This window comes from Canis lupus, chromosome 16 (assembly GCF_048164855.1).
Source record: "Canis lupus baileyi chromosome 16, mCanLup2.hap1, whole genome shotgun sequence".
NCBI classification, from domain to species: Eukaryota; Metazoa; Chordata; class Mammalia; order Carnivora; family Canidae; genus Canis; species Canis lupus.
In genome coordinates, this window is record NC_132853.1 from 20,448,411 (window position 1) to 20,584,429 (window position 136,019).

The following is a 136,019-nucleotide window of genomic DNA, read 5'->3' on the forward strand; positions in this document are numbered from 1 at the left end:
AGATTTCTTGGGAATTCTGACCTCTGGGATGCCTTCCTTTGGCCTGGAGAAGTTAAATAGGACAGGTCTATTCATTGAGCAAATATGTTTTGAGGGCTTTCTATGTGCCCCAAATTGTTCTAGGGAGTCATGGACACTGCCATAAGTATATAAAACCAAATCCTTGCCCTCATGGAGCGCACACTCAGTGGAAAGGCTTACCCTGGGCCTCGTGGCTGCACAGCTGGTTGAACACCCTCATCTGAGCCTGGCACTGTGCAGTGGTGAATGAAAGCAAACCGTCCCCCTCCTTCTGGGAGGATATTGCACAGGTAGCTGAAGAGAAACAAAGCAGAGAAACAGACCAGTGGCTTTTTCCCTAAAGCCAAAGACATCCCCTGACGCACACCAGCCTGCACCTTGACAAGCCGCACTTGGACACCCGGATTTAACCCCGTCTGGTCGCCCTGGGAGAAGATTGGTAGTTGGGGCCAAGGACACTCATCAGGTTTTTCTCCCCCCATTCACTCTTAAAATAAGAAATTTGGTGAGAGGAATGGAGACTCATACCTCCTCTGGGCCCAAGTGTCCCTATTTGTAAAATGGAGGTAATTGTACCTATTCTGCTTACCTCAAGAAGGCCAGCTTTTGGGGGATGAAATGGAATGACAAACGTAGAAGTGCTTTGACATAAAGGCAGCAGGCATACAATGGTATTTTTATTATGCAGAAGAATCTTTCCTCCATAACATAAAACTCATTCCTCATTGGGGGCTGAGAATAATAACTATGTAATTAGACTTCATGTCATATCAACAGACAAGCTCTGTTTCTCATTAAACAGACATTTGTTTGACTCCTATGGTGTGCACTGTCGCATATTGTGATGGATGCAAAATTGAACAGGCCATAACCTCTCTTTTAAGGAACTTACATTCTTGGATAAAGAAGATAAAACTTAGAGGGAGGCGTGGTCCTTTTGGGCTGGAGGGTTAAGGAAAGGCTTTAGGAAGGAGGGGCATGCAACAGAGAGGTGCACTTGATTGAACAGGCTGCTTCTCAAGGAGACTCGACCTACCTCTCCCATAACCAAAGGTCCCACATTGTGTCAGAGGCCCAACCACAGTCCAGAAGTGGCCCCCTGGGGAGCCAAGCTCTGAGGAGATGCCAGAGAAGGACACCGAGAGCCAGCAAAGCAGCTGATCCTCTCCCTGAACATGTGGTTGGCTACATTTTGGAACTGGGAGAGTTTCCTCTGTGCCTTTCTGAGCTTCGCTTTCGGGAGCCCACGCCTCTCTTTGAAAGGGTTTGGTGTCTGTGAACCTAGACATCTTTCCGTAATGATTTAAGTGACTCGGCAACAAGGGGGCCCTGGCGGGAGTGAGAAAGGAAGAGACGAAAGGAAGGCAGCGTTGTGCTGTTTGATCTCCAAGACAGCGGGCAATAAGAGAAGAATTTAGGATCCGGGATGGAGGGTGGTTGGATTCCAAGCCCTCCCTGAGCAGCGTCCGCTGTTTGGACTTGCAGGCTTCAAACAAGACTGGGGGATTCCTGGAAGACAAAAGAATTCAGGGCTGGGGCTTGGATCTCAGTCAAAAATAACTTATGTCTTCATCTCAGGCAAGCAAACTGGCGGCAGCTCAGGGCTGTTTGCAGGTTTCTCAGAAGATCACAACTCCATGTGGTGAGAGGGGACTATAAGGGTCAATTTGGGTTTGCTTTGGGGAGAGAAAGGGCCTTGTGTGGTTCATGCCTGACTGAGGGAGACCTAAGAATGGGAGACTGTGTTGGAGAAGAGGCCTAAGCCAGAGAAGTTCTGGAGAAAATCACCCCCACCCACCCCTCCACCCACCCCGCCACCCCCTCCACGCCCCACTGCCTGTTCACCCCCTCCTCTGTGCTGCCATTTGCTTTGGGGGTAATTACAGCCCTCACTGTTCCTTCCCTGGCTTCTCATTAGCTCATGTGGTCCACAAACTCCTTGGCTCCCCTTACCCGGCTTCCCTCTCCCAGTTGTTCCCCCTGCCTTTCCGAGGTCGCCACCGGCAACCCATTGTCCTAGCCCCCAGGTTCAGAGCATCCCATCCTTAAAAACTACTCCTCCCTCTCTTGGTGGGTGTACATTAGAGACTCAGCCCCCAAATAGCTCTTCCTCTTCCCTCCTTCCTTTTCTCACTGAGCTGTAATCAGAGGATTATCTGATTTTCTCCTGGGAGGCCAAGGCCTGGGTCTTACTCCCTTTGTATTCTCAGCACCTCGGCCAGGGTCTGGCAAATAAGGGACACTTGCAATGTGTTAGTTGAATTGCGCTCTTGAGCTGCTGCCAACTTTATCTAAAATGCTGTTCCAGTTAGAAGCTATCACTGCCTCCCCATTGCCCCCTGGGCGAGGGCCCCTCCCTCAGCTTGGCACTCAAGGACCTCTGTGACCTGGATCTCAGCACCTGGCTGTGTGGTTGTTCCCAACACAGTCAGTGGCTTTCCTCACCTCTGCACCTTTGCTGTGGTGATTCCTTCCATCCAGAAACCCTTCTACACTGTCTACCCTAAAGCTGCTCCATCTTTCAAGGTTCATCTCTTAACTGAGCTCAAACTACTCTCCCTCAGGCTCCTCTCCTGTCCCGCAACACTCCTAAGAGTGTCTTGTTAGGAACTGTAAGGGAGGTCCTGGGTGTAGAGCACTAACAAAATGAAGAGCAGGGTACCAATCAGTGCCAATTGGTCCTTGTTTGCTGGCACCTCCCACCAGACCTAGGGTTCTCTGAGGGCAGGGCCCCCGTACAGTCATCTACAGGTGCCTGGCACATGACAGCCATTCATCGAAAGTGAGCAGGCACCAATGCCCATTCCCTCCTCTGTCTGCAGAGTGGCCCTGAATGTGCTGGTCCTCAGGCTGTCCTAGGCTGGAGTGGCCCAGAAGCTATCAGATAGCCTGGCCACTCCCATCCCTCAGAGGGAGTCCCACTGCCCCCTGGGCAGCGAGGTGTACCTAGCTGCAGATTCCCAGGGGCCGAGGGGTGAAACAGGCTGGCTGATGAGGCTGAGGCTACCATGAAGTCTAAAGGGGAGAGTAGATTGTTACAGCCCACCTCTGAAGCCAGAGGGCCACTCTCCTTCCAGTGGGGGCCAGGGAAAGGGAAGCAGTGTCCTGACTGGAGGTTTCTGGTTAGCAGTTGGGAATTCTTTTCTAGGATACTTTTGGTGCATGCATGTGGGTGCAATGTTCCTGGGGCAGACAGAGAAACAAGACGCCCTACCCTAATTGCTGCTGTGCTCATGACCCCTTCCCTGGATGGCATCTCCCATCTTCCTATGCTCAGGCCAGTCTCCTCCTATCTTCCATGTTACAGCCGAAGGAAGTCTCTTTTTTTTTTTTTTTTTAAAGATTTATTTATTTATTTGAGAAAGAGAGAAAGCAAGAGTGAGCACACAGTGGGGAGGGACAGAGGCAAAGGAAGAGAAGGATTTAAGCAGACTTTGTGCTGAGTGTGGAGCCTGACGTGGAGCTCAATCCCAAAACCCTGAGATCAGGTCATGATCTGAAATGAAGAGTCTGATACTCAACTGATTGTGCCATCCAGGCACCCCTGGAAGGGTATTTATTTATTTATTTATTTGAGAGAAAAAGAGAGCATATATGCATGTGTGTGAACAGGAGAGGGGCAGAGGGAGGCGCAGAGAGAGAGAGAGAATCTTAAGCAGATACCATGCCCACCATGGAGCCCAACGTGGGGCTGGATCTCACCCGCCTGAAATCATGACCTGAGCCAAAAATCAAGTCAGATGCCTAATTGACTGAGCCATCCAAGAACCCCCAGAAAGATCTTCTAAATTATTACTCTGCTGATCACAGTCCTTCTGTGCCTCCCCATAGACCTTAGGTAAAGTCAAAGCTCCTTTCTCAGGAAATCCACAGCCCTTTGCACTGTCCCTTCCAGGCTGGGCTCCTCACAGGAAGCACCCTGCCCTCATGGCCAGCCATGCCAGGTTCCTTATAGTTCCCGTGCCATACTACATTGCTTCACAGGCCCAGCCTGTGCCTGGGCTGTTCCCTCTGCCTAGAATGCCTTCTCTTCAGGTATCTCATTTTGCTTTGTTCTGGGGACATTTCCTTTAGCAAGTCTTCTTAGACCCTCAAGAAACCTGTCCTTTGGGTTTCTATACTCCTTTGGCCTTCCCTGGCTGTCACCTCCAGATAAACACTTTCTGGAGGGCAGGGTCCAGACCCTATTTATTTCTATATTCCTGAAGCTCTGCCACTGGCACTCAGTAGGAACTCAGTAAAAGTTTAGAGTACCAGGGCACCTGGGTGGCTCAGTGGTTGAGTGTCTGCCTTTGGCTCAGGGTGTGATCCTGGGGTCCTAGGATGGAGTCCTGCATTGGGCTCCCTGCAGGGAGCCCACTTCTCTCTCTGCCTATGTCTCTGCCTCTCTCTGTGTGTCTCTCATGAATAAATAATAATCTTAAAAATAAATAAAAATAAAAAATAAATGTTCAGAGGATGGAGCCTGCTGAGGTCCCTTCTACCTGAGGGTAGTATAGAGTTGGCGCTGCTGATAAGAGGTGCCCCTGGGCTGAAGAAACTGAAGGGGACCTGGGGTCAGAACACTGCCCAGGGCTGCTGGGCATCTCGGCAGAGTGGCTAATGCCTCTCTAAGCCCTTCTTCCCCTCACCTCACCCCAGGCTTCCTGGATGACTTGTCCAGTCCCAGAGATCTGAGTCTAACACAGGCAGCCCCCAGACAGGTCATGTAAATGATATCCAGAGGGTGGGGAGGAGGCAGTGATATTGACCTCAGAGCCCCATGCTTCCTTTTGTCCTTCTGGGCTTCTTTCCCCAAAGAAGTAGGCCTCTCTTCTGTCCCCCTGAAGGCTGTTTTCAAAATCACACCCTAGGCAGACAGTTTTATTTACAAGGAAATCTTGGCAGGATCTTGACTTGTTAGTAGAGTAGGGATGGGGGAGGGTGGTGAGAAACAAAAATAGTTGAAATGATCACACTTTCTGAAACCGAGATGAAAATTGGTGTCTGTAGCAAACTCACCTAATTAGAACGGAGTTAATTTCCTCCTCTGTGTTTAAGGGGAATAGTCATTATCGGGTGAGATGGTCACAGGTTGGATTCTGGGGTTGGGGTTGTGTGTCTGCTTTATGATGATGTGAGCATTAAATGCAACTTTCACCGATGGAAGAGTGTCCCTTTCTGACAGGAGGGTGGGGGGAGCAAAGACCAGTGAATAGGTGGGTGTTGGGTGATGGGAAGAGGACTGGAAGGGGACTGAGTGACCAGGAGTGAGTCCCTGGGCCTCTTGGGAGAGAGAGATGGCATCTGTCCCCGTGGACCACTGGACCAGTTTGCAGGCAGAGCCTCTGCTTCTGGGAGGCAGTCTCCTGGGAGCACTTTCCTGCGGGGAAACAACACCCCTTTTTAAAAAGATCCCCTGTTCCTCTGATCTGACTTCATTACTACTTGCTTTAGTTTCTTTACCTCCCCTCTCCCCGTTGGGCAGTTTTCTGGGCTTGCCTCTGTCAACCAGGTCAAATGCAGCCAGGGCACTGTCACAGGGCTCTCTTGCAGGGAGGACAAGATTGAAGATTTGGGGTCCCCGCCGGCCATCTCTGACTTCTCCCATCCCCGAATTACTGGGCGTCTCTGGACCTCCCAGAATCTGAGACCAAAGGGAGGGGAAGCGAGATTGAAGGGTGTTCGGGATCCAGTCCTCCCAGCATCCCGCCCCCAATTCACTCCCAGTTAACCCCGACGTCGCCAACTTACTGAAAGCCTCGCCCCTGCCTCCTTCACGCCTCCGCAGTCTCCAAGTGGTCGTTAACCCGGTGGGTCTTGGGGAGTGGGCACGGCCCCATCCAGGCCCCGAGACCGTCCCGGCCCGGGGTGGAGGCCGGCGGGAGCGCCGCACTCCCCCGCCCCCCACCCCCGGGCTGCGCGGCCACTCGCCCGCCGGCCCCGCCGCAGCCCGGCCCCCGCCCCTCCCGACCGGTTTGGCTCGGGCCGTGGCGCCCGGGGGCTGGGGACGGGGGTCCCCGGGAGCAGCCCCGCCCCGCCCCGCCCCGCCCCGGAGGAGTCCGCGGGGAGGAGGAGACTCGCGCGCAGAGCGGGGGCCGCGGGGAGCGGGAAGGGAGCGCGGGGAGCGCGGGGAGCGCGCGGGGAGCGCGGGGCCGGGGCCAGCCCAAGGGCGCCCTCGGCCCGGAGCCTGCGCGGGGGCCGGGGCGGAGGCGGGGGCCGGCGGGCCGCGGCGCGGAGAAGTTTGGCGGCGGGAGGCTGGGCGTCCCGCGGCGGCGAGGCTGCGAGGCGGCGAGGCGGCGGCGCGGGGGCCGGGGCCATGGGGGCGGGCGCGGGCGCGGGCGCGGGCGGCTGGGCTGGCGCGGAGGCGGAGGCGGAGGCGGAGGCGGAGGCGGCGCGGCGCGCTCAGAGCCCCCGGAGCGGCGCGGCCGGCGCGGCGCGAAGTTAGCCCGGCGCCCGGGACGAGCCCCGCAGCCGCCCGCCCGCCCGCCCCGAGCTCGCGCCGGCATGGGCGAGCACCCCAGCCCGGGCCCCGCGGTGGCCGCCTGCGCCGAGGCGGAGCGCATCGAGGAGCTGGAGCCCGAGGCCGAGGAGCGGCCGCCCGCGGCGCCGGAGGACGTGAGTGCCCCTTCCCCGGCCCGGGCAAACTTTCTGGGGGCCCGGAGGGGGAGCTGCCCCCGTCTCGCCCCCGCGGGGCCACTTGGAGGTTTCAAGGTGACGCGGGAGCGCCCCGGATTGGCCGGGTCTCCGCGGGCGGGAGGGGGCGGAGGGACCGGTGTCCCCAGACGCGCGCCACCCCCGCTCGGGCTCGGGCTCGGGCTCGGGCTCGGGCTCCGGCTCCGGCTCCGGCTCGGGCTCCGGCTCCGGCTCGGGCGCGGGCTCGGCGGCTTCCCCGCGGGACGCAGCCGGCCGCTGCGCAGGGGACCGGTCGGCCGCGGAGCCCTCTCCCCGCGGCTGGTGCAGTGCCCGGGACACGGCGTTTTCCCGCAGAGGCGGCCGCGTCGCAGCAGGGACTCCGCTCCCCTCCCCTCCCCTCCCCTCCCACTCGCGACCTGCGGGCCCCCGGGGCCCGGGGAAGCAGCGAGCGCCGCAGAGTCCGCGGACCTGGCCGCGCCGGCCGGTCTGGCCACCGCCTTGCTCCCCTCCGAATTAGCAACCTCCCGGCACCTGCCCCGGCGCGACACGGATTGAAATGCCCGCCGGCCCCAGTCCCCGGACCCGGCCGGAGGACGGAGCGTGCCGGGAGCGGTGTTGCTTCCAGAAAAGAGCCCGGGAGTCCCAGACCGGGTCTAGCGCCAGCGACGGTCCGCGGGGCGAGGATGGGGAGGGGCTGCCCCAGAGGGCTTCCCTGCCATCTGCCGCGGGAGTCTCCTTCCCTCTGGCCGGGGGAGCCCTGGGAGCTGCAATTGCTTCAGCTACTCGCTCCTGAGGTTAACCTGCAAACAGAGGTGACAGACTGGAGACTCTCTGCCCTGCCGTAGCCCTCCCTCTGCCAGGGTAGGGAAATGGAGTGAAGCCAGGACCCTAAGCCACAGCGAATGAGCCTCAGGGGAGCTTCACCTCTTCCCTCCCCTTGGGCTGCCTGGGTTAAACCCCTCACCTGCTTCTGGCCCCAAGCCCCAGTACCCCCCCTCTCATACATTGGGCACTTAGACCCAGCCTTGGAAGAGGCCGGTTAGATTTCGGGGCATTCCGGAGACCCCTCCTCCCAAACTGCAGGCAAAGGTTAGTGTTTATTCAGGGCTGAGTTGTCCAGAGTAGGGGTCTCTGGCCCCCCGCGAGCTGAGGCTACTGCAGCAGGGGGTGCGCTCCCCGGTGTGGGAGTAGACATGGACACAAGCTTTAGACAGAACTTATTAGAGGCCCTTGGACAGAGTGGGACGCCTTTATTTAGTAATTGTTGAGAATCCCCCTCCTTCAGCTTATTCCTCCTCCCGCCTGTCTCCAAGAGAGGGACAACCTCCCCCCCCCCACCTCAGTTCCCTCTCTTTGCTTAGTGCAGCCTCATTTGGGGAGCTCTTCCCAGGTTTCCCCTGGTGTCTTGAGGGTTCCTGAGTCTGGGGAGCAGATGGGAGGCTATGCCAGAAATATCAGGGGGCTAGAGAGACCTTGGTGATAAGTGTGTGTTTCTCTCTCCCTCTGTCTCTCTCTCTCTCTCTCTCTCTCTCTCTCTCCTCTTCCTTTTCTTCTGCATGGCCTCCCTCTCTACCAGCACTGGAAAGTCCTGTTTGATCAGGTACGTGAGCAGTTAAATCCCCCCACTTCCTTCCAGCCCTCCCCACAATCAGTCTCCCTGCCTGCGTGGGCTTCCCTAGCTCCGCACTCCTGAGACGGTGACGTTGGGGGGAGGCGTGGCTTAGTGCATCTGTGAAACTGATCGACAGGGCTCTCCACGGCTCTCCAGGTTCCAGGAGTAGGCGGTGGGCTCCCCTGAGAGATCCTTCCCTGCCTCCTCCTCCCAACTCGGCCTCACCAGAGCTGGGTTTATACCACGTAGAAATTGCACAATAGGTATTGGAAGCCTGGGACATTCCCCGTATGCCTGGGGAGACCGCAGCCCGGACTGGGGAGGTGGGGGAAGGGCTTAGGTTAACATCCCGTCTCCTTCTTTACCTCCACCTTCAAAGATCCCTGGCCACCACTGAAGTCAAACCTCTGCTGTCCTTGGAGGGTGACTCACAGTTTGAGCTCTTTTGAAAGCTGACTCTAACTTTGCGGCAGGGGTGAGAGAGTTCTGTGAAATAGTGTGTGATTGTTTGCAACGCCTGGAGTCTAGATGTGCGGAATGGTGTTGGGAATGCCAACTTTGGAATCTGTTGCTGGACATTCGACCTTCAGCAAGGAAACGGTTTCTTTGTTGCTGAGTACCGGTGCTAAGCGCTTATGTACATTCCCCTCTCCATTCCATCACATGCAGAGGAGAGGAGGCCAGGGATGTCCCAGCACAGGGGAAGTGGCGAGTGCTGTGGTCCTGCAGTGATGTAAGCATGATTGTGCCATGAAGTATGTGCAACTTTAAGAGCCCTGCTGGGTTGGAGGAGAAGAAGCTGAGGAAGTAGCTTGGACCAGACCTTATCCTATTGTAGGCAGTGGGGTGCTGGCAAAAAAAAACAAAAAACAAAAAAAACCTGACAGCTTGGGCTTCAGACAAATTTAGTGTGAGGAACCTACCAAAGGCTGGTGCCCAGGTGGTCCTGAAAGCTGAGAAGTCATGGCAGGCCAGAGGCGGGGCTTGGGGGGTGTCATCCACCTTAGCGGGAGTTTTGGCTGTGGTTTGGGGAACATCCACCGGCTCCTGTCCCAGTGGGGTGGCGCATCCCTCCCTCTGCTCCCACGGGACACCCACTCTCCCTCCAGTTCCTAAGAGCACAGCAGCTGCTGGCCTGCTGCCCTGAGGCAGGAGGGGCCGTCTGCTGCCACCGTACCGCGACCAGCAGGCTGCCAGCCCTTCACACCTCCTGCCAGATTTAGAATCAGAACCTAGAACAAAGTGTATCGCTTCTTTTCCCTCTGTGTCTTTCTCATTTGATTAATTTTCTGTGTGTGTTTACATTTGAAAAGGAACTATTTGGGTGAATGGAGGAAAACTTTTAGTATGAAGAATTTGGAGCAGAGAGGGGAGAGAACATGTAGCAACTAATATTCTCTGGTGGTCTGGGAAATCCATTTTCTGTGTTCCCCACATCCCACAGGGAGGTCCCTAGTGTCACAGAGAGCATCTCCCTGCTTCTAGAAGGGCCCACCCAGAAACCACGCCAGACAGACAAAATAAATTCTAGGAAAGAAACTACCAAAGTACTCCAGGCAAACCATTTTTTCTCACAGTGAGTTCAGCCTTATGTCTATTCCCCATCTGTCATGTGACATTAGAAGCCCATTTGTGGGGGCGCATGGGTGGCCCAGTTGGTTAAGTGTCTGACTCTTGGTTTTGGTTCAGGTCATGATCTTGAGGTCATGGGATCCAGCCCCACATCAGGCTCCATGCTCAGTGAGGAGTCTGCTTGTCCCTCTCCCTCTGTTCCTCCACCTACTTGCATGCACTCTCTCTAAAATAATAAATAAATAAATATTATTTTATTTTTTAAATTTTAAAAAATATTATTTATTTATTTATTCATGAGAGACATAGAAAGAGAGAGAGAGAGAGAGAAAGAGAGAGAGGCAGAGACACAGGCAAAGGGAGAAGCAGGTTCCACGCAGGGAGCCTGATGTGGGACTCGATCCCGGGTCTCCAGGATCAGGCCCTGGGCTGAAGGTGGTACTAAACTGCTGAGCCACCTGGGTTGCCATATATGTGTGTGTGTGTGTATATATATATATATATATATATATATATATATATATATATACTTTTTTTTTTTTTTTTAAGGAAGAAGCAGCCCATTTTTGTCACCTTCCTTTCTATGGGTGATTTGTGTTTAAGGAGAGCTGAGCTGCTCCTGAGCGGGGCTTGAGCTCTGGCAGAGATCCAGTGCCTCTGTGTTCCTTGCCCCTACTTCGTGAAGCTGCCCCTGGACCATTCCCCAGTATGCCAACTGGAGAGTAGGTATGAAGCTTCACCAAGGAGCGTGCAACTTCAGGATCCAAGGTTATTCAGAACTTGGAAGGGTTTTCCCCTTGCCTCTTCCTGTGGGCCTGCTTAAAGATAGGACTTGGGGATTGGGGAACTTGGTGCATTTAGGACTGAATATTTGACTGGGGGTTGAAGTAGCCCCCAACCACCTCATACAGAAATAGACAGCCCTGACCAAACTGTTGTCAGTGGGGTAGGGTTCATGACACCTGTCCGTCCCTGCAAGGTGAGGTGTTCCTCTTTCAGAGGTTGATGGAATGAGAAGCTGGCTCCAGTAGGTCCTCCTTTCTTTCCTTGGTCAAGGGAACAGCAGTGATCACCCAGTTTCAAACTGGAACCTGTTGGAACTTCCCCCCAGGCTTTAGGAATGGCATTGTACCCATTGTTCCCTCTGCTGTCTGGTTCTTTTTTTTTTTTTTTTTTTTTTTTTTTGCTGTCTGGTTCTTCAGCACATAGACTAGCTTTCACCCAGCCCGAAGTTAATTAAACCCCAAGAACTAGGGATGCCTGGATGGCTCAGGGGTTGAGCATCTGCCTTTGGCTCAGGATGTGATCCTGGGATCCAGGATCTAGTCCTACACTGGGCTCCCCTCCAGGACCCTGCTTCTCCCTCTGCCTATGTCTCTGCCTCTCTCTGTGTGTCTCTCATGAATAAATAAATAAAATCGTAAAAAAGACAAAAACCCAAGAACTAGAAGTCATGACCTTAGCCTGTTGGTCTGATGTGGTCACCCCTCAACTAAATAGTCAGGATGCCTTTTGTGGGAGTTGGAAGTGGAGAAAACGGGTGACCCCAGTCCTGTGGAGGTTTACCTCCCTCCCCCTTCCCTCTTGTGGGAATTTGTCTGTCCTGCTCAAGCAGGAGAGTAGCATGCCATCCATCCTCACCCCACCCTGGACTTCTTCCCCATGGATCTCAGAAGTTGTAGCAGGCAGGAAACCTGCACGTCATCACTTCAACCCCCAGACATTCCATATGCTTTGTTTCCTATTTCCACTTCTGCTTGAGGGAATTATCTTTTCATATGCTTGGGATCTTAATGGTTTTCCTAAGTATTAGATTTTAAAGTTACCTAAATATGAGTCTGTTGTCATAGTGTACTATCATGGTACAAAATGTCTTACTTTTCGACAGTGAATCTGCTGAGCTTTTCCTTCATGATTCCTTCTTTTGCTTTGGACTCAAGACAGGCTTCAACCCTCTTTATTTTAAAAAAATTTTTTAAATGTTATTTACTTATTTATTTACTTAAACAATTTCTACTCCCCACGTTGGGCTCAAACTCACGACCCTTAGACCAAGAGTCTCACACTCTTCCGACTGAGCCAGCCAGGTGCCCCAGTCTTCATCCCTTTTTAGATCTTACAAATAATGCACTTCTATTTCCTACCAGTTTTTCTGTGATTGAAGAAGTCATCTGGCCCTTTACTCCATCCAGACATTTTTCCTATCCAGTTATGCCAACACTTATTAAGAAACACTTACTTTAATGTGTTTGGAAAGTTTTATCACTTGGTAAATTTTTATACGTGGTTCTGTTTATTTCTCATCTATTGCCCTGATATTTGTAATTTTGCACAAGTAATGTGCCCTTTGGTCCTGGCTTTATGCTGTTCCACAGGCTCTTCTTTTTCAGGTTATGCTTTGATAGTCTCACTCTTTGTCCCTTCCTGACCCCAGGGAGGTGCCCTCAGGGATCAATTCTAAATGTGCTACAACCAGCACACAGAGCAACTTAGCCTGCTGGGTACAGGACCCTGGATTTGGAGTCAGAGAGACCTGGCTTCGAACCTTGCTGACTTTGTGACTGAGGCCAAGTACATTAGCTCTCAGCCTCAGTTTCCTCATTTGTAAAACAAGGATGGTAATCTTGAACTCCAGGGTCAACTGTGGGAATGAAACTGAAGTGGAGACTCTTTACAATGTCTGATACCGAGTGGACATTTGACAGCTGTCTCTTAACTGGCAATCAGAATTTGCTGGAAGAAGCATAGGGCTGCTTCTGAGATCCAGACCCCCACAGGGAAGGCAGTGGCCTCTCTAAACTGGCTCCTTCCCAATCCAGGCTCCTGGAAAGACAGCCACTTCTGAGCCCAGAGGATTTTCCTGTTTGCTTTCCCCAAGTGTCTCCCCTGATGGTCCCCTTCTCTCGAGCCTGGGGTCTTCCCTGAAGCCCCCTGAAGAAGCCAGCTTGATAGGGTTGACCCTGAAGCCCAGTTCATTTGCAGTTCTCCTGCAAGCTGGCTTAAGTTGCAGGAGCTGAAAAAAAAAAAGGTTCAGATGGGGCCACTGAATGGATTAGCGAGAGGTCACAGAGGAAATAACTGTCACAGAGACAGGGCATTGATGGCAGCCCCCCCCCCCCCCCCCCCCCCCCCGCAACACATGATTAGCCAGCAGAAAGAGGTTCCCAGAGAAGGACAAAGCCATGGGTTTGACTGGAGCTCTTGCTTAGGCTCTGTACCTCCAACCCCTTATCAGGTGGCCTCCAGGGCCCTTGAGGCCATGGATGTCCCTTTACCACAAAGCCAGCTTTCTTATTCTGATCCTGCCCCAGTGACCCTGGCAGTCATGCTGAATGAACCCTTTTATCCCTGACCACTCCCAGAAATACATTTGATGGCAGTTGAGCAATGAGGTCAAGGGATCTGAGATTGTATGTTGGTTGCCACACGACAGGCACACATGTGTTCAAGCAGATGACGCGTCAGACTGGCCCCGCCTGTGTTATTTTGGGTTCAAATGTCTTCCCCACAAGCAGGCCCTGACTGTGGGGCTGCCTTGCTCATGCTGGCCACTCTGGGGCTGCTACCACCTCGAAGACCTAATAGGTTAGTAGAAGGTTGGTGGAAGCATCGTACCCAATCTGCTCATTTTGCAAACTCAGAAACAGAGGTGAGTGGCCTTCTGAGATCACTTGGTGCAGTCGTATCAGAGCTGGGACTAGAGCCCGGTTCTGTTCCCCTCTGACCTGTGTTCCCGCCACCAGGCCTTGCAGACTTCCATTTGCTTACTTAGTGCCCTGAGTGACTAGGGCAGCGGAGAGTTCACACATCTGGCTCCAGTCCCAGTTCTACTCTCAGCTGTGTGGCAACAGGCAAGCCTGGTGACCTCTCAAGCTTCTGTTGTCCCATCTGTACGCTGCCTAGAATACCACCCTTCCCTCAGGGTTGGGTGAAGCCCAGGAGCTAGCATGTATGTGCACTTGGCACAGTACATAGTGAGCCTTGGCAGTCGTGTCATGTTACTGGAATTTAAGAGAATTGATGCTGTTTTCAAAAGAACCTCTGATATGTAATAGCTATAAGTGGCCAATCAAAGTGTCCAGGTCCCCAGGCTAGGGTTCCTTCTACCCTATTGAGCTGGCTTCTTCAGGACAGGAGCTGGAAATCCACATTCCTTCTGAACTTTCCATAGGGAAAGAAGAGAAGCTTTGGGACAAAGGCTGCCTGGGATGGGGGTGACGCTCAAGTGTCCCCTCTGCTCACAGGCTGGATGCTTGCATGGCTGAGGGTGAAGGGCCTGGCCATCAGTGACTAGAGCCCAGAGCCAGCTTCCTCTGCCTGGTGGTCCATTTGGCAGTTCCTAGTGGTCTTCTGTGTTACGGAAATGGGCCCATGTGTATCTTGAGTTGTGAACAGCCAGGGGTAGCCACCATCTCTGTCTCAGCAGCTTTTCTGAAGCAAGTTACAGGTTTGAGTCAGTAAATATTTCTTTGAGAGAGCAAATATTGAGTGCCTACTGCATGTACATATGTCCTCATCTCCTTTTGATCTTTCAGAAGCTCTGTGAAGTGAGAAGTACTATCCCCTCTTTACAGAGGAGGAAGCTGAGGCCCAAGAGGGTGGGGCTCGCCCAGAGACACAAAGCAAATGAGGGTCCTCTGCAGAAGGGGTTATCTGTAGTTTGTCCACAAGGCTTCGGGTGGCTTCTGAAACAGGGTGGAGGGCCCCAGGAGGTGAAAGTGTTTGGTGACCCGTTTATGCTACCTGCCTGGCTCCCACTCCCCTGCCTCTTGGATCTCTCAGCCCTCTCTTTTCTGAGGAATGAGGGACCCTTCTGTGGCTTCCAAGAGAAGCAGTAGGAGGAAATGGGTTTAGGCTGAAGGGAGGGATGGGGCAGATGTAAAGCCCCTGACCCTTGCTCCGACCCAACCCCACCCCTCCCTGCCTGTGGCTTCCTCTCTGGGCTGGGATGCCTGCCTTTGTGGCCATGACTCAGCTTTAGTCCTTAGGCCGCTGGGATGGCTCTGCCTGGATGAGTCAGCGCAGGCAGGGCAGTACGTCCGCTTCTGGGGACCCAAGGGACCTGCCTCTGAGTCCCAGCTCCCAGCTGCCCTCTCAGAGTCTCTAAGGCCTTCCTTGGGGGGCTCTGAAAGAGGGCATGCAGGGGCTTCCAAGAGGCTCTCAGGGTGGAAAGAGACAAAGCCTGGAGGAAAGAGCCAGCGCCCACCCCTCATTGCCCTCCTAACCCCAGTTTCCTGCATGGGAGTTGGGGGGAGCTTGAGCGCTCTTCCCCTCCAGCCCAGGTGTTGAGAGAGTTGGGTGGTTTTGGAAACATGCCCATTATCCAGCAACTCAGCCTGGATTCATTCAGGCCAGGATACCTGCTTCTCTGCTAAGGGAAAGGTGTTTTAGCTCCCCAACCAGCCTGCCAACCTCAGAGCCAGATTCAGCTGTTTGACTTATGGGGAGGAGGGATGCTCAGGAGCCCATATGGGGCTTCTGGGAGAAACCTCTTGAGAGGGATGAGCTGCCTCCCCCCTAGACCCCTTCCCTGGCAGCTGAAAGAACAGAAATAATACAGCTGGGAATCCTAGAATCACAGAAGCTTCTCTAGCTGTCAGAGGCCTGGCTTGCCCAAATCCCAGGGGAGCACAAGGGTCCCTTGTGCATCCATGTGGGGTGACCCAAGAACAGGAGGGTCAGAACTCGGGCTTCAGGAACTGGTCTCTCTTCTTCCCAGGGAGGCTTGATGTCTGAAAATCCACTCCAGCCCCAGCCTGAGCAAGCCAGATGGTGCCCCGCTCCACTCACTGGGAGGGCCTCTGGACTAGCTGTTTATCTCTGTGTACCTCAGTTTCCAAATCTGTTAAATGGGATTAATCACACTCACTCTAGATTTGGTGTGAGAATAAAAGAATAAAAAAAGAAAAGGAACATAAGAATAAATATCTTATTAAGATATCTGTGAAAAATCTGTATTTCAGAGTCAGGGGGAGAAGTCAGGGACTGATGTGAGGGGATTTTCTTTATGGGGAGAATTAGCATCCTCATTTGCAAGGAAGGAGAACCAGAGGAGAAAGCTGCTACTCCCATAACCTCACCTCCTGACCTCAGCAGCTGCACGCCTGGACCAAATTTATGGGGCAGTCAATATCCATAATGGGCCAGAGTCCCCTGGTGGGCTCTGCCTGTTGGGTGGGGACAGCTCTGCTGAGGCATAAGCCCCTGAGTAGCCTCGTTAATTCATCTCTGCTCAGAAGCCGGGTAATGATGCAAGGAAAAGCAGATGAGGCTTGGTAACAGTTCCCAAAGTGGGAGGGGCAGCTCCCTGTACTTTCCCCTGCCCCTCGCATGCATGCCATGTGGTCACTTCCCAGGGCTCATTCTGTCTTGGAGGGCAGTGAGAAGACACTGGGGCCAGTGTTCCCTAGATCCAGGTCCCAACCTTCCAGAGTGGAGGGGTCTCCTGGTCTCTACCAGGATGGCATTCCAGGTGCTGCCTTCGGAGTCCTTGCAGGTACCCACACCCTTCACTGACCTCCTGGGCCTCTCTACATCAGGGAGAGGGAGTGGGTTGTCGTGGGAGCAGGAAGGGAATTCGAGTGCTGGGAATAGGGGCCAGACGTGTAATTGTCCTGGAAATGCAGTTTGTCCAATTCACACATACATAATAGATATAAAATAAGTACGTTCCTTTCTTTCCCTTACGCTTCACTGCTGCTGGGTAAACTCTGAAGCCTTGGCCCGGCTCCCTGGCTGGCGGCAGGAGGTGGGGATGGGAACGTGGCGCCGCTGTCCTGGGTGCTGACCAGGCGGATCCTGGCTCCCGCAGGGCTGTTCCCAGAGAGCTCAGCCCAGCCTTCCCTTAGGCCAATCCCTGATTCTTAGGCCTCTCCCTCCCAGGCAGGGCAGCGTCCCGTCCCCCTCAGCCCTTGGGTTGCGGCCTGGGGCCTGCAGACTTCTAACTGCTGGAGGCCTCCAGACACAGCCAGCGGCAGACTTGAGGGCCTTTGCTGCCCAGGAAATGGAGATGAAAGGGTGATTTGGAACCATGAACAGAGGGGCTGGGTGCCACAAATGGAAGAAATGACTCCATGGACTCATGCATTTTTCCCTAAAAGTGTTCTATGGCATGCTGCTGTGGAAAATATGATGCTCAAAGGTCAAATAAGTTTGGGAAATGCCAGGCTGAGCAAAACCAGACGGGTCTCTTTGCTGTGAGAATCTCAGTATGATTTGATGCATCAGGACCTTCCAAAAGAGCTTCCCAAACTTGTGAGACCTTGGAACCCTTATTTTAGACACCATCTTGGGCCTGGTGTCCCACAAAACACACATGGGGAAACTCTGAGCCAGGGGCTATATTTCATATGCAAGACAGAACAAATACAAGGAAGGGCAAGACTAGGGCAGGTTCCCACGGAGGAACCCAGGACTGTTCCCATCTTGACCACTAACTCATGCTGTAACCTCGAGCTAGTTTTTTTGCTCTCTATACCTGTTTCCCTGTCCAGAAAATGAGGTGTGACGCCTCCAGGCACATGGTTGATCCTTGGTAAATATTTGTTAAATGAACAAAGGTAGGATTGGACTGGAGTCTCTCAAACCATTTTTAGCCATTTTGCCCCAATGATAGGAGAGTGCAGGCCCTGGGCCCCTCACCTGGATTTGAATTTGTCTGCACCAACTACTGGCTGTTCAGACGTGATCAACTCAACTCTCCATGCTTCATTTTCCCTTCCTGTCAAATGGAGCTTGTAATAGTGTCGACCTCAAAATTTTGTTGTGAGAGGTAAATGGGGGACCACCTAATTTATCATCCAGATCAGGACCATTTTGAGGGTGAAAGGGGTGCTGGCAATAATCATGCTCAGGCAGGAGATCTCAGGCAAACCAGGACCTGGGGTGAGCTGAGGTTTCAGTGACGGCCTGATACTTAGCAGCCATTCTACGTATTTGTAGCTTCTAACATGTTCAATCGAGTGCTATGCAGAAGGCCAGTCAAACAGCTCCAGGGTGGGGTCTGCTCAGTAACTCCCTCCCATCCTCTCAAGGGCCTCAGAGCCCCTAAAATTCTGCAGAGCGATTTGAGAACCGTAGAGATTCCTTTCAGCTCTCCTGGACCATAAATTCGGATTCTCCAGCCTGCTGTTCCTCTCCCCACTGTCGCTAGGTCCCTCCGACAGCACAGATCTCACCCTCAGAGTGAGTTGCTTCATCCTGATCCCAAATCTCCCATCAGTCCTTTGACCAAGGAGAGAAGGTTGGTTGCCCCCAGGGGCTGTATGGGTTGTAGATTTCTCTCCCCAGCCCCCATTTACATATGGTGTGCTTATATGTACAGGGATGGGGATGGACCCCCTTATGTCACCCTAAGAAGGGAGAGTTCCTACCATGTGATTGAAGAGAAACTGAGGCAGCATGGTTAATGATCTGCCCAAGATGGCACAGCAGCTGGGAGAGCAGGGTACCTGTGGAAACTCTCCCCTCACTCCTTGCCCCAGAGAGGGGAAGAAGGAGCCCTAAGTGTCCACAGTCCAGAATGTGGTGGGTTCTTTTCCCAGGCTGGGTCATGAGGGCATCAGGAAGGGGTCCAGGTCAGGAGATGGGGTATGTGACCGGGTGTGTGTGTAGGGGGGGGCAGGCTGGGGAAAACTGGCTACCTGGAGGATTAAGGGGCCAGAGGGCTGGGTGGTGGTGGGATTAAACGTCCCTGAAGAGCCTCTGGCAGCTCTTTTCATGGCGGTGGCAGGTGGGCGGAGCCGAGGGAGGGTCAGTGCTCCCTCGGGGCCTTTCTCTCCCCCTACCCCCAGCAACCTCCTCTCTAGGCTGAATGTGGCCTTGGCCTGCCCCTGCCTTCCACAGTGCTGGGCCCTATTCAGGAGGCAGCTGCAGGATGCTCCTGACTCCTGGCTCCCTGCTGGGCCCCTGCCTGTGGCCCTTTCACAGCCCGCTGCCCCAACCCCCTACACACACACACACACACACACACACACACACACACCAGCCCTAGTCCCTGCTGCCTCGAACCCATCCAGCCCAGGCCTCACCCTGAGAGCGACCCACTGCTAAAAGTGGATGAATCCAGGGTGTGGGGCGCATGGCATGTGGGGAGCTTTGGGGCCTTCCGCACATTATTAACAAGGAAAATTGCATTTGTAGAGTTGTTTTTCCCCAAGGCTCCAAACCACGGACCCTAGCCCTCATACATGGCCTTTGAAGGAGCCCCAAAGGCAGGAAGTGTGCCCAGGAGGGCCAGCCAGGCCCCCATGATAGGAGTGCTTCCTGCTTCACTTTGAATGAGGTAGGAAGAGTTGGACACTGCGTCCCTGCCGCCCTCGGCCCTGGGGAGCCACTGCCCTGTGTCTGCTCTAACCCGCCACAATCTGAGGGGACGCTGGGCATGCTTGATAGATGAGGCAATTATGCCTTGAGAGGTTTACTCTAAATTATACAAACTAGTTAGTGGCTGGAATGGGATTTTGCCTTGCTCCCTGCAGCCCCCTTTAGAAACCCTCAGTCCTCTTCTGGGGTGAGAGGACCTACCGCTGTCCGCCTTCTGCTTGCTCTCCCTGATTCTTTCTCCCTTTTTTTTTTTTTTTTAAGATTTTATTCATTTATTCATAGAGACACACACAGAGAGAGAGAGAGGCAGAGACACAGGCAGAGGGAGAAGCAGGCTCCATGCAGGAAGCCCGACGCGGGACTCGATCCCGGGTCTCCAGGACCACGCCCTGGACCAAAGGTGGCGCTAAACCGCTGAGCCACCCGGGCTGCCCTCTTTCTCCCTTTGTCTCCCTGTCTCTGCCTCCTGCCTGCCCCTGTGCCCCATGCTCACTGTCTGCCTCTGCTCTTGCCCTCATCTTCCCTGGTGGTGGGGGCAGAAGGTGTCCTCTGTGCAGCCAGCCCTTCCCTGCCTCTCCCTCCCTGCTAGGCACCCTCCTTCATCCCTGAGGCCTCATTATTAGGGTAGTGATGACCCCCATTGTCTGGCTTGTCTGGCCCTGGCATGAAAGGTAGAGTTTTGGCAGAGAAGGGAGACTCGGCCTGTTTCCAGCTCATTCTCTGTAGTCTGGAGCCTGTAATGTGCTTGGGGCAGGACTGGAGGGGGGTGGGGGCTCCTGGAGCCACAGGGCAGCCCCTGTCACTAGGACAACAGCAGGGAGCCCTGGAGGGGGAGGGAGACCCGGGGAGCAGGTGGTTCTTTGTCTGGAGCTGGAACAAGGGAGAGGGGCCCTAGCCTGATCCCAGTCCTCCACCCCGCTGCCCTCCCAAGCCTCTGAGGCAGCCCCTGGGAGGGGATTGGTGTTCTTGCTCTTGAATGAGAGGCCACTGAGCTTTCTCCCTCAGACCATGTCAGGAGAGACTCCATGCTGTGGGCATATCTCTTCCCCCACTGCAGTGCTCATGGGGGGTGGTCATGGGGGAGAGTGGATTTTCCCCAGATTCAGGGTTGCTTCTCCACCTCTACCCCTCACCCCCGTCATAGCCCACCTAGCACAAGGGGCCACGTGAGGCCATGCCAGTGAGTCAGTGGTCTGTGTCAGTCTGCGGGAATACAAGGGGTCCCAAGCACCCAAGGGAGACCTTCGCTGGCTATCATTTCCCTTTCCTGATTCAGCTCTCACGTTTTTTTTAGATTTTATTTATTCATGAGAGAGAGAGAGAGAGGCAGAGACACAGGCAGAGGGAGAAGCAGGCTCCCTGTGGTGAGCCCAATGCAGGACTCCATCCCAGGACCTCGGGATCACGCCCTGAGCCAAAGGCTCAACAGCTGAGCCACCCAGGCGTCCCAAGCTCTCACTTTCCTATCTGAATGATGGGGGGGCGGGGGGGATCAGAACCGCTGCCAAGTGTGCCACTCTTTCCTGCTTTCAAAATCTGTTTAGGGTGGGCCTGTTAGAGCCGTGGAGCTCCCTCCTCTCCCTCCTCTCACTTCTTTGATCCTTGACTTTGGCTCTGGAGCAGCAGAGCAGGCCCCTGGAGGCTGAAGGTCATGAGCTACCAGTGCTAAGCCACCTGGGTGCAGAATGCTTCTTGGCAGGCATGTCACCTAATCTCTCAGCACTCGTTTCCCTGTGCCTCTATTTCCTTATCTGTAATATGGGGATAGTAATAGGACTTGTTTCACGGAGTTGTCGGGGAGTCAAAGAAATTATACACATCAAGTGTTTAGAGAGGCGTTTGGCTCCATGAAAACAGCAAATATTAGATGTTTTTATTTTTTTTAAGATTTTATTTATTTAATCATGAGAGACGCACAGAGAGAGGCAGAGACATAGGCAGAGGGAGAAGTAGGCTCCCTGTGGGGAACCTGATGCGGGACTCGAATCCCAGGACCTGAGCCAAAGGCAGACGCTCAACCACTGAGCCACCCAGGTGCCCAGGTGTTTTTATTCTTAAAGATCTTTGTGGGGCAGGGAGTCTCGGAGTTTCCTGAAATACTCAGTGGTGTAACGTGCTTGACACAAATAGGTGTCATTCTTGGAACCTGGTATTTGGAATTGAGGGTGGGGACACATGCAAATTTTTAAATAGGCCTCTTTAGGAATGTCATCTCCTTCCCTGAGTTCTGGGAAGAATTGAAATAGCCCAAGACTTGTGACTCTTGGCTATTTCTCTTGGGTTGTCTTAGAGGTACTGCACACTGAATCAGCCTTCCTAAAATAGTCTCCATTGACCTTATCTAGGAAAGGGGGAGACATGGATTTGGTCATCTGGGCTCCCCTGTGATGCACACAAGGACATCCACAACGTCTGTTTGCCTTTAAAATCTAAGCCGCCCACTGCAGCGTCTGTAGGCACAGCAACTTTATGTGGGGAAGCAGTTGGTGAACAAGCAGAGCTGTCCACATTAGCGATAGACAGTTCTCATCATGCTGTAGCAGGGTGTGTGCTGGGGGGGGGGGACCCTGGATGGGGCTCGGTGAGGAAGGAGGGGCTGTGGAAGAGGCATTGAAAGGCTGGGGGCTTCTCTGGGAGAGATGGATGAGCTCCTTTCCTACCTGATTCGATGATACTTTCCCTGGAAGATGAGTACCCTTCTGTTCATCCCCACACCCACTATTTATCTGCCCAAGAAATGCTTACTGAGCGCCAGTTATACCAGGCTCCTGCTAAACCCTGAGGTATGCAGTGCCACCAGCGCCTAAGATCCAGCAGCCCAGTGAGGAGGCACAGGTAGGACATTAGAGGGCTGGGCAGGCTGGCAGCCAGAGGTCTGTCCGGTGTGCAGGGAGCAGCCAGAGCAGCCTGTGTCCTGGGGAGTCCTGATACTGCACAGAGTGGCTGGACAGGGTGAGTCAGAGTCTCCCCGGCAGGCAAGGGTGGCAAGGATGGGGGAACAGGCTGCAAAGCTGTACAGTGTCTCTGGGGACCCCCATCCAGGCCTATGTGCGTGGCTGTGAGTGTACGTGAGTGTGGTTGAGAGCCATGCCAGCAGCCAGGTACAGCAGGATTTACAAGGCTGGGCCTCTGCTCCCCGAGGCCCCAGCATCCCCCACCAGAGTCCCTCTGGCCCATGCCCTGGAATTTCTTCATCTTCCCTGCCCTCGGTGCCTTTTCCTTCCTGCTTTCCTTTTGTCCAGGGTCAGGATTAGGGGTGGACAGGAGGGAGCTTAACTTCTCTGAGCCTCAGTGATCCTGTCCACACACAAGATAGTTGGATTGGGTGATCTGAAAGGGTTCCAGGGCCTTCTAAGACTTTAAGTGGTTGTCCATGCCCTATCTGGATATTTCCCATGGGGGCCTTAGAAACATCCCAGACTCAGCCTGGGCCTCTGTTGGCAGAGGGTGGGGGACAGGAGTTGGTGAGTGGTGATGGAGACAAGGCACCTGTGGGACCCCACTGACCCCACTGCCGTCTGTGCTTCTCCCTCAGTATGACCCTGGAAACACAGGCTACATCAGCACAGGCAAGTTCCGCAGCCTCCTGGAGAGTCACAGCTCCAAGCTGGACCCGCACAAAAGGGAGGTGCTCCTGGCTCTCGCCGACAGCCATGCAGATGGGCAGATCTGCTACCAGGATTTTGTCAACCTGGTGAGCACTCTGGGGACTGTACTGCTGGGAGGAGGGCCTGTTTGGGGATTATGGCTTAGAAGACTTTTTTATGCAATTAAAGGGGTCTGTTGGCTTGCAGAATTGGAAAAGTCCGGACTTCAGAAGGGGAAAGGAAATCACTGAGGACCTGGTTTCTCTTTGTGTCTCCGTTCTGCCTTCTGCAGTGTCAGCCCTTACCCCTGGCAGTTCCAGACTCTCCCATGTGGCAGCAAAGTGGCTGCGGCTGTTCCAGCCCTTCCACCATGCTGAGGGAGAGAGGGACTCCTGTGGTAGTTCCCACACAAGGCTTGGGATTTTCTCTGTCCCATTGGCCTAGATTGGGTAGGTGGGATGTGTTGATTGAATCAAGCCCATTGGTGCCCACCCATGGGCTGGGGGTGGGGTCAATTGCACTGAGAGGGAGGGCTGAGTAGGAGACGGGAGGCAATCGATGAAAGGACAGGAGCTGGGGAGGGGATATTGGGAGCAAAGGGCTTGGGATGGGGGTCAGAGTTCCTCAGACCTGCTGGAGGATGCCCTGGGTTGTTGGAGGGGCTGAAAACAGGAGACCTGTGAGCCCTGACCAGGGGTCCAGTGTCTTGGAGTAGGGACTTCCTCCTCACTGGGGGTTACTGCTGTGCTATTATGGGAGCCACTGTGGCAAGGTTGGAGTGGGGTTCAGTGGGGTCCAATAGGAAGCCTCCCACCATGGATGAATGGGACGTGAGTAAAAGCTGGATGAACCAGCAGGATGAATAAAAGGCCAGAAGTTTGTTCTCAGCTTCCCTGTTAGTGAAATGGAGAAGCCACCCCTTTGCTTGTCACCCAGGGAGGGGCAAGAATGAAATGACTTGTGAGAGGTTCCCCAGGCTCCTAGAATTCAAAAGCACTGGTGATGGGGGTGACCAATACCATGGTACCTGCGGTTGTGCTAGGTGAGCTCTCTGATTGGGTATCCAGGCTTTGGAGTTGTGTTACTTGCTTCTTGACGAAAGCCTGCCTTTGCCCAGAGGTTAGCATGATTGGAAGGAACAGCTGTAGGGAGGGTGAAGAAATCTACTGCTGTTCAGGGTAGATCTCGAGAGTAGGCCTTCTAGAGGGTGGGAGACAGAGCTGAGCTAAATGAGAGGGTGGGGACAGTCAAGATTCATTTGATGAGCAGTGGTGGTGAGCCCTGTGACTTTGAGCCCAGCAGTGCCACCAAACCAGGCCATGGGTTTGAGCCTGCATAGGCTCATCCACAGCCCAGTGTGTTTGCTACATGCCCTGTTCAGTCTCAGGGCGGAGCAAAGGCTTCGATGGGCCAGTGAGATGCTTCTATTCAACTGCAGATTTGTGTGAACTCCAGCAGGAGATTACTTGTTACTGTTGGGATTTCTATGTTCACTTCCTAAGCTGGAGTAGCCAGCCAGAGCCTGGATTCATGTGAGCAGGGCTGCCCTGGGGATGTGGAGGCCTAAGAAGGGCTCTCTCCCCGAGGGAAGGTCTCGGTAAAGCAGAGTGCTCAGGGGCTGGAGTCAGGCAGACCTGGGTCCTGCTTCTGCCCCTGCCTTTGCCTTTCACTGAGAAAGATCTCCTGGGCCTAGGTTTTCTAATTTGTAAATTGAAGCCAAAGGCTGCCCTCTTAGGTGTTGTCATAAGGATTAAATAAGATGGAGTATTTGTTTTTTTTTGGTTTATTTTTGTTTTTTAAACATTTTATTTATTTATTCATGAGAGACACACACAGAGAGAGGCAAGACACAGGCAGAGGGAGAAGCAGGTTCCACGCAGGGAGCCCAATGTGGGACTCGATCCCAGGACACTGGGATCATGGCCTGAGCCAAAGGCAGATGCTCAACCACTGAACCTGGTGTCCCTAAGGTGGAGTATTTGAAAGATTTCGTTATGTCTAAGGTTCTTCCCCCAGGGAAACTCCCTTTGCATCCTTTGGGAGCCCTTCCCCAACCCAACCCAACCCAGGACCAGGCAGAATGAACCGACCTTACCCAGAGACCCCCACGGTGCTTTGCCCAGGCCTCTCTTGAGTACAGACCGTACTGCATTCCAGCTGGGTGGCCAGGGTTGTAATGTATGGGCGTGCAGCTTGCATCCTATACAAGGATGCCTGCCAGTAAGATAAATGGGGACAGAAATCTGGCCTGGGCTCTGTTCACTAAGGCCTAGAATGGGTGCATCCACTTGGAAGAAAAGGCTCCCTTATCTAACGGACAGAAGAGCACCCTACAGGCTGGCATGGACTCTGGAGTCAGATGTATCTGGATTTGAATCCTGATCTTTGGGTCCTTGAGAAAATTGCTCACTTTCTTCAAGCTTTAGTCCCCATCTTGATTTTTTATTTATTTATTTTTAAAAGTTTATTTATTTAGTTAAGTAATTTCTACATCCAGTGTGGGGCTTGAACTCCTGACCCCAAGATAGAGAGTCGCATGCTCTTACAACTGAGCCGACCAGGTGCCCCAGTCCCCATCTTTATAATGTGAGGATAGTGCTCTGCACCAATTAACTAGCATTCACCTCTCCTTGTGAGCCCTATGAGGCCTGAGACCCAGCCCAGTTCTGGGCACATTAGGGTGCAGGTGAATGGTGAGTGTGTGCACATTGCTTTCCCTGTCCTCCTGTCAAGCCCACTCCCTCCATGTGGGTCTTCAGGGTGTGGCCATGGGTGTGTTGTGAGTAGGTATGCTGTGCACACCCAGGGATTGGGAGAAAGGATGGAAAGAGTGGCTACAAAACAGTTTGACAGGGATGCCTGGGTGGCTCAGTCAGTTAAGCATCTGATTCATGATTTAGGCTCAGGTCATGATCTCAGGGTCATGGGATTGAGCCCCATGTCAGGCTCTGCACTGAGCCTAAAGCCTACTTTGGATTCTCTCTCCCTCTCCTCCCCCTTTGTCCCTCCTCCCTGTGCACTCTCTTTCTCTAAAAATTAAAAAAAAAAAAAAAGTTTGTAAAAAAAAAATAACAGTTTAATAATGTGATCCTGTCTTGGGTTTGCAGTGAGTGAACACAGAGCCCCAAGCTCTGCCCACATTTATAGGACTCCTCCTGTGCCACCAAGAACCAGATCCAAGCTTTGTGGGCATGGGGAGGATGAGAATAGGGATTGATGGAAGGGGCTCATCTGGAAAGGCCGACTGGAGGGAGCAAGCCTTAAGCCAGACTTTGAAGGTGAAAGATCACAGAACCCGGGAATGGAGAAGGGTACTGCAGACAGAGGCTCATTCCACCTGGCCTGCTCTGAACACAGATCCTTTCCACTTATTCCCTCATGACACAGCTTCAGACCCCTGTGTCTTGGTCTGGACTGGCTCACCTGGCCAGCCCTCTCTGGACTTCTGCCATCAGGTTTAGCTAACTGTCCATTGCTAAGACTACAGTCTCAGGAATATGTTGATAGTCCCTACCTCAGTTACCTGGGCAGCCCTATGGCTCTAGGGTTGGAAGAGTTGTATCTCCCTGTAAGGAGGGTCTAGAGTGTGGTCACGGAGGGCAGATGGGAGGCAACAGAGGCCCCAGGAGGCTGGAAGTCAGCAGGATCAGCCAGCTGGTTTCTGGGAGTCAAACTGACCATAGAGGGAGACAGCCAGGACTCCAGGGAGGCTGCATCACGGCAGCATTATGCTGCCATGGTATGACCAGTCTGCAGACAAGGCTCTAGGACCAGTTCCTTGGCTTGCCAGGCATTACAGGCTCCTTGAAAGCACTCAGGGGTGATGGCCTCCCACAAGCACAGTTTTGGGTTCTAGTCTTAGAGACCTCTCTGCAAACTTGCCCATCTAATCAAGATCTGCCCACCTCTTCCCAAGCTAGGATGTCTGAGGACATGAACTCCTCATCACCCTTCAGTTCTGAGTTACCACCTCCCAGGAGGCCCTCCCTGCCCCCACTGTGGGACTGGCTCAGGCTCCTGCTTGCTCCTCAGCAGCCTTCACTCTGAACCATGCATAGTTGCTGGTTACTTATTTGTCTTGAGCAGCATTGTATGCCTTGTATCTGGCAATGCACTGACCTTTAGTAATTGCCCAGTAAATTGTGATGGATGGCTGGTGGATAGGGGGATGGAAAGAAGGTATGGTGAACATGAGTACAGATTCCAGAGCCTTCCTGGGTTTGAACTCAGTGGGTCCCTAAAACTCTGTGTGATTGAGTAGAATGGGCATTTTCATAATCCTTCTCTAACAGGCAGACCAGTTAAGAGTACCAAATGAGCCCAACACATGGCAAATGCTGAGAACAACAGCTGCCAGATAAGAGCTCAGTGAATATTGCTTCTTGTTAACAATTACAGAGGAAAGAGGAAGGTAGAATCAGGCCCGATTGGTCCAAGGAGTGTACTGGCTGGGAAATGGGTCAGGGCTCCCCCCGAGACCCCAGTTCTGACCCTTTCTTTGCCCCATCCTGTGTCCTGTGCAGATGAGCAACAAGCGATCTAACAGCTTCCGCCAGGCCATCCTGCAGGGGAACCGCAGGCTCTGCAGCAAAGCCCTGCTGGAGGAGAAAGGTCTGAACCTGTCCCAGCGTCTGATCCGCCACGTGGCCTATGAGACCCTGCCCCGGGAGATTGACCGGAAGTGGTACTACGACAGTTACACCTGCTGCCCCCCACCCTGGTTCATGATCACAGTCACAGTGCTGGAGGCAAGGACAAGTGGGGGGGGAGGGGGTTGGGAGAGAGGCAGCGGGAGGCTCTCTGAGATCAAGAGGGGAAGGGCAGCATCTTTTCCACCAAAAGATTGAGGTGGTTGAGGACCAGTTGTCATTCACCAGTCAGACCTGTGTTCCAGAGCCTGCAAGTGTTGTTTTAACCCCTGGACCCCAAAGATATCCCAAAGATGATCAAGCCATATTGACCACAGCAAACTTCCCACATTCCCATCCCTACCAAAACAGCAGTAGCAAAAGCAATGTAATAAGTTTGTTGATTTGGGGTAGTTAGCCAGGCTAACTCCTTAAAACAAGCTATTTTAGTTCCTCCCTCGGTGAGTAATGTGGACAAGTTGTTTGCTCCCCTGGGGCCCCTTCTCCCACCTGTAAAGTAAGGATAACCAGACCCACCCTCCTCCCATAGGACTCCTCTAGAGCAAGAGTGGCTGGTGGTGCTTTCTGAATGCAAAAGCATTACAAATACATATGGGAAGGGGTGTTTATGAACAGGTAAATGTGGGCTTAACATATTTTGAAAGAACATTCTCCCCTTGGGAATCATCCATACCTGTTATTCTAAACATCTTCTGCTGATGCAACAGCATCCAGAGGTACCACTTTCTCAATCAGTGCCCATGTGTGAGAAACTCTCAGTTCTTTTGGCTGTTCAGCCTAGAATCTGTGAGCCCCCGACCCCAGCTCCTGAACGGCGTTCTATAATCTGCAGTATTTCTCTTCCTAGCCATGGGCCTAATTACCACCTGGGCATATGTTCTTGTAAAGTTGATGCCGAATCAAATAACAGGATCATTAAGCTCCATGGCATCCTCCTTTTTTCCTAAATCAGAATAGCTGATCTGTAAGCCAGTGCTCCTCCGTTTGTTGTTATGGCTTCATCCGAGTACATGTTGAAGATGTGATTTTTCTGAGATATTCTTGGAATCGTCCTCCAAATGCTTTCTGTGTTGGTCTATTTATTAAATTCTATTTGAGGACCAATAATAATGAGCTGCCTTGGGAGCTGTATTTGCTGCCAGGCCACCCGCATTGTGTGAGATGGACAGAGCGTTTCCCAAGGGAGTCCTGCTGGGGGGCCTGAGCCATTCTCAGGCTCAGCCCAGGAGGCCTTAACCCCACACTAATTATAGCTTCATTTGCTGAGTGTATAACAGGCACCCAGCTGGCTCTTCCTGCACTTCACCCCTTTCAAACCTCATGATCACCTTGGTATCCCTATTTCCAGGTAAGGAAACCAAGGACCAGAGAATTCAAATAATGTGTCCAAGGTCATCCAGAAAGGCCAGATTGAGTGTCCAGATTGGTTTCAAATTTCCAGAAACCTCAACTTATAAACTCAAACCACGAATCTAGAAGAAAATACTGAAATAATTTTTTAAGGATTATCTTTTCTTTTTTTTTTTAAGATTTTATTTGTTTATCTATTTGAGAGAGACAGAGAGGGAGAGTGTGAGCAGAGAGAGGGAGAAGCAGACTCCCTGCTAAGTAGGGAGCCTGATGTAGGGCTTGATCCCTGAACCCTGGGATCATGACCCAAGCCGAAGGCAGATGCTTAACCGACTGAGCCACCCAGGCACCCCTGAAATAATTATTTCAAACTATTTGTACGAAAGCTCAAAGCTTTTGTTTTTGGTTTTCTGGTTCTGTAACAGATAATGGAAGGGGCATGGTAGGAAGCTACCAGCCCAGATCAGTACCTGAGATAGCTTTAAAAGAGTATGCATACACCCTGAGGAGGAACACAGGGACATGAATGATGTATTTTATTTTATTTTATTTTATTTTTTATTTTTTAAAGATTTTATTTATTTATCCATGACAGATAGATAGATAGATAGATAGATAGATAGATAGATAGAGGCAGAGACACAGGCAGAGGGAGAAGCAGGCTCCATGCAGGAAGCCCGACATAGGACTCGATCCCGGGTCTCCAGGATCACACCCCGGGCCAAAGGCAGCGCTAAACCACCAAGCCACCAGGGCTGCCCTGCATTTTATTTTATGTTTTTTAAAGTTTATATAAGTAATCTCTTCACCCAACGTGGGGCTCGAACTTACAACCCCAACATCAAGAGTCATGTCCTCTTCCAACTGAGCTGGCCAGGTGCCCCTAAATGATACATTTTATCTTTTTAAGATTTTATTTATTTATTTGTTTGAGAGAGAGAGAATGAGGGGAGGGGCAAAAGGAGAGGGAGAGAAAGAACCCCAGGCAGTCTCCATGCTGAGCACGAAGCCCAGTGCAGGGCTTGATCTCATGACCCCAAGACTATGATGGGAGCCGAAATCAAGAGTTGGATGCTTAACTGACTGAGCCACCCAGGCGCCCACTGAATGATGCATTTTAGAAAGAGTTCTATTTAAAAAGTACCCTTTTAGGGTATAAACAAATATGCTTCAGTCACGGGCGAAAGCAGCTCATGTGGAGTATTGGTGAGGAGGTAGAGGTATTGGAACCCTGGTGCACTGTGGATGGGAATGCAAAATGAAGCCATTACTGGAAACTGTGGAGGTTCTTCAGAAAATTAAACATAGAGCAGCACCTGGGTGGCATAGTCAATTAAGCATCCAACTCTTGGTTTTGGCTCAGGTCATGATCTCATGGTTGTAAGATCGAGCACAGTCTGCTTGGGATTCCCTCTCCATCTCTCTCTCTCTGTGTCTCCTGCTCCTTTTTTCTCTCTCTCTCTCTCTCTTATGCATGTGCACTCTCACTCTCTCGCTCTCTCAAATAAATAAATTTTTTTTTAAATTAAACATAGAACTACTATGTGATCCAGCAACCCCATTTCTGGGTAAATACCCAAAAGAATCAAAAGCGGGGACTCAAAGAGATTTATTAGTATATCGTCTCTATAGGAGCATTATTCACAATAGCTAAAATATGGAAGCAACCGAAGTGTTGGATAAATGGATAACAAAATGTGGTCTATATATTCAGTGGAATTTTTTTTAATTCAGTGGAATATTATTCAGTCTTTAAAAAGAAGGAAATTTGGACACATGCTGTAACATGAGTGCACCTTGAGGAATGATACTATGTAGAATAAGCCAGCCACAAAAAGACAAACACCATATGAGTCCTCTTAGATGAGGTGCCCAGGGAATCAAGTTCATAGAGAAAGGAAATAGAATGGCAGTTGCCAGGGCTGGGGGAAAGGGGAGGGCGGAGTTGGTGTTTAATGGAGTCAGAGTTTCAGTTTTACAAGATGAGAAGACTTCTGTGGATGGTGCCAGTGATGATCGCACAACATCCTAAGTAAACTGAATGCCACTGAGCTGTACACTTAACACTGATTGAAACGGGAAATTTTATGTTATGTGTATTTTGTCACAATTTTAAAAAACTACTTATGTGGAATTGCCTCTTCCCCCAAATGGTATGTAAATTATTACTGTGATTAGGTTATTTTTTTAAGATTTTATTTATTTATTTGAGAGCAAGGGAGGGAGAGAGCACACGCATGAGTGCATGAGGGAGAAGGAGAGAGAATCTGAGGCAGACTCCCTGCAGAGCACAGGGCCTGATGTGGGGCTTGATCCCAGGACCGTGAGACCATGACCTGAGCCGAAACCAAGGTTCAACCGACTGAGCCACCTAGGCAACCCACTGCAATTAGTTTAAAACCTTGGAACCCTTCCTGCCTAGCCCCGAGGAGGTGTGGGCAGGGCCCATCTGAACATGTTGTGACCACTTAACACAAAATAGTCAGACAGAAGTGGGGTGAGGTGATTGAAAGCTAGGCTGCACACTGACCATCGGGTGCCCCTCGTTCTCTAAGGAGGAAAGGTGACAATTTTCAGTAGAGATTCTGAACATTAGCGCCAGAGGGGCTCGTGGGCAGTCTTGTGTCTAGTAATAGGCCCTCATCATTCTGTGTTTTCATCCAGGTTGCCTTTTTCCTCTACAATGGAGTGTCGCTGGATCAATTTGTGCTACAGGTAACCCATCCGCGATACCTGAAGAACTCACTGGTTTATCATCCACAGCTCCGCGCACAGGCGTGGCGCTACCTGACGTACATCTTCATGCATGCTGGGTGAGTACCTGCCTTCATTTGCTCCACCCAGAGTCCTTGTGGGAAAATAGATCCAGAGAGCCTAGATTGAAATATATGTTTTAGATTATTTTTTATCTTTCTGGACACAGCATTTGAGGTGGCTCCTTGAAATTTACCTAATAGCAAAATATATGAGTTAATTATTGTCAGCGTATGGGAAAGGGGAAATGGATGGAGGAAAATGCTAAATTTAAGCCCATAGTGAGAGCAGTATAAATGTAGGTTATAAGCTTGCTCTGAGGTTCCTAGTGGCCAAAGCAAAAAGGGAAGTGTGGTTAGCAACCAAATTCATTGTCCATAAACTCTGTGTGTGTGCAAGTGGCTCCATAAGTGAAATAAAGAATAGATTTCTTGAAAGTGCCTTTTTCTCAAGGTGGTCTCCATAGGTGGTGAGAGTCTTTGAGGAATTTTGGCAATACTGGTAGTTTCTGTTTGTAGATATGTGGCTTCTTTTGGGGCTGGAATATAGTCGGTTCTCACTGGTGCCTCCTACCCCACGATAAGGACCTGCTGGCTGGCCAGGTGACCACCCAGGTCCCAGTCCCCTGAAGAGCATGATTTTGGCTAGAGACCTTTTTTTACATAGTAAAAGCACTCAGTTGGGAAAGTAGAGTCCGTAGACACTAGCCTCTGTGGTGTCTTCTGCAGTGTCTCCAGAGAGAAGCAAAAGGGTTCACTGTTAGCCTGGGAAAAGCTCTGGGAGTGCCTGTCCCTGGGTTTGGAAGTGGGAAGAGGGTCACTCTGGTTCCCATTCCTTAGCAGAAAGACCCACAATGGCCGAGAGGGAGCCACACTGTGAGTCTCCCCTCCTGCTGAGCCTCCAAAGCAGCACAAGTGCCAAACCCTAATTGGCTGCACTTACAGGAGAGGGGTTTTGGGGTGAGGAGACATGTCAGTGGTTTCTAAGGGATGTCTCCACTCTGAGCCAGAGGAGATGGTTAGTGCAGGCTGATACTTTGTCTGCTACGTCCCATGCTTTGACCTCACAGGACAGCACCATTTGTCTGAGTTACATCGCAGGTGCCCTCCTGGGTAGGCACGTACCCACGTGACCTGAGTGGCACAGCAGTTTGCTTCCAAGCCTGGCCCTCCAGACCAGGATGGGGCTGTGACCCAGGCCAGGGTCCAGACCTCTCATGACGTACCCTGTTACCCTATAACTTAAACATCCCCAGGAAGCTAAGCAGGTGCTCTAGGATCAATTTAAATGAGGTAATGGATGCTAGAGTGTTTTATAAACTTGAAAGCACACATTGATGCAGTAATAGTAAAGTTACAATTTTTTCTAGTAATAGGCTCACCCAGTTAGATACCATTTAGCAACAAGATCTGGTCACAGATATATGATAGTATAAAAAGGAAAGTATTCACAGAGTAAGAAAACCCAACCCCAGGGGGTTGGGAGTAGAGTGGGTCCCTTCTCACCAGGAAGAAGCCTCCCCTATGAGATTTTAAGGGAGAACTTTGAATTATTAAATTCTAAGAGATATATGCTTGTGTTTCTTTTGAAAATGTCTTTCTCTTTTAAATATCTATAGCTCTTACAAGTACAGTAGGGAGCCAGAGCTACCTTGTCTCCTGGTGGATGGAGCAGATTTTGTACATCAGGAACCTGGGCTCTGTGACTTAAAGCCAGGCAGTGCCCCTCTCTGAGCCTTGGCTTCCTGTGTGTCAACCGATGCATTTTCTGGATCTTGACTATGGTTAGCCCCCCATTACTAAGGCAGGTACAGACACTACCAGTCACTGTCCAGGCCCTGCACTGTTCCTGTCCCAGGTGGCAGGCAGGGCAGGGTGCACTCTTTCCAAGATGGTTGTGATTCCTGTCCTCAACCCAGACCAGGAGCTCCTCCAGGGCAGGTTGGCAGGTATAATTCGCTAATGGATCCCCAGCATCTTGGCATGCAGTATTTGTTGAATGAATGAATGAATGAATGAATGAATGAATGAATGATGGAATGTGGTCTTTCTGTACAGGATAGAACACTTGGGACTCAATGTGGTGCTGCAGCTCCTCGTGGGGGTACCTTTGGAGATGGTGCACGGAGCAACCCGTATTGGGCTTGTCTACGTGGCTGGCGTTGTGGCAGGTAGGCAAGTGATCCTTGAATCCACAGGGGTCAACCTCCCTGGGGCGGCTAGGAGATCCCATGGGAGTCGGCAAGTCCCAGGCCTCCAGGGACTCCGGACTCCATACCTAGGCTCCTAACTATTAGGGTTGCTCTCCAGGCCAATCTCCCCACCTTCCCAGGGAGGCAGGAAAGGGGACTGCCATCTGAAAAGAGAGGCAGAGGATGGCCAGGGGAGCAACATTTCAGTCTTTCCACTGCCATGTTGTACCTGTGCGAGCTTAGGGAAATTCCTTAACCTCTCTTGGCTCCGTGAGGTTTTAGGAAGGAACTTATAAGATCTGCCTGTAGGGTGTTAGGAGGGTAGAGTGAGGTGACGAATAAAATAAGAGTGCCATGTAAACTGTGCTGGGCACAGTGAGATTCCCTTGGGGACATCCAATGTGTGGAGCCAGGTGCCTCCGCAGCCAGGCCAGCGCCTGTCCTCTTGACTGACCCCCTGCTGACAGGAACCAGTCTGGCCTAAGAGATAGTGAGCACCTGTGCCAGCTGAAGGAGACTGGGGCCCCGCTAACCCCGCTCACTTGGCCAAGACCATGACCTTGAGGATAGCAGGGTCCCTAGAGCCAGCAAGACTCCCCCTCTTCCTCCCCAATGGGGGTGAGGTAGGCTGGGGTGAGCTGGGGAGCACAGGCTGCATTTCTGCAGGAAAAGTCTGCGCCAACTGGGTTTCTGAACAGAGGGATCTCCCTCGTGATGTTTCCAACTTTATAGCTGGCTTTTTTTTTTCTTTAACAAGGTTTGCTGCCTCAGCTCTTCACCTTGACATCTGTGCCCAAGGGAGCTTTGTGTGTATGTTTAAGTAAGATCTTAATCCTTCCTGAGTGGCATTAAAGTTGTCATCAGGAGAGCAGGGCACCGTTGACCTTGTAAACAACAGGCAGTCTGGGACCCTGGGAGCCACTGAAGTGACTTCAAGAACCCCAGAGAGAAGGGTCCCACCCGACTGCCCACTCTTGGCAAGGCCGGTCTGCTAGTTCATGAGCCCTCAGCATGGCAGATTAGCCCCACACCTTCATTTCTCTGTGTGCTGAGAGTTGAAAACTTGGCCCCTTTGGACAGCACCCCTCTCCCCCGAGCTTCTCCCAGCATTTAGTGCCTTCCGCATCCTTGAACCAAGGTCTGATGAGGATCTCTGTGTGCCAGATGTACTCAGCCACCCACGCACCCCACCCCCAAGTCTTGACATCTGGAGATTTGTAGTCCCATTTTCTATACCTAGATACTCAGAGACCCAGATGGTTAATGGCAAGGAACAGGAAAGACACTCATAACGCTTGCAGTTAGTAGTCATTTAGATGGGAGTGCCAATAACCCAGAGGACAGAAATGAGATTCAAGATGACTCAGGGCTCACCCAAACCAGATGACACCCCATGGGGAAGCTGTGCCAGTGTCACTTCCCAGTGACACCAGTGCAGAGGGGGATGGTGCATCAACAGAAGTATGCCTTGCCAACTAATGGGGAGGGACTGTGTATCATAAAGCAAATAACCTGTGCTCTTATATCTGAGGCAGGGACTCAGAGAGGACACTCTGGTCACCATGTATCATATCACTAATCTCTAGGATCAAGTTGATCGATCTGCCTGCACCATTCCTCCCTCTCAACTCTGTGTGCATCCCAAGTCCAGAGGGGGGCCCATTCACAGAGAGCCAGATCCTGACTGGATACCCAGTGGTCAGGAAGGGCCTGCCTTCCTAAGGCAGGTACCAGCACGCTCCACTTGTCACAGGTACAGAACCCGAGTGGTAGAGTGCCTCAGGAGACTTGCCCAAGGAGACTCAGTTGTATGTGGTGGAGCTGGCGTCAAACCCAGGCCGCCTGACTCCAAAGGCTGTGCTTCAGCCTACTGCCACGTGCAGTGAGAACCCAAAGGCAGGCCTTTTCCTTTGTGCAGATAATTTATGGTCAGAAACCAACTGAGGTCTTAACAAACATCAGGCTCCACTCTTTAGGTCCCACCCAGTGAAAATATTCCAAAGGCGAGGCTGTCAGATTTTGTAGCACAGTTTGCACAGCTAACCTCTGCGCAGGTGCATCTGGTACTTTGGGCCTGCAATAGGGGATTCTCATACGTTACCTCCTATACTCACCCCAAGTCTTATGACATGGGTCCTGTCATCTCCATTTCAGAGGCAGTTCAGAGAGCTGAAATGACTTGTTGGTTTTCTCAGAAGGATCAAGAAGTACTAGAAGTGAGTGGAAACCCTTCCTCTGCCCCATGCTTCTAACCAATGCTTGAGGCCAGTGTGTGAAAACCAGCATTTTAAATGCTCCAGCAAGCTTTTCTTACAGATTATATAGATTATCAACCATGTGTGCCTCCCCAGAGCCTAACACAGGGATTGGCATATGTTAAGCAACAAATATTTGTAGAACAAATGGAAGAATACATGCATAAATAAAGTTATATTGCTTAAAGGTAGATATTCCACTGATTTTTATTAGGATTTTTTTTTAATGGCTAAGGGAGACATTGGAAAACACCTGCTTTAAATATTTCAGCCTAAAATTTTTGCAGCTGTGTGTTATGATAAAGTCACCAATTTATCTGCGTGCTGGTTGACCCAGAATTTTTTTGAGAAAGTTCATAGCCCCCACTAGAACTAGTCTTGGCCTACTGCTGTGCAGAGGTGTGTGTGTCCCTCCAGCTTGCCATTCTGTCCCCATCTTCTGCCCCCGGGACCTCTGGGAAATTTGTACTGGCCTTATGGAACTGTCGTCCATAAGGTTAGGTTAGGTTCCAAACAGCTTGTCAGGAATCCTATTTGGCCCAGGCCTCCTGCCCTAGAATGGCCATTATTGCTATACTGATATGCACACAGGCCCAGGCTTATATTTGATGTCTCCCACCTCCTTTAGTCCTGGGCTAATCTGCACCCATTTGGGGAAAATCTCTTTGCCACACATGGAGGGCCAGATGGTTACATTCAGGATTCTAGAACCGGGATCCAAACCTCAGATCCTGGATCTCAGGCCAAGGCTCAGGTTGTTGAATCTCTGATCTGAAAGGAACTCTTGAGGTGCCCCCAGTGGGAGGCATATTTGACTCCCCAGACCCCACCCCCATTCAGCCATAGGCTCTCTGTGTTCTGCTCCATAGGGTAGGGGTGTGGGTAAAGTTTCCTTTGAAAAGAGGGTTTCACTGCTCAGCTGCTCAGAAGTTGGAAAGCCTTAGACCTCTTTATTTGACAGATGTGAAAGCTGAAGCCCAAACAATTCAGGGGCTTTGCCCAAGGTCACACGATTAGCCAGTCCCACCCCCCATTCCAGACTCTTGCCTCAATCCCAAACTGACCCCTGATCCTGGGGTCAGGACTCTTATTCATGGGTAGGGTGAGAGAAAGGTCAGTGTGGGGCAGCTGGACTGCACAGGCTTCCCTGCTGTCTCTCTGCCACTGGTGGATGTCACCGCACTGGGGAGGCCGAGGGAGCAGAAGCTGGGCCGGTGTGTAGGGACCTGTGAGAGGAAGGAGGCCAGTCCAGGGAGGCTGGGGCTTCCTCTGTCCATGCGGTAATTAATGAGCCATTTGGGCGGCCAGCCCTGCAATGCAGCCTTCCTCGCTGGCTGCCAGGAGAGCGTGGGAATCCTTTGTCATGCAGATCCCACTGCCTGCCGGTTTGCCACCCTGGGATTTTTTTTTTTCTGTTATATACAGCTGACCCCTTGGCTAGGCAGTAAAAAAAGAAAGTTATCTGACAATAGATCAATACCTAATTAAAGCCAGAGGGAAGGCATGAAAGGAGAGAAGAAAGATTTATAGTTACCCTGGGAGGGGAGAAGGATGTGGGAGTTCTCAGTTCCCAACAGTGCCTTTTCCTGGGAGATCACATCCCCCTGAGACCCAGAATTTGCTGTTGGGATCTCTTACTTGAAGGATCTCAGTGAGCCAAGGAGCCTTGAGAGAAGTCTGAGGGCGCAGGTAGGGGAGAGAAGGGGGATGCCGTTATGGGGGTTCCCCAGGCTCAGGGGTGTCAGGTGCTCTGGCTCTTGGGCTGGGCCCTGCCTCCCCTTATGTAGCAGACCCTCCACCTCCATAGAACCTGCAGAGTTTGGCCATCTGCCGGACCCTCCTTCTCCACCCAGGCAGCAGCTAATTGGCTCCTGAGCCTGCAGGCATTTTCCAGTGGTGGTTTCTGCACACTCACCCGGGCTAGCCACCTCTCAGCCTCTGGGCCCTAGGCTCTACCTCCCAGTTATTTTTAGTCTCCCATGTCCTTCCGTGGAAGCGAAAGCATTGATCATACTTAAATGAGACCAGAACAATACATTTCCCTCCTCTCTGCTCAGCCTCCCTCGCAGCACAAAAGTTTGTCATCCCCCAGACCAAGAGTCTACACCCTTCCTTTCCCCCAGAGGATATGACATCATCTCTCTCCCTCTCTTCCCTGGGACTTTTCAAGGACATTTTTCTTCCAGAGAAACCCCCACTCTGGAGATCCTTTTGGCCTGTTGTGATTTCATTTGGCTGAAGGGAGGTTGGAGGTGGTGCCATGCAGGTTTCTAGATGCCGCAGTTGAGTAGCAAGAGTGATGATGGAGGATGGAGGTTGACCTCTGTACCCATTTGGGGGAGTGGCTGCTGTTGAGGCCAAAAGCACAGGCCTCGTGTCCACAAAGCTGGATTTACATCCTGGTTCCTGCTCTTCCTACTGAGTGACTCTGGGCTCAGTCTCCTCACCTCTGCAGCGTGGCCACTGTTGTCTTCCTCAAAGAGCTAAATGGGACAGAGTACGTAAAGCACGTGGCCGGTGTCTGATGCACGGTACCTATGCATCACAGCTGCTCTGATAGTATTGCGTATTGCCCAGAACCCTGAGGTGGCACCATGTTATCCCTCCCCTCCACTGAGTCTCCTATAAAAGGAGAAGTTTCAATCAATGGCTCTTCCAGCCATCAGTTAAGGCCTCTAGGGGGCTCCAGGACGACATGGGATGCAGGGAAGAGGACATGGAGGCTAGGTTCAAGGGCCTGGGGCAGGGGCAGGGAGGAAGCTCCAGCATCCTTGAATTCCGCATATCTCTCTGTACCAGGGTCCCTGGCGGTGTCTGTGGCTGACATGACTGCACCGGTCGTGGGCTCCTCTGGAGGGGTGTATGCGCTTGTCTCTGCCCATCTGGCCAACATCGTGATGGTGAGCACCTCCTGTCCCAGCATGCCTATCTTGGCGTCCCCCCTGCGCATCAGTCATCTACTCCCCAGCTCAGGCACATAAATGCCAGGCAGACCTGGCTAATATTAGAGTTTGCAGATGCTCTCTGCTTTCTGCAGGCTTATTTCAGATGGGGCCCTTCCATATACAATTTATGTTTTTTTTTTCTTCTTGACTATGAAATTACCCATTTCCCTAATTCTACCCCTTTCCCACTAGACTTTAAAAAATGTTACAATAGAGGCTCTTGGCTGGCTCATTCAGCAGAGTATGCAACACTTGATCTTGGTGACATGAGTTCAAGCCCCACTTTGGGCCTAGAGCTTACTTAAAAAAAAAAAAAAGGAGACAGGGATACCTGGGTGGCTTAGTTGGTTAAGCATCCAACTCTCTCTTTTTTTTTTTTTTGTAAAGATTTTATTTATTAATTTGAGCGAGAGAGCACAAGTGGGGGCAAGGGGCAGAAGGAGAAGGGGAGAGAGAAGCAGACTCCCACTGAGTAGGGAGCTCGACGATGTGGGGCTCAATCCCGGGGCTGAATCCCAGGACCCTGAGATCATGACCTGAGCTGAAGGCAGATGCTTAACCAACTGAGCCACCCTGACGCCCCTAAACATCCAACACTTGATTTCAGCTCAAGTCTTGATCTTGAGGTCATGAATTCAAGTTCCACATTGGATTCCATGCTGGGCATGGAGCCTGCTTAAAAAAACCTTTAAAAAAATTTACAATCCTTGATCACCAGTGGCAAAATTGGAACTTGAACCCATAGCTCCTGACAATGATTCAAGTGTCATTCCCTTACACCAACCTCTCATAGTGGCAAGACACTGCTGTTCCTTTCCTGTGCTCTTTGCCTTTTCATGAAAGGCATTCTAGGGTAATGGTTAAGAGCATAGGCTTTGGAGCTCGTCAGCCGAGATCTGAGTCCTAGCTACGTACTTCCTAAAGGAGGATCTTGGGCAAGTTACTTAACTATGCTGTGCCTCAGTTTCTTTTTTTTTTTTTTTTTTGTGCCTCAGTTTCTACATCTGTGAAACAGGATGATATGTGATAAATGAGATAAAGTGAAGATAACCATTCAACATAAATGTTAACTCCCTACTCCTCCCAGAAGAGGCCAGGGTGGACTCAGAATGGAGACAGAGTCTCCAAGGCAAGAAATTGTCATTAGTTTGATAGTCTCAGAAGAGGCCAAAGTCCTTGTTTTAGAGGCAGTTAGAAGGAGGGGCCCTCTAGGCAGGGTCCAGGTCTGACTCATCCCCAGTACCCGGCAGAGGACTGGACAAATGGTAGGTGGTGCCGACTACATTTTTTTATTTTAAGGAATCTTTACACCCAACCTGAGGCTCGAACTCCCAACCTCGAGATCAAGTCACAGCTCTGCTGACTGAGCCAGCCCGGTGCCCCCCCCCCACCACCTGCCGACTAAATTTTGAATGAAGGAAGGAGGGAATGAATGAAGTGTGTCTTTCTAGAAAAGGCGTAGCTCCCCACCCGGTCCTCCTGTTCTCACCTTCCTCCTCCCTCACTGTCTTCACCCACGTGGCAGATGTGTGAATGCTCTGTTACAACAGTCTGGAGTTCCTAAATTCTCCCATTTCTTCTTTATTATTGCCACCGTCACCTGCCTGCTCAACGCACCATCGTTTTCCTTTTCACCGAAGTCCCCTTTGTGCATTGAGAGAGAGAGAGAGAGAGAGAGAGAAAAGAGAGTATAAGTGAGCGTACAGGAGAGGGACAGAGGGAAAGAAAGGAAGGTGGGTGCGGGGTAGGGAGACGGGAGAGGGGGATGGACAGACAGACACTATCAACACTTGCTACTTGTCTGAATTTTGGCAATTTCACATGAGCACTTGGAGAGACCCAGCAGGTGTGGAAAGGCTTTGTGTGGATGTGCGAGTGTGTGAGCACATGTGCTTACACACGTGCGTACACACACACACACACACACACAGCCTGTCTGCAGCGCAGTGCTGCCTCATGTAGCCCTTTTAAATGGGTCATTCTGTATCAGTGCCACAGCTTTCCCCAGACACAGCTTTTTCTCTGAATTCCACCTCCGCTGCTCCCCCTCCCCCTGCCCCAGTTCCTTTCTGTAGGGGACTGGGAAATGCTAACAAACCCTCCTTCCCCCTCAAGATGTGTATGTGTGTGAGGGGATGAGGGGAGAACAGGGTAAGAAGAAACAAACTGGAGTTCATAGAGATGCCCTGTTCCCACCCCCTTCCCCACAGCATGGGCAATGGCCCCGAGGCCCCAGAAGTTCCCATGGTGAGGACAGAGCACCCCCAGAATGACAGGGTGGGACATGGCAGTTGAGGAGGGAGGTATGAAAGCAGTCTTGTTCCAGTTCGCACTTCTTTCTGGCAAGTAGCCCATGACCTGTGGTGGTGGAGATGAGCAGTCCTGTCCAAGAGCCCATTGTCCTTCTAGAAGAACACAGCTTTCCCTGGCCAACTGGGAACTTTATAGTCTCCAGAGCATGACATAGGGTTGCCTTTCCCTAGAAGTTGTGTGGTGCTTATTTGATGGTGGAAAAAAACAAAACAAAACAAAACAAAACATCTCATTTTCTTATCAGAAAAGTTGATTTCCTTTCAACAAGAGGCCACCTTTACCCAAATTAGCTTAGTGCCCAGCACTTCAGAGTCGAGTTAGGACCAATGCTATAAGATGGCCATTTCTATGGGCCAGAAGCACTCAATTGGCAGTGTCATGTGGTTCCATCTAATAGATATGCTAGTATTTTATTTTTTAAAAATTTTTATTTATTCATTTGAGACAGAGAGAAAGATAGCATGAGCAGAGGGAGAAGCAGACTCCCCGCTGAGCAGAGAGCTGGATGTGGGGTTTGATCCCAGGACCCTGGGATCTTGACCTGAGCCGAAGGCAGATGCTTAGCTGACTGAGCCACCCAGGTGCCCCAGATATACTAGTATTTTTTTTTATATATATACTAGTATTTTAAATCCCCAAATGAAGATTTGGTCTATGTGTGTATATGTGTGTGCATGTGTGCACACATGCGCACAATAAAGCGCCTTGTCAGAACAGACAGAAGAAAGAACCATAACAGTCAGAAAATGTGGATTTGAGTCCTGGTGTCACCATCTTAAGAGCCATGAGCTCCTTTACTTCTCACTTCTCTGCTCCCTCATCTGTAACCCGTTCTTCACAAGGTACTTGTGAGAAAGACATGAAAAGGATGGATGGAGGGACTCCTGGGTGGCTCAGCGGTTGAGCATCTGCCTTTGGCCCAGGGCTTGATCCTGGAGTCCCAGGATGGAGTCCTGCATAGGTTCCCTGCGAGGGGCCTGCTTCTCCCTCTGCCTGTGTCTCAGCCTCTCTCTCTCTCTGTCCCTCATGAATAAATAAATAAAATATTAAAAAAAGGATGGATGGGAAAATGCTTTCCATGTGGCAAATCACCACACAGCTGTGAAATTCCATGTGTGTATGTGTGTTTATGTGTATGCACATGAGTGTGCGTGTGTATGTGTGTGTGTTTGTATCCTTGAATACATGTAATTTTTTTTTTATTTATACCCATTTTTGTCTGTTATCTACAGAGAACAATTAGGAAATATGTTCTTTTTACTTTGGATACAAAATAGAAAAGTGTTGAACACTTCTGTTTTCAGGTTGTCTGTTTAAGTGAAAGATTCTGCCTGAAATGAAAACATGTCTTATTTTTCACAAAAACACTCAGTTCCATGGGTGCCTGGCTGGCTGGCTTGGTTGGTGGAACATGCCACCCCTGATCTCTGGTTTGTGAGTTCAAGGCCCACGTTGTGTAGAGATTACTTAAAACTAAAATCTTAAGGAAAAAAGGCAAAAATAAAAAATCAAACTGAGTTCCAAAAAACTTGCAGTTTTCATCAAGGGATTAAATTCAGAAAATATTGCAACAGGGATGCCTGAGTGGCTCAGTGGTTGAGCATCTGCTTTCGACTCGGCGTGATCCCGCAGTCCCGGGATCGAGACCCACGTCGGGCTCCCTGCATGGAACCTGCTTCTCCCTCTGCGTGTGTCTCTGCCTCTCTGTGTCTCTCATGAATAAATAAATAAAATCTTTTAAAAAAATTTGCAACAAAAAAACTGATGGCATAGAAGACCTGCAATCAAGACTTGTTAGTTTAAATGGCAGAAGTATGGGGATCCCTGGGTGGCTCAGCAGGTTTAGCACCTGCCTTCGGCTCAGGGTGTGATCCTGGAGTTCCGGGATCGAGTCCCACATCGGGCTCCCTGTGTGGAACCTGCCTCTCCCTCTGCCTCTCTCTCTCTCTGCCTCTCATGAATGAATAAATAAAATCTTTAAAAAAAAATGCCAGAAGTATTAAGATATACATAATTGAATAATTTATTAATTGCTTTTTGCTGGGGCCCACAGGCCAGAGTTCCATTATTAAATATACAAAATATTTACTTACACTTTGCTCCATACAATAGATATTTCCCTAAAGTGTTTGAGATCTCAGTTTTTGCAACAGGACCATATTGTCAAAGCACAAAGAAAGATTGTTATCTAGAAGACACCAGAGGTCTCTTTGTTGTAAGGCTCATTTTATTAATAAAAGTCCTTTCGTAGGACAAATAATGGCTCCCTAATTTATCTGTGTCATGCTTTTCCTTCCCTTGTGCTGGGTTTTCTTGAAGTCGTTTTGACCAGGATACATAAAGCCATCGAGATCCAGCCTGGATTTCAGCTTTGAGCTCTTAAATGGTTGGGTGAACAAGCTGCCAAACTGCTGAGGAGACCGGTCACTGCCTTGTTTGCTGAGGGTGGGTTCTTTCTCACCCCTCGGAGATGCTGCAAAAGATGTGTGTTCCCTGGGGCCACAGGCGCTTCCACATTTATAGCAGCAGTGCTAGCTGTGGGGAGATTCTTTTTTCATTTCTCCTGTTGTTTCACTGCGGTTCATTTTATTGGAGGGAATAATGGGTCGGGGAAAATGAAGCAGCTGGTGTGGGATGGGGTGACTGTAGTTTAACCCTTCAGCTACTGGGAGGCATTGACCACGTTCACTTAGCTTTGGGGGCACTTGGAGCCGCCAGCAGGAAGAGACAGACCCCTAGACCTGAGGGCCCTATTGCTCTCAACGTTAATTTACTATGACCTTGAGCCAGCCCCCCTTGTGGACTCTCAGTTTCTTCTTCCCTAAAGTTTAGGGTGGAGATGTGACTGGATCTACCTGGCCAACTCCAGTGCCTTCAGGGGCCAGGCAGCGATTATTAAGGGAGCTGGCCTGGAGAGACTGCCCGGCTAGTAGTTCAAGGTCATTCAGGAGTTTTAAAGATGCTGTGCAGGCCAAACCCACTGCCTTTGTCTCAGGCCTGACTGATAATATCAAACATTTCCTAGATGCTTACCACATGCCAGGCAATGTTCTTAGCGCTTTACGCATTTGAATTCATTTTCCCTTCACAATCCAGCGAGGTAGGTAATTGAGATAGGCACTCTTGTTACCCCAGATTTACAAATGAAGACACTAGCCAGAAAGGAGTTCTCAGCCACCTCACCAGTGGCCTTGCCAGACCAAAACTATGGATGGTGCTTTTGAAGACAGGCCCCAGATAGGGCCTAAAGGGAACATGGAGCTCAGCTGAAGGACAGCGCGGCCAATATATTCTAGACTGACTTGGCCTGATAGTATCACTCAGAACACAGTGAAAGAGATGCTGTCTTTTTAAGTAAGCTACTCATTCAGAGGGTTTTTTTGAGGAAAGGGAATATTGGAAGTGTTCTGTATCACTTTTTTGGGGGGAGTGAAATATACATAGCATAAAATTTACCATTTTTATTATGCAGTTTAGTGTCAAGTATTCTCTCTCTCTCTCTCTCTCTCTCTTTTTTAAAGATTTTATTTGTTATTCATGAGAGACACACAGAGAGAGGCACAGACGCAGGCGGAGGGAGAAGCAGGCTCCATGCAGGGAGCTGGATGTGGGACTCAATCCCAGGACCCCAGGATCATGCCCTGAGCTGAAGGCAGACTCCCAACCGCTGAGCCACCCAGGCGTCCCTTGTCAAGTATATTCTCAATGTTGGGCAATCATCACTACCATCTATATCTAGAACTCCTCATCCTGCAGAAGTGAAACTATTTATCTATTAAACAACTGCCTCTCCTAGCCTCTGGCAAGCACCATTGTATTTGCTGTCTCTATGGGTTCCACCACTCTAGGTGGCTCATAGAAGTGGACTCATACAGACAATATTTGTCCTTTAGAGACTGGCTTATTTCACTTAGCATAATGTCTTCACGGTTCATTCATTATGTCAGAATTTCCTTCCTTTTAACATTCCCTTGTATCTCCATTCATCCATCTATGGACACTGGTTTGCTTCTATTTTTTTTGGTGGTTGTGAATAATGCTGCTATGGACATGGGTGTCACTCCCCTAATAGGGGAGAAATAGGATCCATGCGTGGACATCGCAAGGAGACAAAGCCTGGCTGGACAAGAGCAGGAAGAATTTTTTAGTGGTTAGAGCCCCTTCCCAGGGCTGCTCCAGGAGTGTCACAAAGGTGGGAGGGCCATTTTGTCAGCCGCTTGGTAGTGGGTGTCTCCCTTTGAGAGGAGATGGTCTGTCAGGTGCCTCCCAAGTACCTGCCCATCCTAGGGTTTCATTCCAGAGGAGCAGGGGGGCTGCCCACCATCAGTTGGCCAAGCTGGGTTAGACTGGGTTACCAGGTCCAGTGGAAAGCACCAATTCCTGTTTTGTTCCCTGTCTTCCAGCGGGCCTTCGCTGTGGACAGCCACCAGCAGGTGACAAACATTGCCTGTCATCTGCTTCTTAGCAGAGAACACATCAGCAAGCAAAGCTGAGACTTCCCCACCTGCAGAGGGGCTGTGTGTTGCTCACCTCACCTTTGATGAAGAGGGCTTGCCGGTCAGTGACGAGTAAGGGGGGAATAGGAGGCGACGGGCAGGATGCTGAATGTCTTCTGCAAGATTTCACCAACTTTTTGGCAGTTGCCCTGTGTCTTCTCTTGCTTGCTCCACTGAAGCTTCCATAAATGTTACTGTATGTGCCAGGGCTCAGGGCCCCGGTAACATTTAACACATGTGTTCTCTCAACATCAAAGAAGTACGAGATGTGCCGCCCTCAGCTGGGCCTGGGCCAGGCAGCAAAGACCGAGTGGGTTGGGTGGGAGGGGACAGGAGCCCCTGGCTGTACGCAGTGGCCTCCTTCCCTAGGGCTGATGTGTTCCAGGCAGATTCCAGACTCGTTTCTGTGCATGCGTGTATCTGGATAAATGGAATGGTGCTTTGAATGTGCTGCAGGAGAGCCCCTCAAAGGAACCCTGTGGCGAAGTCTTTTGTAAAGTGAAAAATCCTTTTGTAAGGTGAATAATTATACTCTGTTTATCTGCTGTGGAGGTTCAGAGTGTTCTGAGATTCTCAGGGGAAAAAGGGATTTGTTTGAAGGCCATCTGGCTCCCCCCTCTTTTCCAACGCCTGATTCTGTAGAGCATCCCCTCCAAGTGATGTCAAGCCCCTGTTTGAACCTCTCAGTGATGGGAGACTCGCGATCCCCCATGATGGCACATTTCATGTTTGGACAGCTCTACTTATTAGAAATAGAAAGGTCCGGAGCTTTAAAAAAAATCCCTGAAGTTTTCATCCATTGAGTCTTCCGCTTACAGGTTATACTGAATATGCCTGTCCTTACAGTGACTCATTTGATACTTGACAACAGTGAACTTGACCCCGGGCTCTTCTCTCCATCCATTTCTCATATGTGGGATTTTGGTTTCTTTTATCATCCTGACCATTCTGCTTTGACTTTGCTTGGCTTGCTGTCCTGCATCCCTTCTGCAACCGTGGGACCCCAGCAGTTGATACAGCTCTTGGGTGTTATCTGCCCATGTAGAGAGGACAGGGACCTCATCTCCCTAGATCTGTATTCTTTTTCTCCTATAGTACAGCTCAAGTGCTTTCATGACAGTAATAAATTTACCATTGCCTGAAATCTCATGCTGGTGTGATCTACAACCAAACCACAGCTGCCTCATTCAAGACTTAATGGAGATGATTATTTTTTAAAAGATTTATTTATTTATTTAATTTGAGAGCACAAGAGAAAGAGCACAAGTGCAAGTTGGAGAGGGGCCAAGGGAGAGAATCTTTAAGTAGACCCCCTCTGAGCCCTGAGCCTGGACTAGCGCCTTGAACTCAAGACCGTTGAGATTATGAATATGAACTGAGCTCTAAAGCCAAGAGTCAGATGCCTTAACTAAGTGAGCCACCAGGCACCCCTGAGATAACTTTTTTTAATGTTAGATTTTCTTAAGTGAGGTACATCTGTAGAGGAGTGGTCAGATCTGGAACTAATGAAACTTTCTCCTTTTTCCCTAGAACTGGTCAGGCATGAAGTGTCAATTCAAGCTGCTGCGAATGGCTGTGGCCTTGATCTGTAGTAAGTACTGACAGGGCAAACTGGGTGGAATAGAGCCTTGCTTGCATCAGGCCTGGAGGGTAGAAAGATGGCAAATCCCTGCCCTTGAGGCATTTGTGGTCAAAATAAAAAGGGAAACATGTCAATAGTGTGTGACAAAGTAGGGGTGTTATGAGAGGCTCATTCTGAGGCGGAAAGAGGTAAGAATCTGAACGGAAGTGATGGAGGCAGAGAGAAGAGGGGACACATGGTCTCTCATTCAGCCCTCAGAACATGGCTGTGAAGAGGCTATTTTTTTTTTAAGGATTTTATTTATTTACTCATGAGAGGTACAGAGAGAGAGAGGCAGAGACACAGGCAGGGGGAGAAGCCGGTTCCCTGCAGGGAGCCTGATGAGGGATTCGATCCCAGGACCCAGGCCTGGATCACGACCTGAGCTGAATGCAGCCAATCACTGAGCCACCCAGGTGACCCGAAGAGTCTATTTTTTCTAAGGCTTTATTTACAGGTAGCCACTGGAGCTCATGGCCCCTGCCCACAGCCATCCAGCCATCCCCAGAGGTGATGGGGGCAGAATTGAGAGCCGGCCTCTGTTGTTTCTAATGCCCACACTGTAGGCAGCCTGGGGCAGGAGCACCCTGGGCTGTCTGCCTGGAACTGCCTGCTACGTGGGGAAGAAGAGTCAGAATAGACATGGGCCTACCTATGTGGACTGCACTTCTGTCCACTTCCACATTCCTTGCCCTAAGGCCCACAGACTCTTTGAATCAGGGCAGTGGGGGACAGTGGGGCACCGTGGAGTGGGGGTGGGGTGAGCATAGCTTCCCTGTCTGCTCAGACTGAGTCTGTTTGTGTGCAAGGAAGGGAGGAGAAGGCTGAGTCCTGATGTTTCAAAAAACCCAACTCAAAACATCATAAAACTTAAAAATGCTGTTTTGGAGCAGGAGACCAAAGTCTTTCAGACCTCCTTTAAGGTACCCAGGGCTTGTTAAGCAAAGGCAGGAAGACGCCCCTGGGGCTCAGGGAGGGCTCAAGGAAGGATTCAGTGTTGGTCCCCGGCTGCTCCTCTTCCGCCATCTATCGGTCATTCTTAGACTTGCAGGGCCTGGGCCAGACGACCTGACAATCCCCAGGGGAATGGAGGTGCGGGCATCTCTGGGTGGTGAAGGTGGCGAGAGGCATGCTGGATAATTAAGTGGTAACTGAACAAGTACAAAAGTCCCTGCGCAGGACTTTCTATCCATCGTCAAATGTGCCTTGGATTCCTCATCTGAAAAATGGGAATAACGATGACTGTCAGTATTCTTTGGTGGTAGGCAGTGAAATGGCTGTTGCTCAGCACCTGTCCTTTTGAGAGAGTACATCCCAGTGGATTGGCCAACCCAGCAAATTCATGCAAGAAAAATGAACTGGAGAATGGGATGAGGCGGTGGGGGGACACCTGGGTGGCTCAGTGGTTGAGTGTCTGCCTTCGGCTCAGGACATGATTCCAGGTTCCTAGAATCATGTCCCACGTTGGGCTCCCTACAGGGAGCCTGCTTCTCCCTCTGCCTGTGTTTCTTCTTCTCTCTGTGTGTCTCTCATGAATAAATAAATACATTCTTAAAAAAAAAGAATGGTATGGGGGCATTTTAGCATCTGTTAGGAGAGAATGCCAGTGCTTTGTTGGGGCTGGGTATTCCCATTCTTTCTTTGCCCATTTCTTCCCCCATCCCTTCTTTCCAAACGCAAAAGCACTGGTTCTGAGGGTTTCCTAAGGGTTTCGAAATAAGACATGAAAACACTTTTAGAAACTGTAAAGTGCTAGCAGCTATTGAAGTTATTAACGTTCCAGCAGTGCAGCCTGGTACTCTACAGATGGGGAAACGAAGTCTCCTGGACTCATGAACGCAGGGCCGCGAGGGTCTTTGGGTTTGTGCACAAGTTATCCACTCTGCCTGGAATGCTCTTCTCAGGGCCTTCTCTTGACAGTCACATCTCTGCTCAAATTTTGCATCTCTAAGGAGATCTTGCCTGATTCCCCAAACTAAAGAATCCCCTTCCTTATACCCAGTATTGATTTAGAATTACCTGTTTTTTACTCCCCATAGAATTTTTTCTTTTTACTGGAATTCTCTCATTAGAGGGAATGTGTAATCAATGCTGGCCGATTGCCAGATCCGTAAGCCCTGGGGGAACAGGGTTTGTCTGTCCCTCACTCCTGTATCTCCAGTGCAGAGAACAAACGTGCTCGACCTAATGGGTAGTGAACGAATTCACGGACGGATGTGTAAGTAGATGGCCGGGTGGATGGCTGGAGTGCAAGGCCTCCCCCCAGCCCCTGCCTAGTGGTCCTCCTGTGACTTCTCTTTGCCTCCTCCTCTTGCAGTGAGCATGGAGTTTGGGCGGGCCGTGTGGCTCCGCTTCCACCCATCCGCCTACCCCCCGTGCCCTCACCCGAGCTTCGTGGCGCACCTGGGCGGTGTGGCTGTGGGCATCACCCTGGGCGTGGTAGTTTTGAGGAACTACGAGCAGAGGCTGCAGGACCAGTCGCTGTGGTGGATTTTTGTGGCCATGTACACAGTGTTTGTGCTGTTCGCTGTCTTCTGGAACATCTTCGCCTACACCCTGCTGGACTTAAAGCTGCCACCACCTCCTTAAGGCACCAGGGGACCGAGGTCAGGGAGCGGAGGGACAAGCAGCAGGAGAAAGAAGCGTGGACGTTCTCAGCACCAGCTCCATGAGGCAGGGAGGACAGCACGCGATGCTGGGCCCCTGTGATATGTGCATTCAGGTTTGGACAATGGAGCTTCTTTTCTGAAAGGCACCTGCTGGATGAGTTGGATGTGGTTACCATTGTTTTTCTAGACTGTTCTGAGCACATCCGGCCAGGGCAAAGGCCTGGGGGGCGGTGAAAGCAGCGCTCCCCTTGGGCTGGGCTCATTCCGTGTGTTCAGGTGATGCCTCCTTTGTTACGGATTGAGCAATGGCCTCTTCCCTCACCCTCACCCTGAGATGGCAAGCAGGCCCTTGTCCAGCCCAGCAGTACAGTTACAGGCCAGGAAATGTTTGCTCTACAGCTGTTGGGTTTGGAGATCTGGAGTAGAAGAGAGCGTGGCAGAGGACATGGTGTAGGGGAGCCCAGGGTGCCCTCCTGGTGGTGGGCACTGGGGCATGGCCTCTAGTGCCTAGGCGGGAAGAGGAGGGAGATGCTATAACTCCAGGCCTCCCTCTTGCCCTGGGGGTATCCAGCGAGAGAAACCCCAGCAGGAGGGAATACACTTCATCCTAAGCTCAGCCTAGGGAATGCCCAGTACCAACTTTGGACTTCTCCTTTCCTGTCCCCCAGAATCTCACATTGGTGCCCAGCATCCCGTGCCCTGCCTTGTTCTCAGAGCCTTTCCTTTCCTTCTCTTCCGTTGCCCTCCCCTACAGTGTCCTGCTCTGCCTTTCCTTTGGTCATGGGGATATGTGTGTGTGTGTGTGTGTGTGTGTGTGTGTGTGTGTGTGTGTGTCTATGTGGTGGGTGAGGACGCCGTGTGATGGTAGGAGATGGTGTGGAAAGAATGTGAGGTGAGGGAATGTGAGGGAAGGAAAAACACTGTGCGTGCAGTCAGAGGCTGCGGAGGAAGCCTGTGGGGGGCGTGGGAATGTATGCAGGGGTCTGCATGAGAGGGGCAAAGGCACCGAGAGGTGGGAGGGCATGACTCCTGAGGATCTTGCTTTCAGCAAACCCAGCCCCTTCTTTCCTCTTCCTCATCCTTTCCAGGTATCTCTCTGAGAGCCACTGACCAGTGCAGGGTGGGGGGGTTGGGGTGGAGAGACACCTTGGGCCCTCCCAGGGACCACCAGGATGCTGCAATTGGCTTTTGCCAAGTTCTGTTCTTGTTTCCCTCTGGAATGACCTTCACACTCGAGGAGCTTCTGTTCAGTTATCCATAGAAGGGAAAGGCTTTAGGGGGTGTAAGAGAGGCTAGGGCAGGAATATGGAAGCTGTGTGTCCATTGAGTAGGGGGGGAACAGGAGGCTGCAGTAAAAGAAATTCTAGCTTAGAGGAAAGCTGCTTCTGGAGGATTGTTGGGTATTTGGGTGAGGGTCAGAAGTGAGGGCAGCCCATAGACTCAGGTGCTCAGAGCGTGGAGGCAACTTGGCTATTGTCAAGCTCATCCCCACCCCCGTTGTACTAGTGGGACAACCAAGCTCAAGGAATGACTCCCGAGCAGGGCCTGATGAGGCCTTGAAGAGAAAGTGGGGGTAGGATGGCCTTTGACAAACTATGTGATTCCCTTTATACTGCTCTTGGAATTCCCAACCCCTGACCACCCAGAAAGATGAAGAACTCCAGCCTGGGAGGCAGAGGGACTGGATCTGCAGGGGCGAGGGCAGGGGCTTCATCTGAAGTCAACTGGGCCAGGCAGTGAGGGGTCTTGGCACTGTGGCTTCCTGTCCTTGGTGATCACAGGTAAATGGGCAGTTCTCCATTCAGCCCCAAACTACGCTGAGCCTTTCCCTGTCTTTGCCCAAAGCTAAATAGATTGTCCTGGTCCCCACATTTCCTGAGGTCATGCTGGACTCATGCCAGCACAGTACTAAGGACTGCCAGGCCGAGTTGGCTCAGGCCCAGGTCGGTGGCTGAGTGGTGTCACCCTGAGGCATTTTGTCTGTGTCCTACCAGCCCGTCTCTGCCTTACTGAGAGGAGGGTGTAGCTGGAAGGGTCAGCTTCCTCAGAGAGGAGACCAAGTTGGACTTGGGGGCTGAGAGGACTTGGGTAAGCATGGCGAGGAGGGCCTTGGCCATGGGCTGCAACCCCCTAAACCCAAGTGGTGCTGTCTCTCCCTGGAGGAGCAGAGGCAGCTGGTGCCTTACTGGGAGGCAGGTCTGCCCTGCTGGAGTGGAAGGTCACCCCTGCCTTCATCCAGTGTGGCCTGAAGAGGAGTCTCCCTCTCGCAGGGGTGAGAAGACGGTGAGCTAGAAGACTCTAGAAAGCCCTCAGAGAAGCACCCAGGGCTGCAGATGGGAGCTTGCTACCAAGAAGGACTGCCTGGGGCGAAAATCTCATTTGCCCTCTTGTCTGAGCTGCAGCAAGGGAGCCTCCTCTAACCTCAGGTCACCAGCCCCAGCTATTCCCTGTCAGCAGTGTCCAAAAGTAACCCAAAAGTTCTTTGGTCTGCTTAACACGCACCTCCCCACCCTCGCCCAGCTGTCAGCTCCAGGCAGGGCCACCAGTGGGGTCCACAGTCATCCTACATAACCCAGGTCTCCAAAACCAGACCCAGAGATTGTCTGATAAGAAAGTTTTCTTTTTTGGCGTCTGGCTTTCTCTTTGGCCAGTCCGTGTGCCCTCACCCCCAGTACCCTGCCAGCAGCATGCCCCCATCATCCCTCCTTCCTGGTCTGGTACAGCCACTGGTCCGGTGTGCCTCTTGGAGCTGTGGAGGGTGGCTGGCCTTGCATCTGTAGGATGCAGAAATTGAAAACTAGGGATTCCCCCAACAGCAGCCATAGATTTGCACACTCATTAAATGGAAGAGGAATCACAGAAACTAGGGAAGGGAAAACAAATCTTCAAAGGAGAAATTTGGCTTTAATGATACCATTAATCATTCATTTTTTTAATTAGGAAAAGCTCCCTAATGAGGCGTTTTTGCCAGCTAATAGGATTCTCAATTTCTACGAGGACCATTCTTGCCCAGAGGATTAGGGGAGTCATTGCTCACCAAACCCAGATCTTCCCCTTCCCGCCCAGGGTCCAGTTTCATTTGCAAATAATGCAGATTCCTGGGTGCAGGGGTAGCCCTTTCCTGGCATCCTTCATGTTGCTCCCAGCGCCGGCTGGAAAGCACCAATACTCCTCTGCCTTAAAAAACAGTGCCCAAGGCTGAATTCCCCCTCCCTCCAAGGACTTGAGTAAGTGGGAAACAAAAGGAAACACAAGCTGCAATGTTTGTTTCTAAATATTTTTGTATTGTGTACATTCTGTATATTTTTGTTGTAACATATTATTTGAACACAGATTCCATTAAAGTTTTTTTTAAGCCATCCGTTATTCAGGAAGTGACCTGAAGGGCTATTGGAGCCTGTTTTATCTCTGTCTGGATTGGGGAGGTGGGAGGCGGTGGACCACAGTGGTGCTGATGTGTGTACAGCACAGCTCCGGGACCTGGTACTTGGTCCTGGTGCTGGTAGCTCGGTGGTTCTTAATCCTTCTAGAATCACTGAACTCTTTTGAATGGTTGATGAAAGCTATGTTCTTCTCTTGCTTTAAAAATGCACAGACAATTCTGTGTACAATGTCTAGGGGAAGGTGATCTGTAAATAAGAAAACTCATCTGTGGATTCAGGTCAAGAATTTTTGTGCCAGCTGTCCTGGTGGATGCCCTGTCTTCCCCTTCTACTCTCACACTATACTCTGACGAGAGATTAATAGCTTGACTACTATTATTGGAATGCTCTTCTTTGAAACATCTAGGAACTTCCTTCTTTACCCCAGTAGCCTACCCTTTATGCCTTTTTAGGGGCAGTCAACACCCGGATCTTGAGGAAGTGATAGGAATGTTCTCAGGGTAAAAGAAGGGGAAAACAAGAGGGGCGTACATGGTAAAGTGTAGTGTTAGGAAGCTTCACAATCGAATGGGCTTTGAATAGATGAAGTCTGAGAAAGTGAATTGTTTTCTCCAGCTTCTCTAAACATTTCTAAACCATTGGCAGCATATGTGGTTTTGCCATTGATAAACCATTCAGTTTCATCCAGGGATTAAACCACGTTGTTAAATTCAGCCTGGGAGCTGTTTCCCATAGTGTTATATCTCATCAGATTCCTGTAGGCCATGTAAAAACATTTTTAAAAGCTGCAGAAGTTATCCCAGAACAAACTTGAGAGTACAGCTCAGTCTAAAGGCCCAAAGAACTCACTTCTCTTTCACATGTGGATACTAACTTCCCTGGGGGACACATCAGGACCCTGTCTGAGCCCCAGTGCGCATCCCCCCTCACTCCCCCTCCTGCCATCAGTTTCAGGCTCTACTAGAGCTTACAGGCAAGCTCTCTGGACAGCCAAAAGCTGTTCAGCTAGCTTTGCCTTTGGCCTCCTATCACTTCCCCCTTCATTTTTCTGGTTTTCCCACTTACTAGATTCTCATTCTTCTGATAACTTCATGAGATGTTTATGGGTGATAAGGTAACTGTGAAGACCATTTATTACTTAGTATGTGCTGGGCACAGGATGAGGCATTTTCAACAGATTATCCTCACTTAATGCACATCTACTTGGTATGAAATGGTATAATATGCCCATATTTACACAAGGGGAAAGCTTAGAGAAGTCTAGGGACTTGTGGGTACCTTATGGCATAGATGGATTCACATTATGGTTCCCAAGTTCATGCTCTCAATCCTCAGCTGTTCATATAGGACTTTAAGGACACTAAACATGTAGAAGTGTTGGTGTTAAAGATCCAGTCTCACTGCAGTAGTAAAGTAATGAACTTTGGGACATTCTTTCAGTGCTCACTTAACAGGATCTCTGCTTTCTCAGACCTCCTAGACTTAGGACTTTTGCAATAAAGTCCATAGCTATGAATTCATTACTACTCCCCTTCACCCCCAAATCAGAATCTAGCATTTATGCAAACTCGGAAATATTTGAAGTCTGTGACACATTTAGGAAGTTTAACAGTTGTAGAACTGGAGCTGCCCTCTTGGACGTCCAAGTAGAAAGACTTCATCGACGCCCAGGGGGATCTCCATTACTAAATATTTTTGTATAGGACTCCATTACCCAGAGGTCCTCCTGTGGTCCTCCTCTTATTTCCCAAATGCCTGCAGGCTTTCCTAGTATCTAGTATTATAAGTGCACCTCTGGTAAAGGACAGGCATTGTGTCATCGTTAATAATGAATGAGAGTAAAGGGAAGTGACTTGGATCATTGAGTTCAACAGGTGTAACTTCCCTGGACAATGAATAAAACGTTGTGAGGGAAATTGCCCTCACACCCTGACTGATGCCTCCAGCAAGGTGTAGAAAGTTGTATTCCAGCAGGTGATGTGATTCAACAAATTCCTTAGCATAACAAGTATAATTTCCCCATAAGCTTGTTGTGCCTTAATAAAAATGTCAGATTTGAGAATGGAGCTAGTTAAATAAAAATGACTCTACTGATGAGAAGCTAAGTTGATTTATTATTATTATTACAAATATAATTACAATTAAGCCGAGGCCATTTTTGGTACATGACAAACATATTTCCTCCGTGTGTAGAGCATACAAGTAATACATAAATGTATTCCACACTGAACAAATCCTTTTTAAAACTTTAAAAGTTAATACATTAGCTTATTAAAATTTGAATACAGTACATATTTCTGGTCATGAGTTCTTTGGGTTTCTTCTCATGGCCAACAAGGTACTTGATTCCATGTCACCATTTTCCTTGCCTACAGTAGTGATGGTTTGACACAGACTTGTAAAATAAGACTGTATGCTACACAACTGTATAATGTAGTGAGCCTGCATCACAAAATATAAAAGTACACGTAAGGAATATATAACTATATCTTGACTATATCCATAAATGGCTTGAAGCAGGTATTACATTTACTTTTAAATGCCATTTATATCATGGACTGTTGAATGCTATGTGAATTTAAAAAAGGAAAAATACATTTTTTAAGACTCTAAATGTTGATGTCCTAATGTTGTCTATTAAAAAAAATTGATTTCTAAATGAGCAACCAAGTACATTAGAAAAAGAGTCAAGAGTAGTGCCATAGAATTGCTTATTTCCTATAGTCATTCTGAATTTAATGCTATTAAAAAATGCTATTTGGATTTTGTTTTCTGCACTGCCTACAATCCAAGTTATTAAAATTTAAAACCATATGAGAGCCTTTATGAAGATCCTGAATTGTATTTCTCATTAGAGGAAAAGAAATGGCTTGGTGAGTCATGTCCCCAGACTTCTATAGAAGAGAAAGCAGAAGACCGTTGTCAGTCATTTTAAAAGTTAAAACTCAGCACTTACGTGAATTTAGATGAGCTTAGGAGAGGATTTTTACGGGCTTGTGTTCCTCTGAGCATCCTGAGGGCAGTGAGAAGACTTCTGATCTTCTAAACAAAAATCACTATCAAATGGATTTATTAAAGAGCTATGCAGAACAAACTGCCATCATACGTGTGCAGCTACAATTGGCTTCCATGGGAATTATAAATGGCTCTAGCTGAGGGCACATTCAATTGATTTGGAATAAAACAATATAAGGCTTGTAACAAATATACAAAAAACTAAAATCAATGAGTAACTCCAATATGCAGAATCAGTTTATATTCTTTATGTTACAGTTTGCTTGTAGAATTTGTGTATTTTCTTTTTTAACACTCTGAAAATTCCAGCATTTTCAGAGAAAATAAAATACAGGCTCTTGGCAAATACCTGTGAACAAATGAATGAAGAAAGGGGATGGAGGCCACTTCTGCAGTAGCCTTCCATCAAAGATGATGTTTTGTCTTGAAGCTAGTGCATCTATTTTTAAAGCTCATTTAATTTCTCACACACTCGTGATTTGTGTATTGACTTAAAAGCTGGCTTTATCATCCATGTCATTACCAATCAGACAAAAAAAAAAATCTATCCAAGCACCCACAGGATGCACAGATCTGTCTCTGAAACGGTATCACAGCACTAATTTGTGAGACTAGGACATTTTTTATAAGAAGCTATAGTACATTGAGAAAGGAGTATTGCAATTTTTCTGGAAGGAAAAATTGCTAAATCCTGCAGCCAACTCCTCAAAGAAGCCACAAAATTACCTTTCAAGATTTTTGAGCATCAAACCCTTAAAGTCTAGAATTTATGGGGCCAGCGGTATACTAAAATTACACAACTCTAACACATATCTAGGACTCAGTGAAGATGGTCTTCAGATTTTTATGTTCTAAGTAAGTTATTTAAAAGTAAAAAATGAAAAAATTTAGAATGTATTTGAAATAGTCTTAAGTAGCAATCCTATGACAATTACAACAACTGCAGTTTCAAACACCAAGGCTTGAATGTACAACTTCACAATATGATGATCTCAAAACATGTGATCAAAAACTTTGGGCAAGAACTTCTTTCATAAATTCTTCTAGGACAGCCACCACGTTTTTGGCTTCAGGCATTTCTTCATGTTCCACTTTAACAATCTTCAAAAGGATATCTCCACTACCACAGTTCTTTAGAAACATGTAACATTTAAACAGAGCATAATGATTCATTTCTGCCTGTCGGATAAATCTCTTCAAATTATTCGTGTCTTGTATGGCCTAGAAAAAGATTACCCAGTTAAATATATGTTTATATACTTGAGAAAATAATGAAGCCTGAAAAATATCTCCTATTCAGCTGAGAGCCTGACATATGTTGCTGAGATGTTTCCTTTTTTTTTTTTTTTTTTTGAATATTTGCATCATTCTTATTACTAATATGCTTTGCCCTTGGGAGAACACAATTTCTTTTTTTTATTAATATTTTTATTTATTTATTCATCAGAGACACAGAGAGGGAGGCAGAGACATAGGCAAAGGGAGAAGCAGGCTCCATGCAGGGAGCCCGACGTGGAACTTGATCCCGGGACTCCAGGATCACGACCTGAGCCAAAGGCAGGAGCTCAACTGCTGAGCCACCCAGGCTTCCCCACAGTTTCTTATACAAAGTAAAAATACTTTTAAAATCTCCTAAATAAAGTAATAACACTCCTCTCCATCAGAATTTTGAACCCTTAGGCACTGAGCCATTTTTTCGGTGCTTTCCAACTAAGATACGTCACAAATTAGAAGACTGATGTCCCTGAGATACAGGCAAGCATTCAAACAAATTAATTGGAAATGCAATGATATATATATGCAGAAGCTCCTGAAAAATATAAAGTAAATGCCTTCTGGGAATTCTAGTTTTGAGAACGTCGTATTTAATAGACATCACAGCTGTAAAGCAGATTTGTTACTCTGTCACTGGTACTAATTAAAATTCAGACAAAAATATGTGTGGCATTTGGCACATAGCCAATTAATTACCTTTAGCTTAAAGTTCTCCAGTACTTGTCGAAAAAGAAAAGGGTTACCTCCTTCAGTGCCATTCAAAAAAGCCTGCATCCAGTCCTCACAAAACCGGTTGCTTCCTATGAAATATTTTAGAAAAATTAAATAAATAAAACTGAAATCCTACAAAGTATAAAACATTTATTCTTTCTTTTTGTTATTTATGTATTTTTAACTGAGGTGTAATTGACATATATTAGTTTCAGGTGTACACCAGATATATCCATTGTGATTTTCTTTCTTTCTTGGTAAAAACATTTACAGTGAATTAGTTAATTTTTTAAAAGACTTATTTATTTATTTGAGGGAGAGACAGAGAGAGAGCAAGCACATTCAAGCGGGGGGAGGGGCGGGGGAGAGAGAATCTCAAGCAGACTCTCTGCTGAGCGAGGAGCCAGATGTAGGGCTTGATCTCATGACCCTAAAATCATGAGCCCAAATCAAGACTGAACCACCTAGTCACCCCACTTACAGTGAATTATTTAAGACTTCTATAATAGTCTAAAAAAATAGTCTATTCACCACCTGGCTAAGAAATGACCAATGGTTGAAGCCCTGAGTGTGTCTTCCCGATCATATCCCCTCTCCTTTCCCATCAGAAAAGATTTTCATTCCCATGTATTTCTTTCAACTTCTATTACATACTTTTTTTTTTTTAATCTCTAAGGCCTATATAGTATTACATTTGTTAAAACTTTGTGTTTTTAATGGCTGTTTCAAAATAGTACGTTTTTGGTCTATACTGAGGCATGTAGCTCTAGTTCGTGCATTTTCGCTGCTATATAGGAGGGACTCTATTGTATGAATATAGTAGTTTTTCAGTTTTCTTGTTGATAGACATTTGCTTCCATTCTTTGCTATTTCAAACAATGGCTTTATGAATATTTCTGAACTTATCTCCTTACATACACATGTAAGAGTTTCTCTATATACACAGGAGTGGAATTGCTAGGCATGATGGGATATCTGTGGTTCTAGAATTAATACTGTTTTTGGTGAGTCTGAGATAAATATGTACCAGTAAAAGGCAGGAGAGATAAGTTTGCATCATGTGTTCTCAGTGCAAAAACAGACTCACAACAGTGCCAGGGAGGCTGCCTCAGGGGTTATGGCTCACCTGCATTGTAGAACTGAGGCTGGGAGCCACTGCAATCGATGACCACAGATTTATGTGGCTCCTCCGTCATGGCCATGCACAAAGACGTCATGGTGCCTTCATGAATAAGGCCTTGAAGACTGGCCACACTCAGGAACCTACCAAACACACAAGTTATTTTTCACAAACAGTATTGCAGGATAGGAGGAAGAAAGCAAATTCATTCTGCACTGGGTGATGGCTTTAAAAATGTAGTATCAGACTTGCTATGGAAAAGGTTCCCTCCTTGCAAAACTCTTCTTTACCTGTTAATGTCTCTCTTTGTTTTTTCATCTGATTCTTTAACTTCAACAGGAGTATAACTTAGAGCCTATGAGAGAAAAATAAAGCCTAATTGATACATGTATTCTAGTTTTCCTTACTGAGCAGCTACTAGATGCTAAACATCAATAACTTCCCCAATAACCACCACACTGGACGATTCTTGATGGGCACCACCCAGAAGCTCTACAGAGCCTTGTTCAGCAGCTGTCCACTGACAATCTAAAACCTGGCATTACCACCCTGGTCTCATGGGACTGTCCAGTTGCAGGTGAATTTACCTACCACATATATAAATAAAAGCCTGGCCATATACTCTAGAATTATCTGGAATTCTTCATTTTTTATCTGGACATTTTTAAAAAAGTAATCTCCCCTACAATGTGGGGCTTGAACTTTTGATCACAAGATCAAGAGATGCATGCTTTACCGATTAAGCCAGCTAGGCACCCCTATTTGGACATTTTTATATAGTTAAAAATCACTTTGGATTTTTGTTTTCCTTCTCAAATTGTTTTAGAAGTTATGCCTCTCCCAGATCACTTCAAAATTATTATTTTTAAATGTTTTATCCTAGGGGGTGTCTGGCTGGCTCACTTGATTTCAGCTCAGGTCTTGATCTGTCAGGGTTGGGAGTTCAAGCTCCACTCAAGCTGGGCATGGAGCCTACTCAAAAAAAAATAATAATAATAATGTTTTATCCTATTAGGAATATTTAGTATTTGCAATTCTACCTCAGTAATGGAACTTTCTAGGTCTCAGAAAACAGAATTTGGTCTGTCCTGATTGCAAGCATAGTTTGAATGAATATCGGGCAGGGGTGTGGGGAGTAATATTCAGAGAAAGTGAATAAGTCTTTAAATAATCCAAACTCTGCCAAAGTGACTCTCAATTAAAGAAATGCTTTTGTTTGGGCAATACTTACGGCATGTAGCAGAAAGGTAAGCTTCTCCTGGAAGAGAAGAACCACCCTTTGGATTGGGCATACAACATCCTCAAACCAGCTGCTCAGGTAGGATTTTATGTGATTCTCCAAGCCCCTTTCCTAGATCAAGAAAGAATGTCATCTGCTTTAATATAAGCCTTCACTTAGTGTACTTAAATTGGACAGTGAAAAGAACTGAGGATAGATACCTCCATTTTTTAAGCTACCACCAGCAACTCAAAAAAGGAATTGTAATATAACTTCCCTGAGCAGAGTGGGGATTAATCCTGTACTGAATTTAAAAAACACACTTAGAAATGTAATACATAAAATAAAGAGACCAAATAAATAGGGTTGCATGCTATTTTTTTTGCTGGGAGAAGTTGGGCATTTACATGTCCATCTCTCCCTACCACACTGTATACTTTGTGTACTTACTAGAGATTTTTTTAAAGATTTTATTTATTTATTCATAAGAGAGAGAGAGAGAGAGGCAGAGATATAGACAGGGAGAAGCAGGCTCTCAGCAAGGAACCCAGTGTGGGACTCGATCTGGATGCCAGGATCATGCCCGGAGCCAAAGGCAGATGCTCAACCACTGAGCCACCCAGAGACGTCCTGGGGAGATTTTTTTTAAAAAAGATTTTCTTTTTAAGTGGTCTCTACACTCAAAGTGGAGATCAAACTCATAACCCCGAGATCAAGAGTTGCATGCTCTACCAACTGAGCCAGCCAGGCACCCCAGAAGATATTCTTTTAATAATCCTTATCCCTCAGCACTTGGCTGTGCCTGAAACATCATGTGTGAACTTATAAAGCACCTCCTTTATAAGGAGGCTGAAGGAGTGAGACAGCTTATTCAGATTCAAATGGGATCAGAGAAGGACACATATTAACTCATCAAAGTACTCTAGCCCGCTCCAGCTGTCAGACATGCTGCCAGGAGGACATCTAAGCTTTCCAGGCTGTGGTGCTCACTGGGGACTAGTGGAAGAGCTCCACTCTGGGAGAGTAGCTCCCCTTAGACCCATTTCTCTGGCTTATTCTACTCCTATGCTATCCTTTCCTCTCCTGCAGGATCTTGTAAGCACATGACAAGTAAAAGGAATTGTTACCAAATAAATGGGTAGTAAAGTTAGAAGAGTTATGACTTTAACAATTACTACATGCTGGATGTGTGTTTTTTTTAAAGGTAAGGATAACTTAATCAATATGGATGTATTTAATTCACCAAAGATCGACTAATAAAAAATGGAATTTTTCCCCAAATCTTTGATGTTGAGTTCAAGGACAGTCATACCATTGTAGAGCATGTCTTTGGTACCAGAGGCTGCATAAGCATTAGTTCTGTCCAAACTATAAGTCTTATGTGCCTAGAAATCAGGAAAAGAGCATCCTCTTCCTCACTTGCAATGTTACCATATACCCTGAATTTAATGGATTCAATTTTTCATGGATACAAAACATAAGAAACAGTCTTGTGAAATTTACAACAGTTACAGGACTATGTTCTCTACTTCCCTTAACCAGCACCTTCCTATTAGCCCACAAAGCTATACGTTTTTAGAATTTGGGTGTCTTTGTGTCCATCTATGATTTAATAAGTATAACGTATTTATCATCTCAGTCTTATCAACTAAAGTGATCATCTTACCTCATGGCTCATATTATTTTTTAGCCCTTGAATGTACTTGTCCAATTCAAGCCTGAAAGTATGTTCTTAAGGAAGCAATAAAGGATGAATCAAGACAGCGTTTGATTTCTCAATAGGAAACATAAAATCTCTCAAATAATGCAAACTGTAAATTAAAACATGCCAAGACAAACTGGTTGTATGAAAGTATGAAATGAAGTAAATACGTAAGGGGTAGAAAAGCTCTTTCTAGGTTGGTAGTAATACTCCTCCATTCGGCTTCCCATGTTTTCCTTCCTGATATCCTCAAAGATCAAAGAAAGGATATAGCTCAAGTCCTTTTTCAGATCCTCCTAAAAAACAGACCACGTACTCTGAAGCATTATGTTCAGAGTCCACTGTTGCTGCTTCAGGAAGCACTTTTTCTTGTTGGAAAAGACAGTAATAACAACCGACTCGGTAATCTGGAATCCTAGAAAAGACAAGACAATAAAATGTACACTTTTGCTAACTCACACATCTAGTTTTATGGACTGTCCAAACTCTGGTCATCTTGATCTGGCAATACTGTTAGGTTGCAAACTAGGTCAGAATGTCCTAGACTTCTTGGTTTACTTGAAACAGCAGAGGAAAACTATCAGGTACCATTATAGGCTTTAATGAGAGTAGCGCCTGGAATTTCAAACATGGAATTTCTTTGAGTCCTCTCTTATATGAAAAACTTATGCAAATTTTATTCTCATTCATAGTACATCCACATTTACATAAATATAAACATGTTCTCTTTTTCCCCCAAAACTTCACGAATCACTGAAGCTTCAGGCAGATGTGCCATGTTAATCCTGGGGCTTTATCTTTGGTTTGTGGCTTCATATTCCTGAGGGGGCTTGATGCCAAAATCATAATCTAAAGTAAACTATAATCAAGGGGTGTAATGGAAAGATGGCTGGAATTCAACAGAGGATACCTATGTTTTAGCCTGAATGTCATCAATATGACCAGCTTTGTGACCTTACTGTCACAAACATTTCAGTTTATTTGCTCATCTGAAAATGGAAGTAAGAGAACCTGCTCTACTGCCCCGTTATAGAAGAGAATGGCATCAAAGTTTGTGAAAGCGCTTTACAATTGTATACTAGTGTATACAATTTTAGTTTGGGTAATTAATTCTTATTTTCCAAATACAAGACTAAATAAGTATACTTAGGTGGCAGAGTCTGCCATTCAATTAATTCAATTAATTCCATTCCACAAATGTGTGTGTGTGTGTAAGACCCAGTGCAAAGAACAAAGATGAACTTTGCAAGTCTAGTGAGAGCTGATCTTTTGCAATTTCTCATCTTCTCATATTTAGCTCAGAAATAAAAAATTCAGAACACAGCACATTTTACACTTACCTCAGCTCCACAGATGCAACATTACCCAGCCCTTCAAATACTGCTCCCTTAGAAAGACGCTTAGCAATGAAACTGCGCAGCTCTGGCTCCACTTCAGATGGCAGATTAGTATCCACCAAGGAGAGGCTTGACAAATGAAAGACACATTCCTTACCAGTGGACTACTGCATTTGTACCCCATAAGTCAGAATATTACCAAAAGCCAGAATCTCTTTAAGGATTTGAAAAAGCTTTTTATGACTCCTGTTGGTGAGGCTTCTAGGTGTGTATGTCACCAAGTATGATCTATTTCATCAAACAGTTTAAAATAGTCCTATCTTTCCAGCTCATTCTCTCTAGTATTATGACTCCTCTGGGACCCCTAATCCACTGACCTTAACTTCCTTATTGCAATACCATAATGCTATTAAAACATTCCTTATATCATCCATCATCCAGTCAGTGAACATACTGTCGTATTTTACCCTACTCTGCATCCAGTGTTAAAGTTCATTCATTCATTTACTAAATTTGTATTACATGTCTACCCTAGTACCAAGGGTGCCAGGTCAGGAGACATCAATGAACCAAAGAGACAACAATCTGCTGTCCTAGAGTTTACATTCTAGTGTGTAGCAGAGGAGCTCTGAAAGGGCATTGAGGCGGGGGAAAAGGAGGATTTTAGATTTCTTTATACCCATAAGACATTTAATATTTAATACAGTTCCCAATCAAGGAACTAAGATTAATTGCCTCTGGCTAATCACCAGGGGCACTACCAGTATTTGGATCTGCCCAGCCTTGAATGACCGAACTAGTGAGGAAAGCCAGATGAGGTTCCCAGGGGATAGGTGGGCTTGATGGTTTGCCTTGGGAAAGCTGAATGGAAATAGGGTAACCACTGATATCTACAGGACAGATGAGTGCAGAGAAGATAAAAGCACATGGGTGGGGGCTATGGTCAAGCTGTTTTTACCTGAAATCATCACCAGAGGGAGTTTCTGCATTTGTGCCAACTGGGCTTCCATCATCACTGTCCCCTCGCTGCTGTGCCAATCTGCACATCACAAAAGCAATATAACTGTCAGTCATGGGCTCTAAGTGCAGCGGAGTCCATCCCCTTCCCCGCCGGCAAGCACGGGGTGGGGGGTAGGGGGTGGGGGGGTGAAAGTCAACTGGAAATGCTGCAAGGTAGAAGTGCATGGATCCTCCATTCCTACCTTCACAATAGGGAAAACCCATGAAACGGTGCTGAAAGAGCCCCTTCGCTCTCCGGGCCCTCTAAAAGGTGGAGGAAAGGCTAAATTAAATACCAACAAGAGTCAAGGAAATTTCCGCTAAAAACCAAACTTTCCAGGGCCAAAAGAGCCCCAGAAATGTCTGCCCCGACCAAGGAAAAGGAGGCAGCGAGAACGGAGGATAATCAGAGGGTGGGGTGGAGGTGTGGATGCTTGGGGCCAAGAGGAGAAAGTGGGGCGATAATGACAGGAAAGGACGGGGGTGGAAAGTGACATTAATGAGTGCGCGAGGCGCTGTGCCAAACAAGGGCATGGGGCGACCGGTAGGGGTTGAGAGGACGCGGGGGACAGCTGGAGGGCAGGGGCGTGGGAGTGCCGAGGAATCCAGGGCGCTGGCCCGGGAGAAGGGCTTGAGGCCAGAGACCAGGTAGCTGGGAGGGGGAAAAGAAGGCCCTGGCGAGCGCCGAGGGTGGGATGCGGGGCCGGGATGCGGGGCCGGGATGCGGGGCGGGGCGGGGCTACAGGGACGGCCCGGCGCTGCACCTGCTTCCGCGGTAGTTGTAGAGACAATAGTGGCTGCTGGGCGGCGGCTCGAGCCTTCGCTCCTCGGCGGAGCCTCCCTCCTCGCTGCTCTCTAGCTCCTTTTCATCCCCGTCGAGAGATTCCTGCAAGGAGGGGAGCATCGCGGCGGCGGCCTCCGAGCGGCCCTGTGCTCCCGCCAAATCGCTCCCCCGCTGCCGTACAGTCCTCCGAGGCCGGGCTCGTGCGGCTCCCAGCGCTCGCGCACCTGCGTTCCGCCGGCCTCCCGGAGTAGCAGGCCAGGAAGCTGGCGGGCTGGCCTGGGAGGTGGGGAGGTGGGGGGGTGAGGGGTGTCTCCCCGCACGGGCTCGTGGCCGCGCCCAATTACCTCCCGCAGGATCTTCTACCATTTCTCTTTTGACTCCCTTTGCTCTTCTGGCTATTGTCTAAGACGTCTAGGAGACGTAATAAACATGGTGCCATTAGCCAGCCGCATGGAAAAGGATGAATCTGCCCTCCTACCATCCACTCACGTGCACCAGTTTGATAAAAGATCCAAGAATTTATTTTTAAAGATTTATTTATTTGAGAAAGAGGGAGCGCGCCCACACACAAACGGGGAGGGACAGAGGAGGAGACAAGCAGACTCCCCGCCAAGCGTGACCCCAGGACTCCATTTCCTGACTTGAGCCAAAAATCAAGAGTCAGAGGCCCAAATGACTGAGCCACCCAGGCACTCCAAAAGATGTAAGAATTTAAAATGCCCCATCCCAGGTTTTTGAAGATTCTTGAAGAAGGCCTTTCTAAATATTTAAAATACTTAGAAGCTACACGAGAGGGCCACCTGGGTGGCTCTGGTTGAGGGTCTGCCTTTGGCTCAGCTCATGATCCCGGGGTACTGGGATCGAATTCCGATAGGGCTCCCCACAGGCAGCCTACTTCTCTCTCTGCCTCTTATGAATAAATAAAATCTTAAAAGCCACATGGGGAAAGATTAATAAATCTAAGTAAAAACTAAGCACTTCTTTTTTAAAAAAAAATATTTTATAGTATATCCCATGGGGAGCCCTATGTGGGACTCAATCCTAGCTTTGGGGATCAAGCTCTGAGCCAAGGGCAGACACCCAACCGCTGACCCACCCAGGCATCCCAAAACTAAACACTTCTGTGTAGCCTAAAGTCAAAACACAAATGACCAACTAGGAAAAATATTTGCCACATATATTTTTTTAAAGATTTGGGGCTCAATCCCAGGACCCTAAGATCATGACCTGAGCCGAAGGCAGACGCTCAACGGACTGAGACACCCAGGCTCCCCTAGATTTCATTTTTAAAAATAATCTCTACATTCAACATGGGGATTGAACTCATAACCCCAAGATCAAGGGTTGCATGTTCTACCAACTAAGCCAGCCAGGTGCCCCAATGTACACGGTTTAGAAAAAAATTTGAAAATGTCTATCAGTATTTTAAATTCACATACCCTTTGTCTATCAGTGCAACACCAGGACATCATTAAATGGATACATTCATGTAAGTGTGAAAATAGGAGCCCAAAAATATTCCTTGCAGCACGGTTTTTTTTTTTTTAATATATAAAAAGGGTTGGTTTATTGTAGTTCAAATACATAAACTGAACATTCAAACATGGCACGGTTTATGATGAAAAACTAGATCCAATCTGAATGCTGGTCAATAGAGGACTGATTCCATAAGTTTTTTTTTTTTAATTTTTATTTATTTATGATAGTCACAGAGAGAGGCAGAGCATAGGCAGAGGGAGAAGCAGGCTCCATGCACCGGGAGCCCGACGTGGGATTCAATCCTGGGTCTCCAGGATCACGCCCTGGGCCAAAGGCAGGCGCCAAACCGCTGCGCCACCCAGGGATCCCTGATTCCATAAGTTTTAGTAGACATGCAGTGATAGAATAATGACACTCCCCCCACCCTGCCAAGATGGCCACATCCTAATCTCCGGAACCTGAAAATACGTTACCTCGCATACAAAAGAGACTCTTCAGGTGTGATTATAGTAAGGAACTTAAAATGGGATAATTAGGGACTCCTGGGTGGCTTAGTGGTTGTGCATCTGCCTTCCGCTCAGGTTGTGATCCCAGGGTCCTGGGATTGAGTCCTGCATCAGGCTCCCCATAGGGAGCCTGCTTCTCTTTCTGCCTAAGTCTCTGCTTCTTTTTCTGTATCTCTCATGAGTAAATAAAATCTTAAAAAAAGAAAAGGGAGACATATCTTGGATTATCCAAGTAGGCCCAATGTAACCATAAAAATCTCTCTAAAAAGGCAGGAAATCAGAGGAGAAGACAATTGTGATATATAGAGACTGAAGTGATTTGGGATCACAAGCCAAGGAATTTAGGCAACCTCTAGAAGCTAGAAAGGCAATAGATGATTCTCCCCAAGAGCCTGCTGAAGGAATACAGGCCTGCCAACACATTCCAGACTTCTGGTCTCCAGGATTGTTATATAATAAATTTGTGGTTAATTTTGTTACCACAGCAATAAGAAATTAACACACCTGTATACCAGAGGACTTTACAGCTATTAAAAGAATGAATTGGAATATATGCACATATAGGAAGACAATCCAGTATTCAAGTTTTTTCCTGGCAACACAATTGAAAGAGCCAAAGCATGCACACAGGGAAAGGCAAAATGTAATCACTGCCAAGAAAGTAATGGAGAGTTAGGGTGATCTTACACAATCTCATTACTGGCTTCTTGACCATCTGTGAACATAAACCGAGGACATTAGTCTTTGCAAATTAGTCTATCAACTGCCAACAGCAATAGTATCAGTATAGCATTTATATTTTATTTTATTTATCTTTTAAAAGATTTTATTTATTCATGAGAGACAGAGAGAGGAAGAGACACAGGCAGAGGGAGAAGCAGGCTCCATGCAGGGAGCCTGATGTGAGACTCGATCCCAGGTCTCCAGGATCATGCCCTGGGCTGAAGGCGGTGCTAAATCGCTGAGCCACCCAGGGTGCCCTAACATTTATATTTTAATAGTTATCATTTATTTAGCAGTAACCATGGGCCAGGAGATTTGTGTATTTTATATCATTTATCCTTGGACCAACTCTGTAAGACGGGTTTATCTTCATTTTATAGATGAGAAGAAAATGGAGGCTCAGTCAATATGTGATCAATCTATAATCTTTTTTAAAGATTTATTTGAGAGAGAAAGAGCAAGTGCACAAATGTGGGGTGGAGCTGGGGGCGGAGGGAGCGGGGAGGGGAGAAGCAGACTCCTCACCGAGCAGGGAGCACCATGTAGGACTGGATCCCAGGACTCTTGAGATCATGACCTGAGCTGAAGGCAGATACTTAACCTACTGAGCCACCCGGGCGCCTTGATCAACCTATAACTTTTACTGCTGTCTTATTTTTTAAAGATTGTATTTATTTATTCATGAGAAACAGAGAGAGAGGCAGAGACACAGGCAGAGGGAGAAGCAGACCCCGCCAGAGGCAGCCGGATGCTGGACTCCATTCTGGAACTCCAGAATCACGCCCTGAGCCACCCCAGCGTCCCTGTTACTTTATATTGTGTTCTTCTGCTTGGGTCTTGCAAACAATTGTAAGAAAAAGGCCCTGTTGTGTGATGCACAGAGGCCTTCATAATTTAGCCTCTACCTGCTCCTTTTGCCTTCGTTTCTTATCACCCTCTCCCTTGCTAGCTCTGTCCTGGTCCCATTTCAAGGGGTTTCCCAAACAGGTCCCTTTTTACCCCCACACCCCTACCCCACCCCCCCGCAGCGTAGCAGTCTAAATTTACGCCTCTCTCTGTCTGGAATGCCCCCAGATAGCTGCATGTCTTTCTCCTTCGAATCAGTTTTCTTCACAGATGTTACGTCCTCAGAGCGAGAGTCAGAAACGCCCTACACAACCCACATCCCACACAAACCTCTGCCATCATCCCAGCAAGACTGTCCCGTCCCCTTCTACTGTTCAGCTCTTCTTCAGGACCCTCAGCACTCCCGACATTACGTCAGGATTATTCACTGTCTGCCTCCATCACCGCTCTAGGGTCTCATGCTGAGGTACTGGGGTCCAGGACTTTACTTTTTCTTTGTGGGGGATGGCGGGAATGGGGCGGGGTGGGTAACCGAATGACACAGTTCAGAGCCTCACGAGATGCTGCTGCCGGTGAATAGCTGGACTTCTTCCATTCCAGCCTGGATTCCTCTTCTTCCTCCCTGGAATTATCATCTCTTGCCGCCAGCCAGCGCCGTGAGCTCCGGCTCTATCTCAGGCGCCCAGCCTCAAAGACGTGCACTTTTTGCTCCTTCTGTGAGATTCTGTCTCTTCCACTTCCCTCTCAGAAGACCTTTCTTTTTCTTTTCTTTTTTTTAAGATATTTATTTATTTATTCATAGAGACACACACAGAGAGAGAGGCAGAGACACAGGCAGAGGGAGAAGCAGGCTCCATGCAGAAGCCCGATGCGGGACTCGATCCCGGGACTCCAGGATCAGGCCCTGGACCGAAGGCGGGCGCGAAACCGCTGAGCCACCCAGGGATCCCCTCAGAAGACCTTTCTTATCACTCCCAGTGGCCGCCAGGACCCCGCTGGGGGCTCCCCTCCGGAGGTCTGCAACACTTTGTATTTCCCCCACTCACGGCCTCGGTTACTCCTCTGCCACCCATCTCCGAATTACAAAGCGGAGGCTGCCGTTTCTTTAACTTCACCCGTAACAAGCAAATGCCCAACACTTACTACATCAACGATTCATCCGGGCAATGAAACGAAAGTTAAAAGTTGGGCTCTCTGTCTCATTATTCATGATTTGTAGTCTGTCCTTAATGACCCTAACCACCTTTCCAGGCTTTATTTCGGTTTTTTTTTTTTTTTTCTTCTTCAATTGGCGGGTGTCTCGGCGGCGTTCCTCAGGCGCCTGCCCCCTTACAAAGGAAACCCGAGGGATCACCAAGCGCCACCACGCGAGAGCCCGGATAGCTTACACCGACAAGATGGCGGCCGCACCTCAGCGGCCACGAGTCTCCACCCACTCAGGGAGGAGGCCTGCGTCATGTGACCCTTCCCGAGCCTGGCACCGCCTCCGGCCGCAGTGCCTGACGGGAGCAGAGCGGCGAACGAGGGCGTCGGCCATTTTGTGTCTGTTTCCTGTGGGACGCGGTCGTGGCCGTTGGCTCGGACGAGTGAGCGATTTTTGCCTCGTTTTTCCTGCTTGTCCCCCCCCTCCCCCCGTTTTACTTTGTCAGTAGAACGCAGTTATGGGTCGCAAAAAGAAGAAGCAGCTGAAGCCGTGGTGCTGATATCCTTTATCGGTTCGAAGTCGAGGCCGAGCGGGGGCGCCGGTTGGTGGTGGCTGGGACTGGGAGGCCTTGCTCCGGCCTGTGGCGGAGGGTGTCCGCGATCTAGGCCTCGAGGTGGGTGGCTTGGTGGCCAGAGCCGGATTTGGGAAGACTTCGCAGAAAAGGGAAGTCCCTAGGGCGAGAGGCTCTGGCAGTTGGGGGTCGTGGGGCTCCGTGACTCAGGAGGTTCTTGCTTCGGTGCTCCGTTGGACCCCGCCACCAAGGACAGTGTCCCCTAAGGATGTTCGGCCCCCCTCCGTTGTTTTGGTGCAGTTCAACAAAGGGACTTCTTTTCAGCATAATACGCTGATTGAGTACACGGAGGGTTAGGGAAGATCTTCCGGAGTCTTGTCACCCACTTTTTCCGTTCTATTGTAGATTCAGTGGTTAAAGGCTTGTGTTAGTCAACCCTGGTTTCGAAACAGCACCCCCCCCCCTTTTTCCTTTTTTTCTTTTTGGCCGGAGTTGGGGGGGAGAACTAGCTTCCGCGTCTCACCCGCTGGCGCCTTAATCTTCAAGGAGCGCTCTCAAGAGGGTGGAGTTTCTTAGGGTGTATTACCTGGCTTTGGAAGACTAAAAAAATGCTACTTATTGCTTACTAAAACGTGGCGTCTTTCTAATACTTTTTCCGGAAGCGCTAATACACCTTACATTAAAACTGATTTTACTCAGCTGTTTTGTACTTAAAAATTTCTTACAGAATTGCATTTATTTATATGCTTGTTGAAAAACGGTCACTAATTTTTTTCATGTGCTTTTAGGAAAACCTAGCTAATGAGATAAAAATGCTGTTTTATTAGTGTACGTCTCTGAGTTTTAACAGATTCTTGGCAACAAATTTGTAAAGGAGTTACAGCCTAATGGATTGTTCATACGAAATTATGTTATTCTTATCCACTATGAGCTTATTTTTGGATCTGAATAATATAAATATTCTCAAATTCCAGATATTGGGTAGATTTTTAATATTTCGATTATTTTTGTTTTCTACTTAATGTATTCTATTTTGAAATTCAGTGTGACATAAACTTGGGGATTTTTAAGCATTGAACTGTTCAGTCCACAGTGTGCTTTTTAATTGTTGAAATACCGAACGCAAAAGGCAGTTTCACTTAAATCTTTGTTAAATGTAGGGATTTGACAAAACTGTATTGCTGATTACTGAGATGTGTTCATTTGGAGGTGGTGAAGAGAGATTAAGGGTTTCCAGGAAACTTAATAGAATTACATAGCGAGATAATTCCAATTGTAGAATAAGTATCATAAGTAAAGTTTGTATAAAGTACATTTTTGTTTTTGGTTTTAACTTTTTATATTTTAACATTGCTTCTGTTCTCTTATAGGACACTTTTTTTTTTTTGTAACCAGTGTCTTTACTGTTTTTTGTACCTTAACAACATTGATCAGGTATTGTAATAGAGATTTTGATGATGAGAAGATTCTTATACAGCACCAAAAAGCAAAACATTTTAAATGCCATATATGTCATAAGAAGTTGTACACAGGACCTGGTTTAGCTATTCATTGCATGCAGGTAAGAATTTTTTTTTCTGTATTTAATTTTTATTCCCTTCTTTGGAAATCCCATGGAAAAAATTTTGAATTTGACAGCTGTAGGGTTTTGTTTATTGCAAAAGATCAGATGTGGTCAGTCAGCTTTTAAAAAAACCAGACACTTTTTTAGCCATTAAGATAATTGGGAGTTTTTTTTTTTTCCTTTACATTTAAGGAAAGTTTGTGTTGATAATGTTTATTTCTGAATTACTGATAATATTTTTTATCCTAGATGATCTTGGTGACAATTAAATTGAGGTCCCAAACTATCCCCTACTCTGTACTTGGGTTAAAGAACAAGGATCAGTGGCTTGAATTTTGTGGTCAGTCTGACCAGTTCTAATCCCATGAAAATTAATGCATAATTAGCTACCATTACTCACTGCCATTGAAGGATTTGTTATATTCTGTTGCCTGGGGATAGGCTTACTTCAGTTATTCCATGGACCTCTTTTGGAATGGTAACATTGGGTTTCATTTGGTAATTTCTGGTTTTCTTGAGTTTTTTCACTACTACGTAGGGAGAACTTTACAATTTATATTTTTAAAGACCTAGTAAGTGCCATTATGTCTTATTCAACGTTATTTCTTCTACTTTTGCCAATCCTAGAGCTGCCTGAATTTTTGCCTAATTGGACCCTAGAGAGATGTGAGATGAGCAAATCCCTATTCATTGGAAACTACTGTTGGTAGGAGGCAGGGAGGTAAATTAAAATAAGATGGTTCCCCAAGTTTAAAAATAAGTTTATGAAAGAAAGTAAGTTTATATAGATCGTTTTCACTTCAAGTATATCATTATAACAATAGTATCCATTCAAAAATATTTTAGAAAAAAAGTATTTTAGAGCCTGCTACGTGCTAGACTCACAATTCTCCACTGTGGCAATCACTAGTTACATGGGGCTATTTAAAAGAAGTTTATTTTATTTTATTTTTTTTTAAAGATTATCTATTCATAGAGACACACACAGAGAGAGAGGCAGAGGGAGAAGCAGGCTCCGTGCAGAGAGACTGACAGTGGGACTTGATCGAGGGTCTCCAGGATCACGCCCTAGGCTGCAGGCGGCGCTAAACCGCTGCGCCACCGGGGCTGCCCTAAAAGAAGTTTAATATAAAAATTAAATATTTAACATCTCTATCACATTATAGTCATATTTCCAGTGCTCAGTCAAATGTGGCTGGTGGATGACTATTGTATTGGCTAGTTCAGTTACAGATTATTACTATTTATCACAAAAAGTTCCTATGAGAGGGCATTGTGCTAGAGGCACTATGGGTATAGCAGTGAAAAAAAATCCCCATTGTGGAATTTAGATTTATATGGTGGAAGAAAATAAACTAAATATTTAGTTTGTTTTTTGGTGGTGATTGAGAAAACTAAAACTAGGTAGGGGGCATAGGGAGGGCCACAAGGTAGGAAAGGCCTGAATGAGAAGCTGACACCTGGGGGGATCCCTGGGTGGCTCAGCGGTTTAGCGCCTGCCTTCGGCCCAGGGTGTGATCCTGGAGACCCGGGATCGAGTCCCACGTCGGGCTCCCTGCATGGAGCCTGCTTCTCCCTCTGCCTGTGTCTCTGCCTCTCTGTCTCTCATAAATAAATAAAATTGAAAAAAAAAAAGAAGCCGACATCTGAACAGAGATCTGAAAGGAAGTAAGAGAAAGCTTCCAGGGAATAGCAAATGAAAGACCCTTACATATAGGAATATTTTCATATATGTATGTGTGTGTGTGTGTGTGTATTTTAACTTAATTTTTTTTTTTTTTTATTTATGATAGTCAGAGAGAGAGAGAGGCAGAGACACAGGCAGAGGGAGAAGCAGGCTCCATGCACCGGGAGCCCGATGTGGGATTCGATCCCGGGTCTCCAGGATCGCGCCCTGGGCCAAAGGCAGGCGCCAAACCACTGCGCCACCCAGGGATCCCTGTGTGTGTGTGTGTGTGTGTGTGTGTGTGTGTGTGTGTGTGTGTGTATTTTAAAGATTTATTTATTTATTCAGAGAGAGAGAGAGAGAGAGGCAGACACACAGGCAGAGGGAGAAGCTGGCTCCATGCAGGGAGCCCGATGTGGGACTCGATCCTGGGTCTCCAGGATCACACCCCGGACTTCAGGCAGTACTAAACTGCTGCACCACCGGGGCTGCCCCTATTCTATATTAATGGAATAGGAAAAGGAAACAGTGTGCTTTATATAGGAGGTCTTACTTACTGTAGGCTGCTTTTTTAAAATTCTGAATGCAATGGGAGGTTTGAGAGAGGTACAGCATACTCGGGGTCACTTTTTTTTTTTTTTTTTTTTAATGATTATCCTGGCTGTGGGGTTGAGATTAGGTTGCAGAGGGCAGTGAGAATACTTAGAATGACTAGAGTATTCCAGGCAAGAGGTGATGGTGACAGAGAACCAGAATTTTCTGGCAGATTAGATGTGGAGTATAAGAAAGTGAGGAGTTACAAGATCTGAAGGTTTTTGGTTTGAGGAGTGAGAAATGAGTATCCATGGACTGAGATGTACAAAGCTACAGAAGAATTGGCTTAGAGGTGAGGATATCAGCATTGTGTTATGTTTAAAAAAATTTTTTTTAAAGATTTATTTATTTTAGAGAGAGAGTGAGTGGAGGAAGGGGCAGAGGAAAAAAATCCTCAAGCAGACAACCCGCCAAGCATGGAGTAAGGTGTTGGGGGCTCAGTCCTACAGACCCATGAGATCATGACCTGAGATGGTCCAACCAAGAGTTGGGCACTTAAATGACTGAGCCACCCAGGTGCCCCAAGATTGTGTTATGTTAATTTTGTGTATGGGTGTTTAATGTTGAGAAGGTCTATTGAATATCCAATTGGAGATATATAAGCAGTTGTATCTATAAGCCTGAGGTTCAGAGAGGTGGAAGCTGGAGATAGAAATTTGGAAAGATACCATATAAGGATGGCTATTTTAACCCATGATATTAGATGTCTGTTCTTCTTAGGGAGTAGAATATAGATATAAAAGAGGTGCAAGGACTCCACTTTAGGCCACTCCCAGGATTTAAAGGTTGGAAGATTAAAATATAACCATTCAAGAACATTGAAAAGGTAGGAAATCCAAGAGAATAGTGCCCTGGAAACCAAATCAAATGTTTAAAGGAATTATTTAACTGAGTCAAATATGGGTGAAGTGTGGGTGGTAGATCAAGGAAGAAGGGACTGAGGTTGGATTAATCAAAGTGGAGGTCATTGGTCACTTACCAAGAGTGATTTCCTAGAAGGATGAAGATGAAAGCCTGATTGGGGTGCTTTTAAGAGAAAATAAGGAAAATAGGGAAGTAGAGGCACTCTTTCAAGAAGTTGTACTATAAAGAAGAGCAGAGAAATGGAATTGAAGTAGGAGATTAGCTAAATTATTTCAATAATGTCTTTAAGTCCTTCTGTTTTTATAGTCTTTGTGTAATTTTACAGCAGCCTGTGAGATAGGCATGGCAGTTAAATCAGATACATCCTCCCAATTGTAAACCCAGGACATTAATAATATAGATGATAAACCCAGGACATTAATAATATAGATGGTTCACATCAGTGTTTGCTCCTATTTTTTCAGCCAAGACCATATCAACTTCTAGGCAAGATTGTAAGAAATCTGATTCTGGCTGGGATATTGGGAGGTAGTTAGGTAAATCATGTTATTTTTCCTTTCTTTCCAACAGCTTTTGATATGTTCATCCTTGGCCTTATCATTTAGAAATATAACCAAGACTAAGTTAATGTGTACATGAATACAGTTTTATTTTTTGGAGAACATAAGAATTTATCTGCACTTGTCAAGAATAGTAACATTCCAAAAAACTTAAACGGTGATTAAGTCACTTGTTCAGCAGCTTTATTCATTGATGTTTTAATCACAATAAGGAGCAGTGGTTCAAGATTGATAAAAAATTATGGTATTTTCTGGATTTCATTTGCATGTCACTGCTTAAAATCTTTGAGATACATATTAAATAAGAAAATACTTAGCTTTTAAAATTATCTTTCTGTTCTTGGGTGAAAGTGTCTTGGGAGGAAAGAAAAATTGAGTTTGGACAAATTTGTCCAAAGCATTACTAGCCTAAATCAGTGGTTCTCAAGCTTGAGCATGCCTCAGAATCACCTGGAGGGCTTATTAAAGCACAAATTGCCAGCCTTACCCAAGAGTTTATGATGCTGTGGGGGTGGGGGTATCCTGAGAATTTGCATTTTTAATAAGGTTTCCGGTAATGCTGATAGTACAGGCAAAATACTTTGGCATTTTTTAGCCTAAGTTAATGGAAGATGCTGAAGAGCCAAGACCACAATTTTACCATATTGGCAGAAGTTACCCATGTTTGAGTCTTAGAGACATTTGTTCTAGCAAAAACTGTACAGTGGAAAAGAAATTGTAGATTTCCAGTGTTTTAGAATAGAACTTCTTCCTCATTTTGAAGTACCAAATAAATTGAGAGTAATGACAGGATCACTGTTATGGCAGTGTTAAGTGCCTGAGGTGTAATTCATTACTTATGGGTAATGCTAATTGTAAATGTTACTTTTGTAGTTTGTAACTATAGGCTTGTCTCAAGATCCATTCTTGGAAATTTTATTTTAATTCAATATAATATGGCGGATTCATAAGCTTTAAGTCAGACTTGAAATATGTCTGATTTGAGTAGGATTGCTAGTTCGTTGATGATACTTAAGCAAGATTGTAGTAAACTTGAATTGATGCTTATCGAATCCTTACTATGTGTTAGACATTCTACCAAGTGCTTTTCATGTTCATTATATTTTATTTAATCCTAAAATGATCCTAGGTGTTAGGTACTGTGGATGGAATAATCTTAAATGATTTGCCTAATCCCACATAGTTAGTAAGCAAAACTCTGGGGGTTGAATCCAGAGAGATTCACTATAGAACCAGTTATTCTTAACCATTATACTAAGTTGTTTTCTGAGTAATTTCAAATTACTCTTCAAGGACTTTATGAAGCACTTTATCTAATAGAAGTTTGTTTTAATATCAGGTGCATAAAGAGACAATAGATGCTGTACCAAATGCAATTCCTGGGAGAACTGACATAGAATTGGAAATATATGGTATGGAAGGTATTCCAGAAAAAGACATGGATGAAAGAAGACGACTTCTTGAACAGAAAACACAAGGTAAAGGGCAGCCTGGGTGGCTCAGCGGTTTAGCGCCGCCTACAGCCCAGGGCATGATCCTGGAGACCTGGGATTGAGTCCCGTCAGGCTCCCTGCATGGAGCCTGCTCCTCCCTCTGCCTCTCTCTCTGTGTCTCTCATGAATAAGTAAAATCTTTAAAAACATTTAAAAGTTAAAAAAATATATTTAAAAAAAGAAAACACAAGGTAGATACTAAGATGTATGCATTTTTCATAACACAACTTCACTAATGAGAGCATTACGACCACTTTGATGTATAAATTTAATAGTGGATGTTAGATTTATTCAAAATTCCAATTTTGTTTTATAGTTTTTTTATGTCTTTATGTTTAGAATTGTATATTTGATTTGTGTATATATGTAATACTAAATGGATGATTCCAAATACTTTATTATGTTTTTGTTCCTAACTGGATTCCAAGTGGAATTAGCAAGAGTTGAAGTTTTTGAAAATCGTTTTGATTTGATTATATTACCACTAATAGTAAAATATTTTTTAGTGCTATTATTTGTCTTGGAATTTGTGATCACTGTCCAGATGGTAGAAGTCATTAATCACATAGAAAATTACTTAAAGATTTTATTGAGAAAGAACCTAGGTAAGTGGGGGGTGCAGGGTGGTCAGAGAGAAAAAGAGTGAGAATCTCAAGCAGATCCTGTGCTGAGCTGGGGAGCCCAGACGTGGAGCTTGATCTCTGTGACCCTGGGATCATGACCTGAGCTGAAATCAAGAGATCCTCAAATGACTGAGCCACCCAGGTGCCCCATGAAATTTCGTTTTTTTATTTAAGTAAGCTGTACACCCAATGTAGACTTTGAACTCGAGACCCCAAGATCAAGAGTCCCATGCTCTACTGACTGAGCCAGCCAAGTGCCCAGAAACTTTTTGTTTTGAAAAGTCTTGTGGAGGGTGCCTGGGTAGTTCAGCGGTTGAGCATCTGCCTTCAGTTCAGGGCCTGATCCCATTCCAGGGATCGAGTCCTGCATTGGGCTGCCCGCAGGGAGCCTGCTTCTCCCTCTGCCTATGTCTCTGCCTCTCTGGGTCTCTCATGAATGAATAAATAAATATCTTAAGAACAAAAGCATTGCAGAGAGGTCAGACCTTTTTATCATAGTTTACCTTTTGGGATAAAATAGAAATCTGTTTTTTAATAGAAAACTGAGTTAGGGGATCCCTGGGTGGCGCAGCGGGTTAGTGCCTGCCTTTGGCCCAGGGCGCGATCCTGGAGACCCGGGATCGAATCCCACATCGGGCTCTCGGTGCATGGAGCCTGCTTCTCCCTCTGCCTGTGTCTCTGCCCCTTTGTCTCTCTCTCTGTGACTATCATAAATAAATAAAAATAAAAAAAAAAACTGAGGAAAATTACTTTCATCTATCAGACGAGGGGAAGTACTTTAGTTAACCTTGTTTAATATAGGTTGAAAATACATTTGAAGAGTAAAAAGAACAGTAGTGACTAAAGCTTTTTGTAAGGAAAATCTCATGAGCTAATTGCACTGAAATAATTTTTTTTAATGTTGACTGTCAAATTTGCTGAGTTTTTATTTTATGGGAAAAACTAATTAAAACTTTTTTAGCAGAGAGTCAAAAAAAGAAGCAACAAGATGACTCTGACGAATATGATGATGATGACTCTGCAGCTTCAACTTCATTTCAGCCACAGCCTGTTCAGCCTCAACAAGGTTATATCCCCCCAATGGCACAACCAGGATTACCACCGGTTCCAGGAGCACCAGGAATGCCTCCAGGTATTACATAAGGTTTCTTAAAATTTAAAATTTTAAGGATTTTTTTTTTACGGTGTAGTAGTATTAAAATCTTTCTCTTACTCCTTTAATATTTGTGATTTTTCGTTGTTGAAATTCTTATTTATAGGCATACCTCCATTAATGCCAGGTGTTCCTCCTCTGATGCCAGGAATGCCACCAGTTATGCCAGGCATGCCACCTGGGTAAGAGAACTTTTAATTGACTTGTGGGCTTGTGCCTAGTAATGATCTTTTTCAACTTGGGTGTTGTAAGAATTTTAAAATGTTACTTTGCCCTTTTTTTCTTCTTCTAAAAGGTATGGGCTCCATAAATATTAAACTTGTGTAGTAAAGGAGTCTACCAATAAATTAAAGGAATATAAATTTGCCTCTGAAAAGCATAGATTTTTGGGTTTTAGGATGTCTGTAGGCAGCCATCTGCTTCAATTGCATCTGATGTAATTAAAGTAGTTGGTTGTAGATTTATGTTTCTGAGATTCAGAACTGTCCATGACACTTTGTAGTTGTGACAAGAAGCAAACTCTGTAAATGATATTATTTGTCAAATCATCAAGAACTAAACTGAATATGAGGTGCTCTGCCTATCACTTTTACTTAAATATTGTTGGATGTGAAAGGTATACAATACACTTTCCCACTGTATTTTGAAAATCACAGTTAGATTTTGATTTTGTCATACATTTTCACAGATTGCATCATCAGAGAAAATACACCCAGTCATTTTGCGGTGAAAACATGTAAGCATCTCATTCATAATGTAATTCAGGAGGTATAATCATAATGTCATTTTTTTGTGTGTTTAATGGTATCTATTCAGTTGACTTCAGAAATTTTCTAACCTTCTTCTCTAAAACTTCTAAAATGTGTAAGCTAGTTGACACAGGTCTCTTAATGGAGGGAGAGAAAACATCTGTGAGGAAATAGTAATAGATCCATATAATATAAATAAAGCATTTTCTAAATGTGCAGCTGTTTTTCCCCAAACTGCTGAAGTAATGGAATTTAGCAAAATGTGTTGTTAGAAAGAATAGATATTCTTTTGCCAAATTAAATGCTTTATTATTATAGAAGGTAATTGGGTTTTCTTGTAATGAAATCTATAGAAGTTAATCTTTTGATTAAGTCCTCAATTAAGAATTCACAAATTTGTAACTTTTTAAGTGAATTGGACACTGATATTTGAAGGTGAGCTCTTTTAGGGGAAGGAAAATAAATACGGTTCTGTTTTTAATCATGGCTCAGTGTTAGGTAGCTATTATAAGTAGATATAGGCAATTGTATGAATTAGTTTTGACTGTTTAATTTTGGTGGTAGGGTTTTGTTTTGTTTTGTAATCCTACCCCCCAAGAAAAACTTTACTCCACGGTGTACATTCAGTATTTTCCTTTGGAAAAATAATCTGATGACTCTGAAATAGTTCTTCCTTTTTATTTACGTTTTGTGTGAATATTTTCCAAGTGAGACAAAGGTGATTTTGATTTCCAATCATACATTTTAGATGAGGCCTCTTGTATATATTAAGGAAGGATAATTGTTCTCAGTGACTTTAAATATATGAAAGTGTTTTGTTAACAAAGACTGGTTTTTCCCCCTTTATTTTACTGGTAAACCCAAGAGTTTGCTGGTTTTTAGAGGATTTATTTTGATAGAATTGTTTTGGTGTTGTGTGTTCCTTCAGCTTGATTGATTTCAATATTAGGGGTCAAATTCAAGTCTTTTATCTGTTGTTTCAGGCTTTAGCCAAAATATTTTCTAATGATTTATACTGTTAATTAACTTGGGTTTGTTTCTTGAAATTTGCTTTCTAATAGAATGATGCCAATGGGTGGAATGATGCCACCTGGACCAGGAATACCACCTCTGATGCCTGGTATGCCACCAGGTATGAAATGTTATAATTTCCTTTTTAATATGACTGGCATGTTTTATTAGCTATTTTGGACATAGGTTTGTGGATGTTCATTTGTAATTTATAATTTCATAGGTTGGTGAGTTCTTTTTTTTTGATTATTTGGAGAGGTGTTAGCATGGACTGTGTGCTTTTGGTTTTTGGTTTTTGAGGGCATTTTTTTTTTTAATAATAAATTTATTTTTTATTGGTGTTCAATTTGCCAACATACAGAATAACACCCAGTGCTCATCCCGTCAAGTGCCTCCCTCAGTGCAAGTCACCCATTCACCCCCACCCCCCGCCCTCCTCACCTTCCACCACCCCTAGTTCGTTTCCCAGAGTTAGGAGTCTTGGAGTCTTGATGTTTTGTCTCCCTTTCTGATTTTTTTTTTTTAAGGTTTTATTTATTTATTCATTCATAAGAGAGACAGAAAGAAAGAGGGGAGCAGAGACACAGGCAGACGGAGAAGCAGGGAGCCCGATTCGGGACTCGATCCTGGGACTCCAGGATCACGCCCTGAGCCAATGGCAGGCACTAAACTGCTGTGAGCTGCCCAGGGATCCCATGTTTTTGAGTTTTGAAACAGATAATAAACAGGTTTTGAAGCAGTCAAAATGAGTCGCAACCTATGCACCAAAGTTCATATATCTAAGAGGGATTGTATTTGTTAGGAATGTTTTAGACAAGGGGAAAAAGTATTTTAGATGAGTAACAGAGTCTTTTGACAAGTAATGGAGAAACTGATCAAACCATATTTAAAAATATAGGCATTTTTTGTCTCAACAAAAAAAGAAAAGTAGCTTCAGTGGCTGGTGATATCAAGAACCCATGTATTTTATTTTTTTATTTTTTGGTTAACTGTAGCTTTTCTCCCTCAGACACATCACTCAGTTGTTAGAACTCTGCCAAGAAAGGGTGTCAACAGCACAGTGCTCTTCTTTTATTAACTCTCCCAGAAGCTTCCTAGCTTATTACCGTTGGCCACAAACAGGTCTAACGGACCCTCTAGCTGAGAGAAGCCTGTAAAAAACAAAAACCTTATCTTGACTTTGTATCCTATAATGTGGGGAGTGGAATATGGTAAGCCAAGTAGGTGTGCCACAGAGGCCTTCATGAGGCTTTCTCAGTTGGTTTCCTTGCTTTTTTTTTTTTTTTTTTAATTTTTAAAAAATTTTTTTGGTTTCCTTTTTATATGTAATTCTAGCAAGTTTGTTTTGCAGTTGGTAGCAGATTTAGAAGTGCATTAAGTGATAGTTGTTGTAAGAGGAACAGGAAAAATAAAGCAGCAGCAAAATTAGCATCATTGCCAGAGCAACCATTAATTTGTACAATAGCTCCATATATCTTATATTTTGAGATGGTTTTAGGCAAAGTTATGTTGAAGTATGAAGAGTGCACTAGTGATGGATTTTATAAGAAAATTTATTTCAGGTGCTTAATGAGAGGCACCTGGCTGGCACAGTCATTAGAGCATTCAACTTGATCTTGGGTTTTGAGTTTGAGCCCCATTGTTGGGTGTAGACATTACTTAAAGATCATCTCTAAAGTGCTTACAGAAACAAATTACTGGTTTAATTAATTAGCTTATTATTAGTTAATAAATTGTTAGTTTTCTGGAAAAATATTTATGGGTATATGACCTACCTATGTAAAAACCTAAAGTTTTTACAGTAATTTGAGTTCAGAGAGCATCCAGCTGTTGGATGATGGAAGTAATTCTCATGTGTCACAAGTTTGCCAAATCAGTAACATCAGTAAGCTTAATTGCTGCTTTCCTCATATATAGAATCTCTAGTGGTATCTCATTTCCCAAAATTCTGAGGACACACAAAGGAATAGAAAGGTTGAGGCAAGATTGTTCCAGTGGACAAATGCCTAAGTTGTTTGGATTTCATTGAATTGAACAGTTCATCAGTAACTTTGTAGTATTAGAAGCTTGCTTTATTTATTTACTTGTTTGCTTATGAGAGCATGTTAATGAAGTTTTGGGAACTTTTTTTCTGAACTAAATGTTTCAACATACCCATTCCCCTACATTTCTTCTCTACAGGTATACCCCCTCCTGTTCCCCGTCCTGGAATTCCTCCAATGACTCAAGCACAGGCTGTTTCAGCGCCAGGCATTCTTAATAGACCACCTGCACCGACAGCAACAGTTCCTGCTCCACAGCCTCCAGTTACGAAGCCTCTTTTCCCCAGTGCTGGACAGGTAAGGTGACATTCCTGGAAAGGAGTCCACGTATAGTTAAAGGTAAAGTGTAGTTGTTTATAGAAATCCTTGAAACTGTTATAGGTCAATTTTTTTGTTTATAATCTTTTTAATATAATTTATTAAATACAAAGAAGTGTCCTGTTCTCTTCCATGTTTACACACATTGATTTCCTCTACTCAAAAAAGATTGACTAGAGCCAGATAGTTTTGTTTTGTTTTGTTTTGTTTTTTTTCATAGCTGTGAACTCTGGTTATTCCTTAGCTTTAGTTAGAAATGAAAGTTTAATTTCTGGGGACTTAAATACAAGATAATGTTTAGAGGTCCTCCTTTATCTCTTAAACTGTGAGTGGAATAAACCAGAGTCAAAGGTGAAAATCCTAAGATCTCAGCAAATCATTTGTTGGACTCCTTATGACAATGCTATACTTTGGGAGGAAGGATATCATTTGACTCACTTATTAGACTTAATCTTTTTATTTTTTTTATTTTTTTAGACTTAATCTTTCCTACTGAATTTGTCTTTTTCAGAACTCAGAAGTTAAAGATGCTTTCATTATATATAGTATCTGTATAATTGTGATTTTTTTTTCTTTTTTGTCCCAGTTATATTAAAAATTAAACAGATGTATTCAGAATTAAGATCAGGATGTATGTTTTCTATTTTTCAATTTAACATAGAGGTTTTCTTTTCTTGATTTTTTTCAATTTGTAGTTGCTAAATTACACGCATTACTTATTAAGTCCCCTGTAAGCACATAACTTAGGTTTTTCAGGTGGGTGGGGATTTTGTTTATTGAGAGATGTCAAACTTAGGACAAAAACCTTGTCATTGATAGAGAATTGGATTGAAGTGTCAGTAGTAATGCATCTTTATTCTCAATTGAAGGTATCATTTTTGAAATAGCACAGTGCAAAAACACATCCAGTTTTAGAAAAGAAACTGGTTAGGTTTATTGGTATAGAATAAAAAACTTTTTTTTGAGGCTCATACTGTTGCTTTGTATATTGTAAATGCATTAACTGCCTCTTTAAATCAGATTTGATTGCATTATATTTTGCGTTTGTAAAAATGCAATCTATACTGAAAAAAAGTCTACCACGTGGCTTATTTTCACCCATTTGTTTGGAGACTTTTCACTGTTTCCTTTCTTTTATGCTACAGATGGGGACACCTGTAACAAGCTCAAGTACAGCTTCATCCAATTCAGAAAGTCTGTCTGCATCTTCTAAAGCTCTGTTTCCTAGCACAGCACAAGTACGCAGGAAGTTGCAGTTTAAAATTGTTAAAATGGCTTTATAAACTTAACCCTTTGGACCCTACTTTAAAACTAAATCTTTTCCCAAAAATATACTGTTTAATTTTTTTTTAAGTAAAGTTAATGGTATAAAAATCAATGGTATTTGAAAATTTGAACTCATTAACAGAAAAAATGTACCCCAAACTCCTAAGGTTCTAAAGGGTTAAAAAGCATGTAAGCAGTAAATGGGTTATAGTGGCCAATGGTTACCCTGATGCATGATTAAGCTTTTTTGATTTATGCTGTTTAATGCATCACGTATAATGTAAGGGAATTTAGTACTCTGCATTTGGTTCTAAAGTTGGCCTAAGTCCTCATGTTTCAGATGTTTGGTATTACGGGAAGTAACTCGTTTATTACTGGTAACTTTATGCTTAGAAGATCCTACTAAACCCTTTGGTCCATGATAATCATCTAGCCATTGTTAATTGGGAGGACATTGTATTATCTATATAAAAATAATTTCTGAAGGGACATCTTGAACATGTCACCACTGATATACTGTATATGCTATGCTTAGTAACAAATTTATCCAAACATTTTTATTTTTGTAATTTCTAACTTTTTTTTTTTTGAGGTGCTTGGTAGATTAAACTAATCTAGAGTAGTAAAAGTAGAACATGCTATTCTGATAAACTGTATTTCATAAGTCTGAAATAAATGCAAAGCTTTGAATAGCAATTATATATAGCAAGTAAAGTTTGGTGAGAAGGTAGATAACATCTTAGAAGTTACATTTGCAGTCTTGTTTTATTTCCACTGTTGAGTTTTGGATGTGACTTTGACTCAGCATCTTTTGATATTCTTACGTATCTTGATTTTTGCAGAGTTTTTATTATGTTAACTTTGTTTTAATTTCATTTAAAGTTTGGTCCTTTATTGAATGTTGGTATCTCACTTAAGTTAATTATAGTAGATATATTCAATTTTGCGTTTTATGTTCCATTAATGAAAGATTGTGTTTTCCAGGCTCAGGCAGCTGTCCAAGGACCTGTTGGTACAGATTTCAAGCCCTTAAATAGTACCCCTGCAACAACTACAGAACCCCCAAAGCCTACGTTCCCTGCTTATACACAGTCTACAGCTTCAACCACTAGTACAACAAATAGCACTGCAGCTAAACCAGCAGCTTCAATAACAAGTAAGCCTGCTACACTTACGACAACCAGTGCAACCAGTAAGTTGATCCACCCAGATGAGGATATATCACTGGTAAGTTTTTTATAGGCTTTTAACTAGCATAGTTTAAATACCATTGTAGCAACTTTTTAAAAAATATTAATTTGTTCAGTCATCTTACAATCAAATTTGATGCTTACTATGTGGTTTTTATTATTCTGATTTTTAAGAACCACAAAATAAAGTGAATATTGTGTTTTGATCTTAGACACACTCTTTCCTCTGCTCCCAGACTATTTTTAAAAGAAAACAGTAAGTTGGGTTCTTAAGTCAAAAATCATTTTAGTTACACATATATTAGTAAATGATGAAATTGTTAAATGTGAGGTAGATTCTACAGATCCTTTGAAGCTTATCTACTTTATTCACTAGACGCTTTCTTACTGAGGCAGTGTATAATTCCTGGAATGTTGTTAGCTATTTTTCAAATATAAAATTAGGTGAGGTTTTCTTGAGGCATTGAGATTTAAATAGTTGAACTGGTTTGTGGAGGAAAAATAATGATTGGGAAGTAAGGGTACATTTTTAAAAAGTTACTCTGTAAGATTTTGGATGTTTGCCTTTTATGCTTAATGACTTTCTGCATCCATTCAGATGTTTAACATTGTGTTTATTTTTATTTGTAGGAAGAGAGAAGGGCACAGTTACCTAAATATCAACGTAACCTTCCTCGACCAGGACAGGCTCCTATTGGTAATCCACCAGTTGGACCTATTGGAGGTATGATGCCGCCACAGCCAGGCATCCCACAACAACAAGGAATGAGACCCCCAATGCCGCCTCATGGTATTTCTTTTTAGAAATTTATTTCTGAATTATTTATTTATTGTATTTATATTTGCTATATTTGTATGTAGTGGGTTTTCTGAGTATACACATAAATTTATCTGCAAAATACATTGCATTTAAAAGTATAAAGCACAAACTCAATCTATTTTTTGTGTTTTAAATGTGTTTTTTAGGTCAGTATGGTGGTCATCATCAAGGCATGCCAGGTTACCTTCCTGGTGCTATGCCACCGTATGGGCAGGGACCGCCAATGGTACCCCCTTACCAAGGTGGGCCTCCTCGACCTCCGATGGGAATGAGACCTCCTGTAATGTCGCAAGGTGGCCGTTACTGATCTTACTTCATCCAATCTAATAGGTTTGGAGATTAAACCTTTTCTCAACTTGTGCTGTTTATATAGCCAAGCTTCCGTCAATAAGGCTTCATTGTGACTTTAACAAACATTATCTTCCCACATACCAGGAACTATTGGACATTTATTTTACATGGGAAAAATTATTTGGAATAATAAAGCAGGAACTTTTCCTGAAGTTGCAATTTATACTGTATGGCTTCTTTTTCATGTTTCATCTAGGTTTTTAGAAGTGAAGTATAGTAAATTTGGTTCGTTATATTGTGAAGGCGCTGGAATTACATGAACATACCACCTTAATAAAGGCAAGTTCTGTAAGCTTACATTGCTATTTGTAAAGTTATGCCTTCACAGCATTTCAGATGCTGTTGGACTTCATGTCCCCAACCTAGCTTGGTGAGGGCTGTAACTGTTTCCAAGACCTGTACATTGGAAGTCTGAATGTATAACAATATTTAATGTATTTAGAGTTCCTCATGTTGCAGGGTTTAAGAAATCTGACCCACCAAGGTCATGTGACTTTTCTGTACTGTTAAACTTCATTGTAATAAAATGAGAGAAAAACTTATGCCTTTTTATTCATAACCCAGCTGTGGACCACTGCCTGAAAGGTTTGTACAGATGCATGCCACAGTAGATGTCCACATAATAAAATTCATAGTTACTGATACAGTTTTGATAAATCATTGGATTCTGTCTTTGAATTGTAGGTGTTGCTTAGCTGCATGTTTTAAACTGGACATTATATATAGAATTGTATGTTAGTGCTTAAGTTGACAGAAAAACTTAGGTATATATGAGTCTTATATAGTGGGTATGAAATCTTTATATTGTGTCACCATTCCTCACCCTTGGTGTCACTACATTAGATGTCCTAGATACTTAAAATGTAAACCTTAGTATGTCCTCTTCCCTGCTGATAAAGCTTAGAGCCTAGTGCCAGACCCATTCATTTCCTTCTGATTATTTTTGAGACTGCAATACTGCGTGGACCTCAGAAGCTTTTCAGGTGCAAACTTCTAGAAGCTTAGGTGCATGCAGTAATAGTTTTTTTGCTGTTAATGGGTTGGAATCTTTTCTAAGTATAATGCCAAATGATCTAAATGTGCCTCTGTTAGGATGGTTAACAGATGGATTCAAAATTTTTTATTTTATTATGCTCCTGGAAATTACATTATTTCTTTAAGATGGCTACCTTCTTTTATTATAAATCCTCAGTGGTTTTTCTCTTAACTTTTTCATTCTTGGGAATTTGAATGTTACTGTGTCCTGTGAACAACTTTTTGGTAGAGGTGACACTGCTATTCAATGTATCTTTGTGTTACAAGTCTCCTACAATAACAGCTCTTGTTGACATTTTTTGGCATCCATTTTTTTTTTTAATCTATTTTTGCAGGGTAGTTCTGTGGTTATCTATGATCAGATGACCTGCATAAAGCATAATTATTAATACAATGAGCTCAAGTTGAGTTTTTCTCAACATAAAGTTAAGACTTCTAAGAAAATGGTGATAATTCTTTATAACCTATATGTGAAGGTGTAGATACGACATGAAATCGGGGTTTTGGCTTTGAAAAAAATTTTTAATCTTGTAAGAAAATACTGAAAACTGTTTTAATCATAAAGAGTCTGTATTTAAGCAACAAGTGAAAGTCATTCATTTAAGCAACAAATATTTACAAAGCTGCATGCTGTCTTAAATCGGATATTTTGCTCCAGTGAAATGTTTTATAGCTCTTTTCTTATACCATTGAAGTTCAGAAAAATTCAGTAGCTTGAAAAGGCAGCATCTGTGTATTACCAAGAACGCGTTTCTTCTGCCAGCAGCTAAGGCCCATACCCTTTCCCTTACCAAACACCTGCTTACTAAGTAGTTTTGGAATTAATATTAACACTTAGATTTGGCAGCACATTTATCAGACTGCCAAAGAAGAACTTGTGTTGAAAATCTGTAAGTTAAAATGGCATGATTACGTTTAGAATAATTAGATAGGAAATGTTTTCCGAAACCAAATGTCTCTCAGGCATTTAACGTACAGGCTTAATTAACAACAAAATACAAACGGGTTAGTAATGTTTCAAAAATTAATGCAGAGCATTATTTACATTTAATGCAATGATAACATATTTTATATCAAGGTTGCTTTCTGAAGTCTGAAGGGAGAAAATCTTACTGCTTTTAAATAAATTGTAGAGCTTTACTTTTAATTAAAAGTTAATCCAAAGTGTTATGCATGTCACTTAAGCACACCGTCTCCTGTGTTGTGTTAGGTATATGGCTCAGATGGTGCCCATTTGGTATATTTTAAGTATAATATATGCATGCATCAGCATAATTAAGCTTCTAGAAAATCCCTTTTACCTAACTGCTTCTGGGGTCCATAGTGTGGTTAAATCATGAATGGAACAAACCATGTTGAAATAATTAACTCTTACTTTGACTTATCCTTCCCTTAAATAGTAGATGGAGTTGAGTTGAAGTAAACTTCCATCTGCCCTCACAGAAGACATCCTTTAGGACTTGCTATATTCATTCAGGCAGGCATTGTGATTGCCATAATTTAGGAAGTTGTAAGATTAATGGGATTGCCAACTTTGGCTCTCCCTTAGTCCACTTCTATATCACCTTAAAAAAAAAAAAAAAAGCCAAAAAAGCGACTTAACGTTTTGTCTGGCACTAGTTTCTATTGTGTGTTGATTTTACCTACTGTATGTATGACAGAACAAGACCAGCAAGTGAGGATCAACTTTTGAGTGGCTGCTGGAATTAATCATTTAATTTGAATACTTCTATTTTTAGTAATGATTGCACACATTTACCATTAGGAATTGGAAAAAGACTCCTAGTGTACTCCTATTCCACTGATCAAATTACATATTAAGCTTAAACTCAGCTTAATTGAACTTAGTTATTTGGGGGAAGATCCCCCAACAAAAAAAAAGTATGGGTTCAGAGTGAAATTATAGCAGACAATAGTTTTTTTGTTTTTGTTTTTTTTTTTAAAGAGCTGCTCTTTTTTCCTTTGCTTGCTTGATCATTGGGACTTTTTTTTTAATGCATGTCTTTTAAATTAATTGGGTAATGTTTTTCTAAAATTAAAATTTTCTTCTTCCTATAGCCCTGCCATAGGACAGGCTGAGGCTGAGTCTCAGTGTTGCCCTGTTCAGTCTGAGGCAAGTGGGATTTATTTTATTCCTTATAGGGGCTTTCACAGCTTTATGGCTGTTGGATATTTATGTCCCCAAACTTGCAGCAAGTTTGGTGAAGGCCCCTAAATTTAATTAAACTTAGGATTTTTATACTCTTTTGGCAGAGAAGGCTCTATATTAATATTCACGTTTGACTGTGGTGTTAATAAAAAGTATTTGATATATGTAATCTTACGTAATTTATTTTGTGTTAACAGCCTCAGTATAGCTGGTACTGCTATATCAATCTTTAGTAATTTGACAAAATTTGACATTCTTGATTTGGAGGCATGAAATGTTTTGTTCAAATTTTCCACTTTCACTTTTAGGAAAAAGTTACTAGACGTTTTCTTCTCAAACTATTAAATTTAACTTCATGGATAAGTTTGATCATTGGAAATACCACAGGATACTGAAATCTGCATTTTTAATCCCAAAGTTATGCATTGAACATTAAGGTTGAAGGGTCATGTGGAAATGCTTGTGATTTTTAATATTTTCAAACTTCACCACATTAGAGCAAATGTTAATGTAGAGCCCTTGTGAAGAGTGGGAAGGTGGTGTGTGGTATGTATGCATATACACTACACATTTGATAAGATAAAAGGATAATTAAAGGGTTTGGGAATTGCAGACCTGTCAGTATGGCTAGATTACTAATTTTCAGGTAATCAAACAAATAGAATCATAAATGTAAAGCTAGTACATTGAACTGTGGTTTTGGAATAATCGTTTTGAGGTTCATTTTCAGCCTTGCTGAACGATGTTTTAGGCAATATGCACACATGAAAAGTATCCACATATGATTCCAACTAAAATTTGCTTTTATCTGGTGAGAAACGTGTTTATGTGTGTGTGTTGTGGGAGGTAAAGAAGGAAATGGAAGATAGCCCAAAACATAAACCTGGTTTACTTTTGTTCCTTCCTGTGTTTAAGCGACACATCTGTTCTATCCAGATTGCATTTGCTTTTGAACAGTAACAGTGTGTAGGTACAGTGTTTAGCTAACCCAGGATTGTTTTCTATGTGGTTTTAATTCTTGAATGCATAATGAAGAGAAGTGTACATTAAATGAATTCCAAATTTTCACCTGTACAATTAGAACATAGGATTTTCTCTGTAACTGAATCATGGAAAAAAGATCTTAGTATTTGAAAAAAAAAATTTGTTACAGCAAAAGAATATATTTATAACCTGTTTGGCAATTACAGCTTGAGTCTCCTTAATTGGAGATGTTTTCTATTGAATCTACCATTACCCAATATGGTGAAATATTCAAGAGTGAGGCTGCTTGTCTTGATTCTAATAATTAGAATTGAAAATATTGAAATAGGGTGAAATAATTGAAATAGTTTGAAATAATTAAAATAGGCTTACATGCACACTTGAGTACTGGGAGTTGGAGGGATTTTCTAAGAGTGGCATAATTTGTTAATTTTCTTGATACCTCTGAAGTAGTATGATTTTGAGAATTACAAAACTTTCAGGTGTCTGTCCACTTCCACTGGTAAACTTCGTAAATGAAAGGAAATGTTGAACTAGCTATCTTACAGAGATAACATTTTGTTTTGAGTAAATGGATACTTGTATTGGTTAGGAGATAAAAAGCATTTAAAATATAAAAATTTTGTATAAATCAGGTATGTCTTTTAAAGAGGCAATATTTATTTCATTAAGTAATCTTTGTATGTTATTCTAAAACAAAGTCGGCTTTCTCTTACTGTAACTTTTATGGAAAACTCTTGTAGAAGGAGGGATTCAGTTATAAGACTATTCACTCTAAGGCAGGTTTGTAAGTAAACGATTCCCCTAGTTACACTTCTCCTTACTGTCTCATGACTTGAATATTAGTAAAGGTTACTCCCCCCTCCCTTTTTTTTTCTTTTTTTTTACCCTTTCTCAGTATTTTGTTTTCTGTCATCTGAATCATTTTAATAAATGACTTTTTGTTTTTCTAGCATAGAAATCCTTTAACTTCTGTGTGATATTTCTTGGCAAAATTGAGAAGCAGTTACTTTAATGATGTACATAGTGGTTATTCGTAATTTTGTGATTAATGTTGAATTTTCCGAACAATACTTTTAATAAAATATCTTGCTGTTAGGCATACCCTATCATGGGATGTAAATCAAACAAATGCTTAGGAAATGGGATACAGGACTTCAGTTTGAGCTCCCAAATACTTGAAATATCTCCCAACTTTTCCCCAGTGTCTTCATGTTAATACTTGGCATTTTTGTTGAGATATAGTAAGTTTGAAAGTAGCATTTAAAAAAAGATTTCTTTAATAAAGGTCAGAAGAGAATTGCTTTTTATAAGCATTGTTTATTCTGCTCTGAGCTGTATACATTCTTGTATAATAATTTGGCCGTAAAGGGAAGAGCCTTTCATTTTCCTAATTCTGGAAAAATAATAGCTTGAAACTATATGAATTTGAATATTTTGAAGCATGTCTTTAAATCTGTTCAATTAAGCTCATGTATCCTCAGGGAAATATCTTTATTTTACTAATAAGCAGGATGTAGAAGTCATATTAAGGCAGAAACTGAAGACCTAAAGGAACTCTTCACTGAAGCTAATTTGAACTATTACTATTTGAAGCAAATTGAATGCTGTATTATAAATCAAGACTGTTCATGATTAGGTTCATTAGGAGGCATATAATCAGCTATAATAGAATATGTGTATATGTTTAATCTTGATCAAATTAACTACAGAGAAGATACATGTGAGTAAACTACTTTAATGATTGATAACTTGGACCCCATTTATTAATTCTAAATGCTGTAATGTTGTGTAAGGTCGTCTTACGGCACAGCTTCAGTAATGTGCTTGTGTTTGGCCAGGGGTTTGTGTAATGTTGTATAAAGAGGGGAAGGCCTTTTCTGGAATTCTCTTGACCCCTTTGGCATTCTTACGGCGTCTGGGTTTTTGTGGGGATTTTTTTTTTTATTTTTTTATAAACCATTAATAATATTAAAGAGTCTGTATGCCTTCATCTTTGGTTAAATTTGAGAGGAGCTGGCAGTGAAATTTTTGATGCCCAACTTGGATAAAAATGAATGTTTCTTCAGTTTACTATACACCAATATTATTTGAGGGGAGAGGTCATTAGGTAATGTTGTTAGGCCTAAGAACCTTAAATGTAGCGAAAGGTAACAGCATTCTTGCTCCTGGTTTGCATTTGTGATTAAGGTTTCACTAAATCATTTATTATAACTAACGTTACTTTTAACATTTTGTTCATAAATATTTGAGCAATCAGATGAAAATAAAATTTGCAGCATCATTTCCTTTCTCTACTAATAAAACAAGGCTGCTTAACCACCCAAGTGAGCCAAGGGAAGAGTTAATGAGGTTTCTATAGCTTTGAGTTCTAATAGTAGGGGGCATATATTTATTAAGCAAAGCCTCCCTTTTAGTTACTAGTTTATTAATATACGTCAGGAGAAGCAGATTTACTTTTCAGCCCATGTTTTAAATCTCATAAAAGAAAATGAAATCGAGTGTTTTGAAAATTTAATTTTAAACAATTAAAAATTGGTTTCCTCTATAGAGTAAGTCTGCACACACTTAAATTTAGAAATTACCATGTTGAAATTTTTTTCCCCAGATACATGCCCCTCTTTTTTTTTAGAGGAACCAAAATTTCCATATAATATACATACAGGAATTACATAGTTTATTAAAAGTGAGGTGTGTCCAAGAGATATACAGCGTTCTTAAGTCATTCTCAAAAAGGTCACTTTAAGAGCCAATGTAAGGTAACTTTTGTAAAACTTAGGGAAAAAGTTTAAAATGTATTAATATCAGGTTCTGAGGAAATTTAATGCACATTGACTTTTTAAAACTATGGATTGAACTCCTCAGTTTAATACAATTTGTGTTTTTGTTAACTAGCAGCAGAATTTCAGCATTTGCTACTTACTGGTAGAGAAGAAAAATCCCACAGCCCTGCCAGTACAGGTTAGTTTAATCTGTAAGTACCTGATGTTCCTATTTTTTTTCAAACATATCCATATAACCCACACAAGGAAGAAAGCTGTGCAGTTACTTAAATGTGAGTATAACTAATAAAAGATCCATTGGACACTTTTAAACACTTAGTACTTGGGCCAAAGTAGTTAGGTTTGCTATTATCCTCAGTTGTGAGAAAGGTGTAATACTATTCCTTTATTATCTGGTCATGGTTGACCCTAAGTACATCCGTTTTACATGAAAGGAAAAGACAGTGAAAGTTTCGATTTGCTTTACACGTGTTGGTTATCTGATAAAGGAGTGCAGGGCTTTGGATCCAGGCTCTTACTTAAGCCACTCCCATGGTAGTACTCATATTTTACCTTTCAACTTTTTACAGTATGAATCAACCTAAGAAAGTCAAGTTTCTTCACCTCTAGCAGTGATAAATGGTGTGCAATCATAAGCTAGAAAATATTTTCATACTGCTTTTTTGCTAAATGTTTTTAGTAACTTGCTGTATAAGTACTAATTTTCATCTTTTTTGTAAACTATAATCTATTTTGTTGGTGCACCATCACTATGGGCTCATTTTACCTTGAATTAAAAGTAAGAACACTTTTTAATATTCAAATGAAAACTGACTACCCATCAAGAAACCTAGATAAATTCTTTGTATATTCCTTTTGAGGTGCAGTGAGGGTATAACGGCTTGTAAAATATATGTTAAGGTTTTTATTACTGTAATTGTTTCTATCAGAATTCATTGTTGTCTTCAACCATCCCTTGAGACCTTTTCTTTGATCTTTAAATATTACATTCTTTAGTTGGTAAACATTTTAAATACCAAGGAGAAAATAATAAAGTATACAATTTGGTTTGTATAAGCCTGAACCATCCTTTCATTCTGTAGCATTGACTAGGATGCATGGCTACCTCCTCTACACCCTAAATGTGATGTTTATTTTGAAACAGTCAATCCATAAAACTAGCCGATCTTATATTCTATTAAATGGGAATAGTGATTAGCCACTGAAAACAGGTCATCTTAATGTTACTTTATATGAAAGTCATGCATTTAGTTAATTAAAAATCTCAATGTGTCAACTGATAATAAAATATATTTTATAAGATATCCACTTGTTTTTTAATATAAAATTGCCTAAGGGCTTAAGTTTCATTGCCTTTCACAGTTTAATCTGTATAAGAAATGGCGTATATACAGTGGAAATGGTTTTCCTTAAAACCATCTCTATAAAGCTGCCTTTCTGGTAAGTATTATTTTATCCTTATATGTCACAATTTTTCCTTTTAAGTTTTAACTGAAATGGGCTACTGATCAAAGAAGTGGGCAATCTGAGTTTTTACACTCTAAATAATATCCGAATTGGCATTTATTTTAGAAGTTGATTATTTCGCCTCCTGACGTTTTCCTAATAATCCACGATCACTTTTCTGACTTCCACTTAGTCTGTAACTGCAAAACCTTTCAACATACTTTTTTTTTCTTTCGGTGGGATGGAAAAAATGTTTTCACTCAAAACCAGTGGTTTTTAAAAATGTTTTTAAGCTTGATTTTCTTTTTAGCTGACAACCGAAAGTTTGGTCTCAATGCTTTTGGTTCTCAAAAGATGTACAGGTGTAAAATTTAAATATCAGAATTTGTCTCTTTGTGAAGCTGTTGTTGCAGTGATTCATGAGCGATTAAAGCTGAGGGTAGGCTTGAAGGAGGACTTGCCTGAAATGCTCCTGCAGACTAATGCCTACAGAATTATCTCTGAATGAGGCTTGAAAATTTCAAGTGAATCTTTAAATCTTTCTAACCTTGCATGAAAAACATGGGTTAGAAATACTGGTTTCTGGGACCGTGTATACCAGTGGGAATTAGCCTCTGTGTATATTTTAAATTTACGCCCTGTTTAGTACTTTCCTTCAGAGTGATACATGGATTTTATTTATTTTATTTTATTTTATTATTATTATTTTTTGTCTCCAGTCTTTAGCCATATTCTAGCTGGTGTCAATATAAGCTAAGGATGTTTTCAACCACTGAGCCACCCAGGCATCCTCTAAGGTTTTCAAATTGTATTTCTTGCTGTGATGTTCATAAACCAACAATGAATAGTAAACTCTTAATGCTTTTTAGTATGGAAAATGATAGTCTTCTGAAAATTGATATTTTGAGTATGTGATAATGGTGATGTATTCTTTTAGATAAACACTAAACAAAGTGTGGACCCTCAATTTATGTCTTTAAGATTTAAAGTGAAGTAAATTTCTAAGGAAGTCTGTCCTTTCCTAGCAAGGATAAGCAGACATTGAAAATGTGGTAAGTATGTAACTCTAAATGCATGTAATAGTGGTGAGAGTATGTAGCCAAATTTCCATAGTTTAAAATAATGCTTAGACATGAACAAGAATTCTCAAATTTCCTTTGCGACTTAATGTATGTGTGTCTAGCATTTTTACAAATTTGTGTGCACAATGATTAAATTGAAATGTACCTTACTCTTTTGTCTGGTTTGTTTTTATTTTGTATAGTGCTTTAAATACTAATTGTATTTTAAGCTTTTTTCAGGGTAGAAATAAGTGGCTGATAAAATACCTTCAAGAAGAATTATTTAAATGCTCTATTTAAAAACCCAGTGATGACTTTTCAGTTTAAAGCCTTCTGTTTTTCAGCTCCAGTTAAAACTGACAATAGACGGCTGATCAGAAATGGGGGGGGGGGGGAAGAACACAACTTGATGCTCTTTTTGGAATATTTGTAGGAATAATTGTCTAATAGTAAAATGTTGTGAAGCTGGTATTTGATTTCATGGAAGCAGTGCTTTTTAATTTAATAGAAAAAGTGATGAGATTTGAAATCTCTCCTGTTTGCTCCGGGATGTTGTAATAAGATAGTAAATGGAACTTTAAGTGAAAACTTTTAATTGCTACACAGGGGAGGTGACCAATGTCTGAGAAATACGTTCATTTCTTTCCAAACTAGGATAATGTTATTTTGTGAAGCAGTTCAAGGGTTGTAGGAAAGAGGGGGCCCTTCTCACCTCAATTCAGTCTATAGGCTTCATTCTAGCATTGTACTGGCAAGAAGGGGAATGGAAAAAGTTATACAAGGAATATATGATAGTAAGGAGGACCTGAACAAGCAAGCGAGAAAGAAAGGACTAGTCCCTTTGTGTGGTTAAATTATCTAGCTAAACAAGCATTAGGCTAGTAGCATAAATTATGGGGCACCTAGAGTGGCTCAGTTGGTTAAGCATATCTGACTTGAATTTGGCTCAGGTAGTGATCTCAGGGTTGTGAGAATAAATCCTATATCTAGTGTGGAGCCTACTTAAGATTCTCCGTCTCCCCTTTACTCTCTAAATAAATTTCCATGCACAAGTTATGTTAGTGAATTTTGTCACTAATGGCGTATCACCTGAAGGCTAATAAAAGAAAAATGAAGTGGATGACCACAATTGTGTTTACTAGTGTTGAATTTTAGCCTATTTCTAGGGGGGGGGGGGGGAGAAGTTCCTTAGTGTATAGCTGTACACTCCAAAAGGCCCTGCAGTTTTTTGTTTGAGGTAATCTGGTAGGGGCTGGGAGGGGGGTGATTGCCAAGCTTTAAAAAAGCCAAAACTACCATTGAGAAATGGGGTTTTATTTTCAGAGCTGAAGCAGTTTTCAGTTAGTGTTTTTGTCTAAAAGTGGAAGGTTTTTTGCTTCTGCATTATTAAACATAAGCCTCTTTGCACCATGATTGTGGTTGACCATTAATATTTCAGCGCCTGTTATTTACAAAGATGAATAAAATCTTTCATTTATTATTTATCACGGTTGTCTGAGCTCATTTTATTAAGTGTATCCAGAACAATCTATATTGAGAATGATTAATAAACATCAGCTGTCTTAAGCAGTTTTTGTGTGGAAAAGACAAGGCATTTTTATTAAAAAAGAAATGTCTTGGGAGAAAGTAAGGTAAATGATGATGTTTACACTGGATTTATGGGGTATGTGATCAAATGTTGAGGTTGAACAGATAGAATGAACTAGATGTAGTAGCATAGTGGTTTAGACTAAGCCTAAACTTAGAGCCTGCAGTCAAATCCTTGTCTATTTACTTACTAGTTTTATGACTTTCTCTAAAAATGATACAATTACGAATTTCCTAGGCTTGTGAGAAAAAGTAACTATTTATAAAAGACTTTAGCCTTGTCCCACCAGTGGAGATTACAGAGGTAGGATGGGGGCAGGCGGTTAACTGAAAATCTGAAAAGTTGTATTTAGGAAATGCTTATGAATGCCTACTATATGCTTGGATGCTATCCAATGTATATAGGTAATGCATCTGAAAAGGGACCTTGGAGCTGAGGATTTAAGAAGCTAGCCCTTGGAAAAAGTCTTTCTGGGTAACCATATGCCAGGCAGAAGGGGTAGGTGCAGAAACGGGAGAGCATAACCATTTTTAGGAAGAACAAAAAGATTTGTGAGTGGATGGGGAAGGGGTTATGCATGTAATAGGAAATTGGGAAGGTTAGATGGATCAGATCACACTGGACTGATTTGAGTTTTACTTCAACGGAAGTCATTGAAGGACTTTTGAGCTGGTGAGTAATTACATAGTTTGATTTTTTTGAAGTTCACTCTTCTGTGGGGGTGGGGTGGAAGGTTGGTGGGCAGTATAAGGATTAGTTAGAAAGCAGGAAAACCCTGGCTCAGAAGAGAACTCCGGTGGAACTGGTGTTAACAATTGACTGGATGATCATTGGAGAAGCTAGATGATGCCAACCCTCTTTAATGGAAGAAGCACTGAAAAAGGCAAGAGGGACAGATTTGGAATTTAAACTTTTTTTACTCACGGTTCTATCCACACCTGATGAGCAAGGCTTTGCTTTTTAGGAAATGTTTATTGAGGATCTAGTAAGACATTGAGAGATTAAAAAACCAGTGCGAGGGATCCCTGGGTGGTGCAGTGGTTTGGCGCCTGCCTTTGGCCCAGGGCGGGATCCTGGAGACCCGCGATCGAGTCCCACATCAGGCTCCTGGTGCATGGAGCCTGCTTCTCCCTCTGCCTGTTTCTCTGCCTCTCTCTCTCTCTCTCTCTCTCTGTGACTATCATAAATAAAATTTTTTTTAAAAGTGCGAAATTTAGTCTTGTTGAGTAAGAAAAATAGATGTTAACATAAAGAGAATATTTCTCCAATGGAAGTTTGGCAAAAGGAAATTCCACTTGCATCATGTCCGAGAAGAGGTGGCATTTGAACTATGTCTTGAAGGATTGTTAGGATTTGGACAATTTGAAAATGGTGTTCGGAGAAAAGAGTGGAAAATGTTAATAGTATGGAGAGTCAAGTGAGTGAAAGTTGGAGAGACAGAAACAGTAATTTGAGGTTAATACGTAAAGGTCCTTGAATATCACATTTAGGATATACATTTTCTTTAGAAAATGAAGTGATTTTGATTTTAGCGTTAAAAATAACACTAGTGTGGGATCCCTGGGTGGCGCAGCGGTTTGGCGCCTGCCTTTGGCCCAGGGTGCGATCCTGGAGACCCGGGATCGAATCCCACATCGGGCTCCCGGTGCATGGAGCCTGCTTCTCCCTCTGCCTGTGTCTCTGCCTCTCTCTCTCTCTCTCTGTGACTATCATGAATAAATAAATAAAATCAAAAAAAAATAACACTAGTGGCATTTGGCTGACATAGTTGGTAGAATCTACAACTCCTCATCTTGGGGTTTTGAGAGTTCAAGCCCCTTGTTAGGTATAGAGATTAAATAACACTGTAGCTGTGGTTTTGGACTTCACATCTCTTCAGAAGTGCCCCAAATCTCTAGTGGATTACCAGAGGCTGCCACTGTTTTCTTCATGTTGTCCTGATGTGGGGTAGAAAGACTTGGGAACTATACTTGCGCCTGACTGCTGTTGAGTTGGTCAAGTTCAAAGAATTTCTCCAGTCACCTGGTTGGCTGAACGAGTTGAGCATGCAATGCTTGATCTCCAGGTCACGAGTTCAGGCCCCATGTTGGGTGTAGAAGCTCACTTAAAAAAAAAAAAAATCAAAAATTTCTGTTCACCATGCCTATTTTAAAATATTCTTAGAAATTATCAGGGCGCCTGGGTGACTGGTTGAGCATCTGCCTTCAGCTCAGGTCATAATCCCAGGGTCCTGGGATTGAGTCCTATATCAGGTTCCCAGGAGGGAGCCTGCTTCTCCTCCTGACTGTGTGTGTGTGTGTGTGTGTGTGTGTGTGTGTGTGTGTGTGTGTAATAAATAAAATCTTAAAGACTTTAATTTTCCTTGGTCACCTTCAGGTAAATACCTCACTTTTTCTGCCATTTTTGCCAGTGGTAAGACATTGCTCCCCTCCCTCAATAACCTTTCTGTTCTGCCCATATAGCAAAGTTCTCTGCACGTAATTGAACTCCCCTCTAATTTCTCCATGGAACCTTCCTGAAACCTGGTTCTCCACAGAAGTACAGCTTCTAGTAGTTGTCATAAATGGATATGCTATTGATTATTACTGGTTATTTGTACCTGGAGTATGAGAGAATCAGTGAGCTGCTCCTCATCTAAAATAAAATGAGCCACTTATAAATATATTTATTATACTTGTCCTCCTGACATCTTTAACCCTCGACTTCTGAAGTTCCCCTTCATTGAAGTCTTTGATGTATTAGGTAGTTCTCGATAAATTTTTTGATTACTTTTGGTTAATATCCTTTCTTTTTGAATATTGGTTATATAGTGCTGCACCACTGAGTCAGTCACATAACCTTGCAATTTCATGTCTGAGCGTATCATACACTGTAGGTGTATAATGTATAAGCATACATCACAGTATTTGCTGGGTTCATGATGCTGCAAAACCATTCTGTGTAAGGATATAGTCAGGTTTCCCACATCTCTCCAAATCTTCAAGTGCCCCCAGCATCACTCTTGAGCCACTTTGCACTTGTTTGATGACCATTTTCTTGATTCATGAAAATAGTAAAAGCCAAGGCCATTACTTTTTCACTTTTTTAAAGATTTGTTTATTTGACATAGCACAAGCAGGCAGAGAAGCAGGCTCCTTGCTGAACAGAGCACCTGATGCAGGGCTCCATCCCAGGACCCTAGGCTCATGACCTGAGTCGAAGGCAGAGTTTAACTGACTGAGCCAACCAGGCACCCCCATTACTTTTTTACATGCTTTATGTATAAAACTTGTAGAAACTTAAATTTACAGTTGTGTGGTTTTTGTTTTTTACTGTGTTCTGGAATACCACCATTTGCTTGCTTGCTTATTTTAGATTTTATTTTTCACAGCAGTTTTAGGTTTACGACCAAATTTAAAGGCATAGGGATTTATCATACCTCCTCTGCTCCCACACATTCATAGCCTCTCCCTTTATCATCATCCTATGCCAGAATAGTACAGTTTTTACCAAGGTTGAACCTATGGTGGTATGTCACAGTCACTCCAAATGCATAGTTTCCTTTGAGTTTGCTCTTGGTGTAGTGCATTCTGTGGGTTTGGATAAAAGTAAGACAGCATATATCCAGCATTTTTTTTTTAAGATTTTATTTATTTATTCATGATAGTCACAGAGAGAGAGAGAGAGGCAGAGACACAGGCAGAGGGAGAAGCAGGCTCCATGCAGGGAGCCCGACGTGGGATTCGATCCCGAGTCTCCAGGATCGCGCCCTGGGCCAAAGGCAGGCACCAAACCACTGCGCCACCCAGGGATCCCTATATCCAGCATTATACAGTGTGTTTACATTGTCCTAAAAATGCTCTATGATCTATTCATCTCCACTCCCACACCTGGCAACCACGGATCATAATTTTTTGTTTTTGCTGTTTATATTTTTCCTTTGAGGAAGTAGCTGACATATACACCAGTTCAGGTATACACTATAGTGACTTGACAGTTACAAACATTATGAGGTGCTCACCATAGTAGTGTGGTTATCTGTCACCATACGGTTGCTACATTGTTGTTGGTTGTATTGCTGTACGTCCATCCCCATGACTTAAAACTGGAAGTTTGCATCTTTTAAATTACTTCACCTATTTTGTTCATCCTCCCCGCCCCGCTCCATCATCTTCAGCAACCACCAGCTTGTACTCTTACGGTCTTTTTCTGTTTTTGTTTTTTAGATTTCACATATAAATGAGATCATACGGTGTTTGTCTTTTCCTGTCTGACTTGCTTCACTTAGCATAATGTCATCACTCTAATGTCATCGACAAGATTCCATTTTTTTTATTATGACAGTAATATTTTATTGTATATGTGAACACCCATTGGCCTATCAATGGACACTTAGGTTGCTTCCATAATTTAGCTACTGTAAAAAATGTGGCAGTAAACAAGGGGTGCATATAGCTTTTCACATTAGTGTTTTTGTTTTCTCTGGGTAGGTACCCAGAAGTGGAATTGTTGGGCTGTATGGTATTTTTAGTTTTAGTTTTTTGAGGAATCTTTATACTGTTTTCCATAGTGGCTGCACCAACTTAAATTTCCACCAACAGAAAAAAAAAAAAAATTTCCACCAACAGTGCACAAGAGGTCCTTTTTCTCCTTATCCTCACCAGCACTTACTTGGATCTTTTTATTGTCTCTGTAGTCTTGGTTTTCCAGAATGTCTATAGTTGGAATCCTACAGTATAAAGCCTTTGCAGATTGGTTTCTTTTTTTTTTAAGATTTTATTTATTTATTAGCGAGAGACACACAGAGACAGAGGCAGAGACACAGCCAGATGGAGAAGGAGAAGCAGGCTCCACGCAGGGAGCCCGATGTGGGACTCGATCCCGTGACTCAGGATCACGCCCTGGGCCAAAGGCAGACACCCAACCACTTAGCTACCCAGGCATCCCTGCAGATTGGTTTCTTTCACTTAGAAATAAGCATTTAAGTTTCCTCAATATCTTTTCATGGCTTTATAGTTCTTTTTTAGCGCTGAATAATATTCTATTGGATATAACAGTTTAACCATTCACCCACTGAAGGACATCCTGGTTACTTCTAGGTTTTGGCATTTATGAGTAAAGCTCCTATAAACAATCATGTGCAGGTCTTTGTGTGGCCATGAGTTTCAACTACTTTGGGTAAATGTCAAGTAGCATAAGCTAATTGTTGGATTATAAAGATATGTTTAGTTTTTTTGTTTTTTAAAATTTTATTTATTCATGAGAGGCACAGAGAGAGAGTGGCAGAGACACAGGCTCCATGCAAGGAGCCCGACGTGGGACTCGATCCCGGGTCTCCAAGATCACACCCTGGGCTGAAGGCGTCGCTAAACCGCTGAGCCACCAGGGCTGCCCGATATGTTTAGTTTTATAAGAAATTGCCAAACCATCTTCCACAGTGGATATACCATTTCTCATTCCCACTGACAACGTGTGAGAGTTGCCATTGCTTTACTTCATTGCCTGCATTTGGTGGTGTCAGTGTTTGATTTACGGCATTCTAATAGGTGCACAGTAGTAACTCGTTTTATTTTTTTTAAAGATTTTATTTATTCATGAGAGACACACAGAGAGAGAGACACAGGCAGAGGGAGAAGCAGGCTCCATGCAGGGAGCCTGATGCGGGACTCGATCTTGGGACTCCAGGATCATGCCCTGGGCCGAAGGCAGGCGCTAAGCCACTGAGCCACCCAGGGATCCCAGTATCTCATTTTAATCTGCATTTTCCTGATATCATATAATGTGGAGCATCTTTTCATATGCTTATATTTTGGTAAGGTGTGTGTTGAGGCCTTTGGTCCATTTTTAAATTGGGTTGCTTGTTGAGCTTTAAGAGTTCTTTGTATATTTTTGATAAAGCAGATGTGGGTTTTGCAATTATTTTCTTCCAGTTTATGGCTTCTAATTTTCTTAATTCTATTTTTCACAGAGTGACTCTTCGTAATAGTCTCTAGGTTATTCTTTTTGGTGTTTCTTCAGCTTTTCCCATTCTTATTTTAATATTTTTAAATATTTTTATTTATTTATGAGAGAGAGAGAGAGAGGCAGAGACACAGGCAGAGAGAGAAGCAGGTTCCACGCAGGGAGCCCGATGTGGGATTCGATCCCAGGACGGACCCCAGGACCACGCCCTGGGCTGAAGGCAGGCGCCAAACCATTAAGCCACCCAGGGATCCCCTTATTTTAATATTTTGATGATTTATCTTTTCCCTCAGGATAAAACGTGAATGATCGGAAGTGACATTAGGGGTAGGAGTAATGAATGACACTCATGTTTTATTCTCTATTTGGTCACCTTTCATAATCTGACCCCTACTTGTCTTCCCGGTGTCCATGCTTGTCATTCTTCTGTGGTCCTAAGCTCTAGCTCTTTTCTGCCTATATCTCCATATCTCCTCCCCTTATCTCTTTGGCTTGGAAATTTCTGCTTCCATACTTACTAAATTTTAGTTTGGAGGTTATTTCCTATTATAAACCCCTGAGTCTTCATGATGACCTTCATTTATGCTTTCATTGCTCCAGTTATTTAACCTTGAATATTGCCTGTCTGTGCTGGACTGTAACCTCCTTGAAGGCAGAACTATGTCTTGTTCATTGCATCTCTAAACCTAGCATGCTGTAGTATGGAACTTAAAGAGAGGTACTTAATAATTGCTGGATCCAACTAACTTGCCAGCAGTGGGTTAATTGATTTCATTGAAACAGATTAGAGGTCCAGATAGGCACATGCCTTTATTTGAACATTGTGCAATCTAAATCTGACTCAGTCATGCTGTTCTTTTAAGCAGGATCTTTAGACCGTATACTTACTGATTGGCTAAATTATAACCCTTTTTAACAGCAGAGTAATCTTGGATATAGCTGTTCTGAGAAATGCAATTTGTGTTTTTTGCAGGAAGATTAGAAGGGTATACAATGTATCAGGATTTTTTTGAGACATAACTTTTCCTGTGTGATGTCTGCCAGAATAAAAAGTTCCTGTTTTCTATATGGTGAAAGGTTAGCTTTTGGTTAGAATAGAGGTAGGCTAGGCTAGGGATTGCAAGCTAAAATACTCACAGGAACCAGATAGGTAATAGAAATGAGTCAAACCAATTGGAGAGTGGTGAACTACTGTTCCTTCTAAACAAGGTTTATGCCATGTGTAATGTTTAGTCAGGATTGCCAGATTTCATTTTTCTAGGGAATTTAGAAGCCTTTTCAAATTTAGCAAAAAGAGTTTTGTTTAAAATTTAAAATGAAACAGACTTGTAAGCCAGTTCTCCTATGGGTTACTAGTGTGGGACTTCTTGGCTGGAAGCTGATTTTGGAATTTAGCCGCTAACAATAGCAGGAAACTGAGTCCCAGAAAGAAAGATTTGATAATGGACAAGGTGCCAAATGATCTGTCAGTATGAGGGAGCATAATGTCATGGGGGTTGAGATTGGTGCAGTTGAGCCAGTAATTGGCCACTGGGATCCAGCTGCAGGTTGTATTGGGAATAAATACAAGTATTTAGTGTTTAGCATCATATCAGTTCCTAGGAGACTTTTGGGGGCAATGCAGTATACCAAGAGTATTGAGATCACAAAAGCAAAAATGAACGTGTTTGGGTGGGAGAGAGCATATCTTGGAAGTAGTCATAATAGGTGACTGAGTTTATTACTGTGGTGTTTGAAAGAGCTTATTCTACCTGTGGTTCATAGTGTCTTTGCACATGGCACTAAGTGTTCTGTTGAGTAGGTTTATCCCTATGATGTCATCTTCAAATCAAAAAAAGCTGATAACAGTGTTGACAAAGCATACCTTGGTCCTCTTTCTCAATCAGCAAATAGTGGTGAGACAAAGTATTTAACTCTAGATGCTAATAGTTACTAAGAACACAAAATCTTTTACCCAGGTCCTGGAAATCTGTACAAAGTTCCTACTGTCTTTTTTTTTTTTTTTTAAAGATTTTATTTATTTATTAGAGAGTGCGTGACACAAGCAGGGCCAGTGTCAGAGGGAGAGGGAGAATCACACTTCCCGCTGAGCAGGGAGCCTGATGTGGAGCTTGATCACATGGGATCATGACCCTACCCGAAGACTGGTGCTTAACCCTCTGAACCACCCAGGTGCCCTCCTTGCTGTCTTTTTTTTTTAAAGATAAGTTTTTATTTAAAGTACTACATACCGCCTTTACACTTGATCTTACTCAAAAGGCAGAGAAGCAATGCACATCACTTTTAAAAATCTAATGTAGATCAAATAAAAAGCAAATAGTTCCCCGTGCTACCCACATAGTCCCAAGGAAGAATTACTTTTAACAGTATTTCTTTTGGCTTTACCTTAGTGTATTTGAATAACATCCTCACGTTATTGACTTAATATCTATTGATTTCTGTCTTAGGGAAGAATTTAGCTCACCTGTGGCATCTCTACCACAGCTTCCTTCTTTATGTAATTGTATCACTTTTCTTGTTTCACTATTAATCTCTTTAATGTATCTTTATTCCTGTTCCATCAGTTGAAGACAGTATCTCAACCCCTTGCTTGATACCATCATCCTTTACTCTTCTGTTCTTTTTCCACCTTTCACTTCCTACGTTGGACATTTATACTTCTTGCAGTGTCAAGGTTGGGATATTTACATTTTGTTCTGTATACAAGGTGTTTTGCCTATAGATTGATTTTAAAATTGGAAATTGACAAAGATTTTTTATGATTGTGAATTTTATTTAAAAGGCCAAGAAATGGAGGCACGTGGGTGGCTCAGTGGTTGAGCATCTGCCTTTGGTTCAGATTGTGATCCCGGGGTCCTGGGATCGAGTGCTGCATCAGGCTCCCAGCAGGGAACCTGCTTCTTTCTCTCTTTCTCTCTGCCTATGTCTCTGCCTCTTTCTGTATCTCTCATGAATAAATAAATCTTAAAAAAAAAAGAGGCCAAGAAATGTAATGTGATTACAATTCTTTTCTAGTGAAGCCTTAAGAAAAACTTTTTTTAAAATTTTGCTTATTTATTAGTATGGGCGAGAGCATAAGAGAGCGTGCATTCTTGCACAAAGCTTGGGGGAAGGGGACAGAGGGAGAGGGACAAGCAGACTCCCTACTAAGCACAGAGCCCAATGTGAGGTTGATCTCAAGACCCTGGGGTCATGACCTGAGCTGAAATGAAGAGTCAGATGCTTAACCAACTGAGCCAGCCAGGTGCCCCTTCAGTGAAGCTTTTTGTTTCTCCTGGAGTCAATTTAGTCAGTCTCCCTCACACTCTGCCTATTTTTTTTCTTTTTCTTTTTTTTCTTTTTAAAGTAGGCTCCATGCCCAGCATGGAGCCCAATGTGGGGTTTGAATTCACAACCCTGGGATCAAGACCTAAGCTGATAGCAAGAGTTGGATGCTTAACTGAACCACTTAGGTGCTCCATCTCTCTGCCTACTTTATTTTTAAGATTTTATTTATTTATTCATGAGAGAAACAGAGAAGTAGAGGGAGAAGCAGGCTCCATGCAGGGAATCTGAAGGTGGGACTCAATCCTGGCACTCAGGGGTCATGCCCTGAGCTGAAGACAAATGGTCAACCACTGAGTTACCCAGGTGTCCCAACTGTGCCCAACTGTGCCTGTGTTATTAAATCCTTTAGTTCTCACAGTTTTTCAAAGACAGTGTCAATCTATGAAATATACCTTTTTCCTTTTGATTTTTGTGCACTTTAAAAAAAATATTTACTATTCATGAGAGACACACAGAGAGAGAGGCAGAGACACAGGCAGAGGGAGAAGCAGGCTCCATGCAAGGAGCCCGATGTGGGACTCTATCCTGAAACTCCAGGATCACACCCTGAGCCAAAGGCAGACACTCAACCACTGAGCCACCCAGGTGTTCCCTTTTGTGCATTTTTTATAAGAAAAATCCATTATGGGGGTGCCTTGGTGGCTCAGTTAATAAGAGTCTGCCTTCGGCTTGGATCGTGATCCCAGGGTCCTGCTCGGCAGGGAGCTGCTTTTCCCTCTCTCTCTCTGCCCCTCCTCTCGCTCATACTCTCAAATCTCTTTAATAAGAGAAAAAAGAAAGAAAATCCATTATGTGGTATTATAGAAATTTGTTCGCAAATTCCAGATGCTGAGAGGTGTCTCTATATGCAGAACTGAGAATTATGCTCTCAGCCTCCTTCCTCTTCTCAAGTGACAGATACTGCAAAACCATGTTAACCGTCTTGTTTGACAGTTGAGAATACTGGGATTACGCCAAACAGCAAGGTTAATTCAAGAAAAAGCAATTTACAATGCATCATATATACAGAATATTTAAAGATTTTGGTTGACAAGAAAGATATCCAGCGAAAAAATGGGTGAAGAGGGCAGCCCAGGTGGCTCAGCGGTTTAGCGCCCCCTTCAGCCCAGGGCATGATCCTGGAGTCCTGAGATGAGTCCCACGTCAGACTTCCTGCATGGAGCCTGCTTCTCCCACTGCCTGTGTTTCTGACTCTCTTTCTCTGTGTCTCATGAATAAATAAATAAAATATTTTTTAAATAAAATATTTAATTAAAAATGGACAGTGTACTGACTGAGACAAAAGGCTAGAATGGCTAATAAATATGAAAAATTGACTCCTAGTCAGGGAAATTCAAGTTAAAAAAATAGTGAAATACCATTTCAAAAGCTTATCAGTTTGGCGGAGATTTCATGATAGTTAATGTCAGTAAAGATGTGAAACAAAATATACTCTTATGTACTGCCAGTGGGAATATGTTTTTATTAAGATACACATTCTGGCTGTTGTAAAAAAAACCCAACTATAATAAAGTTTAATAAAATGGAAGTTTTCCCTCTTTTGTAACAGTCCAAGCATGGGGCTGATAGAGTGTTTGTGACGCAGATTCCTTTTAATTTCTTGATTTGTCAATTTGGGCACCTTCATTCTCTGGTTCATGATAGCTACTCCAGCTACTACAGTCTGTGTACCAACTAATAAGGGGAGGTTCCATATCATCTTAAGGTATGATCTAGAATTGGCCCAATTACTTCTAGTCATGTACCATTGGCTAAAACTTAAGCACATGGCCACAGATGAGAATGAGAAATGGTATATATTCTAGTTGGTTACACACCCAGCTAAAATTGGGAGGAAAATTAAAGGACAAACAGGAAAATTAATATTTTGGACCTGTTAGCAGCTGGTGCCACACACAGTAAACTAATTCAATCACTTTGGAGAACAATTTGGCAAAATTCAGTGAAGTTTACATATTCCTAGACCTGAACAAGGAGATACACGAAACTATTATTTGCAATTGAAAAGTTGGAAATAATCGAAATGTTCATCAATAGAGAACTGGATAATTTAAATATATATTAAAAATGCAAAAAAATACAGCAGTTAAAATGAATCAGGTGCTATATGTATACCAGTATGGATAAACATCAAATAACATGCAGTAAAAGGTTAGGTAAATGTATGTACAATATTATGACTTTTTTTTTTAAAGATTTTATTTATTCATGAGAGACAGAAAGGCAGTGACACAGGCAGAGGGAGAAGTAGGCTCCATGCAGGAAGTCTGACGTGGGACTCGATATCAGGACTCCAGGATCAGGCGGGGGACAGAAGGTGGTGCCAAACCGTTGAGCCACCTGGGCTGCCCCCTGCCCCCCCCTCACGTATTCTTAAAGATGTATAGCAAATGACAGCAAAATGCTAAAGCTGGGTGATGGGTATGTAGATATACTAAATATCTTTGCAACATTTTATTATTAAAAGAATACCACATGTTCCCATGAAGCAGAGAGTCCAGTGGAAGGACAGCTTGATGGAACTTTAAATATTCAGTGTAAGCTTATTTTACAGAGATGCAGGGAGATGAACTGCTTTACCAGATTATGATAGGGTGAATTAGAACCTGTAACCCAAATTAGGAGTGAAGGCTTATTTCCTTAAATTCTAACATTTTAGGCTACTGTTTCTTTAATATCAGGGGGCACCTGGCTGGCTCAGTTCCTGCAGCGTGGGACTCTTCTTGATCTCCGGGTCCTTAGTTCAAGCCCCACATTGGGCCAGAGCTTACTTAAGGAAAAAATAAAGATACTTTCTTTTCCTGATTTGTAAACATAGATATATGTTTCTCACTTTTTTTTTTAAGATTTTGTTTATTTGAGAGAAAGAAAATGACCTGGGGAGAGGGAGATTCATAGAGAGAGGCAGAGTCCCTGCTGAGCAGGGAGCACAATGTGGGGCTTGATCCCAGGACCCCAGGATCATGACCTGAGCCAAAGACACTTAAGTAACTGAGCCACCCAGGTGCCCCTGTTTCTCACTTTTTGGTTTTGTTTACTTGAAATACTTTTTGGAAATGAAGGTAAATAGGGGCCCTATGGTATTATGACATTTTTCATCTTTATACTGGGAATTTACAATGTAAATTTCTAAAATAATCATCAGAGACATAATAAATCCCCATTTTATCTTAAGAGTTTTCCTTAAATTTTTATACATTAGTTTTATCAAGAATTTCCTTTTTTCCTGAAAATGAACTCTTACTTTGCAAATGTATTAGACTTTGTATAATCTTCAACTCTTTCACTAATAAGCTTTATGTGCAACCAAATGGCATCTAGTGATTTCTTCTCTCTAATTCAATTAGTGCTGTACTTTATACATATTTTCTTGAAGATTTGTAAAGAGTACCAGGTACAATGTTTTAAATTTACATGAGCTTAATCAATACATTTGCCTTCATTTTATTGCTGACAGAGTGCATCTACATGTGAAAGAAAAAAGTTTATGCATCTAACTTAAAGAAATTTAACTGGTATTGAAAATTATGTTTCTAGAAGTTTAATTTTTTCAGTTTGCTCCTATATAGGATGATTTCTAATCTTGGACTCTCCAGGGCCAAGGTAGGTGCTCTCTTTGTATTCTCAGAGAACTCAGGATAATAATGGAACTTACCTCATAAGATTACTGAGACAGAGGGATCCCTGAGTGGCTCAGCGGTTTGGCGCCTGCCTTTGGCCCAGGGTGCGATCCTGGAGTCCCGGGATCGAGTCCTGCGTCGGGCTCCTGGCATGGAGCCTGCTTCTCCCTCCTCCTGTGTCTCTGCCTCTCTCTCTGTCTATGTCTATCATGAATAAGTAAATAAATCTTAAAAAAAAAAGATTACTGGGACAATTAAACAAGATACTTCCTGTAAAGTGTTTAAAACAGTTCCTAAAATAAGAAAAATAGCTGTTTTTCTTAATTGTGCTTCAAATATCACCTGTCATTCTTTATTATTTATTTATTTATTTATTTATTTATTTATTTATTTATTTATTTATTTATTTATTTATGATAGTCACAGAGAGAGAGAGAGAGAGAGGCAGAGAGACAGGCAGAGGGAGAAGCAGGCTCCATGCACCGGGAACCCGATGTGGGATTCGATCCTGGGTCTCCAGGATCGCGCCCTAGGCCAAAGGCAGGCGCCAAACCGCTGCACCACCTAGGGATCCCTCTTTAATATTAATTGAAGATCTACTATGCCTGATATAGGGAATTTAGTTGTGAGTAAAATATGGTTAGCTTTAAAGTCAGAAGCCTAATGTAACTTTTAAAACCTTTTATTTGGGGATCCCTGGGTGGCTCAGTGGTTTGGCGCCTGCCTTCAGCCCAGGGCGTGATCCTGGAGACCCGAGATTGAGATGCAGGCTCCATGCACCGGGAGCCCAACGTGGGATTTGATCCCGGGTCTCCAGGATCGCGCCCCGGACCAAAGGCAGGCGCCAAACCACTGCGCCACCCAGGGATCCCTTGAAAAAAATTTATTATTTCTAACCAAAGTTCCTAATAGCACAGAATTTATATTTGAAAAATAGATAGGATCATCTCCAATACGAGGTCCAAGTTTTTATTTTTATTTTTCTAAACATAAAATTTACACAAAAGAATATGTGAACATGTTTATTATACCTTTTCTTTAAGTTGAAGTATAATTTGCTTTTAGTTTTCTTATAGAGTTTTATTATACATCTGTGTATATCTGAACAGTATAATATATGGTTCCGTTCATCTCTAAGCTTTGTAAGATTGGAGTTGTGGGATGATAAATCATACTGATTCATCTATATTGTTTTGTGTAGTTGCAGTGCATTCATCTTCACTGTTGTATAGTATTTCATTGTGTGCTGTACCAGATTTATTTATCAATTTTCCTTTTGATGGACATTAGGGATTCCAGTCTTTTGTCTTTATAAACAGTGTTACTATAGATATTATAACCTGTTTCTCCTGGTGCGCATATGAGAGGGTTTCTCTAGGATTGAGTGGAACTGATGGGTAATACGATATGCAAATGATAAACTTTATAAGAGAATGTCAAATTGTTTCCTAAAGTAGTTGAATCAGTTTATACCCCACGAGCAATGTATAAGGGTTCCCAATGATTAATGTCCTCTTCAGCATTTAGCATTCTTACATCTTTATTTTATTACCTTTTTATTTTTAATTTTTTTCCCTCCCTCCTACTCTCTGGTTTTCACATTTAAAAATCTTTTTGCCAATTAAGTGTGCATAAAATATCTTCTGGTCTCATCTTTCACTTTTTCAACCAACTTATTCTCTTTCTCTTGTTTTCTCAAATGAAAATAGCTTTTTTTCCTTTGCTCTGATTACAGATTAACTCCTGCATATTCATTTTTCAATGAATATTATGTGCCAAGGTGTGTTTCAAGATCCTGGGGGAGGGATCCCTGGGTGGCGCAGCGGTTTGGTGCCTACCTTTGGCCCAGGGCGCGATCCTGGAGACCCGGGATCGAATCCCACGTCAGGCTTCCGGTGCATGGAGCCTGCTTCTCCCTCTGCCTGTGTCTCTGCCTCTCTCTCTCTCTCACTGTGTGCCTATCATAAAAAAAAAAAAAAAAAAAAAAAGATCCTGGGGGAGAGAGAAATATAGCAGTGAAAGAAAACAGGAAAACCCCTTCCCTCATGGAGCTTCCATGCTAATGTGGGAGATAACAAGATGCCAAAAATTTTTTTTTAATTTTTAATTTATTTATTCCTGAGAGAGACAGAGAAAGAGGCAGAGACATAGGCAGAGGGAGAAGAAGGCTCCCTCTGGGGACCCCAATGCAGGGCTCTATCCCAGGACCCCAGGATACGCCCTGAGCAGACACTCAACCATTGAGCCTCCCAGGCATCCCCAAAAGATCATTTTTGAAGGCACTTCAGAGGGTAGTAAGATAATAAGACAGGGTAAAATAATAGTGGTTAGTGGGGATGGGACTACTCCAGACTGGATAATCTAGGAAGGTCTCTCTGAGGAAATGAATCAGTTATACGTGAGCTGAATCTAAGTAGTGAGAAGGAGACAGCCAAGCAGAGAAAGAGTTTGCCATGTGAAGAGTGAAGATAGAGAGTGTGTTGCAGACAATGGGAGCAGCAAATCCTAAGGCCGTGAAGTGAGGAACAAACTCTAGTGAAACTTAAAGAAGAAACTGGAACTTCCCCTCAATCCAATCACCTGGACATAGTATGTTCACATACTGGTACATTAAGTAGTAGATTATCTACTATTATTAGTGGTTACTTTTTTGTGTGTCTTTAATGCTCATATATATGATATAATATATTGATATATATGTCAATTCATCAAGTATGAAATGGATTCACTCTATTAAATGTGAGAAAATTATCATAATTTTATTTCTTCCCATCCTCCTACTTACCTTTTGGTTTGTGTGTGTGTTTGCATCTTAGTTAATATTATTGTGGGCTTATTCATGAATTGTGGCATATTTAAATTGAGCTTCATAGCCATGATTACTATACTTATTTTACTTTAAAAGTTTAAGTATTAATTCTTAGTCCTTTAATATCAGATTCTTTGGGACACCTGGCTGGCTCAGTTGGTTGACTTCATGACTCTCAGAGTTATGAGTCCTAGCCCATGTTGGGCATGGAGCCTACTTAAAAAAATCACAAATTCCAAATCACATATGTGTTTTCTTTTTTCATTAGTTGGTTAGGTGGATATATATTTAGGTACATTTTCGAGAAAGGTATATATAGCTGGTATATTTTTTGACTCTGTGAATTTGAGAACATTTTTCTATTGCCTTCAAATACGATCAACAATTAGGCTGGATAAAGATTTCTCATCAGTATTCTTTAAGTTGTGTACCTACTGGTCTCTAATGTTGCCAAGAAGGAGACCAAAGCACCCCATCTCCTTTATAGAAAAACTAATTTAAAAAAAAAAAAAAAGAAAAACTAATTTTTGTCTGTATTTTTATATGATTTTTTTTAATGAGGTAAAATTGGTATATAATATCGTATAAGTCTAGGGTATATGACTCTTTTTGAAGTTTTATTTTAGAGTGTGCACAAGCTGGGGGAGGGACAGGGAGAGAGGGATAGAGAATCTCCAGGCATACTGCGCCGAGCATGGAGCCAAGTGCGGGGCTCCATCCCACAATCCTGAGATCATGACCTGAGCTGACCAGGAGTTGGATGCATAACGGACTGAGTCACCCAGGTCCACTCCAACTTTTTAAAGATTTTATCTTTTTAAAAAAATTTTTTTTTATTTATTCATGAGAGACACAGAGAGGCAGAGACACAGGCAGAGGGAGAAGCAGGCTCCATGCAGGGAGCCTGACATGGGACTCGATCCTGGGTCTCCAGGATCACACCCTGGGCTGAAGGCAGCACTAAACCGCTGAGCCACCAGGGCTGCCCAAGATTTTATTTATTTTTTATGCAGTCTCTACTTCCAATGTGGGGCTTGAACTCAAGACCCTGAGATTAAGGGTTGCGTGCTTTGCTTACTGAGCAAGCCAGGAGCCCCATATATGACTTTTTAGTCCTTGAAGTTACCTTAACCAGGAACTACCTTCCTGTTTGTTGGGGTTTTTTTCTTGGTGTCAGTTGAGCCTGTGATCTACTAAACACAAAATTAAGTTAGAACTCTCAGTGTTCCTTGCAACCCTTTTGGAGATTTCTAAGCTATATCGAAGAGGTAGGTTCTGGTCGTAAGGCTCAGAAAAGGGACATGGCAAATCTTTGCAATTAGTAGTGTCTACTGGCTTCCTGGAGGGCTATTTTGAGAAATATTTTGAGGCAGATTGGGCTTTTTGGGAAAGAGTACTATGATTGATATGCCAGGACCCTGCCATCCCTAAGAGCTTAGATTGTCCTCATGAGAAGATTGGGGACATGGTTGGAGACTAGTGAGGACCCTTTAAATCTAATGATGACAACCAAAAGCAGCAGAGGCCCCAAGCCTGCTAAGACCACAAACCCAGAGAGCTGGTTCTGCTCTTTCTGTGTTACTTACTAGCTCAAAAGCTGTAGAAAACCCCCTATGACCTACCGCATAGTGTCCAAAGCCTCCTTAGCCTTTTATGCCCTCTTTGATATATCCTATGGTATAGTTGCCCCAAAGTAATCACTTTTTCCTATACGTTTCTATAATCTTTTCTTAGCATTTGTCTACTTTGCCATTGTATATGGAATGTTCTTAAAGAATTCGGATGTGGGGCAGCCTGGGTGGCTCAGCAGTTTAGCGCCGCCTTCAGCCCAGGGCCTGAGCCTGGAGACCCAGGATCAAGTCCCACGTCAGGCTCCCTGCATGGAGCCTGCTTCTCCTTCTGCCTGTGTCTCTCCCTCTCTCTCTCTCTCTGTGTGTGTCTCATGAATAAATAAAATTTATTTTATTTTATTTTATTTTTTTAAAATAAATTATTTATTTATTTATGATAGTCACACACAGAGAGAGAGAGAGAGAGAAGAGCAGAGACACAGGCAGAGGAAGAAGCAGGCTCCATGCACCGGGAGTCCGACGTGGGATTCGATCCTGGGTCTTCAGGATCACGCCCTGGGCCAAAGGCAGGCGCCAAACCGCTGCGCCACCCAGGGATCCCAATAAAATTTTTTTTTAAAAAAGAATTCAGATGTCAATGTTGGAAGAATTCTTAGATATCCTGTCAGTGGCTCTCAATCCTGGGTATACACTAGAGTCACTGGGAAAACTTTTAAAAATACCTATTTTCAGGTCTCATCCCTAGAGTTTTTTGCTTTAAGAGGTCTGGAGAACAGATTTGGTATTTACATTTTTATTTTGCAAATTTTGTTTCTGTACATTATCCTTTACTCTTTGTGCTCATATGCATATTTATGATAATGCACATAATTTTGTAATTTGTAGTTTGTTACATTTTTCTGTATTGCTACAGTCTCCACAATTATTGTCAGGAAAAGTGAATAATAATTTGACTTATTTACTTATTTCTTGATTATTGATAACTTAAGTTTCCTAGATTTTACTTTTATAAATGATTATGCTATGAATATCTTCCTACATATAACATAGATTTTTTAAAAAATAAACCAAAGTGTACATTTGATGTAAGAGTAAGCTAAGGAAAAAAAAAAAAAGAAAGAGTAAGCTAAGGCCTAGAAAGGAAGTGATTTGCTTCTTGTCACACAGCTGAGAAAGGGCGGAGTAAGGGCATGAGCCTGATCATCTGACTCCTGAGGAGAATGTGACTACAACCAGATCCTAGTCATCCCACAAATGTTTGTATAAATATCACCTGCTTTACAAAGTCAGTCCACACTCATCTACTTGGAAGAAGTTAGTTGTCTTGAATGTCCTTAATTATCTGCAACTCTTTTTTTCCTTTTTCACTTTTGACCTTCTGTGATAATGATACTGTTATGTCATAGCACTGTTGCTAGAGGCAGTATGTGCAGTGGCTAGGGTTTAGGGCCCCGGAACGGTTTGGAGTTGTAATCTCAGCACCTCTTTTTAGCTGTGTGAACATGGGCAAGCTACTCACTTCTAAACCTGAGCTTCCTCACCCTGAAAGTGGGATTTAGTGAGAGATCAAGGGTTAAACAGCACAGTATCTAATACACAGCATGAAATTTATTTTAATTTTTTGTTAATGTTCTCATTAATAACAATTCATGGCAAAAATGTATATATATGATATTGATGGCAAGCTTCTTGAGAGCCAGATCTACTGCTTGATACAGTGTAGGTCCATAGTATGGGCTCAATAAGTATTTGATAACCATAAAATTAATATTGAGCTATGTAATTTCCTCAAACACTTAAAAGGATGATTGGTTTGTAAGAGACATGGGTAAGTATTGAATATGATGTTGCTGGTACCCTTCTAAGCAAAAATTGAAACTCACTTTGCTAGCAGCCAGCCTAAGTAGCTCTAGTACTTTGCCTACAGGGCTTAACCACTCAAAACCTAGCACCTTGGTGTTATGTATATTCTGATTGGGCATTTCTTTCTTTGTTTTTTTTTTTTAAGATTTTTATTTTTTATTCATGAGAGACAGAGAGAGGCAGAGACAGGAGAAGCAGACTCCCTGCAAGGAGCACAATGTGGGACTTGATCCCAGAGGGATCATGCCCTGAGCCGAAGGCAGATGCTCATCACTGAACAACCCAGGTGTCCCTGATTGGGCATTTCTGGTCCAGACACAACCTTTGTGAAGCCAACTCATAAAAATTTTTATTTTTTGGAATTAGTGGGAAGAAACTTTTATTTAGAAGTTGAGATTGTTATACATGGATTTGTTTCTGTAATTTAGTGACTAATCTCTTAATTTTACTTGGCCAAGAAATTGGGATCTGAAGTAGATTTCTATTGCTATGTTACTGAAAAATTAGTGTTGAGCATGTTGTTTAAAAGGTTTAATATTTTAAGGAAATTGACAAGAAGGACTGAACTTGTCTTTAAAATACCTTGAATTTATATTCATATCTCTTTCATAGGCAAATTGCTTCTTCTTGAGAAGCTAAGCGGGTTTCTGTAGTTTGCTTTTTGTGAATTAATGTCCACTTCTCATACTAAAAAATAGAACTAGATCATAACACTCAAATATCTAGTTTCATGGCTCTTCATACATGTTGGTGACTAACACTGAATGTATGGACTTACGGGTATGGTTCCCTCTCTAACCGGTGTCTCTAATCTCCACTGCTGGGAGATTGCCACTCTTTCTCAACTCCAGAGCCAGCTGAATCTCAGGCTCAGGACCAACGTCCTCCCTGCCCTCAACTGCTGAGCTCATTCTGACATTAGTGTAGTTTTAGTATGTGAGCCCATGTCCTATTTCTACCTTCTCTGCCATACTCTAGCTCTGAGAACCTCTTTTTTGGCCTCCTTAATAGGATGTTTGTTTTGTAAGCTTGTGAAGGCAGACTGATAAAATGGTTGACTTTGAATAAAAGAACAAAAGTTATGAAACAAAACAGAGCATTTTATATAAATGCTTATTTAAAAAGATTTTAACAGGAATTTTGGATGTGAAAAATGTGATTATTGAAATAAAACACAGAACCTCTAACATGGACATGTTGAAAAGAAAATCAGTGAATTGGGAGATTACTAAAGAATTGTCCTTGACTGGAGCAGAGTGGGTGAAAAGAATTAATTGAAAGATTCCAACATGTATCTAATGGGAGTTCTAGAGCAGGATCCCTGAGCCTCAACACTATTGGCATTTTGGGGCAAATAATTCTTGTAGGGAGCAGCATCCCTGGCTGCTTCCTTCTAGATGTTGCTAGGACACACTCTCTCCAACTTGTGACTGCCAAAAGTGTCTTCAGACACTGCCAAATCATTCTTGATTGAGAACCAGTGTTCCAGAGGACTAGGCTGGAGAGAACAGCAGATGAGTAGTATTTGAGAAGACAACCACAGAACATTTTCTAGAATTCAAAAAGAATTTTTAGGTTAGATGTGCATCCTGCAGACCAGGCTGGATGAAAGATAAATCATATATCATTGCGGAAACTGTGGTAAAAAAAAAAAAAAAAAAAAAAAAAAGAAAAGAAAAGAAAAAACAAAAAGAAAATATAAAGAAAACTGGGATCTCTGGTTAAAGATAAGAGAAAAGACATTATCTATGAAGGATCGCCTGTCAGCTGACTTTTCTGTAATAAAGGCTGGAAAACAAGGAAGTAGTGTCTCAAATGCTAAGGGAAAATATGTCAACCTAGAACTCCCATCAACAATGAAACTAACATTCAAGAATGAATGCAAATTATAACCGTTTTTTAAAAAGATTTGAGAGAGTGCCCCAGAGTATGACTGAGGGGAGGGGCAGAGAGAATCTTTCAAGCTGAGTCTGCTGAGTGCAGACCCCACCTTGGGGCTCATTTCCACAACCCATGAGATCATAACCTGAGCCAAAACCAAGAGTTGGACTCTTAGTGCCCCCAAATTATAACCATTTTTATTAGACATGACTTTAATACAGATCCTCATTTAAAAATTATGAAAAGATTCACCTCTCCAAGAAGAAAAGTGAATTAAGAGCCAAGATGCGAGAGTCAAGAGGCAAAAGTAATTTCTATGATAGACGAAGTGGTAGCTTAAAAAATAATCTGAATGTAGAAATTTATAGGCGCTAAACCGCTGAGCCACCGGGGCTGCCCTCTTTTTTTTTTTTTTTTTTAACTCTTGAAACATTTTTCATTGAGGTAAAATGCATATGACATAAAATTTTCCACTTTAACCTTTTTTTTTTTTTTTTAAGATTTTATTTATTCATGAAAGACAGAGAGAGGCAGAGGGAGAAGCAGGCTCCCTGCAGGGAGCCTCATGTGGAACTCCATCCCAGGACCCCAGGATCACACCTTGAACTGAAGGCAGATGCTCCACCACTGAGCCACCCAGGTGCCCCTATCTTAGCCTTTTTTTTTTTTTTTAAAGATTTTATTTATTTATTCATGAGAGACACAGAGAGAGAGAGGGGCAGAGACACAGGCAGAGGGAGAAGCAGGCTTCATGCAGGGAGCCCGATGTGGAACTTGATCCTGGGTCTCCAGGATCACTCTCTGAGCCAAAGGCAGACACTCAACCGCTGAGCCACTCAGGTGTCCCTATCTTAGCCATTTTTAACTATACAGTTCAGTATTCAATACATTCATGATGTGCAACCACCACCACCATCCATTCACAGAGCTTTTTTCATCTTGTAAAACTGAAACATTATACGCATTAATTATCAACCTTCCCATTTCCACACCTCTCCCCCAACCCCTAGCAACCACAGTTCTACTTTGTGTGATTTTTTGACCAAACACCTCATATAAGTAGAATCATGCAATATTTGTCTTTTTGTGGCTGGCTTATTTACTTAGCATAATGTCCTCAAGATTCATCCATGTTATATGTTAGAATTTCTTTCCTTTATAAAGCTGAATAATATTCCATTGCAAATATATACTATATTTTGCTTATCTACCTAATCATCCATCGATGGATGCTTAGATTGCTTCTATGTTATGGCTATTGTGACTAATGCTGCCTAAACATGAATACAAATATCTGTTTGAGACACTGCTTTCAATTCTTTGGGATACATACTTAGAAGTGGAATTGTTGCATTAAATGGCAATTCTATTTTTAATTTTTTGATGGATCACCATACTGTATGATATAGTGGCTGTTCTATATTACATTCCCACCAACAGTGCACCAGGGTTCTCATTTCCCCACATGTTTGCCAACTATTGTTATTTCTGTTTTTGTCAGAGTGGACCTCCTAATGTCCACTAGGAAAGTGGTATCTCATTGTTTTCATGTGCATTTCCCTAATGATTAGTAATGTTTAACATATTTTCATGTGCTTGTTGACTATGTGTATATATTCTTTGGAAAATGCCCTGTGCCCATTTTTTAATCAAGTTGTGTTTTTGTTGAGTTTTAGGAGTTCTCTATACATTTCAGGTATTACTCTCATGTATTTGATTTGTAAATATTTCCTCCTATTCCATCAGTTGCCTTTTTACTCTGATAATAGTAGCTTTTGCTTTTTGTTTTTTGGGTTTTTTCCCCAAAATTTTATTTAAATTTCGGCTATTGGGGCAGCAGGGTGGCTCAGTCAGTTAAATGACTCTTCATTTCGCCTCAGGTCATAATCTCAGGATCTTGATTTCAAGCGTTGGGTCAGCCTCTGTGCTCAGCATGGAGCCTGCCTGGGACTCTCTCCCTCTCCCCCTCCCACCACTCTCATACACACACTCTCTCTCAAATCAATCAACCAACCAACCAACCAATCAATCAATCAATCCAGGTAGTTACCATACAGTGTAATATTAGTTTCCAGTGTAGAATTTAGTGATTCATCACAACCAGTGTCCTCCTTAATCCCCATCACCTATTTAACACCCCCCCACATTCTCCTCCAGTAACCATCAGTTTGATAATAGTATCTTTTATTGCACAAGATTTTAAAATTTTCACGAAGCCCAATTTGTCTATTTTTTCTTTTGTTGCCGGTGCCTTTTGGTCATATTAAAAAAATCATTGACAAATCCAGTGTTGTATCCAAAGCACTACTGCATACATTGTTTCATTTGTGCCTCAAAGATGAAGTAAAGGAAGTTTGTTTCAATTCAGTAATCATTTGTAGAGCAGGAGTTTTTTGTTTTTTTGTTGTTTTAGTAGAGCAAGTTTTGTGCCAGGTTTTATATTAGATCTTGGAGAACCAAAGATAAGACAAAGACCGCGACCTCAAGTAACATTAACAGATAACATTGGGATATGCCACTGAAAGTGTGACTATGAAGACAGTGATGAAGGGAAAGACACAGATTCTTGGCATATGGTAATGATAGCTAGTGATAGCATTCATAGTGTTTCTTATATTTTTCCCCTATTTCTCCCCAGCTTTATTGAGATATAATTCACATGTAATATTGTGTAAGTTTAACGTGTATAATGTATTGATGTGTACCATTTGTATTGCAAGAAAGAATTGTTTTTTTAAACACCATTTTGAAATTATATTTCACAGTTGATAATTGATTTGATTTGTTTTTGAAAATTATCTTTTCCACAGTTAGAATTTTTTTCCTGTGAACAATCTGAGTGGTATGTTAAAGCATTCAGCCTGGGTTGCCCTCCTTGATATTGTATTTGTGGAAGGAGCGATTAATCTATGTGCATAATTTGGCCCCTTGCATCTAAAATGCAATTTTGCTTGTTAAAAGTATTTTACATAATTAATGCTTTGTAGGTTTGTGGTGTTATTTTTAGATCTGAAAAAGGTGAGAAATAAAACTTGACAAGTCTAGCAGTTGAAGTACATGAAACAAATCAAATATCAACAAAAATAAAAGCTCTTGAGGTGAGGAACATAAAATCTGTGATTATTATCCTTATTAACTCCACAGGAGTGTTGACATGATCAGGGTATCAATAATATAATTAAGTGGAAAAGGATTTTTAAAATTTGAGAAATAGGGAAATAGTTGCTTTAAAGTATGTCTCTTATTTATTTATTTATTTATTTATTTTTTTAGATTTTTAAAAATTTACTCATGAGAGACAGAGAAAGAGGCAGAGACACAGGCAGAGGGAGAAGCAGGCTCAATGCAGGGAGCCCGATGCAGGACTTAATCCCAGGATTCTGGGATCACGCCCTAGGCCAAAGGCAGACACTCAACCATTGAGCCACCCAGGTGTCCCTGTGTCTCTTATTTATACTCAGAAAACCTTGCTTTTTTCTCTCAGTTAAACATCAATGATGAATAGTCCTTTCATATTAATTTCACATTATGATGGCATTCATATGACATTACATAAATGATGGCATTCACTGTGTGCTCCTGTGGCAGCACATACACATATTAGTTACACTGATACAAATGTATATATAAAAGAAAAGTGTGCATTTTATTGCACGTTCTTTTGTACATGGTGTTGAATTCCTTGCTTCATATCAAAGTGAGCCTGTAAACTCCATAATAAAAGATCTGTTTAATTTTGCTTTCTTTTGGGGTGCCTGGGTGGTTCAGTCAGTTAAGTGTCTGCCTTTGGCTTGGGTCATGGTCTCAGAGTCCTGGAGTCAAGCCCTACATCGGCCCCCTGCTAAGTGGAGAGTCTGTTTCTCTCTCTCCACTGCTTGTATATTCATTCTGTCAAATAAATAAATAAAATCTTTAAAAAAAAAAAAACTTCACTTTCTTTTAGAACGCAATCCCTTTATTCTGATAATTTCTTCTAACAGAATACCTCTACACAATGCAGTAATGGAATTATTTTGAGCGATGTTACTATATCAGGGAAAGCTGGTCTTTAGGGTGATCCTGAGGCTCTGCTGCCTTCTTATCAAGGCCAAATCAAGCTTTTCCACCAGAACTGGTCTTTGGATGACAGATTTGTAATACCAGGTAGGAGGCATGTGTTAATGTTGCCTAATAATCTGATTGCTTTCGTGGAATTCAGATGCATGATCAGTGATAGACCATGATCCCACATGTGGAGATATTGTGAGATAATTGATAATTTGGGGGCTATCTCATATTGATTTGACAATTTGACCTCCATTTTTGTGCAGGATTTGGAGATGAAAGTGGCATCGTATTTGGGTGATTTGGGTTCAAATTCTGACTCTAACAGTGTAACTCTGGACAAATACCTTCTTTGAATCTCAATTTTTTCACTTGTAAAAAAGGCACTAGTATTACCTTATAGGTTCTTAATGGAAATTAAATAACATCTTAGCACAAGGCCTAGCATATAGTAAGTAGTTATTCTGTTATCAATAATACAAACATCTAGAGCAATATTTGACATATTTTGTTTGCACCTCAAAGGCATGTAAACTCAATAAAGATGAGTTCCCTTGTAATGTTAACATCCTACTGTTAATTCAGAGAAATCTTAGTGAAAATATTACCATACGAGGTATTAAACTTGTGTGTTGTTAACATTTAATCATCCAAGAAAATGTAAACATTATTGCAGGTTTTTAGTTTTGTTGTTAGACTTTTTTATTCAGTTGATATTAAAGTTAAATAAACACATGCTTATTTCTATTGCATTTAACTTTTAGACTAGACATTGTTACTGAAGAGGAATAAAGACCAGGCCATATTTATAAGGGTTGTGAAACAAATCTTGCAAAGTATAACTAAGGTTAGGCAATATTAAGTGGATACAAATGAATCAGAATGCAGGGGATGAGTAGAATGAAAAGTCTTAAAAGCCTATGCTTCAGAGCTCATTGTCTATTTTTTTAATTGTCTATTTTTTAAACAAGGATAACCCGAGGTATCCTGAAAAAAATTATAAGGGTTATTTAGTTTGAGGTAGGGTTCAGGGAAGCATTTGCAGATGAAGTGCAGAGAATTCTGAAGATGAGCAGTACTCTAGGAGATACCGAAAGTGACACTATAAAGGTAGGAAACACAAAAGCAGTAAAAATATTTCTGTAAAAAATATTTCAGCAAGGAACTTACATACAAGATGATATGAAATATATACACCTAAAACATAGGGAAGAGAGAAAAGAATGGGTTCAAACTTAAACCACCACCAAGTTAATATGGACTGCTGGGCGGTCTGGGTGGCTCAGTGGTTAAATGTCTACCTTTGGCTCAGGTTGTGATCCCAGGGTCCTGAGATCAAGTCCCGCATCAGGCTCCCTTCAGGGAGCCTGCTTCTCCCTCTTCCTAGGTCTCTGCCTCTCTCTCTGTGTCTCTCATAAATAAATAAATATTTTTTAAAAGTATGGACTGCTATATGCAAAAGAGGTTACACACAAACTTAATGGTAACCATATATCAAAAACCACTAATAAACATGCAAAGAATAAAAAGAAAGAAATCCAAATATATCACTAAAGAAAATCAGGAAAACATGAGAGAAAGGTAAGAAAGAATCAGAAAATCTCCAGGAACAACTACAGAACAAGTAATAAAATGGCAGTAAATACGTATCTATCGGGGCACCTGGATGGTTCCATGGTTGAGCATCTGCCTTTGGCTAAAGTTGTGATTCTGGGGTCCTGGGATCAAGTCCTGCATCAGGCTCCCCAAGAGGAGCCTGCTTCTCTCTCTGCCTGTATCTCTCAGTCCTGTGTGTTTGTCTCATGAATAAATGAATAAAATCTTTAAAAAATGCATATCTTTGAATGTAAATGAACCAAATGTTCCAATCAAAAGACATGGTGTCAGAACAGATAAAAAACAAGACGCATCTCTGTTACTACAAGAGATTCATTTTAGACCTAAAGATACCTGCAAGTTGAAAGTCACAGAATGGAGAAACATCTGCCATGCAAATGGACGTCGAAAGTCAGAGTAGCAGTACTTAATGTTGGACAAACTAGACTTTATTATAATTTTTTATTTTTAATTTTTCAGACAAACCAGACTGACACAAAGACTGTAATGAGACAAAGAAGGGTACTATATAATAATAAAGGGGACAATCCAACAAGATGATAAAACAATTGTAAATATTTATGCCCCCAACATGGAAGCAACCAAAATACATAAAACAATACAAACATAAAGGAACTAATCAATAATAATACAATAATGGAATTTAACACCACACTTATATCAATAGACAGATTATGTGAACAGAGAATAAGCAAGGAAACAATGACTTTGAATGACACACTAGACCAGTGGACTTAACACATACATTCAGAACATTCTATCCTACGATAACAGAATACACATTCTTTTCTTTTTTTTTTTTTTTTTTTTAGGTACACATTCTTTTCAAGTGCACATGGAACATTCTCCGGAATAGATCACATAGGAGGCCACAAAACAGGCCTCAACAAATTCAAGAAGATTGAAGTCATCCTAAGCACCTTTTTTTTTTTCCCAAGCACCTTTTCTGACCACAATACTACAAAACTAGAAGTCAGCCATAAGAAAATATTGGGAAAGGCCACAAATACATGGAGTTTGAGCAACATGCTATTAAACATTAATTGGTCAGCCAGGAAATTAAAGAAGAAACTAATGGGGCACTTGGGTGGCTTACTTAAGCATCTGCCTTTGGCTCAGTTCATAATCTCAAGGTCCTGGGATTGAGTTCCATGTTGGGCTCCCTGCTTGGTGGGGAACCTGCTTCTCCCTCTCCTCTTGCCTGCTACTCCCCTTGCTTGTGCTCTTTCTCTCTCTCTCTCTCTCTCTCTCTCTGTCAAATATCTTAAAAAAAAAAAAAAAGACATGCATGGAAACAAATGAAAATGAAAACACATCAGTTCAAAACCTTTGGGTTGCACCAAAATTGGTCCAAAGAGAGAAGTGTATAGCAATGCAAGCCTAACTTAAGAAGCAAGAAAAATCTCAAACAACCTAACCTTACAAAGAAACAAGGGAAAAGAACAAAGGAAGCCTAAATCCAGGAAAAGGAAGGAAATAAGATTAAGGCAGAAATAAATGATACAGAAACTAAAAAACGATAGATCAATGAAACCAGGAACTGGTTCTTTGAAAAAATTAATATGTAAACCTCTAGCCAGAGAGGCAATTATACAAGAATGTTATGAAAAACTAATAGCAACAAATTGGAAAACCTGGAAGAAATGGATAAATTCCTAGAAATACATTACTACCAAAACTGACACAGGAAGAACTAGAAAACTTGAACAGACTGATAACCAGCCAAGAAATTGAATCACTAATCAAAAAACTCCCAACAAACAAAAGTCCAGAGCCAAATGGCTTCACAGGTTTATTCTACCAAACATTTAAAGAAGAATTAATACTTACTCTCAAGCTATTCCAAAAAATAGAAAAGAAAGGAAAACTTCCAAACTCATTCGATGAGGCCAGCATTACCTTGATACCAAAACCAGATAAAGACTCCACTAAAAAAGAGAACTACAGGCCAATATCCCTGATGAACATGGATGCAAAAATTCTCAAAATGGGGCACCTGGGTGGCTCAGTGGTTGAGCATTTACCTTTGGCTCAGGTTGTGATCCCAAAGTCCTGGGATTAAGTCCCACATCAGGCTCCCTCAGGGAGACTGCTTCTCCCTCTGCATATGTCTCTGCCTCTCTCTCTCTCCCTGTCTCATGAATAAATAAATAAAATATTTTTAAAAATTCTCAAAATGCTATCAAGCTGAATCCAGCAATACATTAAAAAAGTCATTCACCATGATCAAATGGTATTTATTCTTGAGTTACAAGGGTGGTTCAATATATGTAAATCAATCCACATGATATACCACATAAATAAAAGGATAAGAAACATACGATTATTTCAATAGATGAAAAGTACAAAGTACAACATCCATTTATGACAAAAATCTCAAAATAGGTTCAGAAGGAACATACCTCAGCATAATAAAAGCCATATATGAAAGACTCACAGCTAATATCCTCAATGGGGAAAAGCTAAGAGCTTTTCCTCTATGCCCAGGAACAAAACAGGGATATCCACTCTCCCCACTGTTGTTTAACATAGTACTAGAAGTTCTAGCCACAGCAATCAGACAAGAAAGAGAAATAAAAAGCATCCAAATAGATAAGGAAAAAGTAAACCTGTCAGTATTTGCAGATGACATGATACTCTCTATAAAAAACCTGAAAGACCCTATCAAAAAACTGCTAGAACTGATAAATGAATTCAATAAAGTGGCAGGATACAAAATCAACATACAGAAATCTGTGGCATTTCTATATGCCAGTAATGAAGCAACAGAAAGAGAAATTAAGGAATCTATCCTATTTACAACGGCACCCAAAAAAACAAGATACCTAGGAATAAACATAGCCAAAGAGATGAAAGAACTATACCCTGAAAATTATAAAACACTGATGAAAGAAATTGAAGATAACACAAAGAACTGGAAAGTCGTTCCATACTTACGGATTCGAAGAATAAATATTGATAAAATGTCTATACTACCCAAAGCAATCTATACTTTTAATGCAATCCCTATCAAAATACTGCCTGCATTTTTCACAGAGCTAGGAAAAACAATCCTAAAATGTGTAAGGAACCATTAAAGGCTCAGGTCATGATCCCAGGGTCCTAGGATCGAGCCCCACATTGTTCTTCCTGCTCTGTGGGGAGCCTGCTTCTCCCTCTGCCTGCTGCTCCCCCTGCTTGTGCTCTCTCTCTCTCTCTGTCAAATGAATAAATAAAATCTTTAAAAAAAGAAAGGAAGAAAAAGTGAGAGGTATCACAATTCCAGATTTCAAGTTCTATTACAAAACTATAGTAATCAATATAGTATGATGCTGGTAGAAAAATGGACACATAGATCAATAGAACAGATTAGAAAACCCAGAAATGAGTCCACAATTATATGGTCAATTCATCTTTGACAAAGCAGGAAGAATATCCAGTGGGAAAAAGACAGTCTTTTCAACAAATAATGTTGTGAAAACTGGACCACTTAACATCGCTCACAAAAATAAATTTAAAAATGGATTAAAGACCTAAACGTGAAACCTGAACCCATAAAAATCCTAGAAAACATAGGCAGTAACTTCTTTGACATCAGCTGTAGCAATGTATGTTCTTTCTATGTATGTTCCCTGAGGAAAGACAAACTAAAGCAAAATAAACTATTAAGACTACATCAAGGGGTCCCTGGGTGGCTCAGCAGATTAAGCATCCGACTCTCGGTTTTGGTTCAGATCATGATCTCAGGGTCATGAGATTGAGCCCTGTATTAGGCTCCATGCTTAGCTTTTATTTAAAGCTTAGCTTAGCTCCATGCTTTTTTTTTTTTTTTTTTAAATAAAAAACTTAAAAAAAAAAGATGAGCAGGACTCTGAAGTACTGAGGAACTTAGCATGGAGCCTGTTTAAGGTTCTCTCTCTCAAAAAAAAGGGGGGGGGTTCTCTCTCTCCCTCCCGCTGCCTCTTCCCACCCCACTTGCACATGCTCTCTCCCTCTTAAAACAAAAAACCTACATCAAAATAAACTTCACAGCAAAGGAAACAACAAAACTAAAAGGCAACCTATGGAATGGTAGACAATATTTGCAAATGGCATATCTGATAAAGGGTTAGAATCCAAAATACATAACTTAAAAAACTCAAAGCCCCAAAAATGAATAATCAAATTAAAAATGGGCAGAAGACATGAATAGGCATTTCTCCAAAGACGACATACAGATGGCCAACAGACACAGGAAAAGATGCTCAGTATCCCTCATCATCAAGGAAATGCAAATCAAAACTACAATGATATATCTCATATCTGTCAGGATGGCTAAAATCAACAACACAAGAAACAGCAGGTGTTAGGACAAGGAGAAAACGGAGCCCTCTTGCACTGTTGGTAGGAATGCAACCTGGTGCAGGCACTGTGGAAAACAATATGGAGATTCCTTCAAAAAGTTAAAAATAGAACTACCCTACAATCCAACAATTGCACTACTAGGTATTTATTCAAAGAATAAGAAAATACTAATTCAAAGGGGTACATGCATTCTGATGTTTATTATAGCATTATCTAAAATGACCAAATTATGGAAAGAGTCCATGTGTCCATCAACTGATGAATGGATAAAGAAGATGTACACACACACACACACACACACACACACAATGGAATATTAGTTATAAAAAAGAATGAATGTTTACCATTTGCATGACAGGACTAGAGGTTATGATGCTCAGCAAAATAAGTCAGAGAAAGACAAATGCCATGAGTTCACACATATGTGGAATTTAAGAAACAAATGAGCAAAGGAAAAAAAGTAAGAAACAGACTCTTAACTATAAAGAATTGATTATCAGAGGGGAGCTGGATAGGGGAATTAAGGAGTGCACTTGTCATGATGAGCACTGGGTGATGAAGTGTTGAATCACCATATTTTTTTGTATAAGATTTTACTTCTTTTTTAAAAAGATTTTATTTATTCATGGGAGACACAGAGAGAGTCAGAGACATAGGCAGAAGGAGGAGCAGGCTCCATGCAGGAAGCCTGATGTGGGACTTGATCCCAGGACTCCAGGATCATGCCCTGAGCCACCCAGGCGTCCCTGAATCACCATATTCTACCCCAAAACTAATATCACACTATATGTAAACTAACTGGAATTTAAATAAAAAACTTAAAAAAAGATGAGCAGGACTCTGAAATACTGAGGAATTTTCAGGAGAAGTATGAATATGAAGGGTAGTCCCCATAAATATGCATGGGTAATTTACCTGATGGCTATATTTTCAGGACCAGATGGTATTTTATTCACTTGTTTCTGTTAAGATTTATTTATTTCAGAGCGAGCACATGAGCAGGGTGAGGGGAAGTGAAAGAGGGAGACAAGCCGACTGTCCTGAGACCATCCATAATCAGAGCCAAAATCCAAAATCAGATGCTTAACCAACTGAGCCACCCAGGCGCCCCAACATTATATTCTTTTTTAAAAAAATATTTATTTATTCATTCATGATAAACAGAGAGAGGGAAAGGCAGAGACACAGGCAGAGGGAGAAGCAGGCTTCATGCTGGGAGCCCGACGTGGGACTCGGTCCCAGGACCCCAGGATCGCGCCCTGGGCCAAAGGCAGGCGCCAACCCGCTGAGCCACCCAGGGATCCCTAACATTATATTCTTAAAGGCCTCTTTCAGTTGCCATTTCCTCCTGAACTCCTCCCCAATTTTCTACCAGCTAATAAGAATCTTTACTATGGGGTTTGGTTGGCATTAATTTATGCTTCTCTTTAAGTTTTTTTTTTTTTAATTTTTTTATTTATGATAGAGAGAGAGAGAGACACACACACACACAGGCAGAGGGAGAAGCAGGCTCCATGCAGGGAGCCTGATGTGGGATTCGATCCCGGGTATCCAGGATTGCGCCCTGGGCCAAAGGCAGGCGCCAAACCGCTGCGCCACCCAGGGATCCCCACATTTCTCTTCTTTAAGACAGAATTATACTTTCCAATTTCACAATTTCTTCAAAGTGCTGAAAGGAAAATAAATGTTGCACCTAGGAATTCTATTCCAGCCAAATTACCACTCAAATTTGGTGAGAAAATGTAAATAGAGGTACACAGGAAGCTTGGAAAATTTGGCACCCATAGACTCACTCTGAAATAACTACTTTTAGTCATTTTAGTTAGATTTCTGGGGACTCGAAAGGTTCAGTTTTATCCAGAAATGAAACATCTGCCTCAACCTAGGAGCACTCCAACCTAGGTGCATGCAAAGGATATACCTGTGGAGTGTGGAGTGCATCATTTTGGAGTCAGTTTCTGTTATAAGATGTGTTCTGTAAGAAAAATGAACGTAGGAGGGAACAATGAGGACAAGAAGAAATAGTAAGCAAATATATTAGGGAAATTAATTGTCTAAGTATTAATTAGATTAAAGCATTTTGAAGTAGTCATGAACTAAAATTCCACTCATATCAACATGGCAGGTATGTTATATTGAGGCAGGTGAGTACTGAATAAAGGGTAGTAAAAATATTTTAAGGATCTTGTTTGTTCAAGGGGGGAGGTATAGATATTAACTCTAGATATTATTATTATTTTTTAAATATTTTATTTATTTGATAGAGCACAAGTGCTGGGGGTGTGAAGGGCAGAGAGAGAGAGAGAGAGGGAGAAGCAGGCTCCCAGCTGAGCAGGGAGCCTGACATGGGGCTCGATCCCAGGACCCCAAGATCACCACCCGAGCCAAAGGCAGATGCTCAACCAACGGAGCCACCCAGGCGCCCCCTAGATATTATTTTTTTTAAAGATTTTATTTATTCATGAGAGACACACACAGAGAGGCAGAGACGCGGGCAGAGAGAAGCAGACTCCATGCAGGGAGCCGGATGTGGGACCTGATCCCGGGACTCCGGGGTCACGCCCTGGGCCAAAGACAGACACGCATCTGCTGAGCCACCCAGGTGTCCCAACTCTAGATATTATTAGAGAAAAAGTTCAAGTATATGTATAATAATTTAAAGGTAGCCACTTGAAGATTAAAAGTTGGGTAGAAAAAATTGAGTAACGAAACTTGATCAATCCAGTGGAAGGCAGGAAAGTGACAATGGGGAGATAAGAAGAAGATGCATTAAATAGAAAACTCTAAATAAAATCATAAAAATTAAAATATTTTATAAGTTACTTAAAAGAAAATGGCTTAAATACACTATTTTTTAAAAAGCTCATCTTGTATTAAAATCACACTCAAGGCAGCCCCGGGTGGCTCAGCAGTTTAGTGCCGCCTTCAGCTCAGGTCAGGGCCTGATCCTGGAGACCCAGGATCGAGTCCCACGTCAGGCTCCCTGCATGGAGCCTCCTTCTCCCTCTGCCTGTGTCTCTGTCTCTCTCTATCTCTGTGTCTCTCATGAATAAATAAATAAGTCTTAAAAAAAAGATAACTTGGGCAGCCCTCCTGGCTCAGCGGTTTAACACCGCCTTCAGCCCAGGGCATGATCCTGGAGACAAGGGATCAAATCCCACATCGGGCTCCCTGCATGGAGCCTGCTTCTCCCTCTGCCTGTCTCTACCTCTCTCTCTCTCTCTCCCTCTCTCCCCCTCACTGTGTGTGTGTCTCTGATGAATAAATAAATAAAATCTTAAAAAAAAATAAAATCACACTCATATACTGACATCCAGCAATATGATGTTTATAAAAGACAGGTGTAAAACAACATAGAAAACCTAAATATTAAATAGAAAAAGATATTCCAGGCAAATAGTAACCAAAAGTTCATCTAAAGTAGCAATTTAGCTCCAGTCAAAATGTGATGTGAGGAAAAAAATTTTTTTAAAGATTTTATTTATTAGAAAGAGAGAGAGAACAGAGACATACAGGCAGGGAGCCTGACATGGGGCTTGATCCCAGAATCCTGGGAAGAAGGCAGATGCTTAACCGACTTACCCACCCAGGTGCCCTGAAAAAAATTTTAAGAGGAAATTTGATTTTTATAAAGGAAAGAATCTATCTAAAAGATTGAGCCATCATATAAGTAGTCCCAACACTGTTAGTATTAGGTGAATACAAAACAAGATAATATTTCACTTAGATTGACAAAAATGCCAAGAATTGGCATGAATATGGAGAAAATGGTATTTTGTCACATCACTTGAGAGAGGGTTGGGTGTGTTGCTGCATGGTCATTTGGAAGAGTAATTTGACAGTACCTAATGAAACTGAAAATGAATCTGTTTATATAATCCAACCATTATACTTCTGGGTATACTAAGAAACTTTCACACATGTGTGAGGCTATTCATGCAAGCATTGTTTGTAACAGCAAAAACAAAGAGTAACAATCTAAGTGTTCATTAATAGTGGAATGAATAGGGGCGCCTGGGTGGCTCAGTGGGTTGAGCATCTGCCTTCTGCTCAGGTCATGATCCTGGGGTCCTGGGACGGAACTGCATGTTGGGCTCATTCCAACACAGAGAGTCTGCTTCTCCGCCTCCCTCTGCCCCTTCCCCCAACTCGTGTTCTTTCTCTCAAATAAATAAAGTAAAATAAAATAAAATAAAATAAAATAATGGATAAATGTGGGATAGTCATATAGTGCAATTTATAGACTTAAGAGGAATAAAATAACTCTATATGCAGTTCACTGGACAATGTAGAATGATAAAAGCAAGATGCAGAACACTGTTTGATATGCTTCCATTATATAAATAAAAAATGATTGTTCACACAAAGCAATACTGATTTGTCTCTAAACCGAATGAAAAGTTTTTTCTCTACGTCGGAAGGATGGGACTGGCAATGGTGGCTGAAAGGGATGTTAGTTTTCTCTTTTTAATGTTTTATTTCCTAAGAAGATGAATAAAAGTTGACACATTTATAATTATTAATTCTGAATGATAGGAATGTCGGTGTTTGTTTTATAATTCTTAGTATTTTTCTTCACTTATTTATTTTCTCAGAAATTAACAACAACCAAAAAGGAAATTAAAGTAAAATTGAAGAGGAGAATCTGGCTAGCTCAGTCTGTAGAGCATGAAACTCTTAATCTTGGGGTTGTGAATTTGAGCCCCACATTGTGAGTACAGTTTATTTAAAAAATAAAACTGAAGAAATGGTTGAACTTCAGTAGATATTTCTTCATTGGAAGAGCTATATCCCAGACTATCTCTTCAAAGTTGAGAAAAGGGATGATTAAAAGCATTAAATAATTGAAATAACTATATATTTTAGCTACTTTTTGGGACACTTTTGCTTAACATCTTACTATTGAAAGATGGGGAAAAAAAAAAGATGAGGAAATTGGGCACCTGGGTGGCTCAGTCAGTTAAGCACCTGATTTCAGCTCAGGTCATGATCTGAGGGTCCTGGGATCCGGCCCTGCACTTGGCGAGGAGTGTGCTTGTCCCTATCTCTGTCCCTCTGCCTCTCCCCCGATTCATGTTCTTATTCTCTCTCTCAAATAAATAAATAAAATCTTTTTTTTTTTTTTTAAGGAAGATGGGGACGCCTGGGTGGCTCAGCGATTGGGCATCTGTCTTTGCTTCCAGGTGTGATCCTGGATTCCTGTGATTGAGCTCCTTGCATGGAGCCTGCTTCTCCTCCCTCTGACTGTGTCTCTGCCTCTTTCTGTGTCTCTCATGAATAAATAAATAAAATCTGAAAAAAAAATTAAAAAGGAAGATGAGGAAATTAAAGTTAGCACTGAAAAACTTTTCATCTTCTCTCCCCATCCCATTGTTTTTGGCAGTTATATTGTTATTAGTCAAAGTTCACAACATTTACTTTATATCCCATTTAGTCTCAGTTCTATATTTAAATAGAATCATAGCCTACCACCAGAAATGCTTTCCTATTATTGAGTTCATTGTTTTGATCCATCACTAAAATAGAGTTTATCAACTTTTTTTCTATAAAAAGCCTTTGTTTCATATTCCCTGATTTTTTTAATGTTGAAAATATCATATGTGTGTGTTTCTCTTGTATTTGAACAATATCCTGATTGGGAATAATATTCTTGGGCCACATTTTCTTTCTTTTCAAACTTGGGGTAGTATTTCATTGTCTTCTGGCATTGGATCTTGCCTTAGGTCTGAGACAAGCTTGATGCCCAGCTCCACTTTATCTCTTTTAGTCAACTTGTTTTGTCTGTCTGGTTGTCCAAAAATGCTTTCTTTAACTTCAGTGTATGGCTACTTAACTGGGATAGTGATTTGTGTCTACCATTCTGTAGAAATATTATGTGTTATTTCCACCTGTAACTAATTTTTTCATTTACAAAAAAGACATTTTCAAAAATTATTTCTTTGAATAATCTTTCTATTTTACTTGTTAGGTTCTTTACTTCAGGGTCCTCAATTAGCTTTATGGTAGCTGTCTTTCTTCTTTATTTTCTCTATAATCTAGGAATTCCCCAAAGTCTGTAAACTAATGTAAATTACAATCATGGAGTGGTGATTATTGGGATGGGTTGGCAGAAGCAAATTCAATCCAGGTCTCCTAGGAATAACAAAGATAAAACCCTTTTGAAGATAAGCTCACATTTCAAAATTACAAACATATGAGAAAAAAATCCTCCAGGAGGAAAATTCATCATACACTACTAACTGTAGAATTGGGTCCCCAAGAACATCAAATACTACCAGATACAGATTATAGACTTTGGTTTAAATACTTAAAAACATAAAAGGAGGAACCTAATGCATTAGAAAATAATACCATACTTTGGAAAAGGGACAGTTTTGGAAAAGGATCAAATAAATCTTGTGGAAATTAAAACACATATTTCAATTTGGTTAAAGCTTAGTAGCAGATGGATTAAATAGCACATCAGAAGAAGCTGATATAATCAGTGAACTATTAATACATTAAAAAATTCACCTGGAATATAACACAGAGAGATAAGGCAATGGAAAAGATAAGAAATATGGTGAGAAAAAGCAAATAGTGCTGTCTGATAGAACTATAATGTGAGAGGGGTGCCTAGGTAGCTCAGTCAGTTGAGCATCCAGCTCTGGGTTTTGGCTCAGGTTCTGATCTCATGGATCATGAGATTGAATCCTGAGTTGGGCTCCAGGCTCAGCGGGGATTCTGCTTGAAGATTCTCTTCCTCTGCTCCTCCCCCAACTCGTGAGCACACACGCACACACACACACACACACTCTCTCTCTCATAAATAAATAAATATTTTTAAAAAAGAAAAAAGAAATAAGTGAGGTACATACATAATTTAAAATTTTCTAGTACTCATATTAAAGAAAGTAAAAAGAAACTGATGAAATTAATCAAAAATATTATTTAACATATAATCAATATAAAATTATGAATTTTCAATTCTTTTTTCAAAAAAAGAA

The 136,019-nt window shown here is 43.3% G+C and overlaps 3 protein-coding genes and 1 long non-coding RNA gene across 15 annotated transcripts; 2 read left to right on the forward strand and 2 right to left on the reverse strand.

Annotated features, from left to right (window-relative positions):
• Positions 1-3,399: 3,399 nt before the first annotated feature.
• LOC140606279 (uncharacterized) lies at positions 3,400-5,922 on the reverse strand. Its single transcript, XR_012008625.1, has 3 exons — positions 5,755-5,922; positions 5,503-5,647; positions 3,400-5,383 (listed from the first exon to the last, which is right to left on the reverse strand). It is a non-coding gene; the product is annotated as an uncharacterized lncRNA (long non-coding RNA).
• Positions 5,923-6,495: 573 nt separating this feature from the next.
• On the forward strand, positions 6,496-53,273 carry RHBDL3 (rhomboid like 3). 6 transcript variants are annotated; one of them, XM_072779446.1, is made up of 9 exons: positions 6,496-6,618; positions 8,213-8,236; positions 22,680-22,838; positions 27,255-27,479; positions 31,395-31,543; positions 33,542-33,654; positions 38,730-38,830; positions 47,215-47,275; positions 49,623-53,273. In XM_072779446.1, exons 1-9 carry the CDS (start codon positions 6,508-6,510, stop codon positions 49,892-49,894), a joined length of 1,215 nt encoding a protein of 404 aa, XP_072635547.1. In that variant the 5' UTR covers positions 6,496-6,507; the 3' UTR covers positions 49,895-53,273. The 6 variants fall into 6 exon arrangements, 5 of the variants coding, with proteins under 5 accessions (XP_072635547.1, XP_072635548.1, XP_072635546.1 ...); XR_012008626.1 differs by lacking the exons at positions 6,496-6,618; positions 49,623-53,273 and adding exons at positions 7,039-7,448; positions 45,592-45,745; XM_072779445.1 differs by lacking the exon at positions 6,496-6,618 and adding an exon at positions 7,056-7,448.
• Positions 53,274-55,391: 2,118 nt separating this feature from the next.
• On the reverse strand, positions 55,392-65,690 carry C16H17orf75 (chromosome 16 C17orf75 homolog). The gene is made up of 10 exons (XM_072779458.1): positions 65,440-65,690; positions 64,635-64,715; positions 63,680-63,805; positions 62,611-62,754; positions 62,304-62,361; positions 60,650-60,769; positions 59,709-59,773; positions 59,425-59,561; positions 58,284-58,387; positions 55,392-57,533 (listed from the first exon to the last, which is right to left on the reverse strand). The coding sequence occupies exons 1-10, from the start codon at positions 65,577-65,579 to the stop codon at positions 57,318-57,320; spliced, it is 1,191 nt and encodes a 396-aa protein (XP_072635559.1). The 5' UTR covers positions 65,580-65,690; the 3' UTR covers positions 55,392-57,317.
• Positions 65,691-70,529: 4,839 nt separating this feature from the next.
• On the forward strand, positions 70,530-87,530 carry ZNF207 (zinc finger protein 207). 7 transcript variants are annotated; one of them, XM_072779450.1, is made up of 12 exons: positions 70,530-70,714; positions 72,162-72,289; positions 77,316-77,454; positions 79,054-79,224; positions 79,352-79,427; positions 79,934-79,981; positions 81,056-81,126; positions 83,187-83,344; positions 84,511-84,603; positions 85,616-85,858; positions 86,452-86,611; positions 86,788-87,530. In XM_072779450.1, exons 1-12 carry the CDS (start codon positions 70,675-70,677, stop codon positions 86,946-86,948), a joined length of 1,488 nt encoding a protein of 495 aa, XP_072635551.1. In that variant the 5' UTR covers positions 70,530-70,674; the 3' UTR covers positions 86,949-87,530. The 7 variants fall into 7 exon arrangements, with proteins under 7 accessions (XP_072635551.1, XP_072635554.1, XP_072635552.1 ...); XM_072779451.1 differs by having other exon boundaries at positions 70,531-70,714; positions 79,057-79,224; XM_072779453.1 differs by lacking the exon at positions 79,934-79,981.
• The last annotated feature ends 48,489 nt before the right edge of the window (positions 87,531-136,019 follow it).

Bases quoted from the DNA above. Each gene is read 5' to 3' on its own strand.
- C16H17orf75 (XM_072779458.1), bottom strand. From the start codon at position 65,579: ATGCTCCCCTCCTTGCAGGAATCTCTCGACGGGGATGAAAAGGAGCTA. The intron at 62,755-63,679 runs GTAAGTGTAAAA...TGTCTTTTCTAG, and splicing joins GTTGCATCTGTGGAGCTGAG to GATTCCAGATTACCGAGTCG. The intron at 62,362-62,610 runs ATATCCTTTCTT...TTAAGAACATAC, and splicing joins TCTGAAAAAGGACTTGAGCT to TTTCAGGCTTGAATTGGACA.
- ZNF207 (XM_072779450.1), top strand. From the start codon at position 70,675: ATGGGTCGCAAAAAGAAGAAGCAGCTGAAGCCGTGGTGCT. The intron at 70,715-72,161 runs GATATCCTTTAT...CAACATTGATCA, and splicing joins GCAGCTGAAGCCGTGGTGCT to GGTATTGTAATAGAGATTTT. The intron at 84,604-85,615 runs GTACGCAGGAAG...TGTGTTTTCCAG, and splicing joins TGTTTCCTAGCACAGCACAA to GCTCAGGCAGCTGTCCAAGG.
- RHBDL3 (XM_072779445.1), top strand. From the start codon at position 7,320: ATGGGGAGGGGCTGCCCCAGAGGGCTTCCCTGCCATCTGCCGCGGGAG. The intron at 27,480-31,394 runs GCAAGGACAAGT...GTTTTCATCCAG, and splicing joins TCACAGTCACAGTGCTGGAG to GTTGCCTTTTTCCTCTACAA. The intron at 47,276-49,622 runs GTAAGTACTGAC...CTCCTCTTGCAG, and splicing joins GGCTGTGGCCTTGATCTGTA to TGAGCATGGAGTTTGGGCGG.